The sequence below is a fragment of the Schistocerca nitens genome, chromosome 8, assembly GCF_023898315.1.
Source record: "Schistocerca nitens isolate TAMUIC-IGC-003100 chromosome 8, iqSchNite1.1, whole genome shotgun sequence".
In the NCBI taxonomy this organism is placed as follows: domain Eukaryota; kingdom Metazoa; phylum Arthropoda; class Insecta; order Orthoptera; family Acrididae; genus Schistocerca; species Schistocerca nitens.
The window spans coordinates 382,707,632-382,834,174 of NC_064621.1; the positions used below are offsets into that span (position 1 = coordinate 382,707,632).

At 42.5% G+C, this 126,543-nt stretch overlaps 1 protein-coding gene across 1 annotated transcript; it reads right to left on the minus strand.

Annotated features, from left to right (window-relative positions):
• Positions 1-9,546: 9,546 nt before the first annotated feature.
• On the minus strand, positions 9,547-87,620 carry LOC126199324 (glutathione S-transferase D7-like). Its single transcript, XM_049936165.1, has 6 exons — positions 87,470-87,620; positions 61,037-61,192; positions 56,954-57,012; positions 43,472-43,613; positions 25,335-25,502; positions 9,547-10,016 (listed from the first exon to the last, which is right to left on the minus strand). Exons 2-6 carry the CDS (start codon positions 61,175-61,177, stop codon positions 9,858-9,860), a joined length of 669 nt encoding a protein of 222 aa, XP_049792122.1. The 5' UTR covers positions 61,178-61,192; positions 87,470-87,620; the 3' UTR covers positions 9,547-9,857.
• Positions 87,621-126,543: the final 38,923 nt, after the last annotated feature.

The following is a 126,543-nucleotide window of genomic DNA, read 5'->3' on the forward strand; positions in this document are numbered from 1 at the left end:
CAAGTGTAGAGCCTCCTCTTATGGTTCTTGAACCATGTGTTTGCCGCTATCAGCTGCCTTTCCCTGCAGAAGTCAATTAACCATTCACCCCTGTCATTTCTCTTTCCAAGACCATGACTGCCTACTATGTTTCCCTTCTCCCACAATGGCGTTCCAGTCTCCCATTACTATTTTGCAGCATTTTTTATTTTCGTCCATTATTCTCTCTATTACATTGCACGTTTCCTCTACAATTTGGTCATCATGTTCTGAAGTTGGCATATACACCTGGACAATCAGTAAATCTTTTTGTGCTCCTTTCAGCCTTACACCAATAACCCGATCATTTGCATAGTCTTCATATTCCACACATTTAGCCAATTCCTTTGTCATAATCATTCCTACTCCATTAATTCCTTTTACTTCTCCTCCTGAGTAGTAGAATACATATTCATCTGACTGCAACTCTCCGTGTCCATTCCATCTTACCTCAGCAACTCCTACGAGGTCCATATGATTCTTTTCCATCTCTCTTTTAAGGTTTTCTAGATTTCCTGCTTGTAGCAGAGTTCTGACATTCCAGGTACCAATTCTCGTTTTGATTTTTTGCCTCCTTTCAAGTTGTCGTCCCCCCCCCCCCCCCCCCCCCGGAGATCCGAATGGGGGACTATTTTACCTCCGGACACTGATTTAACATGAGAGGAAGCCATTTTTTGTGCATAAAATGGAGACTGCATTATGCAGGGAAGATAATCTGCGGTGGTATTCCGTTGCCTTCCGCAGTTCTGGAGGCCGCCCCTAACATGGGATACAGACGCCTTTTGCAGCCGCCCGCTCCGGGTCAGACGCTGCATGAGAAGTATAGGTTGGAAAATGAAAGACCCCTAGCCCTCGAAACCTAATAGCGTCAGGGTCGGAAAAGAACAAGAGCTGGCCGAGGGTGGCCAGATGGGAAAGATAAAAGTGAGGAGCCTGGCATAAGTAAGTGGAAGCAATGCCAGGACTCAGCTCGGGGCCCCGTGGTCGCCAGCCACGTATCACTAGGTGTGACTCCCTGAGGAAACAAAATATATTACACATATAATAATTTACATAATATATTACACATATAATAATTTACTCCCTCTGTGCCCGTAACGCATACGGAACGCTATGCATCCGCTGTTGTCCCTCCGCCACGACCTTCTTCTTCTGTTTGCTTTGCCTAGCCTCTGCAATTGGGTCACTTCCTTGTAATTGAGGTATTCCTTCCACCATTCCTTTAAAAGTATTTACTCTACTTTCGTGGATAACGGATATTTTTGTTGGCAGCTGCACTTTAACATTTACAGGCGAAGTCATCTCCACAACTTAGTATGGTCCGTGGTACTTCGCCAAGAATTTTTTCGTCTCTCCCTTAGGTGTATATGGATTCGTGGTCAGTACCCATTGACCTACCCTCTACTGTGGTAAAGGTCCCAACCGCTTATTCTGTTCTTCCTGCCTTTCCAACACTTTCGTATTGGCCTTCTGTACCCTCTTCCAGACTTCCCGTATTGTCCGTGCAAATTTCCTCATAGCGTACCCTTTAGCTCCCGATTTAGGACATAGAACTTCAAACGGTGATGGCATCTTTCTTCCATAGACCACCTCGAACGGTGATATTCCGCCCCCCCCCCCCCCCCCCCCGAATGTATTTGGTGCTATAACTCGATACCATGTACGGAAGATAAACGTCTCAGTTTCCATTCACATAATAACTTAGCATTTTTGAAATTGTCTTATGTACTCTCTCCGTTCTCCCATTCGCCTGGTCCATAATTTTTTAATTCTCAATAACCTACACAACTGTGTCATTAATTCGGACATGAAGTTCGTTCCCTGATCCGTAATTATAGTATCAGGCACCCCAAACTTCAATAACTAGTTACTGACTAAAGCTTGTGCTACCGTACTTGCCTGTTGGTCTGCTATTGCGACCATTGCTAGAAACCGCGAAAAGTGACCAATTACAGTTAAAACGTAACGATTGACTGCCGGTGTTTTGTCGTATGGCCTGCAGATATCTAGCCCGATAAACTCGAAAGGTTTCGAAGCGTCTGGTAACCGTTGCAATGGAATTCTTGCTCGTGTCACACCTGCTCACTGTGCACACGGTGCACAATTTGCTACAATTGTTCCACATTCCTTCTCCGTGTGCGCCACCAAAATCGTTCTGCTACTCGTCTTTCCGTTGCTCGACGACCCCCATGCCCTGAAAGCACATGATCATGGGCCTGCTTTACGACCTCCTGTCTCAAACTCTTTGGTACCACTAACTGTGGTCCACACCTGGTAACTCCACACAACAAATTTCCCTCCACAATGAAATGTGGTTGAGTTCTAAAACCCTGGCACTCCTCATCCTCTGCTTGTGCCCTTTGCCATTCCTTCTAATACGTCTAACTTGCGACTTAATGCATCTGCATTCCCGTGTTTCTTCCCTGGCTTATGAATTACTTCAAAGTCAAACTCACTTAATTTTAGAGCCCACCGTGTTAACCGACTAGAAGGATCCTTGAGTCGCAGAAGCCATCTCAAACCGCATGATCTGTCACGACCTTAAACTTCCTGCCATAAAGGTAACAACGAAACTACGTTACTCCGTATATTACAGCCAACATCTCCTTTTCCGTTGTGGAATAACTCCGCTCTGCCTATTTAACTGTCTGGAAGCATACGCCACCAGATGCTCCTGTCCCTTTGCCATTTGCCCCAGAACACATCCTACTGCGTCATTTGAAGCGTCACATGATAAGATGAAGTCTTCTTCAAAATTCGGAAACACCAACACCGGATCAGAAACTAATCTGATTTTTAATCCTATCAAATGCTTGCTGGCATTCCTGCATACATTGCAATTTAACCCCTTTCTTTAAAAGCTTTGTTAACAGCTCGACTATTTTAGAAAAATCTTTTACAAATTTACGATATGAACATAACCCAATATACGATTGTAATTTTGAACTGCCTCTGTTAACCGAGGATCGGTTTGAACCCATTTTTCAATGACTGCATGATCTAAATATTTGACCTGCGTCTGCGCAAAGTTACATTTTTCTAATCTTAATGTTAACCGTGCCAACCGCAATCTCCTAAGGACTTCTCTTAAACGCGATACATGTTCTGGTATATCCTTCGAAAATACTATAATGTCATTTAGGTAAACCATACATGTCTTTGGTTTCAATCCCCTTAAAATCCCATCTAACAATCGAAAAAAAGTGACCGGTGCATTCTTCAACCCGAACGGCATACGTATATACTGATAGTGTCCCTCAGGAACAGTAAAAGCTGTCTTTGCCCTAGCCTCTGGCGCTACTTCCAACTGGTGGTGTCCACTTCGTAACTTCATCGTCGTAAAATACTTACATTGTCCCAGATTATCCAATGTGTCCGTGATATTCGGAATCGGATATGCGTCCGAAATGGTTTCCGCATTCAGAAACCTATAATCACAACAAAACCTATATTTCCTTGTACCATCCACTGACTTCTTAGGTACGAAAACTACATCGCTTGAATAAGGACTATCGCTATGCTCTATGATTCAATCCCGTAGTTGTTGTTCTATAAACTCCTCTAGCAGCGGTTGCATGTGACGTGCTACCCTATGTGGTTTCATAAACACTAATGTATTATCCTCCGTTGGTATGTGATGCTTCGTAATCGGTGTTGCCAGTAACCTACCCTCCGCTCCGAATAAATCGCTAAATGTCTATAACAATTCCTCCAACGCGACCCTGTCGTCTCCAAGCAAATGCTGTAATTTTTCGCTCATCTGCGCTGCATCGACGTTTTGCTTATGACTCGCCTCTAAATCCTCCCTATCGAGGTCATCTTCATCAAAAAACCCCAATGTCGCCAGTAACAACCCTTTCGACATGCTAAAATCCGCTCTGCCGAAGTTATCTATACTTAACAGGAACCCTATAATCTCCTCCCACATAACTTGTGTGAGCTAAACTCCTCCGCACAAAACAGTGCGAATTATTCAACTCCTCATTACTCGAAAGTGGCTCCACCTTGTACAACGTATCCTTTGGTAAGTCCGTATTTATCGAAACCCAGACTAACTTCCCTGTACCTGTCGGTATGTTATCCTGCCGATCGACCTATAATGAATCCGTTCGCAGTTTAGCCGGCGTCACCATCGCGTTAAGTGCGCCTTGCGACATTCGTCCATTTGCAACCGTTTCTCCCATGCAAAACATCGTTCCACTGTTTGTTGCCAAAGATATATATTAGCACGGTGTTTGTCAAGGAAGTCCAGACCGAGAATCACCGAATACCCCTCACCCACACGTGGTAACAACTCTGTCTGCTCACTAAACTTAGTTCCTGCGATCACAAATTGAAGTACCGTCGTACCCAATGACTCCACTTTATTATGCCCCACCACAAGTAACCTATGACGTGGTGGCTCAAGCCTTCTCCTGCTAACCAGGACTACAGACACGTGTGCCCCCTTGTCAACCAGAAACCTCTGTTCCCTTCCGTTCACCAAGCCTAATACGCATCATTCCGTCTGTGAACCTACAAGCGCATTACCAAATTTCATTGGGACCGCCCTCCGACGGTTGAAGCAGTCCCATTCTCGTTTAACGGCTGCTGTCGCCGAGGTTGCCTCCTACTTTTACTCCTGCAGTTCACTGCCCAGTGATCAATTTTCTCACATGAGCAACACCGCAACTGACGCTGACAATGCCTCCTAATATGCGCTACCTGGCCACAACCAAAACACTTAATTTCCACTGCCAGAACTTTATGCTCCACCCTTTGCTTCGTCGCATAATATACCTCCTACAAGTATGTGACAATCCTTAGAGCCACAGCAAGAACACTGGGATTCTCCGTTCGCACCCGACGTGACATATCCGGCGGTACTTCCCGCAAAAACACATCTAACGCCCAGTTCTCGGCCTCCTGTAACAGCACTCTATTCGTCTCCCCATTCGGTGACAGTTTGAACGTTTGTGCATTCAGCTTTCGAATCCTGCCTGAGAAAACCTACTTCTCATAACTAATGCACTTAATTTTTCCCGAAAAAACCTGGTACTATTTTGTTTTTGATACCTCTGGCGTAGCCCAGCCTCAAGCTCTGCAAACGTCCCCACATTGTTCAACATTTCATGGTACAGTACATACGACTTGGCATCCCCTATCAAGCGTGACTTCGCCACTCTCAACATTACAACATCCGACCACCCACTGGCCTCAGCCATTGTGATAATGTCATTAAGGAATTCCAACACATCCTCCGTTGTTTTACCTGGTGTTAATCAATGCCATGATTGCCAGGTCAAACGGTGTATGACACTCCCCGACCTGCAGTTTACTTTCACCCAACGTCCCTTCCCCTACTTGCAATGCCTCAAATCTCCCTGCTAATTCTTCATTGTTTTCTTTGTCCCTTATCCTTGCCTCTGACAATACCCCAATTTGCTCAGTTAGAGTGGCTACAGCTTCTGCTGTAGTCACTGCCACAGCCTCCGCTGCTTGCCGTGTTTCCTCCATTCTTGCTTATAGCTCTTCTGTTATTATTAATTCCAGTCTGCTACTCCTAAAACTTAGTTCTTGCGGCGAATCATCGCCCATCTACATTCTGAACAATTAAGCACACAATGTCCAAATCTGTTACAAATAAAACAACTCTTTGGCCCCCACTTTGTACACAGTAATCCGTGACCTGACAGGTTAAAAAAATTACATCGGTTAGGCGCTACGTCGTCATGTCCCCCATTTCCCCTGAATTCAGAAAAATCGACTTGCTCCTCTGGCCTTACAAAAGGCACCTTCAAAAAGTCCATACTAATTGACACTTAACCCCTTAAAACACAAAAGAATGACACATAAACAATAAATCAAACGTCACTCACCCATCCCCATCGCGCTCGTGCACAGGTGACAGTCCTGCTTTCCTCCCTATACTGGTATGAACAAACGCTTCCCGAACGACAAGACATAACAAGAAATGTACGACCATCCGTCATGAATGCAACCAAACACCTCAACTACCCCTCCAGACAGGCACACTTCAACACTACTTGCTCGAGATAAGATGTGGGAGTGGAAATCCAGTACCAGCGTTGTAACCGGCACCACTTCTGACACCACTGTTGCGGCCTGTCGATGGTCGAACCCGGGACTCCAGTTGGCAGAGCTGAAGTCGGGACCCACCACGCCATATTTCGTCAGGAGGCCGACCAAGTTCAATAGTGTCAAGGGACAGTGCAGAGTGATACAGCAGTATTCAAAAGTATTCCTTTATTCAGCTAGTTTACAGAAGCATAATGTCGGTGCACCGCCTGCGCGCTGTTCCGCGAGTCCGGCCGTCTCAGCACTCCTGGACTGCCGACACCGCTGCTGCTGTCATCACGGCCACCCAACAATGGAAGCCAGCCGCCTTCACCAGGTCGCCACCCGCCGAAGCATAGAGACTGGCGCCGCTCTACTGTCCGTGAGTCCAGAGACTGTTACAGTCCCTGGTCCCCACCACCCTCCGCTCCATTTGGTCTGCTCTGTCCGACCATGGGACGAAGGTGGTTGTACTGGTCACCTGTGGCCTCGGCCGCTGCTGCTCTCAGGACAGGGCCGGACTCGAACCCGCGCCCTCCTGGACGCCGTGCCGCAACTTGCTGCTAGTGGTGCTTGTCGGATGGCAACACCTGCTGCCGTCCCTAATACACTATCAGTTCTGCTGCGCCTCTCGCAGCGTACGCCTTGCCTGGACCCCGGTACGCCAGGTGGGAAGCGAACATAGCCCATCCTGGACCCGCTGCAGACTGCTGTCACTGCCCTCCTTTAGGCAGACCACGCAGTCCCCAAGTACCCAGCTGCCATTCTGTCCCACCCCAGTGTCGTGTCCCCGGAGGCAGAATAGAGCCCGAACAAGTACACACAAACAAAGTACAGGTTTACACAGAATATTTACAACATCGCTGCCAGTCTGGCCCCTATAAGCATAGACCAGCACAGGTCTGATCCGACTCTCGACTGAGTACACCCGTCAAGCTAAAAGTGCCTCACTATTTATACTGCTTTTCCCCTTGCTTCTGACGTAGTGTCAGAGAGAGACAGAAACTATGGCAGGGGTAAATTCCCATACGTCAGCCCCTTACACATGGCCACTCTCGGCTCTGGCCTGCTGCCTCGCCTCATACATCGGAATAATTTAAAGCAGTGCTCCCGTTCCCTGCTTGGCTGTTGCTCCACTACAAACAAATCGTACCTGCAATACGCCGCTGCAGCTCCGCGCCATGTTTACCCTGTCTGGCCTAATGGCTGCCGACTATTACCACACACTGTCAGTGGCGCCAGACTTCATCACCCAACCGCGCCTTTACTGAATTTTAACAAAATTCCCCTTTCCTACGACTAGACTAGTACTAGTGCAGCAGTAAGGAAAACTTTTTGTGGAATCGATGGAAATTCGTGTTCCAGTCATTAAAAATTAATTGGAATATTCACTCCAGCTAGAACAAGAAAGACTGAAAAACCGAAAAATCCCATTTCTTTCTCTGAACCACAAATCTTAGAGGTTGCTGGATGAAGTGGAAAGAGAAATTTTGAGTTAGATATCACCAGTTACTACAATACTGTTGAATTTGATACACCTTACTTTATTTTCGTTGTTTTCCAAACTAAGAGAAAAAAATAATCAGTTGATTGATTCTTCTTTATTCGACCGCTACAGAATATATACTTTAAAAATTAGCAAAACAAAGTTTTTCCTCAAAAAATGTGGAATCTAGATCCGCCAAATAATTGTCTAAACGCATATGATGCTTTCCTAGATTTGAAAAGAGTCAGACAACTGAATATTGATGTTAATGTAACATCCTTCAATTTTATTGGAACTTTTTTATATATGTCGTGAGTATGTCTAGAGGAATGAATGTGTTAACAGCTCAGAAAACAACAATGAAACTGTGTGCCACTTTTAATGATAAAATTCCTAATGACACACTTGCATATATTGTAATGTACGGTAAAAAGAATTTGACACGACACACAGCACACAATTTAATTTTAACTGAGAATTTTTAATGGATTATGATAACATTTTGAATTTTTAAAATCGGTTGAAAAATAAACTAAAATCTGCTTCTGGATGCCCACAGACGAGGGCTATTGTATAATTTTTGTCTGTATGAAGCCTTCAGGCTGACTAAAGGCGCCAGCTGTGGGCACTGAATTTTGTCTTAGTCTAAAGGTCGCACTCCTTGCTATAAAATCACATCTTCCTGCAGGCTGTGCCTATTATCCCTCTTTCCATCTTACTCGTGTGTCGTTTGTGTACTGAAGAACAGATGGCTCTGATGTAAGTTCCATTTACATTAATACAGGAACATACTTCATTTCAAACGTAAATTAATCTTTTTTAACACTAATTTCAGTACTGTCATTGACATTTACATGTTGTTTAGAATTTGTTTCTTCAAAAAAAGTGATAATTTGAAAGAAAATAATTTATTTCTTATCCAAAATAAACAGATGAAAAAGAATAAATTAGAATCAACTTTGTCTCTGGAATACGAACTATATACAAAAACTGTCGACGTTTACTCTCTGTCAAGCTCTGCATGAGTGTGTCGACTGAAGGAATGTGGCCATAGAGCTGACGAAGTCTTAAGTGTGTCAAATGCGGGGTTGGCTAGCAATCTGACAAATGATTTTATTTCCTCGCCTGCGTACTTAATAACCAGAGAAGGACAGGTGACTTTGCTGTTTGGTCCCCTCCTCCAACTCAAACAACCAACCAACAACCTAAAAAACATGGAGCGATTCAGTTAATTCTGAATTTAGTCTTCGTTAAGCATCGTGTACACAGGGTCAGAAGCCTGAAACTTGGAAACGAGTGGAAGGTGTTAGATAGAAAACGTTTTGCACTTTTTAATTTGACTGCGTTAAGTGTAACCAGAAAAAAATGCTGTATAAAAGTAGTGAATTCGTCAAAAGCTTGTTCATGGAAAAGGCTCAGCCTGCCCATATTCTACTACTACGAGTGTTGTAGAATGTCTTTTGAATTGAAGATTGTGTCTGTTACTTTCCAGTGATTATTCAATGGAGTTCTCCAGAGTCAAAAACCCAAAAGTACATAGTCTATTTCCAAGATATAGCGTTTTCTAAAGATTTGTTCAAAGATGCAGAACGACTAGAAAAAGCGTTTGACAGGTTAAAATCTGCACATCTCACACTTACCATTAACAGCCGTCATTTTGCTCACGCACAGGTGAATTGCACAGAGCTAATTATCTGCTAGGATAGAATGAGGACCAATCCTCACCTCACTTCTGCTGTACATGACTTTGCAACACCACACACAGCTATACAATTGCAGTCATTTATTGGGTTGGGTAATTATTACCGAAAATTTGTCCAGGTGTCTGCAGAGATTGGAAAACCACTGAATGCGAAATCAAAGAAAGGTGTAACTTAAGAGGAATTATTCAACAACTGGGAAAGAATTATTCTCAGAACATACTTCGTTAAATAAATTTACACGTCCAATGATACGAATGAATATCACAAATTTGACTTTGTCAGTTTTGGGTGTCACTTCAAACTTGTTTTATTTTTGTACGGTAATGGTAAGAATGATAAATCTACTTTTTACATACACAGATTTTAGTGCTATAGAATTTCATTAAAATATGTCATTGCTAATTATTTAGGTCCCAATGATTTGTTTTCTTTTAATAAGCATAAGAAGTTGAAACAATGAAACCAAAACTTGGAAGCAAAGACAGCAGTAAATATATAGTAAAAAAGGTAGTAAGCAATTTATAATCAAAAGAATACTCCAGTCATACTGATAAGTGACTGACTTTCAAATACAGATATTTGAAGCCTCATGGTTACGGCGCATATACATTATAAGTCACTCTGCTTTTAATGGCTTCTGTGACATCCTTCAGTCCTTCCTTATTTTCCTCTTCAAAGTGGGGGATGGTGCTGTTACATCGTTGCAGCCACTCCCTTATCTTTGGGTATGCATCAAGGACTACTCCCATTGCCTGTAAAACAAAAATTAGCTGTGTCACTATGCCTTGAGAACCAGCATATTGTTATGATATTAGTAAATCTAAAACAATAATGGTAAAGTGCTTTATGTTACAGAAAATCTTTACAATATATTCCCGAGGTCCTTCAATGGTTTATTATTTCTGATGCACTGACCAATAAGTCATTTAGAGAAGAAACTAAAATTTCGTTTCCTTCTCAACTGAACTAGGTTAGTAAAATGAAATCAGTGGAATAAATTTGGATTACATCAGTCAATTGTGAGTACATGAGACAACAGCGATGAAATGGATTCAGAAATGCTTAGCCTGCAAAATGTGAGTGTGTTGTGACAAATGAAAATCAGTGGTATTCTGAAGGCATGGTTACATTTAAGTGAATCTATTTGAAATTTTATTTATATTTATCTGTTTATTTATTTTCTGGTGGCAGGGTAAGTTCATAAAGTGTGCTACTCCGACGTACATACACCGTGGGAGAACATCTGGTAGTAGTGTTCAAAAGTAAGAGTTATCCTCAGTGACGATAAAAACAGGTCGGCTTAGGCGCTCCATTCTAGAATGGAACCAGAATCAAATCATTTTTCGCACACACACTGTAGTAGGGGTGCGTCAGAGAGACAGAGGAAAGAAGCTCGCCAGGAAATGACGCTATAGGTTCTTCCTCAAGAGTGCTATTGGAGGCTTGGGTTCGGCGGCATGGCTTCCTGTTGACCAATGCATCAACAATAATCAATGGAACAGGCTGAGAATGGCAAGGTAACAGACGTTGCAGATCCAGTGAGAATTCGTCAATTTAAACAGACTGCTTTTAGAACAAATATTTTTTGGTACGTGTCTGTTTCCTATGGAAAAAGAGGACATTACCTAAGATTTCTGAAAGCTGCTAAAATGCAATTCAAATGACAAATGGCAAATAATCAGAGCTCTCGAATAAAACTTTAGGAAACGCCTACAACAAAGTCTGCAGAATGCCGGGACAGTGAGGAGACAGACATGTAGCCCTTTTTCCGGCTGTTACGGGAGACATTTCTATTTCTTTTCTGTTTCTACTGGAAAGTCGCTCAAGACTATTTCTGAGTGGACCCAGTGGTTATCAGTCAGAGTCTTTGCCATTATATGCCTGATCCAGTTTTATTCTATCCTCTTAACACAAAAACAGCAAACTGCAGTCGTCTTCTTCTTCTTCTTCTTCTTCTTCTTCTTGGTGTAATACCCAACACCATTAACAGGCGGATCACTGGAGTTCGTCATTCGTGTGATGGGTATATTAACGTTTTCTTTAATCTTAGTGTCTGATAAAAAGGCATTAAATGTTTGAGATTAAATCTTGTCAAGGGTAACCTCAATCTATTTAACTGTGGCCCAAAATAGACCAGTTTCATGGAAATAACAAATAATTATAATGCACTTTAATTACGTCTAATACTTTTATTTTTTACTGATTAAAGTGACACATTGTAGTGCATTTCAATCGTTAATTAAGCGTGTTGTAATGTAACAGAAAAACTCTGTGGACTATCGAATTTTTTCCTTGTAGTTTTACTTTTCGATGTATTTTTTCTATGAATCAAAGTTTGTAAATAAGTGAACTAATATGTAAATTGAAGGTCAAGGTGGGAGATTGGGAAAGAAAGGAATGGTATTACTGATGTCAGCTGCATTGGGACATTATGCGGAACCAGAGGCAACAAATGAAAATGTCTACTAGATGGGGTTTCGAACCCAGCATCTCCTGCCTACTAGGGAGGTGCGTTAACCACTAACTGCACGGACTAACTCAGCACGTCTCATAGCAGACCCACATTCCCACCAAGCACCACCCATCTGCAGTCCCTGTCCATTTCCTCCGTGCTCGCTACTCTGCGAGTCCCAGGACGCCGGACGTACTTGTGCATCCGCACTGAAGGTAGTGGTCCTTTGCCCTTCTAGACGAATCAGTTATATGAGTGTGCGGTGTCTATTCTTTCGGACGTGTCCGATGAAATTGAGTGTTTCCTCATAGTTAAGATAAATAAGTACTAGTTGTAAGTAGATACGCTGGGTTTAGACAGGGCGATGCGATATTGTCAGAGATTCTAGTGAACTGGCAGATGCATTATCGCTGTGCGCCAGCAGTTCATTACCGTGCAGAGGAGAAGGCGGGGGGGGGGGGGGGGAGGGAATGTTGAGAGAGAGAGTCGAGTTGAGTGAAGCTGTGATTCTCCTTCCATTTTTTGTTGTTGTTGGACAATGGTCGAAAGCTGTGGTGCTAAAGTATGCAATGGCACAGCATACATTTGGTGAGGGCTGGCCGAGTATATGGCAGTAACTGGGAACAGTACAATTACTGCAAGAGGATGCAAATTAACATGAAGAGTACTATTGGCCCAATATCATTTGTTACGGAGTTACAGGAAGATCAGCCTGTGCTGCACATTGTCAACCAACAATACCTTACATTGCACTAACGACATCTCATCCTGAATTAAGATCCAACCACTTACTTGGTCAGACTTAGCCAGCGTCACAGTTCATTTTGTGTTTCAGTAATACCGAATTACACCACAGTGATGATCTTCACTTTTACTTAAGACAAAATACCTACGGAGGATCCGTTCTATCCATTACTGATGATCTGAGAGTTTCTGATGATTGAGGAACTATTATACAGTTTTTTAAAGAAATAACAGAAATTAAAAATTCAATAATATGCAGAACATTTATTAATTACTTAAGTGCTTCACTCCAGTAAAACGTAATTTGAAAGACATTGCTTAACAAAGTAAAATTCAGTAAAAGACAGTTTCTTATTGTACTTTTTCATGAATAAGGATGTTTTTATTTTTACGCAAGTGCAATCAGTAAGAAATGTGTGCTAAAGTCTTGAGCAAATAATAGTAGTAATTGCACAAAGTAATTAGCAGTACTGACGTTACTAGAAACCAATGAGTCAGTAAAATCATACCACGAACTTTGCCATTCTTTCACAATCAAACTTTTAACTTCGCAAATTACGTAACTGTAACTCACAGGAAAGTGATTGTTGAATGACGCTATCACTACGATAAATTATAAGCTAAATGGCAGCATTCAATAATGAACAAAACACAAATAACTTTTGAGTAAAATGAAAGACAGTAAGCGTTACAGTGAATGACTTCACGAATTTTTGCATTTCCTAATTTTTTATTAGTAATGAATTTTTTTGTTCTTTGATTACCATTAATAGATTTCCATGAGCTGGTATGTAACTGAAAGTTTTTTTCTCTGAGACATATCCATTTGAAATCACGCTGGAGTAATATTTACCAATTTTTTACTGTTTTCGCCTTACGACAAAACCAAACATTGTTACCAAGTTTTTCACCATTAGCGGACAGTGATTATAAACCATTAATTTTCTTTAATTCATCAATTAAACTTATATCACTTTTCAAATTTAGCTAATTACTGTAATTCCATGCAGCCAAATTTTATATTCATTTAACGTTAACATAGTTTTTACTGCTTGTCGTCATTGCTCCAAATACAGAGTAACGGTGATTCGATTATAACTGCACCAACATTTCACGGATTTCATTTATTCTTCGGATAGATGCCTGCCATGTGCAAAAGGAAACTTGGGGTACACGGTCCATTTCAGTCCTAATTAGCCAAAAGTGTAGTGGGTGGTTATAATGCATCCATCACGACATAAAGTAGCTTAACAAACAGTGGGGCTAATACATTGATGGCAACAAGTTCCACCATGTGGTTTTTGAAACATAATGAAATTTACATGCTTTCAATGTATTTGAATAGATGTGCTGTGAGACGAAAGAGATGTGATCATACAATTACCAGCAGATGCAGATTTCGCTGTATTAAACTGTCACGTAACTCAGCATTGTAATTCGGTATGAAATTGTTGGAAACGTACAGATGTAACTTCTTTTATTAAAGTACATTTATCCGCCTTTTGGAAAAAAAAAATTATCTGCACGTACGTTAAGATCAATAGTCACATGACTTTGTAATGTGTGTTTAATAACTTATAGGACAAGTGGATGTATTATATTTGAAAAACTAATTACAAATACCTCTTTCAGGAAATAAAGTCTTACAAGACCGAATTTCTTCCATAGTCTTTCAACTGGTTTATTTCCTTTTCTCCTGTTTCTAACCTGTAAAAGTTTGTTTCTGCACGCTGCACGCAATGACGTCGGAAATCTATGCTATAAACAATAATTTTTGCTGTCCAAAATAATTCCCCTCCTATTAACTGTTTGAGTCGTTTCTCCAGTACCTAATTCTAGATGGCTAACTTCTTCATAACCATTGTGACTCTCCTACTAAATAAGGTTTGAATATACTGTACTTCTCTACTATCTTTTCGTTTCATGGTCACGTTTCGTAACATCACATTTGAAATTCTTCTGAATCCTTTGCAGAGCTTACCGAAACCCACATTCTCCAATTGATTCTGTATCCCAAATGAGTAGTTTCATAGATACATCCATGACGTCTAGCTTGTGAGACTTCGCCTGTACCAGGTCTTGCTCTCACATTTTTATACCCACACTACTGGCCATTAAAATTGCTACACCAAGAAGAAATGCAGATGATAAACTGGTATTCATTGGACAGATATATTATAGTAGAACTGACATGTGATTATATTTTCACGCAATTTGGGTGGATAGACCCTGAGCAATCAGTACCCAGAACCATCTCCTCTGGCCCTAATAATGGCCTCGATACGCCAGGGCATTGAGTCAAACAGAGCTTGGATGGCGCGTACAGGTACAGCTGCACATGCAGCTTCAACACGATACCACAGTTCATCAAGAGTAGTGACTGGCGTATTGTGACGAGCCAGTTGCTGGGCCACCATTGACCAGATGTTTTCAGTTGGTGAGAGATCTGGAGAATGCGCTGGCCAGGGCAGCAATCGAACATTTTCTGTATCGAGAAAGACCCGTACAGGACCTGCAACATGCGGTCGTGCATTATCCTGCTGAAATGTAGGGTTTCGCAGGGGTCGAATGAAGGGTGGGGCCAAGGGTCGTAACGCATCTGAAATGTAACGTCCACTGTTCAAAGTGCCGTCAATGCGAACAAGAGGTGACCGAGACGTGTAACCAATGGCACCCCATACCATCACGCAGGGTGATACGCCAGTATGGCGATGACGAATACACGCTTCCAATGTGCGTTCACCGCGATGTCGCAAAACACGGATGAGACCATCATGATGCTGTAAACAGAACGTGGATTCATCGGAAAAAATGACGTTTTGTCATTCGTGCACCCAGGTTCGTCGTTGAGTACACCATCGCAAGCGCTCCTGTATGTGATGCAGCGTCAAGGGTAACCGCAGCCATGGTCTCCGAGCTGATAGTCCATGCTGCTGCAAACGTAGTCGACCTGTTCGTGCAGATGGTTGTTGCCTTGCAAACGTCCCCATCTGTTGACTCAGGGATCGAGACGTGGCTGCACGATCCATTACAGCCATGCGGATAAGATGCCTATCATCTCAACTGCTAGTGATACGAGGCCGTTGGGATCCAGCACGGCGTTCCGTATTACCCTCCTGAACCCACCGATTCCATATCCTGCTAACAGTAATTGGATCTCGACCAACGCGAGCAGCAATGTCGCGATACGATAAACCGCAATCGCGATAGGCTGCAATCCGACCTTTATCAAAGTCGGAAACGTGATGGTACGCATTTCTCCTCCTTACACAAGGCATCACAACAACTTTTCACCAGGCAACGCCGGTCAACTGCTGTTTGTGTATGAGAAATCGATGGAAACTTTCCTCATGTCAGCACGTTGTAGGTGCCGCCACCGGCGCCAATCTTGTGTGAATGCTCTGAAAAGCTAATCATTTGCATATCACAGCATCTTCTTCCTGTCGGCTAAATTTCGCATCTGTAGCACGTCATCTTCGTGGTGTAGCAATTTTAATGGCCAGTAGTGTAGGATGTTACATCATTTACTTCGAAGTAGTTAATTTGTTCATTTGCTTTCGAGATGTGTCTCGTGGAAGCCGAAAGACGTTGGTGGGATCATGATACATATTTTCGGGAAGCCTTATACACAGTGACCGATTTGTTACGCTGTGCAGCTTAAGGATATAATGTATGTTAATTACATTTATTCTTTATAAATACTTTACATAAGTGATGGAAATCGCAGACAGACAGACATTCGAATGCAGCTATTACAATCAATAACATTATTAAAGGAAAAGGTTCACCGATTAGAGAAATGTTATTAAAACAAACCATAATTGCTCTAATTTATCGATAAATTATTCATTTCTGTTCCACAGTTAAATATATGGGTGTTACCCTACACACAAGTATTTAATAAAGTGCTCGAAAGATTTTATACCAAGTAAGTTAATATCTTACCAGTGCAGACTACAATGAAAGGACAATAATATTCCTTGTGTTAACTGGTTGTTTTGTTGATTCTTGGTATAATATTTTATAACTTATGAATAAAAAACACACGGTATTTGTTCAACGTTCTACATTATACATTACTTAACTAATTGGATATGGGCTACTAGTCATCAACAGTTACAAAGGTTAATATATGTCATTTTTTATGCCTTATATTGTTGCTCATTCCCTTTTAAAGCCACTGAACATTCTTCACAAATAGAAAGAAGTGAAATGTTTATGGCTCAATACTCAGAATCTTTCGTTGTGTTGCATTAGACGAACCATACTTCCAAGAATAAGTATGTTTGTGTGTGTCAATTTTTGTGAGATCAAAGGTTTTAAACAAGATGCAGCCAAAGAGTCTCTCAGCTGCCTGTCAAAGATGGCAATGGTTAAAGTTCAGTATAATATTTTTAAAAAAAAGTTCAAATGTGTGTGAAATCTTATGGGACTTAACTGCTAAGGTCATCAGTCCCTAAGCTTACACACTACTTAACCTAAATTATCCTAAGAACAAACACACACATCCATGCCCGAGGGAGGATTCGAACCTCCGCCGGGACCAGCTGCACAGTCCATGACTGCAGCGCGTGAGACCGCTCGGCTAATCCCGTGCGGCAGTATAATATTAAACTGGGAAGAATTATTTCGATAAAAACGTGAAGTAAAACTATTTCTCTTACAACTAGATAAAACATGACGAACTGAGTTAATGAACTGTTGAGAAGAGAAAAAATAAATTGACAAAAATGCAGTAACCTTTGGTGACCCGTTATAATGACATGAGTGAACAGTGTAAGGTTACACATATAGTTACTGAGTATCGATATCTGTACCTGACACGAAGTGGTCTATCACATCAGCACTACCGCCAGCGGAACCCCCAGTGATCCAGAAGCTCTGTATGGCGGCGACCGCATGATGCGGAAGGCAGCTGAATATTACAATGTTCGTGGACGGGATTGAGAACCCATCAAAATTAGAAGCAAGCTGTTAGCAAGGTTCGGTAGAAGCAATGGTTATCTCAGGATAGTAATAATAAGCTGAAATAAGACTGAACATTAGTGTGTGTGTGCTTAGAAACATTAGGAACGTATTCCGTGCCATGTACTAGAGACAATAAAACTTGCAGTTTTATAAAGTCATGTCTCCATTCGAATCTTTTTCATATCTATTAGAAATAACTGAGTGTAAAGATTTTTAATGGCAAGTATGGTGATTTGATATGGCATGTACCAGTAGGCGCATTGTCCCATTTTATTCCTTGGGAGTAAGATGCCCACTCTAAGCTGTAAAACATAACATTAGTACGACCGCCATGGCTATGTCAGCACAGCTGGTTTTAGAGAGAAAGTTGTCTGTGATTAAGACGAATAACAAGATAACATTGTCTTAAGATATGAACGTATTGAATTGTACAATTTTTATTAGTTTGACGTGTTCTTTTTTCTCACGATTTCATTGGTCACGTAAATTTTTAAATCTAGCTGACATGTACTTTATCACTTGACATTGCTTCTCTACAGCACTCTGTGAATTTTAAACTCCTTCTGTACTTATATTGTACATATATAAGTATTGTTTTTTTCATATTCTATTACATACAATATTTATATATTTACCATATTTCTGTCAGTTTTTATAACCACTTGATAATGGCTTAAAATAAAGCCTGAAACCAGTAGTGGAGTTGTAACACCAAAAATGTAAATAAAATACCTTCTGCACCATCCAAAATCTTTTGACATTTAATATCCGCTCATAAATTGTACCACATTTTTAATTTTGAATCTCTAAGCTGTTTTACACCAACTGTACTTAATATGTAATGGATATAATAGTGGATTTATTTGTGAATGTATATAATTGATTGTAATTATAATGCAAATATCATAAATTGCTGGATGATAGCCAAGGGAACTTACTTTTAATGTATCGATAGGAACGACGAAATGGCAGTAGATGCGCCGTTGTTTATCTTTGGGTATGGAGAGTATCAGTCGCGCTGCGAGCAGAGAGGAAGCAGAGCAGCTTGAGTGATGAAAGAGTTGTGCGCTCCCGCAGATGCGGTGTGCGGCTATGAACGCGCCGGTGTGGGCGCAACTACTTCGTTGACCCGCGATTACTGAGAGCCCGGTAGGCGTGAACAGACGGAGGAAGCTGCAGTTCTCACAGTTGCCTGTCCCTCGATTATCCGTGGCTCTGGACACGACTCGTGGTTCTCAACCAGCAACAGCAGCAGCTCAGTATTGTCGTCGGCTACATTCTTCATCGCTCGCACAGCTACAACATTGTAAGACTGTTAGCTGAGAGTGTAAATAATATTGTACGGCCATTACCCAGTGACATTTCTTTCACAAAGATTGACTAACTTTCACGAATAATAACGTACAATAGTTAAAACTTGTAGGGCACCTGTGTTGTCATTGTCCTCAGGCATTATTATGAAGCAGGGTCCCTTTCCTTTCCATGCAATCACCGAGTGTCGTAAAAATATGAAAACTGATTAACTATTTACTGCCAGTTTTTTTTACCAGTTTCAGTCTAACTTCACCTGCCTCAGTAACTGTTCAAATGGCTCTGAGCTCTATGCGACTTTACTTCTGAGGTCATCAGTCGCCTAGAACTTAGAACTAATTATACCTAATTAACCTAAGGACATCACACACATCCATGCCCGAGGCAGGATTCGAACCTGCGACCGTAGCGGTCGCTCGGCTCCAGACTGTAGCGCCTAGAACCGCACGACCACTCCGGCCGGCTCAGTAACTGTTCATTCTTGTATTGCATAACAGAGGCTTAACGAGTTTGCAATTCAATCACTTACAGTAACGTAAAATTTCACTGGCAAAACTAATAACTAAAGACACAGCACAAATTAAGATTGCGAAATTTCATTTATTCCGTATTTAGCTTATCGAGTGCCTTCTGCTGGCTTCATACGTACTCTATTGTTCTTATGTTAAAAGTAAAATCAGTTGCTCATTTGCTTAAAGTACATTCAATAATTAAAAGTAAATTGCTTGTCTTTTTACAAATGTTGCATTACGTTCCGCTGAGGTTACTGGAAGTCATTCTTTACGTAACGAAGTTTCAGTTACGGCCAGTCATTAATTTATTCAGCAACATCATTTAACTTTACTTTCAAAATTCAGTATTTCAGAATAAATAACTACAAACTCAGTGCTTTCGATATTCATTGCACCAGTGAGCTGGCGATATGTTTAATTATCCTTTTTTTTAATTTTTTTTTTTTTTTTTTTTTTTTTTTTTTGCTGATCAGCTCATCTACAACAATCCGATGCGTTGGATTCACTGTCATCGATCGTTCTCGAAGCAATCACGACTTGGTCCCATCCCATTTTCACGTGCTTTCAAAATTTACAGAACACCTTCGAGGACTTCACCTTGACAGTGATGAAGCAGTACAAGCAGAGGCGAGGGTGTGGTTTCGTCGACAAAGTCAAACATTCTACTGTGACGGAATCAACGAACTAGTTTCTCGTTCGGAGAAAAGTCTTTGCCTCCAGGATGACTATGTTGAGAAATAAATACGTAGACATGAAGAATGAGGATGTAGAACGTTAACGAAGTTTGTGTTATTTAAAAAACATTCTGAGATTTTACATAAAAAATCAGAGGCATTACTTTTCAGCAAGACCTCGTAGTAATTGGAGAGTTGCAAAGAAACAACAGTGTAAGCTACAAGTAAGTTACTGCAAACTAGAGTATAACGATAACAATAGCTATAAATTTAGTGCCTACGAATTCTAGAGTCACAATTATTAGACTGATTTTTTAACTACCAAAGTTTTAATTTTTTTCAATCAACAATATTGTCCCCTTGAAAGTAGTTCCCTTCTGCAACTATACACCAGGAAAGTAGTTGTTCCCCGTCTTGGTCATATCTTTTGGATGCTCTACAGAGTTGCAAAATGACGTCCTTTTAAAATTTTTCAATTTCGGGGAAAGAAAATCGTCACAAGGACTGAGATCGGGCGAATAGGGGGGCAGTGGAACAACAGCAGTGCCTTTTGATGCCAAAATGCGACAGTGGGTGTTCTCATGATGCAGTATACGCTTGCCTGCAATGTCCTCAATTCACCCTTTTCCTGAGCCTGTTGTTGTGGTCTTCAGTCCTGAGACTGGTTTGATGCAGCTCTCCATGCTACTCTATCCTGTACAAGCTTCTTCATCTCCCAGTACCTACTGCAACTCACATCCTTCTGCATCTGCTTAGTGTATTCATCTCTTGGTCTCCCACTACGATTTTTACCCTCCACGTTGCCCTCCAATACTAAACTGGTGACCCCATGATGCCTCAGAACATGTCCTACCAACCGATCCCTTCTTCTAGTCAAGTTGTGCCACAAACTCCTCTTCTCCCCAATCCTATTCAATACTTCCTCATTAGTTATGTGATCTACCCACCTTATCTTCAGCATTCTTCTGTAGCACCACATTTCGAAAGCTTCTATTCTCTTCTTGTCCAAACTATTTATCGTCCATGTTTCACTTCCATACATGGCTACACTCCATACAAATACTTTCAGAAACGACTTCCTGACACTTAAACCAATACTCGATGTTAACAGATTTCTCTTCTTCAGAAATGCTTTCCTTGCCATTCCCAGTCTACATTTTATATCCTCTCTACCTCGACCATCATCAGTTATTTTGCTCCCCAAATAGCAAAACTCCTTTACTACTTTAAGTGTCTCATTTCCTAATCTAATTCCCTCAGCATCACCCGACTTAATTCGCCTACACTCCATTATCCTTGTTTTGCTTTTGTTGACGTTCATCTTATATCCTCCTTTCAAGACACTATCCATTCAGTTCAACTGCTCTTCCACGTCCTTTGCTGTCTCTGACATACTTACAATGTCATCGGCGAACCTCAAAGTTTTTATTTCTTTTCCATGGATTTTAATACCTACTCCGAATTTTTCTTTTGTTTCCTTCACTGCTTGCTCAATATACAGATTGAATAATATCGGGGACAGGCTACAACCCTGTCTCACTCCCTTCCCAACCACTGCTTCCCTTTCATGTCCCTCGACTCTTATAACTGCCATCTGGTTTCTGTAAAAATTGTAAATAGCCCTTCGCTCCCTGTATTTTACCCCTGCCACCTTCAGAATTTGAAAGAGAGTATTCCAGTCAACATTGTCAAAAGCTTTCTCTAAGTCTACAAATGCTAGGAACGTAGGTTTGCTTTTCCTTAATCTAGCTTCTAAGATACGTCGTAGGGTCAGTATTGCCTCACGTGTTCCAATATTTCTACGGAATCCAAACTGATCTTCCCCGAGGTCGGCTTCTGCTAGTTTTTCCATTCGTCTGTATTTACACTCCTGGAAATGGAAAACAGAACACATTGACACCGGTGTGTCAGACCCACCATACTTTCTCCGGACACTGCGAGAGGGCTGTACAAGCAATGATCACACGCACGGCACAGCGGACACACCAGGAACCGCGGTGTTGGCCGTCGAATGGCGCTAGCTGCGCAGCATTTGTGCACCGCCGCCGTCAGTGTCAGCCAGTTTGCCGTGGCATACGGAGCTCCATCGCAGTCTTTAACACTGGTAGCATGCCGCGACAGCGTGGACGTGAACCGTATGTGCAGTTGACGGACTTTGAGCGAGGGCGTATAGTGGGCATGCGGGAGGCCGGGTGGACGTACCGCCGAATTGCTCAACACGTGGGGCGTGAGGTCTCCACAGTACATCGATGTTGTCGCCAGTGGTCGGCGGAAGGTGCACGTGCCCGTCGACCTGGGACCGGACCGCAGCGACGCACGGATGCACGCCAAGACCGTAGGATCCTACGCAGTGCCGTAGGGGACCGCACCGCCACTTCCCAGCAAATTAGGGACACTGTTGCTCCTGGGGTATCGGCGAGGACCATTCGCAACCGTCTCCATGAAGCTGGGCTACGGTCCCGCACACCGTTAGGCCGTCTTCCGCTCACGCCCCAACATCGTGCAGCCCGCCTCCAGTGGTGTCGCGACAGGCGTGAATGGAGGGACGAATGGAGACGTGTCGTCTTCAGCGATGAGAGTCGCTTCTGCCTTGGTGCCAATGATGGTCGTATGCGTGTTTGGCGCCGTGCAGGTGAGCGCCACAATCAGGACTGCATACGACCGAGGCACACAGGGCCAACACCCGGCATCATGGTGTGGGGAGCGATCTCCTACACTGGCCGTACACCACTGGTGATCGTCGAGGGGACATTGAATAGTGCACGGTACATCCAAACCGTCATCGAACTCATCGGTCTACCATTCCTAGACCGGCAAGGGAACTTGCTGTTCCAACAGGACAATGCACGTCCGCATGTATCCCGTGCCACCCAACGTGCTCTAGAAGGTGTAAGTCAACTACCCTGGCCAGCAAGATCTCCGGATCTGTCCCCCATTGAGCATGTTTGGGACTGGATGAAGCGTCGTCTCACGCGGTCTGCACGTCCAGCACGAACGCTGGTCCAACTGAGGCGCCAGGTGGAAATGGCATGGCAAGCCGTTCCACAGGACTACATCCAGCATCTCTACGATCGTCTCCATGGGAGAATAGCAGCCTGCATTGCTGCGAAAGGTGGACATACACTGTACTAGTGCCGACATTGTGCATGCTCTGTTGCCTGTGTCTATGTGCCTGTGTTCTGTCAGTGTGATCATGTGATGTATCTGACCCCAGAAATGTGTCAATAAAGTTTCCCCTTCCTGGGACAATGAATTCACGGTGTTCTTATTTCAATTTCCAGGAGTGTAGTTAGTATTTTGCAACCGTGACCTATTAAACTGATGGTTCGGTAATTTTCTCATCTGTCAACACCTGCTTTCTTTAGGATTGAAATTATTATATTCTTCTTGAAGTCTGAGGGTATTTCGCATGTCTTGCACATCTTACTCACCAGAGAGTTTTGTCAGTACTGGCTCTCCCAAGGCTGTCAGTTTTTCTAATGAAATGTTGGCTATTCCTGGAGCTTTGTTTCGTCTCAGGTCTTTCAGTGCTCTGTCAAATTCTTCACGCAGTATCATATCTCCCATTTCATCTTCATCTACATCCTCTTCCATTTCCATAATATTGTCCTCAAGTACATCGCCCTTCTATAGACCCTCTATATACTCCTTCCACCTTTCTGCTTTCAAATCAAAATGGTTCAAATGGCTCTGAGCACTATGGGACTTAACATCTATGGTCATCAGTCCCCTAGAACTTAGAACTACTTAAACCTAACTAACCTAAGGACAGTACACAACACCCAGTCATCACGAGGCAGAGAAAATCCCTGACCCCGCCGGGAATCGAACCCGGAAACCCGGGCGTGTTTCTGTTTTCCCTTCTTTGTTTAGAACTGGGTTTCCATCTGAGCTCTTGATATTCATACAAGTGGTTCTCTTTTCTCCAAAGGTCTCTTTAATTTTCCTGTAGGCAGTGTCTATCTTACCCCTAGTGAGATAAGCCTCTACATCCTTACATTTGTCCTCTAGCCATCCCTGCTTAGCCATTTTGCACTTCCTGTCGATCTCATTTTTGAGACATTTGCATTCCTTTTTGCCTGCTTCATTTACTGCATTTTTATATTTTCTCCTTTCATCAATTAAATTCAATATTTCTTCTGTTACCCAAGGATTTCTACTAGTCCTCGTTTTTTTACTTACTTGATCCTCTGCTGCATTCACCACCTCATCCCTCAAAGCTACCCATTCTTCTTCAACTGTATTTCTTTCCCCCATTCCTATCAATTGTTCCCTTATGCTCCCCCTGAAACTCTGTACAACCTCTGGTTCTTTCAGTTTATCCAGGTCCCATCTCCTTAAATTCCTGAGCCTATCGAAGACATTTTTGTAAAACATTTGGTTGACAGTTTGCCCTGGAGAAACAAATTCTGTATGCACAATACCCCTAATATCAAAAAATCATGCAAATAATTGTTTTGGTCATTGATTTGCTCATTCAATCTTTTTTCAGTGAAAGAGATGCCGCAGTATCCCAGTCCTCACCTAGCCACTTTGTCTCAGCACCATATTCAAAAATCGAGGATTCATTAGCTGTGATCACACGACTGAACCATTCATGGTCAATGACAATCCTCACAAGAAGATCAACGTACACGTTTCTTCCATTGTCCATCTGCTCAGTGAGGTTTTTCTGTACCGTTTTCGCATAATTCTTTCGTATGTGCAGAACTGACATCAAAATTTGATGTACAGTGAAAGTGTCTAACAGATCACCCATCATCCTTATTCTTAAACGTCGGTCTGATCCCACAAGAGCAAACACGCGTTCTACGTTTTCGTCGCTTTTTGAGGTTGAAGGTCTCCATGAGATCTATGGTGTGTTCTCGGCCTTCCAGATTAATTTGTGCCAGCGAAAAACTTGTGCTCTTGGTAAGAAATGTTCCCCATAGGCCAGTTTCAACTTTTCAAAGGTCACACTCGCGGATTCCCAAGTTTAGCATAAAACTTGATAGAATAACGTTTCTCTAAATTCCCCCGTTCCATTTTCGTAAAACACAACTTCACTGACGGCGCTATCGAGAATCATGTGATGGCTGTACAGAGCTGAAAATTGGCCTGAGCAACTGGTGGGATGAACACGGGGGTGTACACAACTAGAACAATACAGTGTTGCCAGCTCGCTCGCGGTGTTGTCTATCTTATTACTTCTCTCACACACTTCATATTTATACTTTCAAAAGACATAAACATAGGCTCACTGATAACGCTACCACAGTGGTGAAACATCTTTGGGTTGAAACAAACAAAATTGCTCTCTTGCAAAAGGACACTTCGTCCAAATCATTCGCTAATGTGTCGGCTTTCCGGGTGCATGGCCGGGGTTTTGTCACCATAGGTCAAGGCACTAGGAAACCAGAAGCAGCTGACCTGCAGAGTGGCCGTAGTCACGGCGCAGGCGATGTCTGCCACCGTGGCGTGGTCTCCAGCCACCCATCCAGTTGGCTCCAGGAACTTCTCTAGAATCCCCAGTGCATCGTATATGGCAGCTTTCTTGTCCGGTTCCACGTCAGATTTTCCCAGGAACATCAAAGGGAACTGCAAAACACGACATGATGACATTTGAATTAATCTCGTTAACTGCTAGACGCATTAAGAAATACAGAATATTGCGCCCGGAAAAACAGGGGAGAAGTTACTCTTTTCTTTGCCGTAACATCAAAAATTCCCCCCCCCCCCCCCCATGAACCATGGACCTTGCCGTTGGTGGGGAGGCTTGCGTGCCTCAGCGATACAGATAGCCGTACCGTAGGTACAACCACAACGGAGGGGTATCTGTTGAGAGGCCAGACAAACGTGTGGTTCCTCAAGAGAGGCAGCAGCCTTTTCAGTAGTTGCAAGGGCAACAGCCTGGATGATTGACTGATCTGGCCTTGTAACAATAACCAAAACGGCCTTGCTGTGCTGGTACTGCGAACGGCTGAAAGCAAGGGGAAACTACGGCCGTAATTTCTCCCGAGGGCATGCAGCTTTACTGTATGATCAAATGATGATGGCGTCCTCTTGGGTAAAATATTCCGGAGGTAAAATAGTCCCCCATTCGGATCTCCGGGCGGGGACTACTCAAGAGGATGTCGTTATCAGGAGAAAGAAAACTGGCGTTCTACGGATCGGAGCGTGGAATGTCAGGTCCCTTAATCGGGCAGGTAAGTTAGAAAATTTGAAAAGGGAAATGGGTAGGTTAAAGTTAGATATAGTGGGAATTAGTGAAGTTCGGTGGCAGGAGGAACAAGACTTCTGGTCAGGTGACTACAGGGTTATAAACACAAAGTCAAATAGGGGTAATGCAGGAGTAGGTTTAAAAATGAATAGGAAAATAGGAACGCGGGTAAGCTACTACAAACAGCTTAGTGAACGCATTATTAAGGCCAAGATAGATACGAAGCCCACACCTACTACAGTAGTACAAGTTTATATGCCAACTAGCTCTGCAGATGACGAAGAAATTGAAGAAATGTATGATGAAATAAAAGAAATTATTCAGATAGTGAAGGGAGACGAAAATTTAATAGTCATGGGTGACTGGAATTCGAGTGTAGGAAAAGGGAGAGAAGGAAACGTAGTAGGAGAATATGGATTGGGGCTAAGAAATGAAAGAGGAAGCCGCCTGGTAGAATTTTGCACAGAGCACAACTTAATCATAACTAACACTTGGTTTAAGAATCATGATAGAAGGTTGTATACATGGAAGAACCCTGGAGATACTAAAAGGTATCAGATAGATTATATAATGGTAAGACAGAGATTTAGGAACCAGGTTATAAATTGTAAGACATTTCCAGGAGCAGATGTGGACTCTGACCACAATCTATTGGTTATGAACTGTAGATTAAAACTGAAGAAACTGCAAAACGCTGGGAATTTAAGGAGATGGGACCTGGATAAACTGAAAGAACCAGAGGTTGTAGAGAGTTTCAGGGAGAGCATAAGGGAACAATTGACGGGAATGGGGGAAAGAAATACAGTTGAAGAAGAATGGGTAGCTTTGAGGGATGAAGTAGTGAAGGCAGCAGAGGATCAAGTAGGTAAAAAGACGAGGGCTAGTAGAAATCCTTGGGTAACAAAAGAAATATTGAATTTAATTGATGAAAGAAGAAAATATAAAAATGCAGTAAATGAAGCAGGCAAAAAGGAATACAAACGTCTCAAAAATGAGATCGACAGGAAGTGCAAAATGGCTAAGCAGGGATGGCTAGAGGACAAATATAAGGATGTAGAGGCTCATCTCACTAGGGGTAAGATAGACACTGCCTACAGGAAAATTAAAGAGACCTTTGGAGAAAAGAGAACCACTTGTATGAATATCAAGAGCTCAGATGGAAACCCAGTTCTAAACAAAGAAGGGAAAGCAGAAACACGCCCGGGTTTCCGGGTTCGATTCCCGGCGGGGTCAGGGATTTTCTATGCCTCGTGATGACTGGGTGTTGTGTACTGTCCTTAGGTTAGTTAGGTTTAAGTAGTTCTACTTGAGGACAATATTATGGAAATGGAAGAGGATGTAGATGAAGATGAAATGGGAGATACGATACTGCGTGAAGAGTTTGACAGAGCACTGAAAGACCTGAGTCGAAACAAGGCCTCCGGAGTAGACAACATTCCATTGGAACTACTGACGGCCTTGGGTGAGCCAGTCCTGACAAAACTCTACCATCTGGTGAGCAAGATGTATGAAACAGGCGAAATACCCTCAGACTTCAAGAAGAATATAATAATTCCAATCCCAAAGAAAGCAGGTGTTGACAGATGTGAGAATTACCGAACAATCAGTTTAATAAGCCACAGCTGCAAAATACTAACACGAATTCTTTACAGACGAATGGAAAAACTAGTAGAAGCCGACCTCGGGGAAGATCTGTTTGGATTCCGTAGAAATACTGGAACACGTGAGGCAATACTGACCTTACAACTTATCTTAGAAGAAAGATTAAGGAAAGGCAAACCTACGTTTCTAGCATTTGTAGACTTAGAGAAAGCTTTTGACAATGTTGACTGGAATACTCTCTTTCAAATTCTAAAGGTGGCAGGGGTAAAATACAGGGAGCGAAAGGCTATTTACAATTTGTACAGGATGGTTCAAATGGCTCTAAGCACTATGGGACTTAACATTTGTGGTCATCAGTCCCCTAGAACTTAGAACTACTTAAACCTAACTAACCTAAGGACATCACACACATCCATGCCCGAGGCAGGATTCGAACCTGCGACCGTAGCAGTCTCACGGTTCCGGACTGCGCGCCTAGAACCGCTAGACCACCGCGGCCGGCATTTGTACAGGAACCAGATGGCAGTTATAAGAGTCGAGGGACATGAAAGGGAAGCAGTTGTTGGGAAGGGAGTAAGACAGGGTTGTAGCCTCTCCCCGATGTTATTCAATCTGTATATTGAGCAAGCAGTAAAGGAAACAAAAGAAAAATTCGGAGTAGGTATTAAAATCCATGGAAAAGAAATAAAAACTTTGAGGTTCGCCGATGACATTGTAATTCTGTCAGAGACAGCAAAGGACTTGGAAGAGCAGTTGAACGGAATGGATGGTGTCTTGAAGGGAGGATATAAGATGAACATCAACAAAAGCAAAACGAGGATAATGGAATGTAGTCGAATTAAGTCGGGTGATGCTGAGGGTATTAGACTAGGAAATGAGACACTTAAAGTAGTAAAGGAGTTTTGCTATTCGGGGAGCAAAATAACTGATGATGGTCGAAGTAGAGAGGATATAAAATGTAGACTGGCAATGGCAAGGAAAGCGTTTCTGAAGAAGAGAAATTTGTTAACATCGAGTATAGATTTAAGTGTCAGGAAGTCGTTTCTGAAAGTATTTGTATGGAGTGTAGCCATGTATGGAAGTGAAACATGGACGGTAAATAGTTTGGACAAGAAGAGAATAGAAGCTTTCGAAATGTGGTGCTACAGAAGAATGCTGACGATTAGATGGGTAGATCACATAACTAATGAGGAGGTACTGAATAGGATTGGGGAAATGAGGAGTTTGTGGCACAACTTGACCAGAAGAAGGGATCGGTTGGTATGACATGTTCTGAGGCATCAAGGGATCACCAAATTTAGTATTGAAGGACCGCGTGGAGGGTAAAAATCGTAGAGGGAGACCAAGAGATGAATACACTAAGCAGATTCAGAAGGATGTAGGTTGCAGTAGGTACTGGGAGATGAAGAAGCTTGCACAGGATAGAGTAGCATGGTGAGCTGCATCAAACCAGTCCCAGGACTGAAGACCACAACAACAACAACAACAACAACTTCAAAAATCTACAAACAGGTTAATGTGAATGCATTTCTGACAACTGAACTATAGACTTGATAACTACGATGTCTAGTGCCACTTTTGCTAGGTAAATCATTTTGCAGTAACGTGTCTTAAAACTTTCGTGCATTAAACGACTAGTTATGTCATCCCACTTGAAGTTTTCTTCGTTATATAACAGTTTTATGTGTAAACGTGTTACTGAAACTGAGCGGTCCCCTTATGCTTACAGCATAACAGTCTGCTTTTACGCCCTTTGCAATTCCTCTACGCGTGTAACTTTTCTGTGTATTTCTCTACGCCGAAGGTTCCCAACAATATACACTCCTGGAAATGGAAAAAAGAACACATTGACACCGGTGTGTCAGACCCACCATACTTGCTCCGGACACTGCGAGAGGGCTGTACAAGCAATGATCACACGCACGGCACAGCGGACACACCAGGAACCGCGGTGTTGGCCGTCGAATGGCGCTAGCTGCGCAGCATTTGTGCACCGCCGCCGTCAGTGTCAGCCAGTTTGCCGTGGCATACGGAGCTCCATCGCAGTCTTTAACACCGGTAGCATGCCGCGACAGCGTGGACGTGAACCGTATGTGCAGTTGACGGACTTTGAGCGAGGGCGTATAGTGGGCATGCGGGAGGCCGGGTGGACGTACCGCCGAATTGCTCAACACGTGGGGCGTGAGGTCTCCACAGTACATCGATGTTGTCGCCAGTGGTCGGCGGAAGGTGCACGTGCCCGTCGACCTGGGACCGGACCGCAGCGACGCACGGATGCACGCCAAGACCGTAGGATCCTACGCAGTGCCGTAGGGGACCGCACCGCCACTTCCCAGCAAATTAGGGACACTGTTGCTCCTGGGGTATCGGCGAGGACCATTCGCAACCGTCTCCATGAAGCTGGGCTACGGTCCCGCACACCGTTAGGCCGTCTTCCGCTCACGCCCCAACATCGTGCAGCCCGCCTCCAGTGGTGTCGCGACAGGCGTGAATGGAGGGACGAATGGAGACGTGTCGTCTTCAGCGATGAGAGTCGCTTCTGCCTTGGTGCCAATGATGGTCGTATGCGTGTTTGGCGCCGTGCAGGTGAGCGCCACAATCAGGACTGCATACGACCGAGGCACACAGGGCCAACACCCGGCATCATGGTGTGGGGAGCGATCTCCTACACTGGCCGTACACCACTGGTGATCGTCGAGGGGACATTGAATAGTGCACGGTACATCCAAACCGTCATCGAACTCATCGGTCTACCATTCCTAGACCGGCAAGGGAACTTGCTGTTCCAACAGGACAATGCACGTCCGCATGTATCCCGTGCCACCCAACGTGCTCTAGAAGGTGTAAGTCAACTACCCTGGCCAGCAAGATCTCCGGATCTGTCCCCCATTGAGCATGTTTGGGACTGGATGAAGCGTCGTCTCACGCGGTCTGCACGTCCAGCACGAACGCTGGTCCAACTGAGGCGCCAGGTGGAAATGGCATGGCAAGCCGTTCCACAGGACTACATCCAGCATCTCTACGATCGTCTCCATGGGAGAATAGCAGCCTGCATTGCTGCGAAAGGTGGATATACACTGTACTAGTGCCGACATTGTGCATGCTCTGTTGCCTGTGTCTATGTGCCTGTGGTTCTGTCAGTGTGATCATGTGATGTATCTGACCCCAGGAATGTGTCAATAAAGTTTCCCCTTCCTGGGACAATGAATTCACGGTGTTCTTATTTCAATTTCCAGGAGTGTATTTAACCCGGTTTATTTCATACTTTATTACTTTCTTCTTTTCGTGTTGCCGTAATTTCTACGTTGTAGTACAACGCACTCGTGTTCTCAAAAGTTACAGCTTCAGAATTTTCCTCCAAAAACTGGGGAAATTTTTGGCACTAGAGTATATATTTAGTTGCAAAAAAAAAAACTGTGTTAATTTTTATGGGCACATTAATTCACATCTTGCGTAAACTTACTTCCTTAAGAACATAATTATTTTACGATAATTTTTTTATCTCAGCCTACCGTGCAGGTGAGATGTATTTTAATTCATGTTCCTGTTTTGACGCATGTCGTAATGTTATTATCTTGTAAATCTCTGCAAATGATTTATTAGTCTGCACAAACCTAAAAATGTTAATGCCAATGTTTTGTATGAAATGTTTGTATTTGTAAGCTGCCATGCCCAGAGTTAACTGCCAAAGTCATTCGAAAGAGTCTATACCGAGACAACTGAAATACTTTCTTATCATGTCTGCCTATCATCTCGGAAGTGTGGAATTTTTTTTTTAGAGAAATTTTAAATAGTTTAAACTGCAAGAACACCTAGGCTGGTTAAATTATCGTCAAGTTATGGAGAAAGAATATTCATAAACATATAAAGTTTGCGTTGAAACTAACACCAAGCTACACAAAAACATACACATATATTGAACCAAAGTTATTTGACATAAACGATGAGGAATTTCTCCTTGGCAGTTATTTATTGTAAGGGTAGAGTGATACAATATGTTTTCTCTTGCACTGAACGTCGCTCTCTCCAATACTTAGAGGCTACGGTTGTGAATTTTCTGGAGCAATTTCTTTGTGAGTGAGTCATATACATCTCTTCATGCTTTACATTATCCCTGATACCGTTCGGATTCGGGTAATGCTCTTTACACAACAATACCCGCAAACTTTACTTCATTTTTATTTCACGTGCAATATTGACGACCCCATGATCGGCTATCGACATTGTGACAAGGAAGAATATGAATATTATTGCTCCTCCACTCATTCGCAGCAATTTAAGCTATCCTCTTAGGTTCCTCCCTAACCGCACACTCGCAAGTCGCTACATATTCGTAAATAAAGAGACAGATATTTGTGAGAAGAAAAAATACAAATTTTATTGCAGCTCGTTTTAGCCGCAGCATTTAATGCTGTACTCTTTATTCCCTGCCGAATCACACCCTCGGAAAACGCCACACATCCGTAAATAAACAGCGAAATATTTGTGATAAGGAAGACTTTGTGCTCTGACGGCAAAGACTACCAAATCCACCGCTTAGTCCCTGAACCGTTAGGGGTAAAACTCAATGGGACCCGGGGCAAGTAAGGCTAGCAAACTGCTTCCCTGGTACTTTAAATATGATGCTGGCAACAATGAGAGCAAAATGCCTCGGACCTTTGGAGATGACGGAGTCCCACCTCTAATTGACAAACCAGGGACTCCTAAGATACGACTCGGCAAATGAATGGTAACGAGATGGGGAGCTATTAATATCAATGGGGGCTACTCTGGGAAGAAGGTAGAGCTGGCAGAGGCTGCAAGTAAGATGGGGTTGGACGTTTTAGCTGTTAGTGACATTCGGGTAACGGGTGAGAAAGAAGAGGAAGTGGGAGAACACAAGGTCTACCTGTCTTGAGTCAAAGCAGGAATAGCACAATGAGGTGTAGGGCTTTACATCAGGAAAGAAATGGAACCGAGCGTAGTTGCAATAAGGTATGTAAACGAACGACTGATGTGGATAGATTTGACAGTGTCTAGCAAGAAAATTAGGATTGTGTCAGTATATTCGCATTGTGAAGGGACAGATCAAGATAAGATTGATAGTTTTTATGAGGCACTCAGTGATGTAGTTGTTAGAGTAAAGGACAAGGACAGTGTTCTGCTCATGGGTGATTTTAATGCCAGGATTGGAAATCGAACAGAAGGGTATGAAAAGGTTATGGATAAATTTGGAGAGGATATGGAGGCCAATAGGGATGGGAAACAACTCTTGGATTTCTGTGCCAGTATGGGCTTAGTAATCACAAACTCCTTTTTTAAACATAAGAACATTCACCGGTATACTTGGGAAGGCAGGGGAACCAGATCTGTCATTGACTATATAATAACAGATCAGGAATTCAGGAAGGCTGTGAGGGACACACGTGTATTCAGGGGATTCTTTGATGACACTTATCATTATTTAATCTGCAGTGAAATTGGGATTGTGAGGCCGAAAGTGCAGGAGGTCAGGTCCATATGTAGGAGGATAAGAGTGGAGAAACTTCAGGATAAGGAAATCAGGCACAAGTACATAACAGCGATCTCAGAAAGATACCAGTTAGTTGAATGTAGTCAATTACAGTCGTTGGAAAAGGAATGGACAAGGTACAGGGACACAGTACTAGAAGTGGCTAAAGAATGTCTTGGAACAGTAGTGTGTAAAGGTAGGATGAAGCAAACAGCTTGGTGGAATGACACAGTCAAGGCAGCCTGTAAAAGGAAAAAGAAGGCGTATCAAAAATGGCCACATACTAGAACTCAGGTAGACAGAGAAAGTTATCTTGAAGAAAGAAACAAAGCCAAACAGATAATTGCAGCATCCACGGAGAAATCTTGGGAATACTTTGGAAACAGGTTGGAGACTTTGGGTCAAGCTGCTGGAAAACCAGTCTTAAATGTAATTAGCAGTCTTCGAAAGGGAGGCAAGAAGGAAATGACAAGTATTTTGGACAGGTCAGGAAAACTGCTGGTGAATCCTGTTGATGCCTTGGGCAGATGGAGGGAATATTTTGAAGAGTTGCTCAATGTAGGTGAAAATACGAACAGTAATGTGTCAGATTTCGATGTACAATGGGATAGGAATGATGATGGAAATAGGATCACATTTGAGGAAGTGGAGAAAATGGTCTGTAGATTACAGTGCAATAAAGCGGCTGGGGTGGATGAAATTAAGTCGGAACTCATAAAATGCAGTGGAATGTCAGGTCTTAAATGGGTACACAGGATAACTGAAATGGCGTGGGAGTCGGGACAGGTTCCATCAGACTGGACGAAAGCAGTAATCACACCAATCTTTAAACATGGAAATAGAAAAGATTGTATCAACTACAGAGGTATCTCTTTAATCAGTGTTGTGGGTAAAATCTTCTCAGGTATTGTTGAAAGGAAAGTGCAAGTATTAGTTGAGGACAAATTGGATGAAAATCAGTGTGGGTTTAGGCCTTTTAGAGGTTGTCAGGACCAGATCTTTAGCTTACGGCAAATAATGGAGAAGTGTTAGGAGTGGAACAGGGAATTGTATCTATGCTTTATAGATCTAGAAAAGGCATATGACCGGGTTCCTAGGAGGAAGTTATTGTCTGTTCTACAAGATTATGGAATAGGAGGCAAACTTTTGCAAGCAATTAAAGGTCTTTACATAGATAGTCAGGCAGCAGTTAGACGGTAAATTGAGTTCATGGTTCAGAGTAGTTTCAGGGGTAAGACAAGGCTGCAACTTGTCTCCAATGTTGTTCATATTATTTATGGGTCATATGTTGAAAACAATAGACTGGCTGGGTGAGATTGAGATATGGGAACACAAAATATGCAGTCTCGCATATGTGATGGCAGATTCGATTGAAAGTTTGCAAAGTAATATTTCAGAGCTAGATCAGAAATGTAAGGACTGTGGTATGAAGATTAGCATCTCCAAAACGAAAGTAATGCCAGTGGGAAAGAGATATAACGGATTGAGTGCCACATAGGAGGAACAAAGTTAGAACAGGTGAACGGTTTCAAGTTCTTAGTATGCATATTCTCACAGGATGGCAACATAGTGAAAGAACTGGAAGCGAGGTGTAGCAAAGCCAATGCAGTGAGCGCTCAGCAACGATCTACTCTCTTCTGCAAGAAGGAAGTCAGTACCAAGACTAAGTTGTCTGTGCACCGTTCAATCTTTCGACCAACTTTGTTGTATGGGAGCGAAAGCTGGGTGGATTCAGGTTACCTTATCAATAAGGTTGAGGTTACGGATATGAAAGTAGCTAGGATGATTGCAGGTACTAGTAGATGGGAACAATGGCAGCAGGGTGTCCACAATGAGGAAATCAAAGAAAACCTGGGAATGAAGTCTATAGACGTAGCAGTCAGGGTGAACAGGCTTAGATGGTGGGGTCGTGTTACACGCATGGGAGAAGCAAGGTTACCCAAGAGACTCATGGGTTCAGCAGTAGAGGGTAGGAGGAGTCGGGGCAGACCAAGGAGAAGGTACATATATTCGGTTAAGAACGATTTTGAAGTAATAGGCTTAACATCAGAAGAGGCACCAATGTTAGCACTGAATAGGGGATCATGGAGGAATTTTATAAGGGGGACTATGCTCCAGACTGAACGCTGAAAGGCATAATCAGTCTTAAATGATGATGATGAGGAGGAGGAGGAGGAGGTGGAGGAGGAGGAGGAAGACTATGAATGTTAATGTTCCTCGTTTCACTCGCAGCAGTTTAAACTGTCCTCTTAGGTTCCTGCCTATCCACACACTCTAGAGGCGGCACATATTCGGAAATATACAGCCAAATATTTGTGGAAGGAAGAATATGAATTTCATAGTTGCTCGATTCAGTCGCAGCAATTTAATCTGTCCTCTTAGGTTCCTGCCTAATCGCTAAATATTTACTTCATCCGTTCTCAGATGAGGCTGAGTGTAAATAGTATCCAATATTGCAAAACATACATGTATTAGATTCAAAAGAAAGAAGCAGAGTATGTTAAGAAACCTAATACGAAAAAAATGCATGCAACGGGATGCGAACCAACAACTTTCGATTAGCTGGCGGAGGTGGATAGATTGGTAGATGAATGGTGAGAGAGAGGGAGGGAGAGAGACTGGAGCAGCTGGGCGTGGGACGTGGCTGGAATGTTGCCAGACCGTCCTCTGGCAGTCGGCGCGGCAGTCGAGCACAACATTAACAACACGCGCTCTTCCTGAGCATTTGTTCGCAAGACCAACACGTTCAGCTAATGCATGGACCACTACACTGTGTTCAGTATATGTTAGTTGACGGGCTGTCTAAGCGTGAATTGGCTGAAGTCGTTTGTTGATTACCTTGCAGTATTGTGGGAAGTAGCCGTTTTTGTCTGCTTTGTTACTGTTTTGTAGTTCACTCCGTACTGCTTCTGTTTCTTGTCACAAGAACGTAGTTGTTGCAGTTAGGATCTTTATTAATAAGACTCTTTCAGTTTAGATTGCGATGCAACATTTAAGTGATCTTTACGTTCGTGCAAGCCGGACGTCCTCATAATCATGATGCTAATACCTTGTACCGCCACCTCTAGCCTTGATAATGGCTTCATTTCGGGGAGGAAGAGAACTCACAAGTTTATTATGGTGTCGCATATACAAGTGAAACCTCTCACTGATAATTAGAACCCTACAAGATTCCCTCGTGGTGAAAAACCTCCTTAAAAGTTTCTCACTTTGGCCACGAGTCATTACAAAACGGTATAGGTGACGTATTGTATAATTGGTCATCACACTCAAGCCTGTCCAATTTAACCCTTTCCTGGATTCCTTTAATGCGTTGGCGCGTCGGATTTCCTCCAACCTGTTTTCTGTGAATCTCTCATAACGTGTTCTTCGAAGCAGTTCTTGTAACACATTGGATGTTTAGAAGATGAAAATAAGTCCCGGGGTACCACTACGGTGCATTTTTTAGGAAACACAGTAAAGCAAATTACAGCAGTCCAAAAGAAGAAAAACGCCTTTTGCGTGCTGCACGTTAAGGACGTTAAGGGTTTCTTTTTTTTTTCCCAGTTCCGAGTGCACAGTGAGCGCGTAAAGATGCCTACAACTACAGTGTCTCCCGCCAAGTACGAGGGCCCAGTGAGAATTTTCGCCTGAAGCTATGCTGCCCGCATACCATAACTATGATGCATTTCCTTCTTCAAGGTAATTTTCAGCCGAATTCTGTAGGGGCAATGAAGATGCTCCTGCAGCGTTTCCGATGAGAAGTGTCTCATCGCCACAATACAACCCGTAATTGGGTCCCTCTGATTTTCATTTAAGCTATGAAGACAAAATTTTGACACAGTCAATGAGCTGCAGACCAGCGTAGAGAATTGGCAGACAGCACTGGGGGCTGAATTCTATGGTGAGGGTATTGGAAAGTTCGTACAACGCACCGACAGATGTCTAAGTCAGAGTGGCGTTTATGAAGATAAGTAGCTCGAAGTTGTAGATAACTGTTACAGATAAAACATTTTTGATTTTCAGTGGTTTCCATTTTGTGACACATTGGTCATATAAAGACACTAAACGCTTAAGACCCCTTAAGATGGATATTTTGCTTTAACATGTATGTGAGTAACTTTTCAGTAATGGTAGCCTAACCCATATACGATGTAGGCCTTTCTTTCCAACAGTAGTTTATTTGGTTCTTTTCCCAGAATATTTCTCATCAGTAATTGTCAGTTTTTCAGGAAAAACCAAACATAGCACAATTTGAATGTACATCTACTTTAATCATCTGCTCGATTGTACTTTTGAATTTCATTTTGAGGTTTTCAAACTATATAAGTGATACACCAATTGTCAATTACTTAGTTTCATGTTCCATGTAACATTTTCATGATAAATCATAATGATATGGAATAAGTCATTATAATTATATTGCCATCAATTTTTTTGTAAGTATGCCTCCATGCTGATTATTTATTAGTTTTTACGTTCTTCAGTTAAAGATAGGCAGATGTCAGTCAGTAATTCCTACCCATCACCACTTACACATTACAGTAACAGATAATCTTCCGCGTAATATATGTTGTCAAATAGAAACGTTTTCAGGTTAGTTTTAAATTTTGCGTGGCTGTGTGTCAGGCATGTTATATCAATGCGTCAGTAATCAAAACTTTTGGTTGCAGCATTGTAAACCCCTGCTCGTGCTACAGACTAACTTAATGTGGCGCAATGAATATCGTTTTTTCTTTTAGTATTATAATTATGTACATCATCGTTCCTCTCGAAGTGCAGTAGATTCTTTACAACAAACTTTACGAGTGAATAAATACACTATAAAACGGATAGATTGCTATTCATACGCCTAGCACAACGCAGGCACGACGAGAAGTGTGTTCACATAAATCAGCCAAAGCCTTCTTCAGAAAGGAAGCACAGCACACATACACATTCACAAAAGCTCACACATACATGACAGCTGCCACTCTCTTTTTGAAGGGAAAGAAAATGTGAACAGGTATAATAATGTGAATAATAATAGGCGAGAGGAATTTTGGGCATCAGATGCTGCCCCAACAATCAGCGTGGTTACGTAGCCGTGTGTTGTGCGGATCGAGACCGTTGAGACAGCGTGGCTTGGATGTCGGAGCATTTCCGAGTTGCAAGGCAATAAAAAAACAGAAAAGAAAAGAACGGACACAAAATAAAGTAAGGCAAATCTCAAGTCAGATGGTAGAAATAAAACCACTACAGTAAAAGTAAACATTTCAACAATAATTCATGTATGCAAAAGAAAATATTGCTTGAATTGCTCCAGTTATGAATGAAATGTGATTCCTTAAGGCTTTAGATTACGATCGGATCGATTAGTGCACCTGTAAACAATACAAGCTGGCATTTTTGATGAAACAACTACGTCTCCACAGAATCAACGCACCCAACACTGTCGAAATTGGGCACGGGCGCGTCTGAGTGACGTCACGGGGAAGTATTAGCGCAGTGAACCTTATGTTTTGGGCTGGTAAAGACGGCGGACATCGGCTTAAAGTTCGTGACATCGACAACTCCCTTCTGTTTTTACCGCCATATTTCAGCCGCTCACGATTCTAGGTAACGAATGATGAGCAACATTAAAGTTTCTGAGGGGTAACACTTGATTCGTGACAATTAACGCAAACGTGACGTCATTTTGATGTCACACAGAAAACGAACGGCTATCTACTTTTCTTAGCATTCGATACCCGCCTCTCTCAAGATCTCATGCGCACGTATCAGAGATTTACAAAAACACGTAATTCTTGGAACGATTTGTTACAATTACTGCGATAATACAATGTCACGTAATGATTTATCCTGTGCCAGCTTCTTCATCTCCCAGTACTTACTGCAACCTACATCCTTCTGAATCTGCTTAGTGTATTCATCTCTTGGTCTCCCTCTACGATTTTTACCCTCCACGTTGCCCTCCAATGATAAATTTGTGATCCCTTGATGCCTCAGAACATGTCCTACCAACCGGTCCCTAAAAAATGGTTCAAATGGCTCTGAGCACTATGGGACTCAACTGCTGAGGTCATTAGTCCCCTAGAACTTAGAACTAGTTAAACCTAACTAACCTAAGGACATCACAAACATCCATGCCCGAGGCCGGATTCGAACCTGCGACCGTAGCGGTCTTGCGGTTCCAGACTGCAGCGCCTTGAACCGCACGGCCACTTCGGCCGGCTAACCGGTCCCTTCTTCTTGTCAAGTTGTGCCACAAACTCCTCTTCTCCCCATTCAATACCTCCTCATTAGTTAGGTAATCTACCCATCTAATCTTCAGCATTCTTCTGTAGCACCACATTTCGAAAGCTTCTGTTCTCTTCTTGTCCAAACTATTTATCGTCCATGTTTCACTTCCATACATGGCTACACTCCACACAAATACTTTCAGAAATGACTTCCTGACACTTAAATCTATACTCGATGTTAACAAATTTCTCTTCTTCAGAAACGCTTTCCTTGCCATTGCCAGTCTACATTTTATATCCTCTCTACTTCGACCATCATCAGTTATTTTGCTCCCCAAATAGCAAAACTCCTTTACTACTTTAAGTGTCTCATTTCCTAATCTATTTCCCTCAGCATCACCCGACTTATTTCGACTACATTCCATTATCCTCGTTTTGCTTTTGTTGATGTTCATCTTATACCCTCCTTTCATGACACTGTCCATTCCGTTCAACTGCTCTTCCAAGTCCTTTGCTGTCTCCGACAGAATTATAATGTCATCGGCGAACCTCAAAGTTTTTATTTCTTCTCCATGGATTTTAATACCTACTCCGAAGTTTTCTTTTGTTTTCTTCACTGCTTGCTCAATATACAGATTGAATAACATCGGGGACAGGCTACAACCCTGTCTCACTCCCTTCCCAACCACTGCTTCCCTTTCATGTCCCTCGACTCTTATAACTGCCGTCTGGTTTCTGTAAAAATTGTAAATAGCCCTTCGCTCCCTGTATTTTACCCCTGCCACCTTCAGAATTTGAAAGAGAGTATTCCAGTCAACACTGTCAAAAGCGTCCTCTAAGTCTACATATGCTAGAAACGTAGGTTCGCCTTTCCTTAATCTTTCTTCTAAGATAAGTCGTAAGGTCAGTATTGCCTCACGTGTTCCAACATTTCTACGGAATCCAAACTGATCTTCCCCGAGGTCGGCTTCTACTTTTTCCATTCGTCTGTAAAGAATTCGTGTTAGTATTTTGCAGCTGTGGCTTATTAAACTGATAGTTCGTTAATTTTCACATCTGTCAACACCTGCTTTCTTTGGGATTCGAATTATTATAGTCTTCTTGAAGGCTGAGGGTATTTCACCTGTCTCATAAATCTTGCTCACCAGATGGTAGAGTCTTGTCAGGACTGGCTCTCCCAAGGCCGTCAGTAGTTCTAATGGAATGTTGTCTACTCCGAGGGCCTTGTTTCGACTCAGGTCTTTCAGTGCTCTGTCAAATTCTTCACGCAGTATTTCATCTTCATCTACATCCTCTTCCATTTCCATAATATTGTCTTCAAGTACATTGCCCTTATATAGACCCTCTATACACTCCCACCTTTCTGCTTTCCCTTCTTTGTTTAGAACTGGGTTTCCATCTGAGCTCTTGATATTCATACAAGTGACTCTCTTATCTCCAAAGGTCTCTTTATTTTTCCTGTAGGCAGTATCTATCTTACCCCCAGCGAGATAAGCCTCTACATCCTTACATTTGTCTTCTAGCCATCCCTGCTTAGCCATTTTGCTCACCTGTCGATATCATTTTTGAGACGTTTGTATTCCTTTTTGCCTGCTTCATTTATTGCATTTTTATATTTTCTCCTTTCATCGATTAAATTCAATATTTCTTCTGTTACCCAAGGATTTCTACTAGCCCTTGTCTTTTTACCTACGAGGGCCGTTCAGAAAGTAACCTCCGGTTGATTTAAAAAAATACACCAAGTTAAATAAAAATATTTTAATATATACATCTTACAACTACATCTTTGCACTATTTTTCTACATAGTCTCCATAGCGATTGAGGCACTTATCGTATCTCTTCACAAGCTTTGAAATTCCTTCTGCATAAAAATCACCCGCTTGTGCCTGGAGCCAGCCTGTGACCGCATCTTTGAGCTCTTCGTCGTCATCAAACCGCTGTGACCCGAGCCATTTCTTCAAATGCATGAAGAGGTGATAATCACTTGGCGCCAGGTCTGGGCTGTAAGGTGGATGGTTGATAACGTCCCACTTGAAGGACTCAAGAAGGGCCGTTGTTCTGCGAGCAGAGTGAGGACGGGTGTTATCGTGCAAAAAAACGATACCGGAAGTCAGCATACCACGGCGTTTGTTCTGTATAGCCCGTCGTAACTTTTTTATTGTTTCACAGTACACGTCTTGATTAATGGTCGTACCACGTTCCATGAATTCAACCAACAACACTCCTTTGGCATCCCAAAACACCGTTGCCATCAGTTTTCTGGCAGAAAAATCTTGCGAGGCTTTTCTTGGTTTGGTAGGCGAATTTGAATGTGCCCACATCTTTGATTGTTCTTTTGTCTCAGGGTTCACGTACTTAATCCAGGTTTCGTCACCGGTCACGATTCTGTTTAACAATGGTTCTCCTTCGTCCTCATAACGTGACAGAAAGTCTAATGCAGAGGCCATTCTTTGAGTTTTGTGGTGGTCGGTAAGAATTTTGGGCACCCATCGTGCACAGAACTTACGGTAACCCAATCTTGCTGTCACTATCTCGTACAAGAGAGTCTTAGAAATCTGTGGAAAACCAGTAGACAACTCCGACATTGAGAAACGTCGATTTTCACGAACTTTTGCATCAACTGTCTGAACGAGTTCGTCAGTCACCAATGATGGTCTACCACTCCTCTCTTCATCATGAACGTTTTCTCGTCCACTTTTAAATAAACGTACCCATTCACGGACAACTCCTTCACTCATAACTCTTGGTCCGTACACGGCACAAAGCTCACGATGAATAGCTGCTGCAGAATATCCTTTGGCTGTAAAAAACCTTATGACAGCACGCACTTCACATTTGGCGGGGTTTTCTATTGCAGCACACATTTCAAACTGCCACAAAAACTAAACTAGCGCAGGTACGACGTTCACTCGACCACGGCTTGATGCCGACTGACCTGTTGAGTGCGTGAACGCACAGATGGCGTCGCTACTCCCCCCACAACCCGCACTGTGACCAGTCGGAGGTTACTTTCTGAACCGCCCTCGTACTTGATCCTCTGCTGCCTTCACTACTTCATCCCTCAGAGCTACCCATTCTTCTTCGACTGTATTTCTCTCCCCCATTCCTGTCAGTTGTTCCCTTATGCTCTCCCTGAAACTCTGTACAACCTCTGGTTCTTTCAGTTTATCCAGGTCCCATCTCCTTAAATTCCCACCGTTTTGCAGTTTCTTCAGTTTTAATCTACAGTTCATAACCAATAGATTGTGGTCAGAGTCCACATCTGCCCCTGGAAACGTCTTACAATTTAAAACCTGGTTCCTAAACCTCTGTCGTATCTTTATATAATCTATCTGATGCCTTCTAGTATCTCCAGGATTCTTCCATGTATACAGCCTTCTTTTATGATTCTTGAACCAAGTGTTAGCTATGATTAAGTTATGCTCTGTACAAAATTCTACCAGACGGCTTCCTCTTTCATTTCTTATCCCCCAATCCATATTCACCTATTATGTTTCCTTCTCTATGTTTCCTTAATTTATCGCTTTCCTCTTTTCTGTTAAAATTATTACGGATTTTGTAAATCTCCATAGCCCCTCTATAAATGCGCGCTGATAATGCGATGTTTTCTATATGTTGCTCGTCTCAGTGAATTTTATCTCATGATCACCCGCTTGGTAAACATATTCCTACATGGCTGATTTGTCCGTATGTCCCAGGCGGCAATTCCTTCCGTGTTCAACCAGACGGATGTTAACACTTCTTTTCGTGGTACCAACGCTACGGTCGCAGGTTCGAATCCTGCCGCGGGCATGGATGTGTGTGATGTCCTTAGGTTAGTTAGGTTTAAGTAGCTCTAAGTTCTAGGGGACTGATGACCTCAGCAGTTAAGTCCCATAGTGCTCAGAGCCATTTGAACCATTTTGAACCGTGGTACCAAAATAAACCAGTCCACAGGTACGTCGACCAACGCCTATCAGCCAGGAAGTTTTAAGTGAAATAATTACAATGACATAATTCGAAACGTTTATAGCAGTGTAATTGTGTATCGGAAGTGATTGCAAGAATACTCACAGTAGTGGCTCTCAGACGAGGGAACAGCGTGGTGGCATCGAAGTAGAGTCGTTGGTCCACGACCACCCTCTTGGCTGGATCCTTCGGGTACAGCGAGTCGTCTTTCCCGTACTTGGACACCAGGTATGTGGCGATTGCGTGGCTGCCACAAGTAAAGGCGTCATCAGCAACTTGAGGTTAAAGCTGGCAAGTAGAAATGCTTTGCGGTTTGGTATGGACAACGAATGTTTTGAACATTTTGGAACTGTCCTTAAGCTGACCCAGAAGGATACTTTTTTAAATTTGATCTCATTAGGGTACGACTTAAGCACATCGTATTCTATCATTAATAGAATTTTTAAGGGTCTTGCCAATTTATGCACAAATATTTATTTTTATTGATTTATTAAACATACATCCACAAAACAGCATTACAGTGATTCATTTCTGACAGACTGTGGCAGTGTGTCAATCGACAGCAACGTTACACTCCTACCGCAAAAAAAAATTAATTAATTAATTAATTAATTAAGTGATGCTAAGTGAATACAGTCTTTACGCGAATATATGTATGGGTCTCGATCCTTCAGCACAGGCAGAACAAATTTCGATTATTTTGAGTCAAATCTAATGGATTCCCCGTGTCAGTACCAATAAAATTCCCATTTTATACTGTATGTGCCTTGAAGGAAATGAAGGAGCTACATTGGCGGTCAAGCCATCGACTCCACATCTTATACAAGAACTGTGGTGAGAGGATGTGTTAGTTCTCCTTATCAGGGTACCGGGGTCTATATTCCCGGTACGCGTTACTTTGTAAGCAAAAGTCCCAACTGCCAGCGACGTCAATAACCACATTAGATACTTACTGAAATATATGTCCTACCGTAAATAACTTTCAGTTAAGCGCCTTTGCATGTCACACTTGCACTAAAGCCTGAAGTGTAGACGTGTAGAAAGGTGTCACATTTAAGGTTAGCCATGTATTCTGAATTTACTACTTTTTATGGGAAATTAGCTACCGGGACTGTATTGTGATGTTCATTGCGGAAGATAAACTATGGGTTAATATTAAAAATTATGAATTACAATAAATAGAAATATCTACATAAATGTACAATACATAGTTACGAGCCAAAACATTATGAAAGGAGAAGATGAAAAATTAAAATCTATAGTATTAAATGTCGTCCAGTCAAGAAATTGAGATGTTTTGGACTGCACGTATTACTTGAGTAAAAATGAAACACATACTGCAGGATCTCCAATATGCTTGCGCGTGCGTGTTTGCGTTTGTGTGTGTGCGTGTATGTGTTTGTGTTTGTGTGTGTGTGTGTGTGTGTGTGTGTGTGTGTGTGTGTGTGTGCGGCGCATTTCCCAAGTTAGTCCGGGAGGAATGTAATTAGAAATCATTCAGGCAGTGTGGCTAGTTCATCCTGTAAAAAAAGATGAGCCAGTCACTCTGATAACACATTAAATCCCTCGCCCTAATTTTACAGGGAATAGGTCAGACATTCCTGGGAATCTTAAAAGTCGTATCACGTATCGTCTGCTAAAACAGAGGACAGATCAGCTGGTAAACTAATTTCTCCCCTCTTGTCAGAATATAAAATAAATTCTAAGACGAAGAAAAAGACACACCACGAAGGAATTATCCGAAAGGGACGGAAACTGGTAGATGTAATGTACATGTACAGACAAACACACGATTAAAATTGCAGGAAAAGACCTTCCCTAACTGAGCAAGTCAATAACACGTTGGTCCACTCTTTGCCGTTATGCAAGCAATTATTCGGCTTGGTACTGATTGACAAAGTTATTGGATGTCCTCCTGTGGGATACCGTGTAGAATTCCGTCCAACTGACGCGTTAGCTTTCCAAAATCCCGAGCTGTTTGGTGTGCTTGGCCCATGAAGCTCCAAACGTTCTCAACTGGGGAGAGATCCGTCGACCTTGCTGACCAAGGCAGGACTGGACAAGCACGAAGACAACCTGTAGAAACTCTCACCGTGTATATGCAGGCATTAACTTGCTGTAATGTAACCTCAGGATGACTTGCTATGAAGGGCAACAAAACAGGACGTAGAATATCGTAAACGTACCGCTATGCTGTGAGGGTGCCGCGGATAACCCGAGGGGTAGCGGTTGTGAGGCCGTATGCTGGGCAACAGTCACGTTATCCCACCGCTGTCGACCGTGTGAGATGGCGCAGTAGTTAGCACAATGGACTCGCACTCGGGAGGACAACCATTCAAAGCCGCGCCCGGCCATCCTGATTTAGGTTATCCGTTATTTCCCCAATTCCGGGATGGTTCCTTTGAAAGGGCACGGCCGACTTCCTTCCCTAATCCAATGGGACCGATGATCTCGCTGTTTGGTCCCTTCCCCCCAATCAACCAACCACCACTGTCCGCCGGGGGGGGGGGGGGAGGGGAGCACAAAGTGACACGGAAAAGATAGTGAACAACAAAAAAGTGCAAGAGACTCTGATTCGTGAACAGCCTAAGAAAAAGAGACCTTTAATTATATCGTATTACATCCCATAGGTCAAAGATGCAAAGGCACTAAAAGATACAATATACATGTAGAACCTTGAAGATCAACTGACTAAGGAAAGCTTCGAAAACGGCTTTACAGTACGATTCAGGACAGGACCAAGGGGGAAGAAAAGTGGTCCATCAAGTTATTAAAGTGAGTCCTGAGTTCAGAACAGCTCTCATGACGCGACAAAAAGTATATTTGGGCTTCGTTCGGTTACAGTGAAAGACTACGTAGTAGTGAGGTGGTGTGTTCACTGCCAAGACCTTGGTCATTCGGCAAGACATTGCGATAAACAAGTAGTAATATTTGGACAATGTGGGGAACAAGACCATATCAGAAAAGACTGAAATAAAATCAAACGAGAGACAGTGTGTGTGCCATATAAATATGATGGGAAAAAATGCACTGGGATCAGAAACGAATGGCACACGTATCAAACCATCCTAGCAAGGTAGATTTTAAGAACGGATTATGAGTAGGCGTCTCATAACAGAAGAAAACAATGACACCATGAAGTGCCGTCTATGTAAGACACATGAATTACCATCGAGGAGTAGAGACACCGAAAGAGCGAGGAATTTATGGAAAAAGTAAGCGGTAAGTACCATAGAACATAGCATGCGACACAGACTGAAGTAGAGCATCGTACATCTACAAATAAGCAGAAAATAAGTTTTGAGCGAAAATTCAGATCTATGCGGTACAAAAGAGAAGCAAGATCGGAGACGGATGTAGGAGCCGGCCGCGGTGGTCTCGCGGTTCTAGGCGCGCAGTCCGGAACCGCGCGACTGCTGCGGTCGCAGGTTCGAATCCTGCCTCGGGCATTGCTGTGTGTGATGTCCTTAGGTTAGTTAGGTTTAAGTAGTTCTAAGTTCTAGGTGACTGATGACCACAGCTGTTAAGTCCCATAGTGCTCAGAGCCATTTTTTGAACGGATGTAGGAGTGACATGATATAGGCGAACAGGATTTGGTGACACAAACTGGCAGCTGTACGTAGAATGCGACAGCACATATCCTGAGGAATACACTACGCTACCTACAAAAGTAAAACAAGATTCTCCGATGCAAAACGTGAATCTGCAATAAAAACAGTACGAGACTCAGAGCCAGCTCGTACAGGAAACAAACATCTTCTACAAAGGAGTAAACAACAAGCACTGACCAGAACAGGTCCGCGACAGACTTATGAAACCATAGAAAACGTTACGCAACTCACTAGACTGGAAGAGCCGATGACGCTTATTACAGCGTTAAGACATCTAGTACGGTATATGCGTCCAGAAGGGGAGTATATTACTTTTCATGTACCAGATTTCGTAGAAAGAGTCCATCTCAGAGTGAACAATCTGCCAATAGAAGTGGAAAAGCTGTAGAAGTTACTGAAGCAGGTTTCTGTCAGAAGAAATGAATCATTCTGCTTAGATACTTTGTACAAGCATTTTGTGATGACGCATGGTCGTACAGTATGCGATTACAGGCGGGTAGGACAAGACTGGCGAATATATACCCGTCACACCCAATGGAGATAAAGATAGGATAGCTTAATGCCATGAGAAGTGTCAGCGTATTGCATAGGGCTAGAAGAGTGGCAGAAGAGTTGCAGTTAGATGTAGTGCGCCTCCAAGAACAGTATACGAAGGTAGGAAATATCTCCAGTATGCCAATAACTGACCAGATAGTCACACAAGGGAAACGCCCTATGGCAGTAACAAAAGTACTTAACAAGGCCATAACAGTGACAAAAATATCGCAGTACTGTTCAGAACACGTAATCTGTGTGTAAACGTTAACCGGAAGGGACGATTGCATCCTGGTTTCCATGTATTTTCAATTTAGTGATGAGAGCGACGAGTATCTCCTAAGACTAAAGGGTATCAGTCACCTAGGACGAACTAAGCCTCTTGTGTACTCCACTGATGCAAATGCGAAGTCAGTATTGTGACATGGCTGCCTGACTGGTGGCCGTGGAAGACAACTAGAAGAGGCCATTATGGAACTGAACCTGTAGGTACTGAATGCACCTTACAATCTGCCAACCTTCGAAGGGAGGGTCGGAGCAACGTCAAATATTGACATCAGTTTAGCAGATACGGCAGGGGCGCGCCGTGTGAAAGGCTGGAAGGTTGCGAGTGGAATGACATCGAGTGACCACAGTATCGCACACTACACCATCACTGGCTGGGAGATCCAAGGCGACACAGAAAACGCGCGCATAAGGCCCAATTATGAGATCAAGGACGCTAAGTGGGAAGAACTAACAAGTGTTTCAGTGTACAGGAAATCAATCGCTGGGTGATAATGTAGACGTTAAAGCGCAAGAACTGACAGTGGATATACATAGAGCAATGGATGCATCGGTACCTATCAGCGAAGGTCATTCTAAAAAAGTACTTTGCGTCTGGACAGAGGCTCTGCAGAAATTAAGATGCAGAACAAGAAGAGCCAGGGAGCTGTGCCAGAGCAGCATCATTCAAGAAGAAAGAGCCCGAAGCTTGCATAGATACAGGTATTTTAAACAACGTTTTAAGGAAGAGTCGGGGAAAACGGAAATGGGACGATGGAAACAATTCGTGGAGGCTAACTTAGAAACCGATCCCTGGCGTGTACCACATAAAATAGTCTGCGAGAAAATACTAACACCAACATTTACCCACGCTCGGAAGGAATGATGGGACGGCGACAGAAAATTAGGAAGAGTCAGCCGCCATGCTAATGGAAGCACTACTTCCTGACCAAGGAGAAGAAGGCGAGACGGATAATCAGCGTAGGTTACAGGAAATGTTATGGGAAGAATACAGAACAATAAACTTGTCAATCCTTTCTCACAAGAAGAAATTAGGCATATAATTTTAAGAATGAAAAAGAAAAAAATCTCCAGGACTGGATAGGATGCCTGCCGAAATAATACAAGCCTTATGTGACCAATTAGATAGTTACTTGTGCGAACTGTGCAATGAGTGTCTCTTGCAAGGAGCAGCCCCTGCACCGTGGAAGAACGCTGAAATGGTCTTAATCAGTAAAGGGCAAGATAAGGATCCAATGATACCCAAATCCTATAGATCAATTTGTCTTTTGAACGTTCTCGGCAAGGTATTTGAAAAAGTTACAAGATGACACACTGTTACACGGAATGAACCCTCACCAGAACGGGTTTACAAGACGCAAGTCAACTGAAGACGCAGTTAATAAGGCGATTGCGCTAGCTACAGATACTCATTCTACGTACGCTCTAGCGACGATGATTGATATTGGTAGTGGACCCTTTATTGTCATCCGCGACACCGTTACAACACAGTGATACCTCGATGATGTTCTACGTCCCGTTTTGTTGTTCTTCACGACAAGCCAACCTGGGCTTACATTTCAGCAAGGTAATGCACGTGCATAAACGGCGAGAGTTTCTGCTGTTAGTCTTCGTGCTTGCCAAACACTATCTTGGCCCGCAAGGTCGCCGGATCTCTCGTCAATTGGGAACCTTTGGAGAATTATGGGCAGGGTCCTCCAACCAGCTCGCCATTTTGACGATCTAAAGCGCCAATAGGACAGAATTTGGCACGATATCCCTCAGGTGAACATCCAACGACTTTATCGATCAGTGCCAGGCCGAGTAACTGCTTGCATAACGGACAGAAATGGACCAACGTGTTACTGGCCTGCTGATTTTGGGAAGTCCTTTTGTCATGAATAAATCATCCAACTTTTCAGAAATTGTAATCATTTGTTTATCTGCACATGTACATCACATCTACCAGTTTCCTTTCCCATTCGGATAATTCCTTCGTGGTAGGTAGGTTTTTTTTTTTTTTTTTTTTTTTTTTTTTTTTTTTTTTTTTGTCAGAGGGTACTTTTATTTACTATGTGTTGTGCTGAAATCGGTACGTCACAAACATCGCCTATTTGAGGATTATGTCTCCGGAACAGGAATCCATGTGTCATCAGAGCCCTACTCGAAGTGGCGTGAGAAGTTCTTCATGTCCCCTTAGTAGCCGAAAGGAATTACAACACAGCCTAGTAGTTGGTTTCACCAGTCGCAAATTACCGTCCACCGCTTCCAGTCAATATTCTTCGCGTGGACACATCTCCGTGCTTACAATGCGAGGGCATAGCACTAGGGGGCAACACGCTAACCCACTTGATTTAGAATACACGCGTCCATGGATGCAATACCCGCCAGTTCATTGTCATGAATCCGCTTGCGCCCTGCTACTCGTGAGAATGACAGCCCCATTCTTCGCAGGCGAAGAACAAACCTGGGTGTTACGGACTTATTTGTCTCCTGATTACATTCGTTAAATACATTTAAGGGCACTCTGGGAGTCGGAGCAAACTAAAAATTTGCGTGTATTAACACATTCCTCTTGATTCAGTACGGCTAAGATTGCATGTAACTCTGCGTTAAAGTGGTAAATTGTTTTGGGAAGCGAATCTCGAGGACGTGATAAGGGCAAATCGTTGAACAGTCAATATAGGTATTTGGTTGTGGACTTCAGTTAAAATGTCATTAATAACCGAATTAAAAACACAAGCAGGAGTGCAGTCTCTACTCTACTCCCTCCTTTTCTTTTTGAGTCATCACCTTCTGACTGGCTTGATGCGGCCGGCCGCGAATTCCTTTCCTGTGCCAACCTTTTCATCTCAGAGTAGCACTCGCAACCTACGTCCTCAGTTATTTGCAGGATGTAGTGCAATCTGTCTTTTTCTACAGATTTTACCCCTAGGTATTTAGCTGAATTTACGGCCTTTATATGTGACTGATTTATCGTGTAATCGATGTTAAACGGATTCCTTTTAGCACTCATGTGTATGACCACACACTTTTCATTATTTAGGATCAATTGACTGTTTTCGCACTATACAGATATCTTATCTAAATCATTTTGCAATTGCTTTTGATCTCCTGATGACTCTACTAGACGATAGACGGCAGCATCATCTGCAAACAACCTAAGACGGCTGCTCAGATAGTCTCCTAAATCGTTTATGCAGATAAGGAATAGCAGAAGGCCTATAATACTACCTTGGGAAACACCGAAATCACTTCTTTTTTACCCGATGACTTTCCGTCAATTACTTCGAACTGTTATCTCTCTGACAAGAAATCAGGAATCCAGTCTCACATCCGAGACTGTATTCCATAACATTGTTCCATAACAGCTTGGGAGGTACGGTGTCAAAAGCCATCTGGAAATCTAGAAATACGGAAACAACTTGAAATCCCTTGTCGATAGCACTCAACACTTGGTGTAACGAGCTAGTTATCTTGTGTTTTTTAAATCCGTGTTGGCAATGTGTCAATACATCGTTCTCTTCAATTAATTCACAATTTTCGAACACAACATATGTTCCAGAATCGTGCTGGATACTGACGTTCATGATAAGGGCCGGTAATTATGTGGATTACTGCTATTGCCTTTCTTGAATATTGGTGTGACCTGTGCAACTTTCCAGTCTTTTGGTACGGATCTTCGTTGAGCGAGCGGTTGTATATGATTGCAAAATACAGGGATATCTCATCAGCATACTCTGAAAGGAACCTAATTGGTATACAGTCTGAACCGGAAGACTTGCTTTTATTAAGTGGTTTAAGTTGCTTCACTTCTCCGAGGATATCACTTTCTAAGCTACTCATGTTGGCAGCTGTTCTTGATTTGAATTCTCGAACATCTACTTCGTCTTCTTTGGTGAAGGAATTTTGGAAGGATGTGTTTAGTAACACAATAGTTTTAGTAGCACAGTCATTGACACTATGTCCTTTGCTATCGCGCAGAGAAGGCATTGATTGTGTCTTGCCACTAGCATGTTTTACATACGACCAGAAGCTCTTCGAATTTTCTGCCAGCTTTCGAGACGAAGTTCCATTGTGGAAGGTATTGTAAACATCTCGCATTGAGGTCCGCGATAAATTTTGAGCGTCTGTGAAAGATCACCAGTCTAGGTGATTATGCGTTAATTTAAATTTGGCATGCTTTCTTCTTTGTTTCTGCAACAATGTTCTTATTTGTTTTGTGTAGCACGGTGGATAAACTCCGTAATCTGTTAATCTATTCGGTATAAATCTATCAAATGCTGTCGACTCTATTTCTCTGAATTCAAGCCACATCTGATCTACACTGACACCGTTATTTTGGAAGAAGTGGAGATTGTCTCTCACGAAGACATCAAGTGAATTTTTATCCGCTTTATTCAATAGATATATTTTTTGTTTATTTTTGGAGGGTTTGGGAGTTACGGGAGTCAGTCTCGCTACGGCAACTCTGTGTTCACTAATTCCTGTATCCGTTTTAATGTTCGTTATTAGCTCAGGATTATTCGTTGCTAAGAGTGTGTTTTCACAACTGTTCACTATTCGAGTGGGTTCGAAATAATTTTCAGAGAATGTGTTTAGTATAATTTTGGATGATGTTTTATGCGTACCTCCGGATTTAAACATGTATTTTGGCCAACATATCAAGGGTAAATTGACGTCACCACCAATTGTTTGAGTCGGGTAGGTGTTTGAAATAAGATTCAAGTTTTCTTTAAACATTTCAGCAACTGAATCATCTGAGTTGAGATTTCGGTAAAGAGATCCAATTATCATTTTTCTTCCGGTTGCCAAGAATGGCTTTTAATTCATAGGAATTATCCACTTAAATTTCGCTACAAGATAAACTACTTCTACCAGCAGCAAGGAACCCACCGCCAACTGAATTTAGTCTATCCTTTCTGAACACCGTTAGATCCAACGAAAAAATTTCGGCTGAACTTGTCTTCAGTTTTATCCAGCTTTCGGAGTCTATAACGATTTGAGCATCCGTGCTTTCTAACAGCGCTTGGAGCTCTGGTACTTTGCCAACACAACTATGACACTTTACAACTGTTATACCGATGGTTCCTAGATCTACGTTCTTCCTGAATTCTACTTGCTCCGTTTGAGACTGAAGCCCTTTTTGAGTTTCGCGAGACCGTCTAACCTAACAAACCGCCCAGTCCACACAACACAGCCCTGCTAGCCGCCTCCTGCGTGCAATGGACTCCTGACCTCTTTAGCGGTACTCGAAACACCACCACCCTATGGCGCAAATCGAGGAATCTGCAGCCTACGCGGTCGCAGAACCGTCTGAGCCTCTGATTGACACCCACCACTCGGCTCTGTACCAGAGGTCCGCAGTCGGCCCTGTCCATCTCGCAAGCAAGACTGGCAGCTTTTATCACTTCTGGATGGCCGCTCAAAGGCAGAGAGTATTTCTTCCGATCCAAAGCGACACACATCATTGGTACCGAAGTGAGCAACCACCTACAGTTGGCTGCACCTGTGCTCTTCATGGCATCCAGAATGATTTGTTCCACGGCTTAAGTGACTCCACCCGGCATTCACACGAAGTGCACATTGGCTCTCTTCCCCTGCTTGGCAGCCATGTTCCTAAGGGGCCCCATAATGCACCTAAAATTGAAGCTCCCAACCACAATAATCACACCCTCTGTGACTGCCCGGATCTTGCATTCTGAGAAGTTTACTCTCAAACAGGACAAGCGACTCCATCTGGCTGAGGGACAGAGGCAACCACCGTAAGTGACGGAAAATCATCGAGGAAGACAGAACAATGTCTGGCGTTCTCCAATGAAGTGTTATAGGCCTTTGCTGTTCCTGATCTACATAAACCATTTACGAGACAATCTCAGCAACACTCAAATTTTTTGCAGATGATTCTGTCGTTTAGGATCTAGTAAAGTCATCAGGAGATGGGAACCAACTGCAAAATGATGTAGACAAGATATCTGCATTTTGCGAAAAGTGGCAATTGGCTCTGTACACCAACAAGTGTTATAAATGAGCATCGTAATAAAATAAGAGAAATCAGTGCTCTCACGAAACGGTTTCAGAATACGTTTTTCCCCTGTGCAGTTTTGAGAGTGGAACAGTAGATAAATAGTATTAAACTGATTCGATGAACTCTCTGCCAAGCTGTTAAATGTGAACTGCGGTCATGTGAATGTAGACGTAGATTTAGATGTAGGTGTTTCACTTAAGCAGCTGGTCGGATTGTAAGCCTGAAACGTCCCCTTAGAAAAATTATACATGACTGTGCTTAAACTGACACACAATATTTTTTAGCGCAATGCAATCTGACTTTCAATAATCCCTACAAGAGAATGGCCCTGACTAAATTAACCTATACGTTTCACAAATCACTTACCTCACAAAAATATTCGTTACTCGAACTACTGCAATACAGCGAGAGCCACTACTGCCAGCTAAATAAAAGATTCAAACTACTGAAGGCACTAACTACTGATAGGCATAGTTAGCAAAAGAAAGATTTTGGTAGAGAACAAACAATGTATTTACCTTTATAGTGTTGAAAAGTCATTAAGTCCATGATATCCAATATTACAAATTTACTGTCTCTGATGGACACACGTCCAGATCATCCGCTTTCAAAAATCCTTCATCTCACTCCCACATCCACCACTGCTGGCGGCTCACCTCCAACTGCGCAACGCTACGCGCTGTTAACAGCCAACTGCCCAACACTACAATAGCGACTATTGCAACAATGCCGACCAGCCTCAGACTGCACACAGCACAGTCAGTGATTTTCATACAGAGCGCTACGTGGCGTTACCAATAAAAAAACCTAAACAGCCTACTTACAAGCCGTTTCACTGATTTTAGCGGTTTAGTTATAAATTCTAGCGCTTTCTGAATATATCGACACACAGTTTCGAATATCCCTTCTTCCTTTTCAATAAATGTAAGTTCATTTTTATATAAATGAATCCTGTCATTGTGTACATTTTTCGTGGTTACTGATTGTTCTGTACGACCTTCTGCTGTGACACTAGTAGCTATGGGAAAAGGTGTCCACCCAGACAGAGCCCCGTTTTGTTGTATAATCCTTACATAACTGAGGTGCGGCAGGTTAATTACAGGATGCCCACTAACTACTTTTTCGGCTCAGTAGCCATCCATCACATCGACACGTAGCACACCCAGAGGTTGAGGAGTTTCTTCGAGAAATCTGTATCATCATCGTGATACAGGCGGTTAAGCCAAGGTCCCCGTGCTCACTGAAGGCCGCCCAGAATGTACGGTTACAAAGGACTGCCAGCGCTCACCGACCCGCTGCTCAACAACTCCAGATTGTCCTAGTCCGTACCCAGCAACGAAACCGAGCTTCCTAATTTGCTCATCATTTGGTAGAGATTAAATAAGATTAGATTAGATTAATACTTGTTCCATAGATCACGAATACGACACTTCGTAATGATGTGGAACGTGTCAGGTTAATAAAAGATGTCTGTACAAGATATTACATTACACAAAATATTGCATGACACTAATGTTTAAGTTAGGTTTTTTTTCCCTCCCTTAATTTATATCTAAAAATTCAGCCAATGAGTAGAAGGAGTTGTCATCTAGAAATTCTTTTAATTTATTTTTAAATGTTGGTTGACTATCTGTCAGGCTTTTCATGCTGTTTGGTAGGTGACCAAAGACTTCTGTGGCAGCATAATTTACCCCTTTCTGTGCCAAAGTCAGATTTAACCCTGCTTAGTGAAGATCATCCTTTCTCCTGGTGTTATAGCTATGGACACTGCTATTACGTTTGTACTGGGTTGGATTATTAACAACAAATTTCATAAGTGAATATATATACTGTGAGGTTACTGTGAGGATCCCTAGATCCTTAAATAGGTGTCTGCAGGATGACCGAGGGTGGGCTCCAGCAATTATTCTGATTACACGTTTTTGAGCAATGAATACTTTTCTACTCACGATGAATTACCCCAGAATATGATGCCATACGAAAGCAGTGAATGAAAGTAGGCATAGTAAGCTAATTTACTGAGATTCTTATCACCAAAATTTGCAATAACCCTAATAGCATACGTAGCTGAGCTCAGACGTTTCAGCAGACCATCAATGTGTTGCTTCCAGTTTAACCTCTCATCAATGGACACACCTAAAAATTTTGAAAATTCTACCTTAGCTACAGACTTCTGTTCAAAGTCTATATTTATTACTGGAGTTGTGCCATCCACAATACACCTACGGCTTGTTGAATGCCATAGACGCAATGAGCAGTCCCCATTTCCGCTACCAACAAGTGCAAGAACCGATAATCATAATATTAGATAGCATATTACCACTTACATTCCACAGGCACTTATGTAACGGAGAAAATAATCACCTCACTGAACTACGGACAGGAACAGATGATATTCCACACTGTTTGAGGAGGTAGGTCCCAGGTGGATAAAGGGATATTGCGGCATTAAGGGAAACAATGTTAATGTTTTAATTCGTTAGCCGCGATAATGAAAATAACTACAGCGTAATTTCAGCTATTTTTTACGAAGGGCTAGCACTTTAGTCAGGGAAGCTTACGCACAAATATGCGCTTTGCTTGCAATGCGACACTGCTATGACAGTTCCGCGAGTTTTTTAAATACGTTTGAGCATCATTCGTGGCGGCTTCCATAAACATCTGACGTCAATGACGACAACGACGACAACAGTGAAGAATTAAACAGTTTAATCAGGATATCGGGATTGCTAATGAAGAAAGACACGGACTGGGTCACTTGATATATTTTATTCAGTTTAACTGTATCTTTGCCACGTCGACTAGCTGAGCTTCGCAGTGAATAGATGTACGGACCTGAGGAAGACCTGCAACGAAGGCCGAAACCGTTTAGCATAATACACCACACCAAATGTCGAAGACTGTGTCTTTATTCATATGCATTTCAGTAGGTGTGTGGAACACAGCAGACAGCATGGCTACAGATAGTGTCGAGGCCTAACTACTAAAGACTGAGCACGTCTGCTTCATATCTCTTCACTCTGTTGCTAACAGCATTTACCCTGGACACTAGCTGACTGTTATAATAATGCGACTCGGCATTATATTACGGAACAGAAAATAATAAATCTTATTCACTACAGAAATTATAACTGAACAAAATATGCGTACCTGTGCCATATGAACAAACCATTATCGTCTAGAGACGGTATTGTGTGCTCTGGATTCATCTGAAACGAAGGGATTTGGTCACAACTCGCAGTCACATTACTCTTCCATTATGCGAAACTAGACATTTCATCCGTGCAGCAGAATATACAGATTACACTAAAAAGTTTTAGATTAGTCAGTTCCTGAACTTAACAATGTTGGTTATATTACAAAATTTAATCATTCTCAGATCTGCGAGTTGCCAATGGTTTAGAATACAGTATTTGTTTTGTTCGTGTAATTAATCTCTGCAATGCATGGCAAAATTACTCAGAGACAGAATAAATACGCTCACATTTTAATAGACATAAAGACAAATGTAAATACAAGACACATTATGGGTTTTTTAATTTCGAATGACTAACCAACTTAAATCGCTATTTATGGCAAATCGTTTCTCGGCTTACTGTTTTTGTCTCGTTTACTAGTTCCTGTATTCTGTAGAGTTGTTCTAACATTCAGAATCCAACTGTTGCTTGTAACAGATCAAGGTGGAATTATCCTCGTTGTTCTTATACCACTCTTGAAGCCAATATTATCATTTTCTTTTCACACCTTTTTTCCCATTAGCAGTACACATGCAAACTAATTTCCTATTCAAGTGACAATTCATTTTTCACTGTATAAATTTTCTACTGGCGATGAGCATAACATATTTAATTCATCTGGAAATATTTTATTTAAACAAATATTCGTAATTTAAGATAACTAGGAACCATGGGCACGTCAAAATTCAATTATGCTAGATTTGTTATTTTATTTCAGCCTTTATTCTTCGCTTTGCAACGTAGGTTACACTTTTTTCAAAACTCTACGTTTCAGAAATTATTTATGTTGAAAATTTTTATGTTCCAGAATATTCCAGTCTTAATGTGAAATTCTTTCAAAAATCTAGTGTCATAGTTTTGTAGCACAAAAATTTTTGGTTTCCAAGAATGCATACTTTCACCAAGATAACATATTAGTTCGTTAATTATTCAGATTAAGAGAGTACACTTTTTCGAAAATTTTTGGCGAACTTTGGAGATCCCCGTACACATTAAAATTTCTCACCCGCAAAACAGTACCGATAATTTTACCATTCGCTCGTCACACAGCTCTTAATTAAACAAACTTGCACTGAGGTGACAAAACTCAAGGATACCTCCTGATATCGTGCCAGACCTCCTTTTGCCCGGCATGGAGCAGGAACACGAATTGTCATGGACACAACAAGTCTCTGCAGAAATACTGAGCCGTGCTGCCTCTACAGCCGCCCATAATTGCGAAATTGTTGCCGGTGCAGCATTTTGTGCTTGAAGCGGCCTCTCGATTGTCTCCCATAAACGTCCGATGGGACCCATGACGGGTGGGTGATCTGGATGGCCAAATCATTCCCACGAATTGTCCAGAATGTTCTTCAAACCAATCGCGAGCATCTGTGGCCGGTGATATGGAGCATTGTCGTCCATAAAAATTACATCGTTGTTTTGGAACACGGCATCCATGAATTACTGCGAATGGTCTCCAAGTAGCTGAACCTCCAGAGGCGTGATGTTGCAGAGTGATATGAAATGGAACGAGCATGTGAGGGTTGTGGTAGGAAAGGCGAGTGGTCGATTTCTGTTTCCTCGAGAATTCTAGGGAAGTGTGATTCATCTGTAAAGTAGACAGATATAGGTCTCTAGTGCGACCTATTCTAGAGTACTGCTAGAGTGTTTGGGATCAGTATCAGATCGGGTTAAAGAAAGACTTTGAAGCAATTCAGAAGCGGGCTGCTAGATTTGTTACTACACACATCAAAAAAAGTTTTTCATCACCCCAGTTCCCAGAACTCCTGAAGATAGACCTTGACTGTGGATATCGTATCACAGACACAGTCACTTTGACTGTTCAGAGATGTCACTAAACCTGCTCAAATATGTAAACACCCATGCGTGAGCAACGGCTATTAGAAGGAGGGGGTCCGACAGCCGATCAGTTCGTCGTTCCACCAGGAAGAAGGTAAACAGCACATGTTGTCTGTAGTTTAACCATGCCTAGACGCTCAATACCGCGTTTCAATCGCGTCCGCAATGTCACTTTGTGCCAGGAAGGGCTCTCAACATGGAAAGTTTCCAGGCGTCTCGGAGTGAACCAAAGCGATGTTGTTCGGACAGGAACTGTCGATGACGTCCCTCGCTCAGGCCGCCCAAGGGCTACTACTGCAGTGGATGACCTCCACCTACGGATTATAGCTCGGAGGAATCCTGACAGCAACGCTACCGTGTTGAATAATTTTTTTTTCCAGCAACATGACGTCGTGTTAACGACTCAAACTGTGCGCAATAGGCTGCATGATGCGCAACTTCACTCCCGACGTTAATCGCGAGGTCCGTCTTTGCAACCACGACACCAGGTGACACGGAACAGATAGGCCCAACAAAATGCGGAACGGACCGCTAAGGATTGACATCAATCCTGGAGGACCTCCTCACTATGGATCAATTGGAATGAAAGTAAATCTAATCTAATCTAATCACGTTCCCTTCACCGATGAGTGTCGCATATGTCTTCAACCAGAAAATCGTGGAGACGTGTTTGGAGGTAACCCGGTCAGGCTGAACGCCTTAGACACACTGTCCAGAGAGTGCAGCAAGGTGGAGGTTCCCTGCTGTTTTGGGGTGGCATAATGTGGGGCCGACGTACGCCACTGATGGTCATGGAATGCCATCCTCCGACCGATAGTGCAACCATATCGGCAACATATTGGCGAGGCACTCGTCTTCAAGGATGACAATTCACGTCCCTATCGTGTACATCTTGTGAATGAGTTCCTTCAGGATAACGACATCGATCGACTAGAGTGGCCAGCATGTTCTCCAGACATGAACCCTATCGAACATGCCTGGGGTAGATTGGAAAGGGCTGTTTATGGACGACATGACCCACCAACCACTCTGAGGGATTTACGCCGTATCGTCGTTGAGGAGTGGGACAATCTGGTCCAACAGTGCCTTGATGAACTTGTGGATAGTATGCCACGACGAATACAGGCATGCATCAATGCAAGAAGACGTGCTACTGGGTATTAGAGGTACCGGTGCGTACAGCAATCTGGACCACCACATCTGAAGATCTCGCTGTATGGTACTACAACATGCAGTGTGTGGTTGTAATGGGCAATGAAAAGGGCGGAAATGATGTTTGTGTTGATCACTATTCCAATTTTCTGTACAGGTTCCGGAACTCTCGGAACCGAGGTGATGCAAAACTTTTTTTGGTGTGTTTATGAGACTCAGCACTAAAAGTAGCAACAAGACGGATAAACTCCGAATAACGCACAAACAAAACTCGAGACTCAAAGCACTAACTCACAGATCAAAACCTGAACTGTAAACAAAGCTGGTTGCTATGACAGTGATATCGACCGAAAGGTCAGAGTTTCTATAACAGAAGAGTGAAATCCACAGTCATCTGTATATAACTTTTTCGAAAATGCAAAGGTCTGAATACGAACACACCGTAAGTTCGGTAATTTTCCTGAGAACACATACAAATTTGAAAAATGAAATAAAAATATTACTAACTAGAATTTCTTAACAAAAAATTTTGCAGTATTTTAAATAGAAAATTTCAAATTATTTTATAGGTTTAACAACTGAAAATGCTGTTTTTTACCATCCTGCGACTTTCCGACTCCTCTGAAGAACATACATAACAATTGTCCCTACCTATAGCGAAGGCACTACCAACGATTTTATTACACTAAACATTTATATTGATAATGTATACATTAATCAATGTGTATCTCACAGCTCACATGCATTAAACATACTTCTCTATTCATGGGAAAAGAAACAGGCATACCCACATTACAAAGCATATATATATATATATATATATATATATATATATATATATATAGGGTGTATATATGATCCACATTTAACACCTTATTCGTAGCCTCATATAGTACAATTACAGAACTGCATTAAACGTGCTTTAAAAAAACGCTTAAGTGCGCATCTGCGTTACTAACCATGACAGTGCACCCAATCCAGAATGTTTTAGCCGCCACATTACCTTAACGTAGTCCTCATTGAGGTGTTCCCTTTCCATGAGGTTGACGATTTTGATGGTGACGTCAAGCCCAAGAGCCTTAGCGGTGCACAGAGCCGTTCTGCAAGGCGGGCTGAGAGGAAAATGGTACAGAACTATCGGCATCTTTTCAAGCTGCGTCTGAAAACAGATGTAAGAAGTAACAAAAAAAATGTTCAGATGTGTGTGAAATCTTATGGCACTTAACTGCTAAGGTCATCAGTCCCTAAGCTTACACACTACTTAACTTAAAATTATCCTGTGGACAAACACACACACACACACACACACACACACACCCATGCCCGAGGGAGGACTCGAACCGCCGCCGGGATCAGCCGCACAGTCCAAGACTGCAGCGGCCGAGACAGCTCGGCTAATCCCGCGCGGCTAAGAAGTAACACCATTATTTTAAAGATTAATTACTGTGGAAAGGTGTGCTCCTCCTTCTGAATGGCGTATCCTCCATTATTATCCTTACTCCCTGACTCTAAACTTCCTTCCTACCTTCATAATTTTAGTATTGTTCTGAAACATTAAATATGAAACTGCCATTTTTTATGTTGAGAAAAGAATAATTCACGTGAGCAGTCTTGCTTCGACTTTGCAAATTTCTAGATTGAAGGCTTCAGTACATTCTCGGCGCCGTCTCATCCACAGATGTATACTCGAAAATTTATATTACTCTCAACAATGTCTGCGTAAAACAAAAATAATCGCATATCGTTCTGTTACTCATTAGATAACTTTTATTAGTGTCGTTTAGGGACGATGCAGTTACATTAGCATTTTCTAAAGGTTTTCTGGGTAATTTGATGAAGGATAAGCTATTAACAAATTTGATTTTTGGGTGACACGCAACGAGATAATGCACTTTCAGGAAGGGAGGAGACGTGATGATTTTCAAGGCGACGACACAGGGGACGCAACAGCTATAGGCAAGCGAGGTACCCAACATTACAAGACACCGCGCCGTCGGCACACGGCTTGTAGCTGGTTAACGTGATATTTATAGTCTGATTTAAACTAGTTGTCACTTGACGTTTAAGCTCCGAAGTTGCTGCGTTGTCTCGCCGAGTACACGCTGCAGGCATGCGCCACAGCGCACCGCTTTCCGCGGCGATGGTAAAAGGCTCTACCTTCCACAAAAATCAAGTAAAAAATTAATTTCGGTTAGAGAAAGAGTTACATTAATTAGGTACAATTTTCGCATTCGTAAACAGCTTCAAATGTGTCACGTCATATCTCAAAAACTAATGCTCTCACAGCAATACTCTTTTTCCTTGATTACTCAAATATCTCTCTTGGCAATGAATTTTGTACAATTTTCGAACTGCACTGCTTTTCCTATATACAAGGTGAGTGAAAAAGGACTTTATAGCTTTGGAATGATACAGAAATTTATTGAGATAACTTGCAGAATCGGTGGATGTGTCAATTTGTAGTAAACAGCCTCAGCTGTCACATAAGTATCAAGTGTCATTCGATGTGACTAGCATCTGTGATGCAGCGAAATTCCACCGGTTATCTGCTTCTCCCCCACATTCGTTGTAGCAAATGGGGGTAACTTGTGCAATACCAGCGTACATTCGATTTTTCATTTTGGCTAAATTGTCTGATGGATAGGGGGAGCGGGGGGGGGGGGGGGGGGGGACAAAACACGGTCTTTAATGAAACCTCAAAGAAAGCATACAGCGAGCGCTCTTGTCACCAGTGAAAGCAGACATTTTAACGGTGCACTGCGCTGCCGCTACTCGTGGCGGAATGGGGCACTGATGGGCTACGTGAATCAAACTTGAGGTTGTTTGCTACAAAATGGCACGTCTGTTGTGAGGACGTGGCAGTTTTAAATGTGGAGTGTTTTGAACTATGTTTGGTTAAGATACAGGTAGAGGTCGGGTCTGAATCACCATTGCCAACCGCAGCAAACAATTACGCTGTAGCCACTTCCAAATGCTGTGTGTACTCCAATTTGCTCTGTGTTGTGGATTCCTTTTTGTTTCATTTTTACTCAAGTGAGTTTGGAGTGTTATCCCAGTGCATAAAGCGATTCGAATGCGACTCTCACGACAACAAAAGAAATCAGAGCAATCCCTATGGACTTTGTGTCAGTTTTGATTTCGCGGCAGCACGGAATGCGGACGTAGGATGGCAGCCCTTCGAGAGGGAGCGGGGCTTATTCCCCCACACCGCTTCCCTACGACAGCTAAGTTCGCGTTTGATTTCTGCCGCGACCGAATGCCACGATATACTGTCCGCATAGTACCGATTCTGTAAATTATTTCAATAACTTTCTATATCATTCCAAAGTTTCTTCTTGACTCACCCTGTAATATTATGCTTCTGAAAACAGCGTGCAACTGTGTCGGTATTTAACTCATAACAAGAATGAAGTTTAAAGTCTCTATCTCCTAAAAAAATAATGCAAAAATATTGAAATTTACGTATAGTATCGCTTTCAGTGGTATCTCTTTGCACATCAAACATCTTTTCTTTCTTTTAATTAGGGCGGGTGTTGCGTCGGTTTTTGAAACAGAAGTTTCCGCGTCTAGGAAGGTTTCCTTCTTATCACTGCAATCCCGGTAACTATTAAGCAGATGAAATAACGTCTTAGTGTCTACAAAAATCAAATATATTTAAAATGCAGTATAACTACCATAAGGAGGTGCCCGCCCGGTTAGCCGTGTGGTCTAACGCACGCTTTTCCGGAGTGGAAAGGAGCGCCTGGTCCCTATCACGAATCCGCCCGGCGGACTTGTGTTGAGGTCCGGTGAGCCAGCCAGTCTGTGGATGGTTTTTAGGCGGTTTTCCATCAGCCTCGGCGAATGCGGGCTGGTTTCCTTATTGTGCCTCAGCTACACTATGTGGGCGATTGCTGTGCAAACAGTTTCTCCACGTACGAGTACACCACCATTACTCTACAACGAAAACTTAAGAGTTACAATCGTCTGGTGTGAGACATTCCCGGGGGGGGGGGGGTCCACCGGGGGCTGAACCGCACAATAACCCTGAGTTCAGTGTGGGGCGCGGAGAGGTGAAATGGACTGCGGTAGGCGTCGTGGAGTTGTCGACCACTGCGGCTGCGGCGGGGACGGAGCCTCTCCGACTTTTCTACAATAGAATATAATAAGATAAGGAGGCGATGGGAGGTGTCTGTACAGTATTCCTTAAAAGGGAAACACCGCATCACACCCCCTCAGATACAGTGGCAAGATGACCCAGTGGATGGCCCGTTAAAAACTGGACACAGATCAAGCAGGAAAACAGGAAGAAGGCGAACTGAACTGAAAAAAGAAGCAAAATCGAAACGGTGAATGGTCCATGCTCAAGATCTACATCATCGAGCGCACTCCAATGGCCACGGTATCGTTCTTATGTGCTCACGGTGTTGGACCGCGCTGGGGGAGATCCGCGTTCAGATCTCCCTCATGCCACATATTTTTTTCACAAAATTATGAACTTTCGTCCGGTCATTGACGTCTCTGTTTGCTGTATTTAAATTTGTTTGTCTCGTGGAGTAGTGTCCGTTTGCAACAGCTACTTGTAAGGAGAAACTGGTACACCTGCCTAACATTGTGTTCGGTCCCAGCGAGCACGCAGAAGTGCCGCAGCAGGACGTGGCATGGACTCAGCTAATGTCTCAAGTCGTGCTGAGGGAATTGACACCGTAAATCCTGCAGGGCTGTCCATAAATCTGTATGAGTACGAGGAGGTTCAGATCTCTTCTGAAAAACACGTTGTAAGGAATCCCAGGTATGCTCAATAATGTCATGTCTGGGGAGTTTGGTGATCAGCGGGTGTTTAAACTCAGAAGAGTGTTCCTGGAGCCACTCTGTAGCAATTCTGGACATAATGGGATGCCATATTGTCCTGCTGGAATTGCCCAAGCCCGTCGGAATGCACAATTGACGTGAATGAATGTAGGTCATCAAACAGGATGCTTACGTACGTGTCACCTGTCACAGTCGTATCTAGACGAATCAGGGGTTCCACATCTCTCCAATTCTACGCGCCCAACACCATTACACTCCGTCCATCATCTTGGACAGTCCACTGTTGACATACAGGGTCCATGGATTTACGAGGTTGTCTCCATAGCCATATACGTCCATCCGCTCGATACAATTTGAAACGAGACTCGTCTAACCAGGCAACATATTTCCAGTCATCAACAGCCCAATGTCGGTATCGAGAGGCCCAGGCGGGGCGTAAAGGTTTATGTCGTGCAGTCATCAAGGGTACACGAGTGAGCCTTCGGCTCCGAAAGTCCATATCGGTGATGTTTCGTTGAATGGTTCGCACGCTGACACTTGATGGCCCAACATTGAAATCTGTAGCAATTTGCGAAAGGTTTGCACTTTTGTCACACTGAACGATTCTCTTCAGGCGTCGTTGGTCTCGTTCTTGCAGGATCCTTTTCGCATGGCAGAGATGTCGGAAATTTGATGTTTTACCGGATTCCTGATATTCACGGTACACTCGCGAAATGGTCGTACGGGAAAATCTCCACTTCATCGCTACCTCGGAGATGCCGTGTCCCATCGCTCTTGCGCCGACTATAACACCACGTTCAAACTCACTTAAATCTTGATAACCTGCCAATGTAGCAGAAGTCACTGATCTAACTGCGCGAGACAATTGTCTTATATACCCGTTGCCGACCGCAGCGCCGTATTCTACCTGTTTACATTATCTATGTATGTGAATACGCATGCCTCTACCAGTTTCTTTGGTGCTTCAGTGTATAACGACTTTATGTACTGCCACTGCCACTGCTAAGACTACACTAGGAGAACAGACACGTCAATGATCAAACGGAAAATAGATAATTTTGTGAAAAAATAAGCTGGTGCACGAGGGAAACTATGAATAATACGAGGATTGGAACTTAAACAGTGGCAACTATTTATTCACAACCGATACAAAAGAGTTACATGTTTGCACCTGTTACTAATTTCCAAAGTAGTCAATAGCGTTGCGTAGCCAGCGATGTGGAAGGCGTCGTATACCGTTAGCAGAGCCTCTTCTGTTGATGGTGCGAATGGAACGTTCTACACCTGTCGAATCTCTGGAACAGTTCTGAAGCGAATGCTTCGAACTGGTTCCTTCATCTTCGGAATCAAATCAAAGTCACAAGGATTTAAGTTCCGGGAGTATGGCGGATGGTACAGTACTTCCCAGTCCCATCGACCGAACAGAGCAGCCACAGCCTGCGCCGTATGTGCCCGCGCATTGCCGTACAAAATGATGGGAGGGGTGCGCAGGAAGTGTCGCCGCTTCTTTCGCAAAGCAGGTCGCAGGTGATGCTCCAAAAACGAACAGTAATACTGTGCAATGACGGTCTGCCGTGGAGGAACGTAATGTGTTAGGATAACAACATCACCGTCGTACATGATAATCACCATAACTTTCACCATACTGGCGCTTTGACGCACTTTCGACTTGTGCGGCGACCTATAATGAGGCCATTCGTTGGATTGGCGTTTCAGTTTTGGCACGAACGATGTGACCCATCTCTCATCCAGTGTTACGATACGGCCTAAGAAAGCCTCTCCTTCGCGCTCTTAGTGGTCCAAGTACGTCTGAGTAGCTTCGTAACGCAATCCATTTCTTCCGTCAATCGTGATGCAAATTTTCGCATGCCCAGGCGATTCTTCAGGATGCGAAGCACAGTCGTAGCGCTAATCTGGTTTCGTGGGCGAGCTCACGAATCGTATGGCGGCGATCACTGTCCACTAATGCGGCAACAGCAAGCACTTCTTCTTCATACATGCTAGGACGACCTGCCCGATTCATGCCTCCCACAGTTTGCCGACCTTCGTTGAATCTTTACCCAACGTGCCACTGTTCTGTACGGCAATGTTGATTCCCCGCACGCCTCATGAAGACATTGATGACACTGTAGTGCTGTACGACCTCTGGCACAATCAATCTTGATCCAACTCCGTTGTTTCTGTTTCGAAAACATGGTGACACCATTACGTTAGACAGCTTGCTCACAAGTGACTGTGTTTCCCTCGATTGTGCGCACGCCGATGAAATGGAACGGGAGAGCCCATTTGCTCGGAGGTTAGGTAGGTATGTCAACAACGTGTGCTATAAGCGGCAATAGTAGATCCCAGTGCATAGTGTCTCCACAGTAGGGTTCCAACCTACGTATATTGTGTTTCAATATTATCAATTACCTCGAGGAAGTCTGTTGACACACAGTCGACACAGATTTAGGAATCATCGTTCTTGTGAAACACCATTACTGTAGCTCTTTACTCACACGAAGTGTTGAGTGCTACCCAAAGGGATTTCAAATTGATTCCGTATTTCTAGCTTTACGGAAGGCTTTGACACCGTACCTCACAAGCGGCTTGTAATCACACTGCTTGCTTTTGGAATATCGTCTCAGTTATGCGATTGAATTCGTGATTACCTGTCAGAGAGGTCACAGTTCTTAGTAACTGACAGAAAGTCATCGAGCAAAACATAAGTGATTTCTGGTCTTCCCCAAGGTAGTGTTATAGCCCCTCTGCTGTTCCTTATCAATATAAACGATTTAGGAGACAATCTGAACAGCCGTCTTAGGTTGTTTGCAGATGGGGACGTCGTCTGTCGTCTAATAAAGTCATCAGAAGATCAGAACCAATTCTAAAACGATTTAGATAAGATATTAGCGTGATGCGAAGAATGGTTAATTTCTTCACAAATTCATCCCCAGGTCTACACACTAGCTACGCCATAAATCAGTTCTATAGGAAAAGTGAAATTTTTTGCTGATCTGAAAGGTAACAGGTGGTGTTCGATGCTTTAAAGCTGATTTTAACTAACACACCTGTTCTAGCCATCTCAGATTTTGGGAGTCTAACCGCGTTTTGGCGATGTTAGAAGTATTTCTGTAGTACATTGTTGGTGGTTCCAACCAGGTGCAAGCCTTTTTATTTAACGCATCTTTGGCGACTAGACTATCAACGTCACTGTCTACGAGAGGAAAGTTAATTTCTCAGCTCTTTAGCGAACCACTGTTCTAAGATAAGAAAGATGCACGTTTTTCTTCGATCAATACACATAGTCAAATGTTTTCACTTTTGGTAATCGTTTCCTGCAAAGTGTCTGTAGAAAATGTACAAAATACTCCATATGGTACATCAAACAATCTTGAACATGGCTGCTAACGGCAACTGTCAGTAGTTATCGATTAGTAAAGGAAACAGCCACCGGAAGTTTGTTCATTTAAACTTGACCTAGGCTTCGATGTTACTATGCGTATCTTCTTCAGAATTACGTGTTACTGGTTACATTGATTAAAACGTGTTACATGAATCACGAGCTAACCAACTCAAGTCACTTCCAGTAATTCAAATTAAATGTCCTTTAACACTACGAGGATAAAATTCATTGGGCTGTTGAACAACAATCATTTACCAGACACCAAGGATGTTTTTCCGGCAGTTTGATTGATCTGATGCAACCCGAATCTTACACTGATGAGCGAAAGAAACTGGTACACTTGCCTAATATTGTGTACGGCCCCCGCGAGAACGCAGATGTGCCGCAACAGGACGTGGCATGGACTCCACTAATGTCTGAAGTAGTGCTGGAGGGAACTGACACCACGAATCACACAGGGCTGTCCATAAATCCGTAAGAGTACGAGGTGGTGGAGATCTCTTCTGAAGAGCACGTTGCAAGGCATCCCAGATATCCTCAATGATGTCCATGTCTTCGGAGTTTGGTGGCCGGAGGAAGTGTTTAAACTCAGAAGAGTGTTCCTGGAGGTGTGGGGTGTCGCACTGTCCTGCTGGAACTGTCAGAGTCCTTCGGAATGCACAACAGACATGAATGGGTGTAGGTGAACAGACAGGATGCTTACGTACGTGTCATCTGTCAGAGTCGTGTGTAGACATCACTCCAACTGCACACGCCCCACGCCAATACAGAGCCTCCACCAGCTTGAACAGTTCCCTGCTGACAGGAAGGGTTCACGGATTCATGAGATCGTCTCCATACCCGTACACGCCCATCCGCTCGATACGATTTGCAACGAGAGTCGTCCGGCCAGGCAACATGTTTCCAGTCATCAACAGTTCAATATCGGTGTTGACGGACCCAGACGAGGCGTAATGCTTTGTGTCGTGCAGCCATCAAGGGTACACGAGTGGGCCTTACCGATGATGTTTCGTTGAATGGCCCAGCATTGAAATCTGCAGCAGTTTGCGGATGGGTTGCACTTTTGTCACGTTGAACGATTCTGTTCAGTCGTCGTTCGTCCGATTCTTGCAGGATCTGTTTCCGTCCGCAGTGATGTCGGAGATTTGATGTTTTACCGGATTCCTGATATACACGGTAAATTCGTGGAATGGTCGTACGGGAAAATCCCCACTTCATCGCTACCTCGGAGATGTTGTATCCGAACGCTTGTGCGCCGTCTATAACACCACGTTCAAACTCACTTAAAACTTACTTAAAACTTGATAACCTGCCATTGTAGCAGCAGTACCCGACCTCACAACTGCGCCAGACACTTGCCTTATGTAGGCGTTGCGAACCGCATTTCACATATCTCTGTATTTGAATACGCATGCCTATACCAGTTTCCTTGGAGCTTCAGTGTATTTCCATCTTGTGTCAATCTATTCGTCTTACAAGGAAATGGTCCAAACCGGCATGTTGAAAAATGCTCTGAAATTTTTTATGTGAGAAGAATACACTGAAGGAAAGACAGTGTCAGTATTTTAGCTGCTGGAGAAATGTACTCCCGCTACTGGAGTTGCAGCGTACAGCGCCTGCGCGATATGGCAGGCGCATATCCTTGACTGATGGCGCATCGGTAAGCAGGTAACACGACTCGGAGCGACTTATTTGTAAAGTGAATTTCAGTTTCCAGTGATGGTTCCTCTGAATCAATTGGCCACAGTCACTGTTCACTCAAATTTGCGCATCCTTTAATATCTATAATAATTACCAGCTGTGTTTGTAGTATCTGAAGTGTTAACAATGAAGATAAACTGAATTAACATTCATCTTACGCTTACGCTTACGCTTTACAGACGGGCCTCGTTGGCCCGAGGTGTAGGAGTGTAGGCTTATTACAGTCATTCCTCCTGTTCCTGGCGATGCGATGGTGATGTGGCCTCACTGTGGTGTGTCCTCTCGTTGTCCGGTGTCTATCCTGTCCTGGCTACTAGTATGCAGGCATACTAGTGGGCTTCGGTGTTTTATGTCTTCTTCGTCTCGCGAGAGATGTTCTGCAGCGCTGTCTGTAGATCTGCAGACAGCTTCCTCGTGCCGTCGCGAACCTCGTTCTTCAGCCGCACGACTGCGTCGTCGAAGATGTATCCCCAGTCGCTCGGCGTGAAGACCGGGTTCGCATTGATGGTGTTGAGATCTTTCTTTGTGACGAACTCGAGCAGAATTGCCCGATGTCCTCCACGTATCTTAATCGGCCGGTGTGGAAGCGGTGGCTTCCGTTTCCCTTCCGCTTCCGCGAAAAGGTACGGCATTCTTCGGACGTCGTACCGCCCATCGCGCACCATGGTCGCGATCTTCTTCATGACCGTTGGGAGGTTGGTGGCGTCCGGGAAGGGGATGGTTGTGGAGTACATCCCTCCCGCCTCTTGTATGTCCTGCAGCGGCTGCTTCACCACTTCCGGCGGCGGCGGCGGCGAGACGGACTGTACCACGTCCATGGGCGTCTCCCCGGTCTCCTGTATTGCTACAGGTTCCGGGGTGACGCCCGTTTGCACGGACACATCCGTCTGCGTGGACAAATCCGTTTGCGTGGACACGTCCACCCCAACTTGTCGTACCAGCGTGGGGGTGGCAACGGGGGCGGGTGTCTTCTTTTGCATCAGCCGGATTTCTTCCCGCAACTCTTGCAGCTGCCGATGGAGACTGACGACCTCCTTCTGCATTGCCGCTCTCTCTGCCGCCATCGCGGCTTTGAGGGCGGCCACGGCGTCGTCGGTGGCGGCGCTGGGCGGGACTGCGGCCGCCCCGTTTTCCCCCTTGTGCGGGGGTGGCGGGACGGCTGCCTCTTCTTCATGGACCGCTTTCTTGGCGGTTTTTGGTGTCCGCTGCTTCAGATATGCGCAGCTGCGTGCATTTGCAGCGTGCGCGCCGCCACAGTTAACGCACGATGGCGCGACGTGTGGCGGCTTGTCGCAGTCGCGTGTATCATGTGCCTTTGCACATTTCAGGCACGCGACTACGTCCCTGCACGTCCTGGCGACGTGTCCCATCTTCTGGCAGCGGTAGCACTGCCTCTTGTGCTGCGGTCAGCTGCGCTTCTTCTTCTTGTTGCTGCCGCGGCCGTCTCCTGCCAGCGTGAGCAGAAGCTTTGCCACAGCAGCAAGTTCGCCTCCCTTTCCGCGTCCGGACATGGCGATGGCTAGTGGCGAGCGAGCGACGGTGTAAACGGTGCGAGCCGCAGCGAGTCGAGCAGCGGAGAGCGCGTGCGTGCCGCGTGCGTGTTTAACATTCATCTGATGTAAATACATTTTCCTGGAGACGTATTGAGTCTCAGCTTTATCTTACTTTGAGTATCTTCTTCAGAAGTACATAATATTATATGGTTACATCAATTACAACATGTTTCATTAATCATGAGCCAACCTGTTCGAGTCACAGACAGTAATTCAAATTAAATGTGCATTAATACTATGAGGGTAAAATACGTATGACTGTTGAACAAACATTATTTAATCAATATTCATTGTGACAATGCTTAATGTTAAGCAGTGTGCCAATTTTTGCTTCGTAGAATCTGACTGAAAACAGTGTAAATGGAAGAAAAATTACACGAACTTATAAATATGTACCAAAATGAAATTCGCAAAAGTGTGAGAGTAAAACAATAATATTCGAAAGATTTACTGTGGAACTGCTCGTGAGAGGCAGTGCACCATTACTGATGGAGAATTACGAGACCAGGTCCTCCGAATCGCAAGTGAAATGAATATTGCTGATTTCAAGGCTTATTCGGACTAGTTAAGCAGATTCAAGAAATCATACAGCATGGGAGGTCGCAAGACTACGAATTTTACTTAAAGATAGGTGGAAAGGAAATGCCATTAATTCGTAGCTGATATGAACATGAGGTGTCCTGTTATCTCCACAGCTGCTGTGTCTACACCGAACGTAAGCTCTGGCTCTGAGCACAATGGGACTCAACATCTGAGGTCATCAGTCCCCTAGAACTTAGAACTACTTAAACCTAACTAACCTAAGGACATCACACACATCCATGCCCGAGGCAGGATTCGAACCTGCGACCGTAGCAGTCACGCGGTTCCGGACTGAAGTGCCTAGAACCGCACGGCCACAGCGGCCGGCTACCAAACGTAAGGTTTCGTGAAAGAACTGTGAGCGAAACGCACTTTATCATCTCGAGCCGAAAAAACACAGTCTTTTATGCAAGTGGTTAATGCTCTGACACATCGTACACAACAATGCCAGTGACACATAAGAGTGGATTACTGTTTCTGCAGCTTTATATCCGTCTTCAGAACCCCAAGGCAAATTAGGACCAAAGATAAGACTGTTTAGTGGCAAAATTCTTCTTTCGACTGAACATTATTTTCAACGAAATTGTGAAACAATATAATTTAGGAAAGGTTCGTGGCATTTGAGGTTTATTAGGTAACAATATTCTTAAATTGCACTTATTTGTGCATTATTAGTTTACATCGGTACGTTTTGCAATTTTCGTTAAGTATACTTGTAATGCAAACAATAAGCAGAGCAACGACCACAACCATATCTTACTCCGCCACAATTCTTTCTAAATAAGATTACCAAGTATTTGAGGTGCCTGAATGCATTGACTTTCTTTCGTCAGGTGTGCCTGGTGTAAGGAAACTGTTTGTGACGATTACGGGTAATAAAGAAGGAATTGTTTCGTTGTAGGCAAACTCTACATTATTCAAAAATTATCATACGAATTGCGCTACAGGAAATATTATAAAATTATATTTATTTAAGAAATATTTTAAATTTCCAGTTGATGGATGTCTGTAACGTAACATCAAACACTGCCATAATTTATCTTCGTGAGAATTACGTCTGCAACAGTTTAGCTGTCAGTATGAACTGCCTCTTATTCAAAAAATTACCTGTGGCTTTTTTTATGGTTTAGATGCATGCGGCAAAAACGAGCAACTTTAACAAATTTTAAAAAGTACTTGCAGTGCGTCTTAGCTGCTAAAATTCTGACAGTGCATTTCATTTGTTGTGTTCTTTCCGCATAAATAATTCAGGGTGTCTTTCGACGTGTCGGATTAGAACAGCGCGTCCACAGTGTCCTCGGCTATTTAGTGTATATCTTATAATTTGTCTACCCTACAATTTTTGCCTTGTACGGTTCCATCTTGTGGCAAGGAAGTTATTGCTAACATCTTAAAAATGTCCTGTTATCCCATACCTTCTTCTAGTTAGGGTTCCTATACCATCTTCTAGTAAGTGTTTTTCACACCTGTTTCGTCGCCGTTTCCGCGGAGAACTTCACTTCTAATCGGTTCACTTAATTTTCAGCATATTTTTGTAACACCACATCTCAAGCACTTCGACACTCCTCTTGTCAATTTCTTTACAAGTATGTATGAGAACAGGTGGAAGTCAGACGGCGTTAAATCAGATGTGGAGATCGGCTGCCCCATCATGTGTACTTCCAGTCCCTCTCTTCCCATCGTAACAAATTTGCTTTATTACGCAGCGCACTGTCCAGAAGAAAGATGATTCTAATATTCTGCAGACTAGAACTCTCCCAAAGGAGTTTTTCATCCAGTTAAAACAGAATACTTGGGTACTATTCGTCAGTTATTATGGGACTACTAGGCGAGAGCAAGTAAATTGTTGCCACAAACATGCTCACCTGCTTCTGACAAGCACTTTGACTGCTATTCCGTTTCTAGCGTGACCACAGCTTTTCCTCAGTAACAAATATGCTCATAACAACGTTCTAGAAAGATCCAAGTGTCGCTCAGGACTCTGTTTTCGTGTTTATATTTCGTCAAATTTCGACAGAGCATCATGTGGTAATTTGTTTCTGGCACCGTCGATAATGTTGCATCTATGGTAGGCCAATTGGTAAGGTTTGCCGTCTTGATTGGCTCGACACAGCTGCAACAATTCCACTGCTGCTCAAAACGAATTACAGCACGATGCTTCATGCTGCGCCGATCTGTTTTCGTTCCTCTATCGGCGTGCTACGGTACTGTGATGCGGCCATTCCAGTGTGTACCATGACAGCAGATATGAAACTTCAGAACAAAAAAATATTTTTTCGAGATAATAATAAATGTATCATGACAGTTCCTCGCATTTTCACTAAATTTTTGTGCGTGACTAAATTTTGGGTTGCCCTTTACGTTATCTCAAAGAAAAATATCGACACGTTTTGGTTCGGTTTCCGATTCCTGATGGGTTGAAAATGAAGAAGCAGGCTCTTTATGAACTCTCACCATTTTTGGTTGTAAATGTCCAACACACAGTACATAATGCCAGTAGATACTCTTGTTCGTTAATTTCAATTACACACCCACACATTAAATTCCAGGCCGGGTTGGAGATTTTTCTCTGCCCGGGGACTGAGTGTTTGTGTTGTCCTCATCATTTCATCATCATCTTTCGTGACAGTGGCTATACTGGATTGTGAACAAATTGGACTGTGCAAAATTGGGAATTTATACGGGCGCTGATGACCGCGCAGTTGAGCGCCCAACAAACCAAACATCATCATCAAACACACACACACACACACACACACACACACACACACACGGCTGTTCTAAAAGCGCCATAAACAAAACTTCTTCATATATTAATTTGATACCTACATTACTGCGTAACATGTGCCAGTACAAGGTTAAAATGCCCCTGACGAACACCTTCTCTATATTTTTCGTCTTGCACTCTTACTTACGCTACCGGTTTCTCATTTTCAGTCCCCGATCTTCCCATCGCCGCAAGAAACTGCGCTTGTCATTGAGACTCAAACCTCTTACGTCCGCAGGTGAAACGACAAATACCGGAGGCTGTGTGTTGGCGGGTGAACACGAAAGCTAAGGAAAAAAAAAGAAAAAGACGGATCAAATGCAAGCCTTCGAGATTACATCGCAAGCCAGATTAAACGTGAGTGACGACCTGCTAGCTCAGTATTCGGCCACCATACTGCCTTTAAATCTCACTTTCTCTGGCCAAACGGCTAAAAATGGCGACTACTTTAGCTAACGGGAGAAAAAAGTTGATGGTGCGTAACTTCGTCGCGTTATGTTTTTTTTTTTTTATATGCTGGTATTCTGGTTGCTATAGGTTTATTTTTTGATTGTCGTTTTTTATTTGTAGTTCACTGTTGCTATCTGAGTTTACATATGATCATTTGTTATTTGGTGATAGTGAGTGGAAGTGTGGACGCTAGAAAATGGAGTGCCAACTTGAGAAATCGGAACATTTCCGACATATTCTTCTGTTTGAGTTCAGTAGAGGGGTGACAGCAGCGGAGGCAGCCCAATTCATTTGCGCCGTGTGTGCAGATAATGCCATTGGACATGGCACGGCAGGAAAATGGACCTGCGCGCATCCATAAAAGATAGTTATGCACCTGGTGGAACAGCGGCGGTGTGTTGTGTTACGAATTGCTTCCCTGAGCTGTAACAATCACTGATAACAGAATGAGATTTTCACTCTGCAGCGGAGTGTAATTTTCACTTTGCAGCGGAGTGTGCGCTGATATGAAACTTCCTGGCAGATTAAAACTGTGTGCCGGACCGAGACTCGAACTCGGGACATTTGCCTTTCGCGGGCAAGTGCTCTACCGTCTGAGCTACCCAAGCACGACTCACGCCCCGTCCTCACAGCTTTACTTATGCCAGTACCTCGTTTCCTACCTTCCAAACTTTACAGACGGTAGAGCAGTTGCCCGCGAAAGGCAAAGGTCCCGAGTTCGAGTCAGTTGTAATCTGCCAGGAAGTTTCAATCACTGATAACGTTTACTGTTAAAACTGAGACGTCTTACAGACGCAGTCCAAGAACAAAGACCAGGAGGACTACGTGAAGTGATGCATTCCATGATAATGCCCTCCCGTAATACGGCAGAAAGAAAACGGTAATTTTTCACGTTTTTCAAAAAAACAGTCGTTTCGTCTTTATAAAACGTGTAGCATCTCAATTTGCAAATTTGATGCAATATTTTATTCCTTTCTCCTTCACACTGATGACGTCCACCTCATCCACAACGCTTCATCCAGACATTGCACTGACGTCCATTAACAAACGTAACTAATTATATGAACGCGTGGTGTCTGTTCTTTCGGACACGTCCGACTGATTGGCCTCGATGGGCAATGAATCCACCACACACCGTGCTGTTGCCCAATTACGTTCGACCTACTGCGGGATTTTCAAATTGCGAGCATGGAAGACATGGCGGGGACTGCGGACAGGTGGCGTAGGCGGGAGTGTAGGTCGGCCGAAAGGTGCGCCAAGGTAGTCTGAGCAACTGCGATAAACACTGTGTCCGGGTGGTGCAGTGGTTAACGCGACTGCCTAGTAAGCAGGAGATCCTGGGTGTGAATCCTGGTCAGACACACATTTTCACTCGTCGCCGCTAATTCTGCACAAAGTCCCGATACAGCTGACATCAGTAGTTCTTTCCCTTCCCTTCCCTTTCCACCCCTCCGCCTTCAGTTTACATAATAAGTACGAAACAACGGTCAGCTAACGATTGATGCCTGCAAGGAGCATCAACAATACGCGTCCCGGCAAAAGTACATGTTGGCGACACTAATGGAGCAACAAAATGTTGAGAATGAGTATCTTATTAATAAACGAAGAACAGTGGACACTGGAAGAAGTCACTGAACTAAAAGTAAAAAAAAAAAAAAAAAAACTGGTGTTGGTCGTTAACTATGAGATTTACATAAATAATTGAATAATGGTGATATTTACTTACGAGTTAGATTTTTGTCAGTTTCTCTGATTTAATTTGATGGTCCACAACTTTTATCCTATAAAATTTTGCGTGAAATTGGCTAATTCTCAGATGCACACGTTTTACTGCAGCAAACGAGTGTTTTTTTTTTGAAAACTGAAAATAACAGTTTCCTCACGAAGCTTTTGTAACTAACCTCAGTCGATGCAGAATTTATTGCGTTTAACTTTTGGTAACCTTGGAATTTCCGATTAAACACTTAGTTTCGCAGGAATTTTAAAAAAATGTCCTAAATTTTGGTGGTTTTCTTTGAATCATGGCTGAAGCTCCAATCGGAAATCGGGGCAAACTTAGATTACTCATGCAGAGGCCTACCTGAGTGATTAAAACAGTTTCAAGTATTCCAGTAATTTCTGAAACGCAACCACATTTTTGGAGCTAATTGTACTGGCTTATATGGCATTTGACTGGAATATCCCCCCTACCCCCCCCCCCCCCCCCCCGGATCTGTTCAGCAGTCTGGAAGGTGTTCTTCCTTCCCCCACATTGGCTCCTTTCTTTGCGAAAACTAGATATGTGAGAGTTGTCATGTGCGTATTTTTGCCGCACGGGGTAGCTGCGCCGTCAGGGGTGCCTTGCCACGGTTCGAACGGCTCTCCCCGTAGGAGGTTCGAGTTCTCTCTCGGGCATGGGTGTGTGTGTGTTGTCCCTTGCGTAAGTTATTTAAGTTAGATTAAGTAGTATGTAAGCCTAGGGACCTGTGACCTCAGCAGTTTGGTCCCATAGGAACTTACCACAAATGTCCAAAAATGCGTATTTTCTGGAGTGTATATAAATGTAATCGATCCGTATAAAACCAGTGCTAGAAGTGTTGCAACAAACTTCGAGAAGTTGTTGAGCGTGTGAGCGTGTCTTGAGAAACAAATCGAGGTTAGGAACCCGTGACTGGACACGTCATCCAACGACGACACAGGGTGTCGAAGTTACAGGCACCGGCGGTCCTCTAACACTGACGGACCATACGCGGTACGTCTCGCAACGTTGTTTGTGATCGTGACTGATTGCTACAATCGCCAGTGGGGAAGATGCACATAACTGCTGTGTACAAAGGCCTTGTCTTCTGTGAATGAGATACTCTGTTGCTTCTGCGGATGACGGTTTCGGACATGGGTTTCGACCTGCAGTTTATCTTTCTCCTGAAACCCTCTAAAATCCCCAGTGGTTTTCGGTGTACAGGAGAGAAATAAACTGCAAATGGAAACCCATATCCAAAACCGTCATCCACCAAAGCAACAGAGCATCTCATTCACAGGAGACGAGGCCAATCTATGCAGCAGCTGGCTCCATCTTCTCCATTGGCGATCGTGTCAGTCAGTCACGATCACTGAAAAACAACATTGCGAGACGTTCCGCTTGTGGTCCGTCAGCGTACAAAGTCACGTTTGTTGCCGCAGGGATGTCCTACCGGCACGCGCCGCTGCCAATAACTTCGACGCTCCGCAGCGTCGTTGGATGACGTTTCTGGACTCGTTGGATGACGTTTCTGGACACGGATTCCTATCCTCGATTTGTTCCTCAAGACACCCTCTACAACTCTTCGAAATTTGTCGCAACCTTCCTGGGACACCCTGTGTAGTGTAGTGTTATGTTTGTACTGCGCAATGATGGTGTTGGGAGATGGGAGATGATGAAACCTAGTGCTAGAATGTACCTATTCCTCTCGAACAACACAAATGGAGCAGCCAAGACAAGCGTCCCCATCCCGCGGACTAACCACAATCAACAGTTTCACGTTTCCTCACTTCATGACAGTGCAGAGAGATTTGGAATTTAACTCAGTACAACGCGCAAAGACTGGTGATCGGGATCTTCACGATACCACCTACATTACCTTTGCTGGACAAATACTGGCAGTGAAAATTTCATCTACCGCCAAGAATCTAAATAGCTTACCTCCGAGTGGAGCCCGGCGACACAGGCGAACACGACAGTTATCTCTAAGTTAATGCTGGTAAGCCTGCACTGTGCCATGGAAACAGTCACAATAATTACACAGTTAATAACTGCTCTTTAAAGCAACAGTGACCTAATCGTCAATTTTGATATTATACTCTTTCGAGTCCACCCTAATCCGTAAATTAAACGTATGAGCATTTATGCTACCCTTCCTGTATACGTTCAGTGTCCCAAGCTAGTCCTATTTGGCACAGGTCCCACATACTTGAGCGATATGGGTCGCACGAGTGATTCTTTAACAATCGCCTTTATAGACTGACTGCATTTTCCCAGTATTCTACCAATAACCCGAAGTCTACCACCTGCTAACCCACGACTGAGGCTATGTGATCATTGCTTTCCATATATGTACAAACTCTTACACCCAGATATTTGTATGAGTTGTCCGATTCCAACTGTGACTCACTGATGATATAGTCATAGGATACAACGCTTTTTCGTTTTGTGAAGTGCACAGTTTTAGTTTTTGATTTCTTGAGGGTATTTTCGTTCTGTCGTTGCAACTATAAAAAATACGTGTTTTTTTCACTAGATGCGTTTCGCTTTATTGAGGTAAAGCATCGTCAGTAATGGTGATTTTCACTTGATTTTTTTCCTACATCAGGAAATACCATCTGTTAGCACATCGTTGACGTTTTTCTTGTTTAGACACTGACAGTTGTAGTCTCACTTTTAGTTGCTCTGTAAAACACGCTTTTTTTATCTTTTAGACAGCACACTTTTTTCACACCACTGTAGAAAAAACAGAAATGGAAACAGATCTCAGTAACCAACTGTATGTCTGTAACAATAAAAATAGGACACATCTTATATAGAATGTTGTATTCGAGTTATTCTACACTAGCATCTCCTAAAGTATAGTCCTCCTGAAACATCTGAAGCCAGACATTGTAGTGGCCATCAGCATGACAGTCATGGACAGCCAGATGTTCCATACGATCACTACTACAGTTATCTGACTCAAGATCGCATGATATGGATGCACTGGATACATACTGTCTGATCAAAAGTATCCGGAAACCCCTACGTAATGTGTAATTGACCTCTTAGATGTGTCGTGAGGTGGACACCTCTGTGTAAAAGAAGACGGGGAGTGTTGTGGTTGTCATTATGGAAGCAGTAACAGCAGAATGGTTCAGACAGGGAAGCTCAGTGACTTCGAATGTGGACTTGTCGTTGAATATCACCTGGGTAACAAATTCATCAGGGACACTTCACCTTTCTAAAGCAGCCCAAATAGGCTGATGGAGATATGAAAGTAAAGTGGAAACGCGAAGGAACAACCACAGCTATACAGACCGGGTGAACATCACACACTGAAGGGCAGGGACCATAGAGGAGGGTCTGCCACGGCATGGCAAACTTTACACACGCACGTTGTGCAGACCATGTGCGGCCGAGACCTGACCTGTCTCAGCTTTGCTTGGTCCTTGTGGGGAGTACCCGGAACAGTGCGACATTTCCTTGAGTATTGTGGTATGAGACTTTTTATCGGCACAACTCTCTTCAGTTTGGGAGAATCATGGTGTCAACGCCATTTGCCCTTCGCTATTTGTTCGTCGTACGAAGGACATTCACAGGTTCAATGGCTGTTTGCATAAAAAGAGGCAGTCTAGCGATCTATTGTCACAAAAAATGAATGGAAATGACAGAAAGACGGATGAGAATTCCCATTATATTTTATACAGTTGTATAAACAACGGGTACCGCAGATTTGCTATGAAATGATATTACAGCACCATGCACAAAGAATTTCATGAATTAGCTGACAACGAAAGTGCAAAAACTTATATGATACCCCACGGGATTTATTGTCCAGTACATCAAGAAGCGCTTTCTGCTACATTTTCAGACATGGAGCACGTGAAGGAATTGCTGGTACGAGCAGTAAAATTTTTGAAGTCGCTTACAATAGTCCACCGGAATATCAAGAGTTTTCGATGGAAATCAACGAAGAGTATGGAGACTTTATATGTTATCGCGAAGTACGTTGGTAAAGTTAAAGGGCATGCCTGGTACGATTATTCGATTTAAAATCCGATATTTCTGAATTTATGAAGGAAACAGGAGAGCAGGGACGAAAATTAGAACATCTGGAATGGATTGCAGACCTTGAATTTTAAGGGGCTTGACTTCACACTGCTAACAATAAGGCATTTCAAGGTGAAAAAAATATTTTGATTTGATGACGGACGCATTTAAAAAGAAAATTGCATTGAAGACTGAAGGGACAATTTCTGACAAAAAATACAGAGCAGTTCCCGAAGGTCACTGGCGTTAAAGAAAATGCGACGTTTGAATAATTCATTGTCGCCTTGAAAGAATTACAGGCATTCTTTCTTAAACATTTTGAAGACACTGCCGATCTTACATTTTTTCGAACTGTTTTCGAGACAGTTTGCCATTTGAGTTGAAAGGCTCCTGTCCATCTCGCTGGAACTGAGTAATCTACATTAAAACTGTCCCGGACATCTACATTGTTCTCCTCAGGTAGAGTTTCCACGTCTCCATAATTACGTTGCAAAAGTACTACAATATTTTGATAAACCTAATTGTGTGAAAAACCATTTATGATTAATAAACTAAATAAATCAGAAATACGTGGCAACCTGAGCGCGAAAATCTGTTAAACTGTCTGCGTCTGTCCATATGCCGACATTTTGTATTACATAAAAATGATGTCTTCATTACGCAAAAAATTAATGATACTGAAAATTAGTTTCGTTTGTGCTCTATGTTGTTGACAAATAAAATGAAACCAAGTCGCACGCAGTGCGACTGTATTGCCATTTAAATATCGCTCAGACATCATGATCTGCTGGTGGGGGGAGCGTGGAGGCAGGCTGAGCGCGTGAGCTGAATTCTTGGTCACCCCTGCAGCAGGTGATATCGATCTGCTTACTAACTTTATCTAAGGCTAAAACTTTTTAGAATTTTTAATCAGATGATTTGGCGAAATTTAATTTTGAAATTCACTGAATGCATCTCGCTTTGCTCTCTAATCCTCATTTTGATTTCATCCAGCCATTGTGCCACAAGTTACAAATTCGTTCTTAAAAACAACTTGAGTAAATACAGCTTTCACTAGGAAAGAATTTAAGGAAAGCTGAATGCACTAGATAGGGCACGAAATACAATTTCATTTATATTTGGCTGAGGTAGGGAGAAGTTAGGGCAAAAGCTCTCCAGCTAATGAAAACTCCTGTACCGTAGTGTTTCTTTCAGTCATATCCTTGGGTGGACTATCTAGCTATAGGTAAGATACTGTACGAGAGGGCCGTTTCAGTTGCATACACCCTTCACATAAAACTTTTCCCATTCCTAAATGCCGGCCGCGGTAGTCTAGCGGTTCTAGGCGCTCAGTCCGGAGCCGCGCGACTGCTACGGTCGCAGGTTCGAATCCTGCCTCGGGCATGGATGTGTGTGATGTCCTTAGGTTAGTTAGGTTTAAGTAGTTCTAAGTTCTAGGGGACTTATGACCATAGATGTTGAGTCCCATAGTGCTCAGAGCCATTTGAACCATTCCTAAATCAGTCACAAGTGCCCTTGTAGTAGCCACACATCTGCCTTGTGATCGGTATTGTAGCATCATAGAACAGAGAAAAAGTCCCTAACAATCGCATTACAAAAAAATTAGTTCACATGTTTTTTAAAAAAATCTGTAACAAGATACTTCCTTACAGTGAACAATGTAGTTCGAAGTAGTTAAGACAGAAGTTCACCAGACGAAAGGTTTTAGAAGAAGCTAAAGTAGAATGATCGAAAGTCGGGCGATAGAGGTTTAATCATCATAATCCTTCAGTTGAATATACATATAATAATACAAACTGAATAAGTGTGTTTGCCATGCTGGATACTTTAAATAAATGACAAAAACTAAATCGTGGTAATAGTTTGAGGGCTCATCCAAGCAGTGTGTAATGGTATCAACCGCTACAAGCGGTCGGGGGAAGCTGAGATGCCAGAGGAACAGCGGCAGAGGAGCCACTACATAACGATGAGATAATTTTTATCGATCTTAGCAAGTAAAGCTTACTTTTAAGCAAACAAATTTTAAATAACAGAGCCCAGAATGCTATTAAATTTTATTTTCGGTGAAGAACACAGCTGCTGGGACAAATAGACAAACACGCGTAAATGAGAATTCTATCAATTGGGGTTTTCAGCTTGTTCAGACGTTTGGTTTATCCGCTGCTAACCACAACATCGAAACCAGATCAATCAAGACCAACTGCCAAGATGAGAAACATAGAAGTATATATCCTCGGCGTAACGAAGCCGCTTAAATCACTCAATAAAGGCAAGGCCTCTGGTCCAGATTGTATACCAGTAAGGTTCTTCTCAGAGTATACTGATAAAATAGCTCCATACTTAGCAATTATATACAACCACTCGCTCACAGAAAGATCCGTACCAGAAGACTGAAAAATTGCTCAAGTCATACCAATACCCAAAAAGGGAAGTAGGAGTAATCCGCTGAATTACAGGCCTATATCACTAACGTCGATTTCCAGTAGGGTTTTGGAACATATACTGTATTCGAACATTATGAAGTACCTCGAAGAAAACAATTTATTGTCACATAGTCAGCACGGTTTCAGAAAATATCGTTCTTGTGAAACACAACTAGCTCTTTATACTCCTGAAGTAATAAGTGCTATCGACAGGGGATGTCAAATTGATTCCTTATTTTTTGATTTCCAGAAGGCCTTCGACACCGTTCCTCACAAGCATCTTCTGATCAAACTGCGTGCCTACGGAGTATCGCCTCAGTTGTGCGACTGGATTCGTGATTTCCTGTCAGAAAGGTCACAGATCGTAGTAATAGACGGAAAGTCATCGAGTAAAACAGAAGTAATATCCGGCGTTCCCAAGGAAGTGCTATAGGCCCTCTGTTGTTCCTGATCTATACTAACGACACAGGATACAATCTGAGTAGCAGTCTTAGATTGTTTGCAGATGATGCTGTCATTTACCGTCTTGTAAAGTCATCAGATGATCAAAACGACTTGCAAAATGATTTAGATAAGATATCTGTATGGTGCGAAAAATGACAATTGACCCCGAATAAGGAAAAGTGTGAAGTTATTCACATGAGTACTGAAAGAAATCAGCAAAATTTCGATTACGCGATACGTCACTCAAATCTGAAGGCTGTAAATTCAAGTAAATACTTAGGGATTACCTAAATTGGAAGGATCACTTAGATAATATTGTGGGTAGAGCAAACCAAAGACTGCGATTCATTGGCAGAACACTTAGAAGGTGCAACAGGTCTACTAAAGAGACTGCTTACACCACACTTGTCCGCCCTATTCTGGAGTATTGCTGTGCGGTGTGAGATCCGCATCAGTTGGGACTGACGGATATCATCGAAAAAGTACAAAGAAGGGCAGCTCGTTTTGTATTATCGCGAAATAGGGGAGATAGTGTCACAGACATGATACGTGAATTGGAGTGGCAATCATTAAAACGAAGGCGTTTTTCGTTGCGACGGGATCTTCTCATGAAATTTCAATCACCAATTTTCTCCTCCGATTGCGAAAACATTCTTTTGGCACCCACCTACATAGGGAGAAATGATCATCACGTTAAAATGAGAGAAATCGGGGCTCGCACAGAAAAATTTAAGTGCTCGTTTTTCCCGCGTGCCGTTCGAGAGTGGAACGGTAGAGAGACAGCTTGAATGTGGTTCATTGAACCCTCTGCCAGGCACTTTATTGTGAAAAGCAGAGTAATCACTTAGATGTAGACGTAGAGAACTACTCCTCATTAAAATCCTTCTCGGTGTACCGCTGCGTCGTGTTACAAAATTTTAAAATAAATCGATGTTTCACCCGAGTTGTAGCGGTCCTCTGAGGCAAGAATTTTAACGACGTTGACACCGGACATGGAAGCCTACGCATTAATAGGCGCTTATCTTCTGTCAGCTTGATCGCACCTCTCGACCCGCTTGCAGAAAAAGAAGCTATCACATTCCAACGTCACCACAACCTATAACCAGCCTATGAAGTTATAATGAAATCTAGACCTTTCGCTGCTTACACGTGTTGATAAATATCAACGGGGACAGTTGAAAAATGTGTCCCGGTTCGAGTCCCGGTAGGGGCGCACATTTTTCAACTGTCCCCGTTGATATTTATCAACGCCTGTAAGCAGCGAAAGGTCTATATTTCATTATAACTTCATTCTTCGAGAGCTGCAAGATCACCAATGATATCTGGACAGATATCAGCCTCATATATAAAGAATCTTATCATAATTACAGCAGTTCAAATTTTGTGTCTATCGCCAGTCTGTTTGCTCGTTTGAAACACGTTCTGTAGCTCGTACTGTCCTTCTATTTTTTGTTTCCTCCAAACTGAAGCTATGCATACAACGGCTATTTGCTTCATAGCGCATATAAGTGCTTGGTGCAGATGATGCCTGTAAACTTTTTCACTAAATACTAGTATTACATATTCTGTCACTGTAAAACGATTATTACACCCAAAATATTCCTGTTGAATTGTTCGACCCATAAGATTTTGGGAAACCCACTGCTTGTCCAAAATTTATTGCCAGAATATTTCGCTCCAGAGTTTTTGACCAGCTTACAGCACAGGTGTAAACCAATTCATACGTGAAGATAGAAGAATGAATTGCAAATGTCATGACAGCAACTTACGAACATTCGGCGTTTTCCCCAGGTTTCGTGGGAGATAATAAACACATTGTGATGAAATACGTTTTGTTGTTGTTTCTGTCGTCGTCGTTGTTGTTGTTATTGCTTTTCTTACTACATTTTCGAGTTTTCAGAAGCAATGAAAACGGGATGACAACAATTGGATGTGCTACTATGCACGTAATGTAACCTTAGTTGCGAAGCGGCTTTACTCACACGAGTGGTTGTGCCCGGAAATTTACAATAGTGTCTGAACCCGTATTTGTTGATATCACCTTTGAAACTGACACGTTGTGACAGAAAGGAAAGAATATTATAATGATAATATAAGAAATGTGGCATGAAGGAATAAACACAGTTTTTGGCGATGACATTTTCTTGTGTTTTTTCAGCGGTCTCCCACACCAGTCTAGGGAAACAGTGGGCCAGTCCCCACGTCCCGCTTTCGATACGCGCTACGCAAACAATTGTAACACTTCAACATGAGATTACTCTAGATACAGAAGATGGAGTACACAAATTTCGTCCCAGGGAATATCAATATACACTATAAAAGTAAGTATACAATGTGCGTGCCGCTAAAACTCAGAAAAGAGAGCCGGTACGATCAAGGGAGTTATATAGTGTGGTAGCCCTGTACCCCCTCCACGGAGAAGGTTCCCATTTTTATCTGAATGGCGTGCTTTTGAAGATATAAGGGCTGGGAAGTTTCGCCCTCTAGATATTTGTAGAACATTCCAGAATGTTCCGGAATGATCCACAATGACACGGGTTGTTCTGGAATGTTTGGGAATAGCCTGAAATATTTGGAAAGATTCCTGAATGTTTGGAAACATCCCGGAACATCTTACATCATTGTGGAACATACCCATTGGTCAGTGGCAAGCATATATATAGCAAGACCCGTCGTGGGTTCGAACATCAGTTTCTTATCAGTGAAGAAGGGATGAACCGACAAAGTGGTGCAGTGAGTGAATGACAATGCCCAAACGTAAAAGAGGAGATCTTACCAGGTGTGAAGCAAAACGGCGAAAACAAAAAGAACAACGAAAAAACGAAACACACAAAAAGCGCAGCGCACATGTAATTTCCCAGCGAACGAGAATGAGCACCGCGAGAATTAGGGAAACCGAAGAATAACGAAATGAAGGGACTGAAGACTCAAGAACTGCGACACAATCTTATAATAAAAGACTGCGAACTCAAGCTAGCCACGAAAAAATCACCCCACGAGAAGCGCAGACGCGGACAAGTAATGGAACAGGGTGATCGTCAAACAGCTATCGATTAACATAATCGAAGCCGAACTTATGAGTGGAAAGAACAAGGGGCATAAACTACTTACCCCGAGAACACCACTAGTCTCTACTGAACTGCCATTCCAATTTAAGACACTGCAATTTACAATCAAATTAGCCTACAGTTTTACAACTAACAAAGCGCAACGACAAACTTTAAAATATTGCGGCATAAACCTGAAAGACTTTTGCTTCTCTCACGGTCAACTGTACGTAGCTTGCTCTCGAGTAGGAAATCAGAAAATTTTGTGCATACACCCCCAGGATAATAAAATGAAAAATGTTGTTTATAAACAAGTATTGTAAATACTTATAATGTTTCCAATAAATTTTTTTTACCTCTTACACTTTAAAGCTTATCCTTCTTTCCAACTACCCCACAATCTCATATCAACTCCCTGAGCGAAGCCCGGTACCCCAAGTACTATAATAATATAACAATGCCGACCCAAAAGGCAAACGGGTAAAGGGAAAAGAAGAAGAAGAATATTCCACATAAACTGAAAAGCGTACAAATGACTTACGTGACACGTGAATGACTCCGAACAATGTAACAGCGTGGAGCGCACGTTGTCTGGGTGCAGCTGTCTGGCAGCGGCGGCGATAGCGCCGGGAAGGTAAGTGGTCTATCTGGCGGAAATTCCCGAGCCTTGCCGACATAACACGAACAGCGGCTGCAGCTGTCGTCCGGCCGTTGGACAAATTGTCTCGGCTACAAACGAACCGTATACGTCCTTGGAACAACGTGTCCTTCTGAAGCAGCGCTTATGTAAGACTCCTCATCACTGTCTGCCAGTCCTACTGCCAAGGTCCTGGTAAATTACAGTAAGCTAATCGTCTAATGTTACTTGTAGAAGCGTGCGAAATACATTACACGCTGGGACGTCAGTGTCCCCAATTTTTCAAATAGCGGGTAAGATTCTAAAATTGCAGTTTTTGGTGTTACTCATTTTGTGAGCCTCAAAATGTGGCATGAGCCAAAAACAAGATTCTAATGCAGCAAACAACAACTGTTGCATCTCAGTCGTTGATAGTTATCCACTTATTATGTTCAAGGGAGATCACTTTGATACCTAAACGATGAAATTGTGTCCTTTACCCTTTGGGTAATGAAGGAAGAATGTCGTAGGACATTCAAAGCTGTTTGAGATCCAAAGATTAAGAATTAACAAGCGCAAGAGCATTTGTTTGCTGAATGCACACTCTGAATTGCTTTGTTACATGTATGTAATGTGTGTCTGTGTGTACAATGTAATACTTGATAAATAGATCAAGATGCCAAAACGGGGTTATCGACAAGTAATAATACGTTAGTGGATAAAAATTTTGCTGTATGTTTATTACAGAAACCTACTGCCTGTTGTAACACAATACAAATCATTTTAAAATATGGAAATGTCTCTTTTTCAGTTCATCATGCGCACATTTAACATCAGTGCTTAAGATGGTTGGTTGTTTGGTTGTTTGGGGGAAGAGACCAAACAGCGAGGTTATCGGTCTCATAGGGTTAGGGAAGGATGGGGAAGGAAGTCGGCCGTGCCCTTTCAAAGGAACCATCCCGGCATTTGCCTGGAGCGATTTAGGGAAATCACGGAAAACCTAAATCAGGATGGTCGGACGCGGGATTGAACCGTCGTCCTTCCGAATGCGAGTCCAGTCTGCTAACCACTGCGCCACCTCGCTCGGTCAGTGCTTAAGACTTTAAGACCTCGTTTTAAAACTTTGAGGAACGAATGGTAACACTTTTACTTCTGAATTATGCAGGACAGACGAATGTTTCACGGAAATATCACATTTTATAAAGGCGTGATGAAATCAATTTATACCCGGTGTTCAGTTTCCTGCGAGCGACATTCTGTTTCTTGTCATGATGTGCAACATTAACAAGGGCAGTCACATCCATTGGAATGGGGGTAATTACGTACACAAAAATAGTCTTAAAATCAGGGCAACGCACTGGTTACACATCTGGTCCCAAGCAGCCTGAGTCGGTTCTCGAATAAAGGATGTCGCACATCCTCCCCCTTTCCCTACGAAATCACCGACGACGTCATCGCATCACCCCTCCCCTATGACGTCATTGACGACGTCATTGCATTTCACCCCCCACCCTCTCATGCTATCATGTGCTGTTGTCAGATTTCTCCTAATAGGCCATTTGCCCCTGTTTAAAAAACATGGTGGGAGATTCAAAACAGCCAAAGGTGCTAGAGGTTTCTCCCAACTCCTCTGTTTTAACTACTGAAGTACGATTCTTGTCCTAAGTACAAATTAGCGGGATATACAAGATGGTGTAATGTCCTATTGGTGTGAAATACAAAAAATTTGAGATGGCTGACCAAGGATACTGACACAGCTCTATGATATCAGAAATCAAGTAGCCGGCCGAAGTGGCCGCGCGGTTCTGGCGCTGCAGTCTGGAACCGCGAGACCGCTACGGTCGCAGGTTCGAATCCTGCCTCGGGCATGGATGTGTGTGATGTCCTTAGGTTAGTTAGGTTTAACTAGTTCTAAGTTCTAGGGGACTAATGACCTCAGCAGTTGAGTCCCATAGTGCTCAGAGCCATTTTATTTGGACTAATGACCTCAGCAGTTGAGTCCCATAGTGCTCAGAGCCATTTGAACCATTTTTGAAATCAAGATGGTGGTCTCTGTAAGCTAGGACAAAGGGGAAGTAACCACTCTGAACTTGGCTGCTATTTACAACTGACCTACTTTCAGCGACATCAAAAACCACTTAACATGGTTTCCTTATGCAGGTACCAGGTGATTATATTAGGTTGGTGCATAAGTTCATAGCGTTTTTCTTTTTTTTTTGCATGTTCATATTATTAATCGATTATTAATCGATTGCTATTTTTTATTTGTAGTTCACTATGGACCCTAGAAAATTGAGTCCCAAGAGGAGAAATCGGAACGCTTCCGACATGTTCTTCTGTTTGAGTTCAGTAGAAGGTTAACAGCAGCAGAGGCAGCCAGAAACATTTGCGTCATGTATGGGGATAATTCCATTGGACAGAACACAGAAAGCAAACGGTTTTCTCATTTTAAGGACGATTGTTTTGATATTAATGGCCATCCACGTTCAGGAAGACCTTTGCGGTTAGATGAAGATCGTTTAAACGTATTAATCCACAACAATCCACATCAGTGTACTCGAGAACTGGCAAATGCGATGAAATGAGACCATTTCACCAAAGTGCGACAATTGCATGCAATGGGGAAGCTTAAAAAAATCGAGTGTAAAAATTGAAAAATGTTCAAATGTGTGTGTAATCTTATGGGACTTCACTGCTGAGGTCACCAGTCCCTAAGCTTACACACTACTTAACCTAAATTATCCTAAGGACAAACACACACATCCATGCCCGAGGGAGGACTCGAACCTCCGCCGGGACCAGCCGCGCAGTCTACGACTGCAGCGCCTTAGACCGCTAGGCTCGAGTGTAAGTGTATCGCATGCTCTAAGCAAAAATCGCAAAAGCTACCTTGTTCGTCATCAATTGGCTCATGAACAAAACCGACCATTCCTACCAAGTGTCATTACTGGTGCCGAGAAATGGGGTCTTTATGCTAACACAAGGAAAAGAAAGGAATGGTTGAGCAGCAACTCATGTACAATGACCTGCACGCATTCACAAAACATAATCTTATGCATCCGGTGGAACAGCGAAGGTGTGGTGTACCAAGAGTTGCTTCCCTGAGGTGTAAAATGCGCTCCGAATATGGCTCAACGAGTTCTTTGCCTCAAAACCACGTGATTTCTACCGTCACGGAATCGAAAGTTATCTCATCATTGGCAGACTGTTGTAAACAGTGAGGGAATATGTATTATTGACGACTAAAGTCTCCATTATGTGTATCTGTTGTGTTTATTAAGTTTATGGTAAAACGTAATAATCGTATGGCAGCGAAACGTGGTAGATGTGCTAATGCATATCTATCGATTTTTGCTGGAAAAAAGTTAGTTCCAGTTTTGGCCACCAGAATCAAATCTAGCACTGTACACTGTTCGTATGAGAGTACAACATCCACACAGTCATCTGGCAAGCCATAACATGATTGACGACTATCACGAAGAAAGACTGTGTGCTGTTAGTGGAACTGTATTATGTGAACGGCAGCAATTAGAGTGCTGCATTGAGAGAGTATCACCTTCTGAAAGGTCTGAGGAAAGGCCCGATGTCATCAAATGGTTTAATGAAGATGATAATGCAATCTGAAAACGTGTGAGCTTGGTAGGAAATCTAGTAAAGATATTGACGATGCTTCTGTTGTTGTAACTGACCGTGCAGCAGGTGCCCGAGAGTTACCCATACCACGGTCAACAGTACGGTAAGTTTCGCGGTCTATATTTACTGGGGCCTGCACAAGATCCACACAGCACAGTAACTGAAACCTTAAGATCCATAGTAACATTCTCAATCTGCTCTTCGTTTTCTGGCACGGATCAATGTTGACGACATGTGACCAGGCAGTATTCTATGGAGTGACGAGGCACATTTTACACTACAAGGTGCAGCAAATACACAGAACTGCCGAAATTTGGGTCCTGTTAATCCACGTGTTATGCACAAAGAGCAATTCCACTCGTCGTATGTGACTGTGTGGAGTGAAGTGACAAGCATATTTAGTCTCGGTCAGTTCTTCTTTGAAGAGAGTACCCCAAGAGGGCCTGTCGGGTGCGCCACCTTGATTCCTACGTTGGAAGGGCGCAACTGCGAGGAAACCATTGTGTTGAAGCAAAATGAAGCAACACCCTCTGTCACTCGCCCAGTGAAACATATGCTTAATGCATCCTTCCCCAGATGTTTTCCAGATGCATGGCCAGCGGGATCACCTGATCTGAGGGCTCTGGGGGATATTTACCAGGGACTCTTTCAGCGTCTAACTGATCTGAAGACCACTATACAGGAACACATAGCTCAGATTCCACCGGAGCTGCTGCGGGATGCTGCTGATCACGTCGTTTTATGGATGCAGCGTATCGTCGACGTCTCTGGTGCTCATACCGAACAAACTGTGTAACTTTCTCACTTGTTTGACCTTTTATACCCACGTCTCGTTCCTAATTCAGCACATATAGAAAAATTTCGTTCTAATTCATCACATACACAAACATTTCGAGACGTCTTTCTTGCAGCTATAGCGCCAGATTAGCACCTGATGGCCAAAACTGGAAGCAATTTTTTCCAGCGTAAATCGGTTCTGCATTAAAACGTCAGCATATCTTCCAAATTTCGCTGTCGTACGATAAATACTGCCCACGCTGGACTTCTGTGGGTAGTCGCACTTCCATTATGACCACTTGGTAGAAAGCTATTATTTACGCAGAAGCGTAGGAACCTGCAGAACTATTTACAGCAGTTACGCCTTTCAGTTCACTTGTTCTAAGTACAGAATTCAAGATGGCCTCTGAGTTTTCCCCTGACCTCACACATATCACTTGCTGCAATTTGCAGTCCGTTAGTGCTATGTTTAAAAACCTCCTCTTAGGCTGAAGTTTAAACCATTGTAACGCAAAGTTTCGATCTGACTTGTCCAAAGCCCACTTGTACTGTGCTTAAACAACTGCTGAGAAAGGATAGGCATGTTTATGTCTTTATTTGAACAAATACTCCATGAGGTCAACCCACTGCCCTAAATGCAAATGTTGCTAGCCCACTTGTCAACAGTTTGAACAATTGCTCCTATAAGGTCACAATTTAAACAGTTTAACCCATCCCAGTTACCTTAAATTTTAAACACAAGGGTTTAAAATGATGGGAAAAATCAAAACAAACCACTTGCCTCAAGTTTAAAATGGTGAGAAATTCTGCTGGTTGTCAGAACTAGAGCACTTGTGCTAACCTTAAAACTATGCAACGAGTATGGTTGTCACTATTATGTGCAGTATAAATATGATACGAACACTTACGTCTTTATTCAAACAAACATCTCCCTTCTGCAGTCTTTAGATGCATCAATAACAAGTATAGTGTCTCCAGCTGCCAGATGGATAGGGATTCGACCGCAGCACTTCATCTACATCTACATCTACATTCATACTCCGCAAGCCACCCAACGGTGTGTGGCGGAGGGCACTTTACGTGCCACTGTCATTACCTCCCTTTCCTGTTCCAGTCGCGTATGGTTCGCGGGAAGAACGACTGTCTGAAAGCCTCCGTGCGCGCTCTAATCTCTCTAATTTTACATTCGTGATCTCCTCGGGAGGTATAAGTAGGGGGAAGCAATATACTCGATACCTCATCCAGAAACGCACCCTCTCGAAACCTGGCGAGCAAGCTACACCGCGATGCAGAGCGCCTCTCTTGCAGAGTCTGCCACTTGAGTTTATTAAACATCTCCGTAACGCTATCACGGTTACCAAATAACCCTGTGACGAAACGCGCCGCTCTTCTTTGGATCTTCTCTATCTCCTCCGTCAACCCGATCTGGTACGGATCCCACACTGATGAGCAATACTCAAGTATAGGTCGAACGAGTGTTTTGTAAGCCACCTCCTTTGTTGCTGGACTACATTTTCTAAGCACTCTCCCAATGAATCTCAACCTGGTACCCGCCATACCAACAATTAATTTTATATGATCATTCCACTTCAAATCGTTCCGCACGCATACTCCCAGATATTTTACAGAAGTAACTGCTACCAGTGTTTGTTCCGCTATCATATAATCATACAATAAAGGATCCTTCTTCACTCAGCCGTGTGGCCGCCACAAGATGGTATAATGTTGTGCATGCTCCACAGGTGTCAGCCCAGGTCGGCTGCCCTCATATAACTCAGTGCCAATATGCTTCGAGCACGCTGCACCACACTGAATGGCTTGACGCAGTCCCACGTCAGCGACGGATTCACGTCCCAGACCGGCCGCTTCCTCCTACATGGTACAAATCTGAAAAAGTTGGTACCGTGTCATCAGTTTATGATAAGATTAGATGTGTTCTCCGATCATGGCTGTATACCTCGACGTAACCAATTATGTAAGTCCGCACTCTAATTTTAGAACTCTAAATTTAGAATTTCGCTTGATGGGTGTCCACACAGAGAACTGAGACACGCGCCGGCACTACCAGGCACACTCGGTGCAGTGCCGTCGCAGTGTCTTTCTCTAGTGTGTTGGGGCATGCAGGAGTGTACAGAAGTACACTTAAGGGGAGACTGCAGAACGATATACCGCTGTGAACGTGCATTTTGCGTAAGGCCAGTGAAGACCCATTTATGAGTGGAACAGAACCGAAAACACTGAATTTTGTGTTGAAATCAGTGAACATAGACCGACATCAATCATTTTTTGAAGTAAACCAGAGAATTCCTGCTTCAGATCTACTCCCTTACCAGTGAACATGTATACTGAAGAGTCAAATCTGGTTACTCGCTCGAGGAACGCCACATAACAACCATATCACAGAACTTTTACATCCCTAAGTTCCTGCTTCACTGCGCTTTTTTTTTTCCACACGTACCATCAGTCGTCTCCTTACGATGTGTAAAGAGAAACAGCTGACATGTATACAACAAATCATCTAATTTTCACGCCAGTTTTATGCTGATTTCAACGAATATTGCTTCAAAACCATTGAAATTTATGGCTAAATAGGTGAATCGACACTGTTGCATTTTCATCTGGGCGATGCATAGCTGTTAAGATCCTAGCAGTGCATTTCTGATTTTGTTCCATATCCGTTGTCATGCTTACTTCATAGGTACTCCAAACAAATCTCTTTAATTCATCTTAGCAGTGTCTCCTATGTCATTTCCTTTACAGTACATGATATTTTCCAAGAACTGTTACAACAAATCTAAGTCTTCCATCTCTCTCTCCTGTACTTTTCAAACTCAAACAATGATTCCACTGCAACAGCAGAAGATCTTCAGGAACATAATCGTATCGGTTTGATATGTTTTATGCAATTTCATATGTTGGTGATACTGAATCTCTCAAGTACATTACGTTCATCTTTGTAACTGGTGATATACCTTTCAATTCTCTGGAAATCTCGAGAATGATCCTGTACACAGTGTATTTCAAACATGCTTTTGGTTTAAGCAATGCCTATGGTAAGCTGTCACCCTATTATTTGTCACAGCTGATGATCGTTTGCACTTACAAAAAATGACTGTTATAAATATACGTCTCACTGGGCAATGCAATGAAAGCGAACTCCTTGATAGAGGTAGAGATGTGCAGGACTCCAGCATTTGAAGCTTGAACATAACAGTATGCTACTGATATTTTACTAACATCGTGAACAGAAAAGAAAACTATCCCACTCTGATTTCTCTCTCACTATAACTGTCAAGCACATGGTTACAGAAATTTGTGCATAGTGGTGCTAGAATTTCACCAATTCCTATCATTGACTCAGAATTCCTCAGCTATGAGACTGAACGATTCTTACGTCCAAACTATCTGCAAGTATACCAGATGTGACGGAGACCGTTCCCTGAGAAGTTTCACACAGCATTTCACAGTAGGGCATTGCCTGCAATTAATCTATAGATATCTGCAATATACTACACCCAATACGACACAGTTAACTTAGCAGATATTAGCAGTGCCATGACGCTATGTATTAGACTATCATTACAGTGAACTATTCATACCTTCAAACCAACGTAGCATTGTAGCAGGCAGACACCTATTCTGAAAATGTACAGTGAGTTAATCGTCAGTTTGCTGTGCCTCATTGGTGTGACTGACGGCAAAGCTGCGCAGGGAGCAGATAGTTTTGTATCAGTTGTATGGTGTGATAATCGTGTGATATACTTTTTTATGTCTCTGTTGTTCACTTACGATTTTGACGTCAAAATGTGTCTGCATGGAAAAAATAACGCTTCAGCTCTTCAACGATGCACATTTTTACACTTGTGAGCGTTGTCGAAGACTCTCAAAGTTTCATGCTTTTCAAATGGCTGTGCACTTGGTGTTTTAGGACCAACAGCTGTTGCAGCTTCCTAAAGTTCAGTATTAGCTGCACGCCTTGCCGTAACTAATACGTCTTTCTTCCGACATACATTACCTACAAAATACTTTTTTCATCAAATTTACGCCACATGTGGCATTCCTACAGTACGTGTGTCAAAACACTGCTCTGGTCTTTGATATGTTTTCGGAAGAGAGTAAGGTCAAGGGCTGCCTGTTCTCATAGACCAGTACCAACAGCACAATAGGAAAAATCCCATGCAATTTTTCTGTGAGCAGCAATTTTCCGGATAGATGCATTACACGTTATCATGCCAATAATGCGCCCTCTTTCAAACTCACTGATTTGACGGTACGGTTCGCGCATACGTCTGCGACGCATCCTGCACATCTACTTAAAACACACTGTTGACCTTGTACCCGCCGTCCGACAAGGTTCAAAAGCTCATAATTTCTACAAAACATACTAGTGCACATGTCCTGTAAATATGAATTTCATATCTTTAGTCGTTCAAGGTGTTCTGTTTTTTTCTGAACATGAGTGTACGTCACTTTTGTGTGTAAAACTTCTGTCATTGCGTAATGTATAGCACTGTAATCGACAAATAACATACTTATTTCCAAAACGGTATTATCTCGAGAAAAATTAACAAAAACATAAACACAGACGTCTGTGGCAAACGACTCAGTTTTCGCAGTTTTGGAACATTCATTCATTCATTGTTTGACTTGATATCATTATGTGCACGTTGTTCCTCATTTCTTCAATACTTTTATTAATAACCTGAGTGCATTATTAGCTAAAGTGCGGGCTATTACGATAGAAGAGAAAACTGAAAATGTTTACATTTATGGAGAAAGTGGCAGGAATGTCGATAGTGTTGTAACGCTTCATGCTCGACATTCTCCAAACAGTGTGCGACACGCACTTCTTTTTGTCGGGTTATTCGACAGTTCTCCACCAAGGGAGGGTCAATGTGGAGGCTGGCCGTGTGGCATCGCCCGCTCTGCCTGTGAGTGGACATGTGGCCGCTCCTTCGGCAAGGTCCGAGCAGGCACACGGGGGGAGGGGTTTATTAGTGATTGGGAGCTCCAACGTGGGGCGGGTGATGGAGTCCCTTTGGGAAATAGCGGAAAGGTCGGGGAAGAAGGCCAGTGTTCACTCTGTCTGCTTGAAGGAGGGTCTCATCCGAGATGTGGAGGAGGCCCTGCCAGCGGTGATAGAGAGCACTGGGTGCACCCGACTGCAAATTCTTGCTCATGTCGGCACCAATGACTCATGCCGTCTGGGTTCAGAGGTCATCCTCAGTTCGTACAGGCGGTTGGCGGAGTTGGTGAAGGCGGAAAGCCTCGCTCGCGGGGTGGAATCTGAGCTAACTATTTGTAGTTTCGTTCCCAGAACTGATCGCGGTCCTCTGGTTAGGAGCCGAGTGGAAGGCTTAAACCAGAGGCTCAGACGATTCTGCGGAGATCTTGGGTACAAATTTATCGACCTCCGTTATCGGGTGGAGAAATGTAGGGTCCCCCTGAATAGGTCAGGCGTGCACTACACGCAGAAAGCGGCTACAAGGGTAGCGAAGTCAGTGTGGAGTGCACATGTGGGTTTTTTTAGGTTAGAGAATTCCCTCCCTAGGCCCGACAAGACGCATCCTGAGACGCGGCAAGGTAGTAGTAGGCAAAACGCAACAGGCAATAACAATATTAATGTGGTAATAGTAAACTTCAGGAGCGTCTATAGAAAGGTCCCAGAACTGCTCTCATTAATAAACGGTCACAATGCCCACATACAGTAGTATTGGGACATAAAGTTGGCTGAAACCAGATGTAAACAGTAATGAAATTCTAAACTCAGATTGGAATGTATACCGCAGAGATAGGCTGGACAGTGAAGGGGGAGGCGTGTTTATAGCGATAAAAAGTGAAATAGTATCGAAGGAAATAGATGGAGATACGGAATGTGAAATAATTTGGGTGAAGGTCACGGTTAAAGCAGGCTCAAACATGGTAATTGGATGTCTCTATAGGCCCCCTGGCTCAGCAGCTGTTGTGGCAGAGCACCTGAAGGAAAATTTGGAAAATATTTCGAGTAGATTTCCCGACCATGTTATAGTTCTGGGTGGAGATTTTAATTTGCTGGATATAGACTGGGAGACTCAAACGTTTATAACGGGTGGCAGGGACAAAGAATCCAGTGAAATTTTTTAAAGTGCTTTATCTGAAAACTACCTTGAGCAGTTAAACTATTTGAAACAGTTAACGCAGAACAGGGAATCAGCGATCATAAAGCGGTTACTGCATCGATGATTTCAGCCGTAAATAGAAATATTAAAAAAGGTAGGAAGATTTTTCTGTTTAGCAAAAGTGACAAAAAGCAGATTTCAGAGTACCTGACGGCTCAACACAAAAGTTTTGTCTCAAGTACAGATAGTGTTGAGGATCAGTGGATAAAGTTCAAAATGATCGTACAATATGCGTTAGATGAGTATGTGCCAAGCAAGATCGTAAGAGATGGAAAAGAGCCACCGTGGTACAACAACCGAGTTAGAAAACTGCTGCGGAAGCAAAGGGAACTTCACAGCAAACATAAACATAGCCAAAGGCTTGCAGACAAACAAAAATTACGCGAAGCGAAATGTTGTGTGGGGAGGGCTATGCGAGAGGCGTTCAGTGAATTCGAAAGTAAAGGTCTATGTACTGACTTGGCAGAAAATCCTAAGAAATTTTGGTCTTATGTCAAAACGGTAGGTGGATCAAAACAAAATGTCCAGACACTCTGTGACCAAAATGGTACTGAAACAAAGGATGACAGATTAAAGGCCGAAATACTAAATGTCTTTTTCCAAAGCTGTTTCACAGAGGAAGACTGCACTGTAGTTCCTACTCTAGATTGTTGCACAGACGACAAAACGGTAGATATCGAAATAGACGACAGAGGGATTGAGAAACAATTAAAATCGCTCAAAAGAGGAAAGGCCGCTATACCTGATGGGATCCCAGTTCGATTTTACACAGAGTACGCGAAGGAACTTGCCCCTCTTCTTGCAGCGGTGTACCGTAGGTCTCTAGAAGAGCGTAGCGTTCCAAAGGATTAGGAAAGGGCATAGGCCATCCTCGCTTTCAAGAAGGGACGTCGAACAGATGTGCAGAGCTTGTTGTTGTGGTCTTCAGTCCTGAGACTGGTTTGATGCAGCTCTCCATGCTACTCTATCCTGTGCAAGCTTCTTCATCTCCCAGTACCTACTGCAACCTACATCCTTCTGAATCTGCTTAGTGTATTCATCTCTTGGTCTCCCTCTACGATTTTTACCCTCCACGCTGCCCTCCAATGCTAAATTTGTGATCCCTTGATGCCTCAAAACATGGCCTACCAACCGATCCCTTCTTCTAGTCAAGTTGTGCCACAAACTTCTCTTCTCCCCAATCATGTTCAATACCTCCTCATTAGTTACGTGATCTACCCACCTTATCTTCAGCATTCTTCTGTAGCACCACATTTCGAAAGCTTCTATTCTCTTCTTGTCCAAACTAGTTATCGTCCATGTCTCACTTCCATACATGGCTACACTCCATACAAATACTTTCAGAAACGACTTCCTGACACCTAAATCTATACTCGATGTTAACAAATTTCTCTTCTTGAGAAACGCTTTCCTTGCCATTGCCAGTCTACATTTTATATCCTCTCTACTTCGACCATCATCGGTTATTTTACTCCCTAAATAGCAAAACTCCTTTACTACTTTAAGCGTCTCATTTCCTAATCTAATTCCCTCAGCATCACCCGACTTAATTTGACTACATTCCATTATCCTCGTTTTGCTTTTGTTGATGTTCATCTTATATCCTCCTTTCAAAACACTGTCCATTCCGTTCAACTGCTCTTCCAAGTCCTTTGCTGTCTCTGACAGAATTACAATGTCATCGGCGAACCTCAAAGTTTTTACTTCTTCTCCATGAATTTTAATACCTAATCCGAATTTTTCTTTTGTTTCCTTTACTGCTTGCTCAATATACGGATTGAATAACATCGGGGAGAGGCTACAACCCTGTCTCACTCCTTTCCCAACCACTGCTTCCCTTTCATGCCCCTCGACTCTTACAACTGCCATCTGGTTTCTGTACAAATTGTAAATAGCCTTTCGCTCCCTGTATTTTACCCCTGCCACCTTCAGAATTTGAAAGAGAGTATTCCAGTCAACATTGTCAAAAGCTTTCTCTAAGTCTACAAATGCTAGAAACGTAGGTTTGCCTTTTCTTAATCTTTCTTCCAAGATACGTCGTAAGGTCAGTATTGCCTCACGTGTTCCAACATTTCTACGGAATCCAAACTGATCTTCCCCGAGGTCGGCTTCTACCAGTTTTTCCATTCGTCTGTAAAGAATTCGCATTAGTATTTTGCAGCTGTGACTTATTAAACTGATAGTTCGGTAATTTTCACATCTGTGAACACCTGCTTTCTTTGGGATTGGAATTATTATATTCTTCTTGAAGTCTGAGGGTATTTCACCTGTCTCATACATCTTGCTCACCAGATGGTAGAGTTTTGTCAGGACTGGCTCTCCCGAGGCCATCGGTAGTTCTAATGGAATGTTGTCTACTCCCGGGGCCTTGTTTCGACTCAGGTCTTTCAGTGCTCTGTCAAACTCTTCACGCAGTATCTTATCTCCCATTTCATCTTCATCTACATCCTCTTCCATTTCCATAATATTGTCCTCAAGTACATCTCCCTTGTATAAACCCTCTATATACTCCTTTCACCTTTCTGCCTTCCCTTCTTTGCTTAGAACTGGGTTGCCATCTGAGCTCTTGATATTCATACAAGTAGTTCTCTTCCCTCCAAAGGTCTCTTTAATTTTCCTGTAGGCAGTATCTATCTTACCCCTAGTGAGACAAGCCTCTACATCCTTACATTTGTCCTCTAGCCATCCCTGCTTAGCCATTTGGCACTTCCTGTCGATTTCATTTTTGAGACGTTTGTATTCCTTTTTGCCTGCTTCATTTACTGCATTTTTATATTTTCTCCTTTCATCAATTAAATTCAATATTTCTTCTGTTACCCAAGGATTTCTATTAGCCCTCGTCTTTTTACCTACTTGATCGTCTGCTGCCTTCACCACTTCATCCCTCAGAGCTACCCATTCTTCTTCTACTGTATTTCTTTCCCCCATTCCTGTCAATTGTTCCCTGATGCTCTCCCTGAAACTCTCTACAACCTCTGGTTCTTTCAGTTTATCCAGGTCCCATCTCCTTAAATTCCCACCTTTTTGCAGTTTCTTCAGTTTCAATCTGCAGTTCATAACCAATAGATTGTGGTCAGAATCCACATCTGCCCCAGGAAATGTCTTACAATTTAAAACCTGGTTCCTAAATCTCTGTCTTACCATTATATAATCTATCTGAAACCTGTCAGTATCTCCAGGCTTCTTCCATGTATACAGCCTCCTTTCATGATTCTTGAACCAAGTGTTAGCTATGATTAAGTTATGCTCTGTGCAAAATTCTACAAGGCGGCTTCCTCTTTCATTCCTTCCCCCCAATCCATATTCACCTACTATGTTTCCTTCTCTCCCTTTTCCTACTGACGAATTCCAGTCACCCATGACTATTAAATTTTCGTCTCCCTTCACTACCTGAATAATTTCTTTTATCTCGTCATACATTTCATCTATTTCTTCATCATCTGCAGAGCTAGTTGGCATATAAACTTGTACTACTGTAGTAGGCATGGGCTCTGTGTCTATCTTGGCCACAATAATGCGTTCACTATGCTGTTTGTAGTAGCTAACCCGTACTCCTATTTTTTTATTCATTATTAAACCTACTCCTGCATTACCCCTATTTGATTTTGTATTTATAACCCTGTAATCACCTGACCAAAAGTCTTGTTCCTCCTGCCACCGAACTTCACTAATTCCCACTATATCTAACTTTAACCTATCCATTTCCCTTTTCAAATTTTCTAACCTACCTACCCGATTAAGTGATCTGACATTCCACGCTCCGATCCGTAGAACGCCAGTTTTCTTTCTCCTGATAACGACGTCCTCTTGAGTAGTCCCCGCCCGGAGGTCCGAATGGGGGACTATTTTACCTCCGGAATATTTTACCCAAGAGGACGCCATCATCATTTAATCATACAGTAGAGCTGCATGTCCTCGGGAAAAATTACGGCTGTAGTTTCCCCTTGCTTTCAGCCGTTCGCAGTACCAGCACAGCAAGGCCGTTTTGGTTAATGTTACAAGGCCAGATCAGTCAATCATCCAGACTGTTGCCCCTGCAACTACTGAAAAGGCTGCTGCCCCTCTTCAGGAACCACATGTTTGTCTGGCCTCTCAACAGATACCCCTCCGTTGTGGTTGCACCTACGGTACGGCCATCTGTATCGCTGAGGCACGCAAGCCTCCCCACCAACGGCAAGGTCCATGGTTCATGGGGGGGTGTGCAGAGCTATAGACCTATATCTCTAACGTCGATCAGTTGTAGAATTTTGGAACACAATTCGAGTATAATGACTTTTCTGGAGACTAGAAATCTACTCTGTAGAAATCAGCATGGATTTCGAAAAAGACGATCGTGTGAAACCCAGCTCGCGCTATTCGTCCACGACACTCAGAGGGCCATAGACACGGGTTCCCAGGCAGATGCCATGTTTCTTGACTTCCGCAAGGCGTTCGATACTGTTCCCCAGAGTCGTTTAATGAACAAAGTAAGAGCATATGGACTATCAGAACAATTGTGTGATAGGATTGAAGAGTTCTTAGATAACAGAACACAGCATGTCGTTCTCAATGGAGAGAGGTCTTCCGAAGTAAGAGTGATTTCAGGTGTGCCGCAGGGGAGTGTCGTAGGACCGTTGCTATTCACAATATACATAAATGACCTTGTGGATAACATCGGAAGTTCACTGAGGCTTGTTTCGGATGATGCTGTGGAATATCGAGAGGTTGTAACAATGGAAAATTGTACTGAAATGCAGGAGGATCTGCAGCGAATTGACGCATGGTGCAGGGAATGGCAGTTGAATCTCAATGTAGACAAGTGTAATGTGCTGCGAATACAAAGAAAGAAAGATCCCTTATCATTTAGCTACAATATAGCAGGTCAGCAACTGGAAGCAGTTAATTCCATAAATTATCTGGGAATACGCATTAGGAATGATTTAAAATGGAATGATCATATAAAATTGATCGTCGGTAAAGCAGATGCCAGACAGATTCATTGGAAGAATCCTAAGGAAATGCAATCCGAAAACAAAGGAAGTAGGTTATAGTAAACTTGTTCGCCCACTGCTTGAATACTGCTCACCAGTGTGGGATCCGTACCAGATAGAAGAGATAGAGAAGATCCAACGGAGAGCAGCGCGCTTCGTTACAGGATCATTTAGTAATCGCGAAAGCGTCACGGAGATGATGGATAAACTCCAGTGGAAGACTCTGCAGGAGATACGCTTAGTAGCTCGGTACGGGCTTTTGTTGAAGTTTCGAGAACATACCTTCAGCGAGGAGTCGAGCAGTATATTGCTCCCTCCTACATATATCTCGCGAAGAGACCATGAGGATAAAATCACACAGAGGCATACCGACAATCCTTCTTTCTACGAACAATACGAGACTCGAACTCGTAGAAGGGAGAACCGATAGAGGTACTCAAGGTACCCTCCGCCACACACCGTCAGGTGGCTTGCGGAGTATGGATGCAGATGTAGATGTAGGGAAATGTACAGTCATGGAAAAGGAACCGTTGAAGAACAGTTTCTGGAGAAAATAACGAAATTTCGATATTAGCCGCAGTGACTCATAATTAGGACGCGGCAATTATGTCGCGAATCGGGCATAAGTCAGACTACCGTTTGCTGAATTCTGAACCGTAGAAAACATCATCCGTTTCTTACTTCTCTCCAAAAATAAGTTCATGGCAATGATTTCCAGAACTGGGTCACATTTTGCCATTGATCGCTTCAGCAAATATAGAGAGCTCCATTTCTTTGCTCGAGTATTGTTCTCCGACAAATCAACCTTCACAAAACAGAGTACGATTATACGATAAAACATACATTAATAAAATGTGGAAAACCTACATTGAACATCAGGGTCCGTGGAATGTGAATGACTGGTGTGGAATAATTTGTGACAGACTCATTGGTCCATTAGTTGTCGATGCCACCTTAATTGTCGATAATATACCTGCAGACCTTACCTAGGACTTGTGACACAAACTGATTTCAACATGATGGCTGTCCAGCACATTATTCTGTAGCGGCATGGGAAGTATTAGATATCTTGTACGATCGTTGGTGGAACAGAAGAGGCAATCCAGTGTTTTGACAGGCAAGATCGCCAATCTTTCTTCGTCTTTTGTTTTTTTTGTGGGGTTACATGAAGAGTGAAATCATGACATGCCAAAAATGCATGAAAACGTGATTCAATGCGTATTAGAAGATTACATTTGAAATACTTCTCTCTTGTAACAAATCATTCCATGTGTGGATAAAAGAGTGCATAGAAGTGGGGCAGTGACATTTTTGAGCACTTACTGTGAAATAATTCTTGCAAATAGGCATTGCGTTAGTGAAAGGTGAGAGGACAAACTTCTTTCAACCTTTTATCGCAATTACTGAACATATCTGGATTTTTTTGTCTAATGCATTTTTCTCGAGTTTTTGAACTCCATTTTTACCAGTTGCTGCACTATCTATTACACACCGAAAACAGTGTTACATACAAAAGGTGAACCGTGCAAGACGTTTATAGAAGGCAGAGAGTCCGCCCCCTCTCTCATCGCGACTGCATTTTTCCACCTAATAAATTCAGTATCAATGAACGCAACATCTGAACTGTTAAGTTTCATCTCTTGTAAAAACGTGCTAAGTCTCTTCGACAAAGCAAAAACTGGATTGTGAAGTCTCTCTGACACTGAAAATGTGTGGATTACTAAGGCAACCTCTCTGACTGCTGAGCTTTTTAGTCTCACCGGATATATGTTTGCTGGAGTAAAACATGTTAATACCTGTAAAATATAGGATTCATTATTTTAAATATTTTGATAAAAGTTGTATACATTGTTAATATAGTATTCTGTACTTTGAGGACTGTGGAAAATAAACAACTTTTGTTAAAATTTTGTCAGTCTCTTTTTACTACATCAGCCCTATCCATGACTCGGCAATATTTTCCATATAACTATTCTTATACGCTTTGAATTCAACTTGCGTTGCACGCAGACCAACTGGAGCCCTAACAGATTCAGGTATGCCATCTGTAAACTCAGCTGTTACGGCATTTCTGTTTGTAGCTGACATACTTGCCAACATCACAGCATAGAGGCTTAACGTACACTATGTAATCAAAAATATTTGGACACCCCCAAAACATACGTTTTTCATATGAGGGCATTGTGCTGCCACCTACTGCCAGGTACTCCATATCAGCAACCTCAATAGTCATTAGACATCGTGAGAGAGCAGAATGGGGCGCTCCGCAGAACTCACGGACTTCGCACGTCCTCAGGTGATTGGGTGTCACTTGTGCCATATGTCCGTACGCGAGTTTTCCACACTCTTAAACATCCCTAGGTCCACTGTTTCCGATGTGATAGTGAAGTGGAAACGTGAAGGGACACGTACAGCACAAAAGAGTACAGGCCTACCTCGCCTGTCGACTGACAGACACCGCCGACAGTTGAAGATGGTCGTAATGTGTAATAGGCAGACATTTAACCAGACCATCATACAAGAATTCGAAACTGCATCAGGATCCACTGCAAGTACTATGACAGTTAGGCGGGAGGTGAGAAAACTTGGATTTCATGGTCGAGTGGGTGCTCATAAACCACACATCACGCCAGCAAATGCCAAGTGTAAGGAGTGTAAACATTGGACGACTGAACTTTGGAATAACGTTATGTGGAGCAACGTATCACGGGTACACAATGTGGCGATCCGATGGCAGGGTGTGGGTAAGGCGTATGCCCGGTGAACGTCATCTGCCAGCGTGTGTAGTGCCAACAGTACAATTCGGAGGTGGTGGTGTTATGGCGTGGTCGTGTTTTTCATGGAGGGGGCTTGCACCCCTTGTTGTTTTGCGTGGCACTAACACAGCACAGGCCTACATTGATATTTTCAGCACCTTCTTGCTTCCCATTGTTGAAGAGAAATTCGGGGATGGCGATTGCTTCTTTCAACACAATCGAGTACGTGTTCATCATGCACGGCCTGTGGCGTATTGGTTACACGACAATAACATCTCTGTAATGGATTGGCCTGCACCGAGTCCTAACCTGAATCCTACAGAACACCTTTGGGATGTTTTGGAACACCGACTTCGTGACAGGCCTCACCGACCGACATCGATACCGCTCCTCTGTGCGGCACTCCGTGAAGAATGGGTTCCCTTTCCCCAAGAAACCTTCCAGCACCTCATTGAACATATGCCTGCGAGAGTAGAAGCTGTCATCAAGGCTAAGAGTGGGCCAAAATCATATTGAATTCTTGCATTGCCTATGTTGGGCGCCACGAACTTGTCATTTTCAGCTAGGTGTCCAGATACTTTTGATCACATAGTGTATGTTCGCCGTAGACTTAGTCTCTGTACAGCGATCCATACTGCAGCATACAAGCCACGCATGTGCATGACACTTGGGCGCTTTAAGGGGAGTTAGAACCGAAAAAACATTTTTTCATATTTTTATCTCATTATGAAATTTGCAATTTTCCGAATTATCACTTATAAACTCACATGGGAAGTAGTTTATTTTATTTTTTTAAATATAATCTACATTGACTGAAAATGTTAAAAATTTTACGTGCATTACTTCAGAATCTAATAAAATCGGTAAATTTTTGTATAGAAGGCTGTGGATTGCTCGGTAATAAAGGTTAAGTTACGTGTTTGTATTGGTAGCACTGTCAAAAACAGTATCGTATCGTTTCATAGTATAAACACGCGCAGTATGTCGAAATGCTAACATTTTTCCGAGGAAAAGCGACGAATCTCTCAAAAAGCAAAGTATGACGCCAAAACGAAGTGTTTTTAAGAAACGTGGGTTTCATGGTAGTAGATTATTGAATAACGGGAAACATTGTGTTCAACATATGGCGTGTGAAGTTACAGACAATGAAATACAAGCAAATTCGTCAGTATCTAGATAAACACCAATTAGTGCTTCGAAGATTAAAATTAAACGTTGTGATACACAGTTTTCTCAAAACTAAAGTGATGTAAATTGTAGGTTAGGTTATATTCTGATAGATTTACACATCCTAACAAGTGTGTTATGTGTGTGTTGTAAAATATGTGGAGTGCCAGTTAGTTTACATGAAGACAGTGAGGCGCCAAATGAACTAGCTAGGGAACTTATTATAAACTGTGCCAGTTGTAAATATACTCATTCATTTTGGAATTCTGATAAGTGTAAAGATAATTATTTTGAAGTAAATGTTAGGTGGTTTTATGGGTGGAGAGCTATTGGCAAAGTACACACTGCAGCAGAAACAATGTATGCCGTGATGAACATGCCACGCCCACCTTGTAAAACCGAAAAGTATGCAGGATTTATTGGAGCTGCTGTGGACTCTGTTGCATTTGAGACAGTGAAGGGTACCACAAACGAAGCTGTGGAAATAAATGATGGTATGACTGACATACCAGTAACTTTTGATAGCACTTGGCAAAAGCGCAGCTACTGTTCTAAGAATTCTGTTGCAACGGGCCCATTGTGGATACTGAAAAGGTAATAGATTTCCAGATTTCAGCCAAACACTGTTATAAGTGTAAATCAGGGAATGAAGAAAGGCATATCTATGACAGAAGATATGAAGTAGGCCTCTGCAGCTACTGAAATTTTTAGTCGATCTGTGAACGAAAGGGGAGTGTTACACTAAGTTCTTAGGTGATGGAGACTCAAAAGCATATAACAGTATAGTAGCCGCTCAACCCTATGGTGAAAAGATTATCATAAAACTGGAATGTATTGGCCATGTCCAGAAGAGGATGGGTACCAGGTTGAGGAAGTTGAAACAAAGTTTGATTAAAACAATAAGAGGCAGGCTGACAGACAAAATGATTGATGGGCTACAGCAGTATTATGGGATGGCCATTAGACATAATACTAAGGATTTGTTGAAAATGAATCAGGCAGTTTGGGCTACAATGTTCCACACACTGGAACTAATGAAAAACCAGTACACTGCCTTTGCCCTCCTGGATCTGATTCATGGTGCAATTACCGCAATGCCCAGTACTCAAACAGTTCATACAGTCATAGACATCCAATCCCAGCAGCAGTCATGAATATCATAAAACCTATTTAGAGAGATCTGACAAATCCTGAATTACTGGAGAAGTGTCTGCATGGTCAGACTCAAAATCCCAATGGGTGGTTCAATAATCTTATATGGACCCACTTTCCAAAAATGTTTCTCTTGAAATGAAGACACTGAAGTGGGGGATCAGTGATGCTGTTATTGCTTTTAATGTTGGAAACATTGGTAGGGTGAAAGTGCTACACCATAGGGGAACTACCCTGGAGCAAACTATATCAGAGAACTTGATCGGATGGACAAGGTTCACATTGATAAAGAAGAGTATGCAGGAAAGTTGGTCACTAAGGAGTCCAGAACAAAAAACTTGGGAAAACATCAAGAGGATGATATACGGTATGGTGCAGGGTGCCTCTGAGTGACTAAAAATAAAAAAATTAAGCATATATTAAGTGAGTTACAGTCTTTTGAAAATTTAGAAGCAGTTCCTGAAAATTTACATTTTCTATTGCATGTTTCCCTAAACCTCAGAAACCACTTCGAATAGAGTATTTAAATCTTCAGGTAGTAATAACATACATATCCTGAGTCTACTGAAGTAAAAGAACAACAAAATGTATAAATAAAATTATTTAGGATACTGTACAAAAAATACACAAAATTTTAACTGTATTTCCGAAAGCAGTGGCTGAAATGCAATTATTGAAGTTCAGTAGATTCAGAACATACAGTTTAATGTACTCTAAAAGTGTCATGTCAACGGCTATAGTGGTTTCTGAAATACAGGGAAGCCAGGTCTCTAAATGTAGCATTGTCGAGATAGGCGTTCCAACTCCCCTTAAATAAAAAAAACTGTGTTGGGTCTTCAGATGTTAACCTCATCATGTCACTCTCAAAGATATTAACGATGGATTCATTGTTGCTGATGAAAATATTGATGTCTCAATGGAGCGAATTCTGTTCTGTTATCACGCAGTCCTCTATGTATTTCAGCTTATTGCACAGTTGATCCCACTCCTACCACTGAACTACACCTTTTGTATCTCGCCAAACATTATCTATTTCTAAAACAACTTCGAAGTCTAAGTCAAATGCTAAACCAATGCACTTCACTCCACTGGCAGCCAATTGATAGGTAGTGCTGCACAACAGCATTCTTGCCCTTGTGGGCTCAGCATTCGTTTGCTGGTACGGGATTGGCGACCCCAGGGCTCCTGAGCTGTGGACTGGAAAGTGCCACCAGTCCTCTGCCACCGTAAGCTCTGGGCATGCTTCAGCAACCACTGTGCGGGGCAGTGGTGGATCGTTGTGTGTTACAGGGAGATTTGCCCGGAACACGAATAAAAAAAGCCTCAGTCCCAAAATGTGCTGCGTGCCGATGAGATACACGGCTTCATTATCAGATAGCCTCTGGGGATCCTACCGCACCTCAGTTGTGCAAGACTTACCGAGGCACACGGGGCTCTGTCTAGGTGGACTTTTATTCAACTAGCTGCTCGTGGGTCCGAGATGGAACCCTCGAAATTATCTGCTTCCCCTCCCAGCAGTAAGGGTGGGCCGCTGGTAGGCACTAACACCCAATAAAAAAAGAGCACTTGTGAAGCCAGTTCTTCCTTCCGAAAGTTTTGTCCGTAGTAACAGAAAACATACTGGTAGTCAATATTTTTGAGTAGCTAAAAGGAAGGAAGATAGTTTCGAGAAAGTTTCGCCTTTCTATATTCAAATACGCTTCGAGGGCATTAATGGCACTATGAAATCAGTCAAGTGATTGTGTAATCGTTCACTGTTGGAAGCAACATCTAGTTCCCAACAAATTAAGAACCTCCAGAAAACTTAGTGCCTTGGAGAATATGCTGTCGAAACTCAACTACACCCCACCTTGAATTACAGCAGAGGTGTTGTGATGTGCAGGGATCTGGTGGACATTCCCAATGAGGAACTGAAGAACGAGTGTGCTCCAGTACGATTATCGCTGTGCAAAACATCATGAAGAGGGTAATGGGGATCTTGTAAAAACCGACTTATTTATCCTGTCGTTCAGTTGCACAAAACTTCCTGAGCACGTTAAAGCAGGTTTCCTTCGCCTAAGCATGCAGTCTTATACCTTCAAGCCAATGCGCTCTTTGAAAGGCCAGTACTTTGGTCATACTACTCTTGGGTGTCACAGAGAAGGGCCTTGTGTCAAATGTGGAAAGGCGACCGATGAAGGAGTCTCTTGTTCATCATCTTTGAGGTGTGAAGTCCTCTGGGGCTCGCCCCAAGACTGAGTCTCCCACAGCAGGTTCCCCACTCCAGCAGAGAGTCAAGTTGGAAGCGCTACCCCTGTCACAGATGGCTCCCATCCTACAGAACATTAATGGATCAGGGCACACGTGGTGGAATTGAAACTCCTAGTACAGGAGCACCCCATTTGCTTGTGTTTGCAGGAAACCAATTATAAAGCGTCTGATGCCCCTGTACTATGGGGCTATACACTCTACAGCAAAGATGACCTGACTGGAGAAAGGACCAAGGGAGGGGTCGCTGTGTTTGTCGATAATGTACTCTACTCTTCTGTTCTTCACCTGGCTACTGACCTGCAAACATTTGCAGCTGAAATTCGTATGTCAGAGGATCACAGTTTGCTCGCTGTATTTATCTCAGCAGCATGTAACAGACTCTGAGGCTCTCACAGGTCTTATGGAACAACTCGCCCGACCACTTCCTCTGCTGGGAAGATTCAATCCATATCATTTCTTTGTGGCTCGACCTCAACTTGCCCTTAGGGTGAGTTTGTGGAGAGCCTCCTAACATCTCACGAGCTGTGCTCCTCAACACAAGTACTTCCACCCATTTCTGTGCTGCTACTTTCTCAGCCATCAACCTCTCTTTCTGCAGATCATGGCAAAGTATTTTCCAAAGACTACCACCAGTGCCAGCCAGAATCTGGCGTTTGACTGTCACTTTGCGACTATAGAGAGGAGCAAATTGGACTTAAGATCCAATAATTCTAAGTCTTAAAACTACCCTTTCTCTATGTGGGACCTGGAATCGGCACTTTTTAAGAGTCATGATACTGCACTTGACCACGACCAAATCCAATACTGCATGCTTCGGCATTTGCTTACAGCGTCAAAGGAAATCTTGCTCGATTTTTTTTAATTTGATATGGCAGACAGGTTACTTTCTCAACTCTTGAAGAGAGGCAATGTTGATCCTTCCCTTCAAACCAGAAAAGGACCACATATATCCCAGTAGTTACTGGAGTATCGCCTTAACAAGCTGTATCAGAAAACACTGGAGCGAATGGTTAACTGCCATCTGATCTGATTGTTAGCGATCAGGCAACTCCTTAGCCATGGATTCCAGAAATTCCGGTCTATAGTCGACAACCTGACCCTGCTAGAGACAGTCATTGAGCAAGCTTGTCTTTGTAAACATCACTGGATAAGTATCTTCTTTGACATCAGTAAGCTGCACGATGCTACTTAGACACACCGTATTCTGACGCAACTTCATCAATGGGGATTTCGTGGCGACCTCCCCATCTTCACATGGGCTTTCCTGTCTAAGCGGTATTTTAGATCCCGCGTTGGTGACACGCTGTCGGATCGTTTTGAGCAAGAGAATGATGTCCCTCAGGGCAGTGTTTTAAGTGTTACCCTCTTTGCCATGGCCATAAACAGTATCACATGTACAGTAAGGGGCCTTGTATAATGCTCCTTATTTGAGGGCGAGTTTGCTGTTTTCTGTTCCTCCTCTTGTGTTGCAACAACAACTTATCAGTTGCATCTTACAGTGAGGACGTTAGAGGAGTGGGCTGAAAAGACAGGTTTTCAGTTTTCTGCAGATAAGTATGTGTATGTTAATAGCCCTCATTTTTAATTTACCTAATTGCATGTGAGGGATACAATTCTACATTTTGAAGACAGTGAGGTTTCTGGGCTTCGTTTTTGTCTCCAAACTATCATGGCTTCCACAGCTGAGAAACCAAAAAGCCAGAATCCTGTAGGCATTGAATATTATGCAGTGCCTGAGCTACAGGTCTTGGGGAGCAGAAAGTGGGCGCCTGCTCCGATTTTTTAGGGCTTTTGTGCGTTAATGGCTAGGCTATGGGTGCAAAGTATGTGGATCGACGAGGCAGTCTTATGTGAAGATCATTGACGCTATCTGTCATGAGGGGATTACACTGACCATGGGAGCTTACAGGACCAACCCCAAACTAGTCTCTGTTCTAAGGCTGGTGAATTCTCACTTACAATCCGCCGGCAATTCCTCATGGTGCGTCAGACATGTAAGTTCCTCACAGCTCTGCCTCTGGAACGCCTTTTCTCCAATTGTCCACGAGCAGCAATGCCATTTGGGATCTGCATGCAGCATGCGCTGCAGTCACCCAGCGTGAAGCAAGTACAACCCCAAATCCAAGATTTTGACCATCTGCCCCCTGGTTACTGCAGGGGCACTCCTATATATGTTTTCAGTACATTATTTTATGACATTTTAAATGAGCACTCCACAGCTGTCTTTACAGACGTGTTGAAACAGGGGGACTCTGTAGAAGGCTCTGTTGTTTTCCTTGATCGTGTCCTCAAGGTCCGACTACCTCAAGACTTCACTATCTTCGACACAGAATTATTTGCTATCTTGTGGGCACTGGAGCAGATGAAATGTGATTCAAGCACTTAATTCCTTGTCTGTTCCGATTCTCTGAGTGCCATTCACTGTCTACATCGCTAGTACCCAGCAGATAAAGTAGTCCAGACTGTCCAGGACGCCCGCCTCCAACTGCAGTGATTGGGGAGGGAGGTGTCTTTCTGCGGGTCCCAGGGCACATGTGTTTTGCGAGGAATGAAAGAGCAGATGTAGCCGCTAGGGAGGCACGTCGTGATCGTTAGATAGTTCGCTGTGTTATCCCGCTGCAAGCTATAGTCTCGCTGTTGAGATACAGAATCTTGCGTTGATGGTTGGGTGAGTGGCCGGAAGTGATAGACAATAAGCTCTGTCTAGCAAAACCGACAAGGCAGCCATGGCGTACCTCCTTCCAGTCATGTCGACGGGACGAGGTTCTCCTTACTCGTCTTCCCATACGCCGCAGCCCTATGATGCACGTCTTCTTGCTTTGCAGAGGACCCTGCAATAAGTGGTGCATGTGGTGTATAGATCACTGTGCGCTACATTTTATTAGATTACGTTTTATTTGATGTGAAGAGCAATAAGAAAATGTTCTATAAAATGATGAAAAATAAAAGGAAGGTTCTCAAATACCAGTAAAGATGGAGACAAAGGACGGTGGACGGTACCGTGGTTGAAGATCCAGGGAATATAAAAGATCTCTGGAAAGAACATTTTAAGAAACTGTTAAACGCTGAGGAGTAGGTACACGAGGAAACAACAAATTATGGAGAAATTGAGAGAAGTTGGGAAGCAGAATTAAGACAAATTACACTGTAAGAAATGGAAATAGCTGTGAAGAAGATGAATGGGGGGAAAGCTCCAGGGGCGGATGCAGTATCAGTGGACATGATAAGAGCAGCAGGTCCAGTGGGAATGCAGTTGCTGTATAGAGTACTATCAAGTGTGCTGAGAAATAGTACAATACCTGACGATTAGAGAAGAGGAGACATTGTTCCCATCTTCAAAAAAGGCAATAAAAGACTTTGTAAAAACTACAGAGGAATAACCCTTATGAGACATACAGCCAAGATTTTTCAAAGAATTTTGCTAAATCTAATGAGTGAAAAGATAGAAAAGGAGATGAGTGAAGAACAGCATGGGTTTAGGGAAGGAAGAAGCACGATCGACCTGATATTTTCTATCCGTCAAGTGTTGGAAAAAAGTTGGGAGTATAACAAAAGGGTGATAATGATTTTTATAGACATAGAAAAGGCATATGACGTAGTTAACAGGGAAAGACTCTGGGAAGAAACAAAAAGATAGATATAGAAGATGGATACATTAATGTAATAAAGACAGTGTTCAGGGGACACAATTGTAGAATTAGAACACCATTGGGGAACTCTGAATACTTCGAAGTAAGACAAGGACTTAAGCAAGGAAGTATTCTACCTTCTGCACTTTTTAGTGTTGTGATGGAGGAAATGAATAGGGCAGTTAAAGATATAGTAAAAGAAAAAGACAAGAAGATGATTTTTGCAGATGATATGGTAATATATAAAGAGGTAGATGTACAGTTACTACTTGATGCGTGGAAGGAAATAATGAAAAGGTATGGATTAAAAATAAATAAAGATAAAAGTGAAGTAATGGTATTTGGAAGAGAGAAAGGGATCAACGGGAATATTACCTTGAATGGAGAACCCCTCAAAGTGGTAGAAAGCTTCACTTATTTAGGAAGTGAAATATCTAAGGATGGAAGAATAAGCAACGAAATTAATAGGAGGTTACAGAAGGGAGGCAATTTCTACCAAACAATAAAACACCTGATTTGGAATAAGGAAGTTTCAGAAAAAGCAAAACTCCTTATGTACAAGAATTATTACTTCCCTAGTGTCACCTGTGGTGGAGAAACATGGACAATGACAGAAAGGGATTGGAGCAAACTGCAAGCAGGGGAAATGTAATTTCTCAGAGCAGTTAAGGCAAAAACAAGAATAGACAGAGTAAGGAATGTAGACATTAGAAAGGACCTTAAACAAGAAAGTATGAGAGAAGAAATTGAAAAAAAATTAAGATGGTATGGGCATGTTAAGAGGATGCATGGGCAGAGACTCCCCAAAATTATGGAAGAACTAAAGATGGATGGAAAAAGACCTAGAGGGCGCCCAAGAACACGGTGGAAAATGGGAGTGAGGATATCTGTGGAAAGGAGAAGTGTGACCTGGCAGCAAGTGGATGAAGAAAAGTGGTGGGAGGACCGAGCTAAATGGAGAGGACTCGTCAGCACCCAGACCCGGCAGTAGCTGGAGCGGGATCCGGATATAGACAGACTTTTATTTTCAGACCAGCGGGTAGCGACAGATTTGCCGACAGACCTGCCCTCTATTTTAAGTGACTTTACACGGAATATGGTCAGGGTTTTGAAGTTTTGTGAATTGTACAACATTATTCCCAAGATTTTAGGGAGACAGTCTCAGTGTGTTAGCAAGCTGACTGGCTCACCCATGTTTTTGATAAATGGTCTGTCGGTCGTATTTGACTGTGCCATTGTTTTAGCTCTTACTTCTTTTTGTTTGTGTTTTATTCCCTGGATTAGAAGCTTTCACCCTTTCTCTGTAGAGCTGAGGTATGAAGTAGAGTGACTACGTGAGTCAACGCCGGTGAGGTGGTAGTAAGTGTGTAAATGACGTTCTTTTAGGTTTCATCCTCACTGCGTCCAACAATTTCAGCGATTTTATCCACATTGGTCTCTTTTAACATGTCAGGGCGTTGATAAACTTTCCGTTTAGTGCCTGTAAAGCCAAAACACACACACACACACACACTATTCTTAAACGACTTTCTGAGGCTCGACGAGTAATGCTGACACAGGATATAGTGGAAACTCAAAGTCTGGAAACGGTTCTACATGCTGAATTGATTTCTACTCCAGCGTCTCAGATGCTGCATCAGTACTCCCTATCTGCATGCTGGCTTGATTTCTGCTGCTGCTCAAATGTATCAGACGCTACATCATCCACATGACGGATTGATTGGGCTGTGGGAGAAGTAGAAGAAAACCATTAAACCACATATACATGGATATACATAATGTATAATAACAATGACTATTGAGAGAGACGAATAGGTTAGTACTTCCAACTACGTTAGTTATTTTTTTTCTGTGTGGAAATGGCAGTTCTCTGCTGATACTTCATGATGGTGATCATCCTTTAACTATGGTCTACGCAGCACAATTGGTGGAAACACTTGATGGTTAGTAAGCCTGGACGCTGAGGATGAGTGGTAAGGGTAGTGCCATGGAAGTTGGGACTACTAATTTGGACTGTTAACATTACAGGCTGTTCCATAACCCAAGGTCCATAATTCTGTATGGCCACCTTAGATTCTGAAGTCATCGACGACGTTATGGATTACCATCTTGAATTCTAAATTTATAACCATGCAGACGGCACAAATACCTTCATGATCGTCATCTTGGATTGCTTATCAAGAGACTGCGTTATGGCTTGTCATCATGTTTCTGTTGGGGCAAGTTGTTACAATTTTGGAGCAATTTGTCACAGTTTTGGGGGCATTTAGCAACAATTTTTGCTGAAACTTGTAGATATACGCTGTGAAGTGTTATGTATTCTTCACTGTGCAGTACATAAATTCTTCAATTTCCATCGATATTTCCATATCTTATGAAACACTCAAAGTCCAAATTTTTACTGAAACATTTCAGAGTAGCCTCATAAAATCAAGCATATGTGTCTGGCTATTGTCTTATAGCATGTCTTCGGGATAGGTGTCTGTGGTACAAGGGCTGAATCATGCCACATAGGCTTGATGACATATATAGTTCACTGTGACGGTAGTCTAATACATACAGCCATGGCACCGCTGCCACCTGCTACATTAACGTGTGCTATTGGGTGTAGTGTGTTGCAGCTATGTACATACGAATTGCAGGGAATGCCCTACTGTTAAACACACCATCAGACTTCTACAAGAATCATCTCCATCTCATTTGGTATACTTGTAGATAGTGTGGACACAGCAAGCTACAAGCATTTTCTCATAGTACCAAATGTCACTATTATTGAGTGTGAAAATCAGTGAAATACACCTCATTGTTGGAGCACATACTTTTTATGCGTTTACATATTTCTTTTCTTTATTCCTCTGCGGGTGAAAAGTGTTAGTGTCCATGAATTATTTTGCCAGTATTGGTATGTTTTATGGTTACATATTTTTACGTATTACACTATATGTTTTACACATTATAGCTTTATGCTAAATAAAATTAAGTATTACTGCTTTTCCACTCTTATTAACCTCAGTAAGTCGCTTGTTAGTGAGATATCCAAATCAGATCTACCATAAAAGTTGAAGACAGGATGTAAATTACCTTCAAAAATAACATTATAGTGGAATAAAACATAGTTAATTGTACTTTGATCTGAATTACGAAGGACGTGCGACCAGTTAATTATGTAAGATTTGACATTTCATTTCTCAGAAGCAAATCCGATATGATAACAATAGTGTGTGTAGCATTGTCGCAGACATTATTGTGTGTAGTATAGGGTTTAGTGTGCTGTCGAGATTGCCAGTGAGTCAAATAAGACTAACAGCCTGAAGTTTGCCGACTACTAGCACCTTATACTGAAGAAGAAGAACTACGTATTGTGTACACCAAGAAAAGTTTGCAAAATGGTACTACTTCAGAGTTCATGATTGTTTGTGTTCATGATGTCTTCTGTTGCTTCAAAATTATCATCTGAAGTAAGATCTTGGATCATGATGGACGACACTTTCCCTTCTTGTGGGGAGATTATTCTATGTCGAGTGTCCAATAATCTGATCGTGTGAACTGTGAAGTCCCATCTTAAGCAATACACAGTAATTTGCAGCGCGAAGAACAAAACAGTGCGATCGACTATAAAGCAAGTGTTACCGACGCAGATCCAAAAGACTCCAAACTCCATTAATGTATTTTTTCATGATATTCGCTCTGCTATGATTGCTGCGAACATTCGATGGTTCAGACTTCAAGTGCCTGAATTTCACGCGTTGCTACAAATGTTAATGAAAAACTATTTCGATTTTTGTTACCAGGAACTCTGAAAAGTGTGCGACGTTTACAGTACAAACGGATGGTCATCGAAGAAAAATCGATGCATGTGGACGTTTCATTGTCAATTTCATTATTGTCAAATTAGGCGGAGATGAACCCTCAGAGCCATTACTAATTTCCTGCAAAGTGCTGGACCATACAAGTCAATCAACAGTAGCTCTTTTTGTGAAAGGCAGTCTTAAAGTGCAGTTTCCTGAGAGAATTAAAAAAGAAAAAGTTCTCTTATGTACTCAGATGATGTGGCATGCGTGCAGACGGCCCTTTGCGTGTTCTATCCGCATTTAATCCCCTTCACTTGTCTGGCCCATGCACTGCAACTGTCGCCGAAGAAGTGCATGGTAGCTACCCAGAAGTGAATGAAATAATTTGATAGACCAAGAATGTTTTTCTCAAAGCCCCAAATTGTGCATCACTCTTATAGGGAAATGCTGCCGAACCTAGCGTTGCCACTTAGTCTGTCCTAACGAAGTGGGGTACATGGATTCAAGCTGTCAGTTTTTCAAGCCGTGAAATGTGTGACTGATTCATTTCCGAGAGAATCTGTAGTTTTAGCACTAGAGGAAAAAGTGCTTTCATTGAATATAAAATCGAAAATGCTCACATCCACAGCAACTTTGGCTTCCTTGGCAGTAGCTTTAAGTAGTCAGAATGTGTCAGGCTGCCTTTGCAGGAAACATTAGAAATGTTTATGTGCCATGAGCTCGCTTTTAATTTCGTGTAATTCCCGCGGATTTGGAATCCCTTTGGCCACAAGAGCACATGGAGCGTTACTGTCGCTGGTAGAGGGCAAGTCGGGGGGGGGGGGGGGGGGGAGGGGAGGTAGTTAAGGGCTGTGGCGTCCTTGAGAAAAAAGAGAGTGTGACACCAGCGGCGAAGAGCGCAAGTGAGGCGGCGTGTTGTGGTGGCCACGCGTCTGCCGTGGCCCGTTGGCAAGAGTGGCGCCTTTGCTGACTGCGGGTTTGGCGGGGCCGAGTGTTGGCGTGAACGTTGCTCACAGTATTCGGCGTGTCCTCTGCTATTCACGTTGCAAGCAGTTTGTGTCCATTGTGGTGCCGGGTTGGAGTTCGGTCTACCCTTTGCAAGTACTGGACCCAGTGGCGTCTGCTGGATGATACCCGTGGGTTTCCGACTGCGACTATTATTCGTTACATCCTTCTCTCGCCGTTCTCTAAACAAGCGTTTGTCAATGGGCGCTGGATTTTACGAGATATCACGGACAGCATCCAATTAGTGTGCGCGTCACTTAGTGTCGCGTGGTGGCTATTTTGACTCCGTATCCTGGCTGCAAGTTGTAATATATATAAATGTGTTATTTATGAAGGTTTTGCCTGGTACTACTTGAGTTCAGTTCTGTAAATCTACGGGTGCTTGTGGCTGTCACTATTCCAAACGGATTTTAGAATCTAAGGGTACAGAATGCAGATGTACTTCTTTTGATTTACGAATTGTACTTTCTAGTCAGTGAAAATTGTTTAATCTAACTACCTTATTTCTGAGGCATGTCTATAATTACCTGTTGGCTAGTATCACGAGCTCGAACTGTTTACTAAATTGTTTGCATCTACCAAAAAAGAACTACAGAAAAATTTTATGGCTCAGTAGTCAAGTCAGTTTCCTGTATAGCGTTCGTACTTTCCTGCATTTGCAGTATGTTTTTTACTAATTAATTAACGAGTTGTCTCTGTTTTACAGGATAAGTGATTGTACCTCTTGTTAACTGTGGTCTAGTTAAAGATGCCTGTGTACCATGACTGAAATTTTTAATGAAGGTTTCTAGTATTGTGGTAGTGGCAATCGCCGTCCTATGTTAGTAGAGAAGCGGGAATTATTGCTAATGGCGTTGCCTCTGCCACCTCATCTATCATCATAAATTTGAACCACATTTGCCAGTCATTTTGGTTACTTCGAAGGCAATAGCTGATGGGTGATATTTCTGACATACTCGTTTGATCATATCTTTTGCTGTTTGCAGTGCAGATGTATTTTTACTTCATTTAATATTCTTTACTAAAAGGAAGTGATTTTGTACTGTTGCCGCTTTGAGGTGTTCGCTGTCAGTTGTTATTGAAATTTAGTCTTTTCAGTTCTAGAGGCAATTTGTTAATGTTATTCTTGGATTTTTGCTTTTTAAATTTTGCTTTTTTAAACATAAGTTCATTAGTGTTTTTCGAATCTTTAATAAATACATTATGACTCAGTACGATTGCACACAACAATAGCTCCCTACCGCACTTTAGTTTCAGAATGTCAAATGCAAGTTGACTGCCATTAGAGGTGATACTGGGCAAAAACTAGCCAATAAGTTCACCACTGTTTTGGCAAGAAATCCAAGCTACTGAACTTTTATTACTTTCTGCAATATACTCAGTGGTGGAGTCCTAAAACTTGCTTCTTCAACGTCTTGTGATGTGGAGAGATCATTTTTCTCCTTTAAAAACTCTCTTCCTGACTGTCGACATTCTATGAATGCAGAAAATTAGAAACTCCTGGTTGTTCATTGTGCTTCAGAATTAAAAATAAGGGTGGGTACCTTCATAATTTAGGGAAAGGTAGACATTTTAGTAAAAAGATGTGATCGAAAATAATTTTCCCTTAGTAGTGCAGTATAGATTTTCAAAATAAAACTAAGGTAATATAATGTGTACCTTCTTGATGATTTTTTTTTTCGTGTTTTTAGTAAGTTCAGGTGCTTCTTAAGGTAATACAGAAGGCTATGGTGTAATTCAGAAGCTTATTTCAGTTGAAATTATGTTAAAAATTTAATAAAATATTTTCGTGCTATTAAATATTTTCTTACTTACCTGACAGCCTGGTCCCTTCAATCCCACAAACCAACCAACCAACCAACCTTCTTACATATCTTGTAACCTCCCACCAGAAAAAATATAATTATGTATAGCATTCACATTTAGTGTAACCTCCCAATAGTAAAAAATAATTATATCATTCACATTCACATTTAGTGTAACCTCCCAACAGATAAAATTCCGTAACCTACCAATAATACAATGTGACTAACCTCCTAATAAAAAATGTGACTCATATATAACCTTTCAATAATTAACTGACTGTGAATCTAAACTGGTAAATCTGGACGTCAGCAGTGCTGCGTCATGGCCCTGAAAGATCATACTGAATAAACTGAAAATTCTTACCTCAATAAGGTCGCCGGATAACGCATATATATCTGCTCCTATAAGAAATTTTTCTGGTACAGCCCACCTGGCATTCTTGCTCCACGAAAAATATTCAAACTTTTTAAATGCCCATGTTATAGCTAAACTTTACAATTCTGACACAGAGTAAGATATTTCTACTTCTGATAAGTGCGACTAGAAAAACTGGTGACCTTGGGTACTTTTTTACCCCCTTATTCTCGCATCTGGAACAAGCATGGCCCCGGCCCCTGAGATGAGGCATCTGTGCATAGACAAAAATCCTGGGACATATCAGGATGGTTAAGAATGTGTGCATTGAATAGTGCCTTCTTAATGTTATTAAAGTCCTCTTGACACTTATCAACTCATAACCAGTGCCTAAGTTTTCATAACAAGTTGAGCAATGCATCACTTTCATCAGTTGCTGTGGTACGAATTTACGAAAAAAAGATGCTAGTCCTAAAAAAGCTTTTAGCTGTTTTTTATTCCTTGGAGATGGACAGTTGCGTATGGCATCAAGCGTTTTTGGATCAGGTAATATACCTTGTTCTGGCACAACATGTCCTGAAAATTTGACTTGCTCCCTACCAAAACTAGACCTTTTTAAATTGGCTGTTACTCCATAATCCGCAAATCATTGAAACACCTGTTCAGTGAGCCTGATGTTCTAACCAAGTGGGTGTGGCTATTAGCAGGTCATCTACATAGGCAGTGACTTTGCTAAGCAATTCTGGTCCTAAAACCTTGTCCAATGCCATTATAAACACTCCTGTGCTAATGTTCAGTCCAGAAGGTTAGCCACAGAATTCGTAACTTCTGCCACCAGAGACAAATGCTGTATATTTTTGACTTTCTTCATGGAGCTTTATTTGCCAGTAGGATCATATTGAGGTCGAGTATACTGAATATTTTGTATTATAAAACTTTAGAAGCTGTTCATCCAAGTTGTCTGGTCTTATGCTTGCTTATCTTGTTTCTTATCCTTTTACTTATTCTTTTGTGTTCCTTCAAGTGTTTTACTTATCAGACTTCCTGGCAGATTAAAACCATGTGCCAGACAGACTCGAACTCGGTACCTTTGCCTTTTGTGGGAAAAGTGCTCTACCATCTGAGCTACCCAAGCAAGACTCACGCCCTGCCCTCACAGCTTTACTTCTGCCATTATCTTGTCTCCTACCTTCCAAACTTTACAAGAAAACATAAGTACAGTACTGACATGATATTTTCGTAACACACAAATCATTTCAAACCTAATGACTTTTTGAAAGATGTAATTTTGTTCTTTAAAATTATGTTATGGTATACTATAATGTTTTGAGTTATAATGACACAGTGTTGAATTATGTACGCTCACATAATTATGATAATTAATGAGAATCTTAATGAATGATTAACCAAATTTATGTATACAAAACTGAATGCCATTACGCATCTGCATTTCCGCTTGTATTTTTTCAAACATTCCCTGATGCTGTTTCCCTTCAGAAAAACTCTTGGAATGTGGGGCAAATGTAACACCGAAAACGCAGGTAAAATACCTCCTGCACCATCCAAAATCTTTCACTCTTTAATATCTGCTGATAACTTGTAATATACTGCTGTTTCTGAAAATGTAAGCTTTATTACAGAAACTATATTTAATATATAATGGAGGTAATAGTGTATTTATTTGTGAAGTGAAAGTATATAATTGATTTTAATTGTAATACAAATATTGTAAATTGCTGGCAGTAGATGTGCCGTTGCATAGAGAGTGTCCGTTCCGTTGCGCTGCGAGCAGAGAGAACACACAGCAGCTTGAGTCCCGAAAGAGTGCGGAAGTGTTTAACCAGCAACTTCATTTAATTTTGCTTTCAAAATTTAGTATTTCAGAATAAGTAAATGCAGTTTCAGTGCTTTGTGATTAATTTATCCTCTCATGAACTGTTGTGTTGTGGAAAAGTATGAAAATCTCCTGTTGCCACACCTGTGATTATTTGCTTATAATTTTCTTTGCTATTATATTTCTTAGGGTTTAAGATATTCATTGCCTTAATGGAATGGCGACCGTTCAATTATTCATTTTATGTGGTAATCAGTATTTCATGTATTTTATGTTCCCTTTTCTCCGTGTGCCGTGAGCGACTGCACTAAATTACACCTATTTCAAAATTATTATCAGTATTCAGATTAGGTTTAGGATAGATACTTCCTTCAGAAGTGTGTGTCGTACATTTTTCTCCTACTAACTGGTCTTACTTTCCTTCTTTAACGATAGCCTTACTCGTCGTAAAATTTCATGAAGCATATGCAGTCACTGTCATTCATAATAATTTTTTCATAATGCAGGGCCACAGTCATCATATATTTCTTTAAAGTCGGTACCGCCATTAAACTTGTTTATTTACAGCGTTACATTTACACTTACACAATCATGATTTCGGCTTTGGTACACCATGGTGTACTCGGTAATGAAACAAAGCAGTAGGCTCTGCCAGAAATACCGACTCTTAGACATTGTGTCTAATGGTGTATTCTAACACGACAGTATGCCATCTTAGGCAATTTATAACACTTAAAACACTTGATAATGGCACTTTGAAGCCGAAATCATGATTGTGTAAGTGTAAATGTTAACACTGTAAATAAACAACAGTCTAATGCCAGTACTGACTTTAAAGAAACTGTCATTTGTGTCGCAAACCAAAAGGCTGATTAAGAAGTGGGAGGTTACAAGTGGAATGGTATCGTTAAGCTCCAGACATTTGTGAATTGTCAATTTGCATCACCACGTTTTACACATTTAATCTAGTATGCCTAGAATGCAGCAAAATGTGTAGGACAATGACCACAACCACTTCTCCATTCCAGTTGTGTCTAGATAAGAATATTAATTACTCATTTACTGGTTCAAAGATTTATGAGGAAATGTTACTCGTACAGCCATTGACTAGTCGCCAAGGAACTTTTGTTTCATGGAAATAATGGTTTATTAAGTTTTCAAATTTATACTGACTTTTTGATCACCCGGTATTACACAGTAGATTAGCTAGGTGGTGTCTATATTCACAAGAATTCAATTTGAAGATCATTTATATTAAAGGAAGTCAGAATGTTACTGCAAATGCCTTGTCTAGGTTACCACAAGGCTTAGAGGAATTTGGTGAATTAAGAGAGCAAGATGCAGAACTCAGAATGTTATTGATGCAAGGTACAACACAACAGTCTGATTACCATAAGCTTTCTAAGCAAATGAAAATTATACAACAGCAAGATTGTAGATGGAGTAAACTCATGCAAAGCCTTAAGCAGGAGAGGAGGCATTGACCTGTGCACATGAGTAACAGACTGGCAGAAGGCACAACCAAACAGGAATGCAATATGTACAAGTACTTAACTTAAATACAAAGTAAACGGAAATACTATGCAAATATGTCTACTACTAAGAACTAAGGAACCTATTGATATATGTACACAGAGATTTAATTAAATACTAAGCTTTATACAACATATTTTACAAGCAAAAGGAAGCATTATGAAAAATTATACGAGACTTGTAAGCTAAGGGCAAACGACAAAATACCATAAAAAATGTCCAATATTTTCTTTGCAGAGTAAATGATCATAATGGGTTACAGAGTAAATGAATATCTACGAATTTAAACAAAGTATGGAAATATATGTGGACATATGCAATGACCAAATGTATTAATGGCCACCAAGCTACGTAATACAATTAGTTTTAAGTTAGTTTTAAATTTCTTTTTTTCAGCAACCAGTGCATCATCACGGTGCAGAAGAAGAGAATTGCGTCAAGAGTAGCAGATACCAAATGAAGAAATAAGCTGCACCTCAAGTAAGCAATTTAGTTATAAGGATATTTATACAAAGGTCATAAGGAAAATGAAAAATGAAATATGCATCGTCGCAGTATATCTCCGTGACAATTATCATTACCTATTCACTGCAGAGTACACAAACATTTAAGAATGAGATGTCACAAAAACCAATTAATTTTTATCACGTGACATGAAAACTTGAATAATGTCATTCCTAGGTATTTGAGAAAGATAAGTCTACGATAGTTAAAACGTCACATTTCACACTAAGCTACACGGGAATTGAAGTAAATAGCACTAGCACATGAAGAAACAACATGATACTATGTGAATGATTAGTCATTACACATTATTTCCATGAAACAAAAGTTCCTTGGCAACTAGTCAATGGCTGTACGAGTAACATTTCCTCATAAATCTTTGAACCAGAAAATGAGTAATTTCCTTCTTCCCTCCCACACAAAGGAGGCAGCGCCAAGTGTAGTTAGGCCAACAACGCATGATGATTTAGTCCTCATTCCAATGTTTTTTCCCTCCTCTATCTAAGGAAGAAATGATAAAACTCTGCCTATAAAATGAAGTATAAATGTATCATGTGCTTGTATTGTATCATGATAATGTGTATGTAATTAATTTGTATATGTGATGTGAACGAAGATAAGTTGAAGCTAAAAACAAACTGCAGCAACAGAAGCCAGTTGATTTTATGATTTTCAAAACTTAAGAAATTTATGCTCGTAGTATAAGCGTTGGATGGAATGTCAGCCATAGTTATAAGCTAATGTTATGTATATCATTGTAACTCAATACTTGTATTAATTTTCATTGGAAACCAAACTCCATCTGAAGAAATGAAGTTTAAAGACAAGCAATTTTGTGGTCTGGGCAGCTATATGTGTCTTTCAACAAGTGGATGGTCAAATGGGGTAACATGAACATGTGTGTGCAACAAAATAATTTCTGAGTATTGTGGCTCACAGCACTTGACACATTAACGTCTGGGACCCCTATCAGGTAGGACTGATAGAGGAGATAGAGAAGATCCAACAAACAGCGGCGCGTTTTGTCATGGGATCATTTAGCTGGCGAAAGAGTGTTACGGACATTCTAAACAAACTCCACTGGCAGGCGTTACAAGAGAGGCATTGTGCAATATGGAGAGATTTACTATTGAAATTTCAGCACAGCACATTTCAGGATGAGTCTGACAACATATTACTTCCCCCCCACATACATCTCGTGTATTGACCATGAGGAGAAAATTAGAGAAATAAGAGCCAATACAGAGGCTTACCGACAATCGTTCTTCCCACATACTATTTGCAAGTGGAACAGGGTTGGAGGGCTCAGATAGTGGTACCAAAAGTACCCTCCGCCACACACCATTGGGTGGCTTGCAGAGTATGATGTAGATGCAGATGTAGATTGTCTTTAATTTCTATAGAAACTAGATCAAACATAGTTGCCAGTTTTGGAATGGAGAAAGAAATTAGTATGCACATTTAGAGGTTTCCAATCTGCTCAAGATTTGTGTTTGCAACAATGCACATGGAGTATATGAGATGATTGCATTTAAAAGATCAATAGCAGAAGCGGCTCTGAGGTACTAGGTATCGACCCATGCTGAAACTCCCTTATTAGTACATGGTGTAACCGCCATGCCTGACTCAGGCATCCAGTTGACTGTACAGAAGATAAATAATGTCCTGGGATATGTTACG

Bases quoted from the DNA above. Each gene is read 5' to 3' on its own strand.
- LOC126199324 (XM_049936165.1), bottom strand. From the start codon at position 61,177: ATGCCGATAGTTCTGTACCATTTTCCTCTCAGCCCGCCTTGCAGAACG. The intron at 57,013-61,036 runs GTAATGTGGCGG...CCTTCGTTTCAG, and splicing joins TCAATGAGGACTACGTTAAG to ATGAATCCAGAGCACACAAT. The intron at 10,017-25,334 runs GTCAGCTGCTTC...TTTGTTTTACAG, and splicing joins TGACTACGGCCACTCTGCAG to GCAATGGGAGTAGTCCTTGA.